The sequence below is a fragment of the Cricetulus griseus genome, chromosome 2 (assembly GCF_003668045.3).
Source record: "Cricetulus griseus strain 17A/GY chromosome 2, alternate assembly CriGri-PICRH-1.0, whole genome shotgun sequence".
NCBI lineage: Eukaryota > Metazoa > Chordata > Mammalia > Rodentia > Cricetidae > Cricetulus > Cricetulus griseus.
In genome coordinates, this window is record NC_048595.1 from 309,455,130 (window position 1) to 309,599,308 (window position 144,179).

Genomic DNA, 144,179 nt, shown 5'->3' on the forward strand with positions numbered 1-144,179 from the left:
TTTTAAAAGCTGTTATTAGAATCTTCTCATTTGGATTACAATGAAGAGAAACAGATAACTTTTCACCAGTCCTGCACCATACAATGTACCAATGATTAACAACACCCAAGCACAATACACTGCTCCCTTCAATCAATCATCCCTGATCATCTCGAAACTTCATCTTACTACACTCTCAAAATTAATGCTAAGTTGAGGATGAAAGACCTCTCGTTGTAATCTTATTGCACATTCTATGATAATCAGGCATTATTTTTGTTTTCTAAGTCAGTGAGGACTGAGACTAAAGGAAAGTTATATCTTGAATTGCATTTCCATCTAGTTTCTCGATATAGATGAAATAGATGCTTTTTAGACATTGAAAGAGGCTGTAACATTGAGATGATACTGAGATGTCTTAGAAGAGCATGAAATACTATATACCTGGTACTGTCTCTTCTGATGAGTCCACTTATTAATTCACTCATCTCTGTATACATAGAGATGTGTTTTAAAGAAAATGCAATTAGCCAAGAGTTATACCTGCCACCCAGGAGTTCTGAGCACATTTCCATCAGTGTCTCCAAAGAGACCAGAATTTAGTGTCTCTGTTCACAGGAGGTGCAATTAACTCAACATTATAGATTCTGTATATCTAAGCATTTTAGAAAGTAAGACTACATACCCAACTGTTTTTATGTGTACATGTTATTTATAAAAGAAAATGAAGCCAGTTTTAGAGTTCATTGGAACTAATGTCAAAAAAAAAAGAACCAAATGTGTGTTTTCAATAAGCCCAATGGTTTGATGACTCTTCATGGGCCAAGAAATGGGATTTGATGATGGGAGTCCATAGCGGCAACAAGGCTAACTGATTTAAAGTTATTGTTTCAATTATGCATTGAAAGAAATTTTTGCTGTTGAGGGAAATATGCTCTCCACACCATTTTCATGAAATAAAATAACTAGCCCAAGCTGGCCAAGGTCCAATTACAATTTTGAGGGGAAATGTGTTGAAATTCCTTTAGTAGTTTATAATCATATTTTTCCCATTTATAAAAATTTGTCTCTATTAAGAGGATTTAAGAGGTGTTAAACACATATGACAGCCATAGGTTTAAAACAACAAAGAACTCAGGCGCATGAGGCTATATCTTCAAGCAGTGTCTACTTAGTGTTTTATATAGGTAAACTAGGTAAACTAAATCATTATCTATCTATCTATCTATCTATCTATCTATCTATCATCTATCTACCTGTCATCTGTTATTTATCCATCTATCATCTATCTCTATCTATATAACTAGCCAGCTATCTAACTATCTCTATCCCTCTCTGTCCCTCTTTCTGTGTGTCTTTCTCTGACTCCTCGTTGTGTGTGTGTGTGTGTGTGTGTGTGTGTGTGTGTGTGTCTGTGTCTGTGTCTGTGTGTGTCTGTGTCTGTGTCTGTTTCTGTGTCTGTGTCTGTGTGTCTGAAATAAAATAAGCAAAGTCAATCAGAAAGTATTAGAAAGATTTTGCTTGGATGGCTTTTCTAGAAATTCATATTAACTATCAAGACACAATTTTAATTTTAATTTAATAGTATCTGATTAAAAACAGTATCTTTTAGTTCTGGTAAACAAAAGAGAGGAAAGCAAAGGAAATGTCTGTTTGTAAGCATCATACTATGATTTCTCACCTTTTCTTGTATTTTTATTGCCTTCTGATCATTGTTAGTCTTTCTAAAAGTTTCCTTTGGCTCATGTTAGGATATGTACCTCCATCTTTTCTTGGATAACAAAATATCTTCATGTTACTTTCTCTCTAGACAGACTAAAAAGCCAGTTTCTACATACAACTCACTAAGGTTACTAACTGTGTTACATAGTACCCTGCATCAAGCCCTGTCCTACACCCTGATGGGCAGGTTGAAGAGGCCAAAGGAGCAGATTGGTTTTGCTTCTGAGGGATTCCATTGTCTCTAGGTTTTGAAGCCACCTTCTGGTCTTTAACCAAGAAAATCTCTCAAACTCTGTGATTCACTCTTCAACTTCAAATGTAAGTTCAATGGCAGATTCCCAATTTATGATACTTAGTCTTGCACAGCATTAGAAAAACTCAGATCTTAAAAAGATTACATGGTTGGTTGTAAAAAAATCACAGGCCAGATTATTATTTTGTCTTCCCTGTCATTATGTTACATTCTGTGTTATAGACCAATGCCCTTGATATCACTGAGAACTAAAGAACAATGGGAAAGGAGATGTAAGCAACAACCCTAGAACTGCAAAGTCATCCCTGACATTTGTCATTAGCAAGTGTATAGTATTCCACCGGGAAGAGTTCTAATCTCAAAGTTGAGTCAAAATGCTTCTTTGACTAAACCAGCAGTCTACCAGGCAATCCTTGATATCTAAACTGCTACCTCTTTACATGAACTGTTCTTTTCTAAATATACACTTGCTCATTTGGCTATTTTATCCAGACACATGGTTTTAAACATCAGCTTTATGCTGATGATTTCCAAATGTGACTCTCTAACCCAGATTTCTACTCTGAACTCTAGACCAAAATAGTCAACAGTTCAGTTGACATCACTACTTGGACATCTAAAAGAAATGCCCCAAATAGAATTCTTGTTAGCTCCCACAAATCTGTACTCTTCTAGTTCACTCTGCCTTCATTACAAAGCCACCATTCTCTGTCCCCTCCCACAATACACTGCAAAACAATTACCAAACTCATCTCATCTAAAAATCTCAAAGTCCTTGCTTTGCAAACCATGAAAGGAGCTGGCAATTTCACCTCAGATATTCCTGTTCCCAAGCCAATAATAGAGGCTTACATGTAGTATTTAAGAAAAAACTAGTTTAACTTTTCAATGGAATAATTTTTAATGTATAGAAGTAGATACTTTCCTAAAGAAATGTATAATTAATAAAGTAAAACTCATCCCATGAACCACTGGAGCATGAAAAATTGCTGTTAGTGTTGTCTGGGTATAACCCATCAGTGTGAATGTATATGTTGATGATGTATATGTGCATGTGTCTCTCTATATATTTACATATATTATATCTACAGTTTATTTTTTCACTCGCTGTATAAATGTATATTCCCCTCAAAATGTGGTCTTCTCATATATACTATTCTGTAACTTAGTTCTATACTTTAAAATATAGGAAAATACATTTCTCATCAAAAATACATTCATATATATTCATTTGTAAGGACCACATAATATATTTCACAGATTATGCTGGATTCTACCAATTATCTAATATTGAAGATTTTATTTATTTCACTCTTTGGTATGAGAAAAGGTAGTATGATAAAAAATGTTCTAATTAAGACTTCACATATTTGGGTTTTTTTCTGACATGTTATACTTTTTTCTGTCCATTTTATATTTAAATTAGAAACAAGATTATTTAACATGTCAATACCACTTTCTTATTTGTCTTTCAGACATTTTAGGTTCCTCTATTGAGAATTGTCTATTTAGTTCCGTATCCCAATTTTTAATTGGATTGTTTGGTGTTTTGGAGACTAGATTCTTGTGTTCTTTGTAAATTTTGGTGATCTCCAATGTGGGGTTGGTGAATAGCTTTTTCTAGTCTGTGGGCTGCCGTTTTGTCTTGCTGACTGTGTCCTTTGCCTTACAGAAGCTTCTCAGTTTCAGAAAGTCCCATTTATTAATTGTTGATCTCAATGTCTGTGCTACCGCTGTGATGTTCAGGAAGGCAGTCTCCTGCACCAATTAATCCAAGGGTATTTCCCACTTTCTCCTCTAATAGGTTTAGTGTGCCTGGATTTATGTTAAGGTCTTATATCAATTTGGACTTAAGTTCTGTGCATGGCAATGGGCATGGATCTATCTGCAGTCTTCTACATGCCAGCATCCAGTTATGGCAACACCATTTGTTGAAGATACTTTCTTGATTCCATTGTATAAATTTAGCTTCTATATCAAAAATCAGGTGTCCGTGGGTATGTGGGTTAATATCAGGGTTTTCAACTCTATTCCATTTGTCTGCCTGTCTATTTTTGTGCCAATATCAAGCTGTTTTCAGGATTACAGCTCTATAATAGAGCTTGAAGTCAAGGATAATGATGCCCCCAGAAGTTCCTTTATTGTACAGGATTGTTTTGGTTATGCTGGGTCTTTTGTTTATCCATATAAAGTTGAGAATTATTCTTTCAATGTCTGTGAAGAATTGTGCTGGGATTTTGATGGGGATTGCATTGAATCTGTAGACCGTCCTTCACTTCAAACTCTGCCATAGAGCCATAGTCCTGAAAACAGCTTGGTGTTGGCACAAAAATAGGTAGGTAGACCAGTGGAATCAAATTGAAAACCCTGATATTAATGCACACACCTATGAAGACCTGATTTTTTACAAAGAAACTAAAATTATACAAAGGAAAAAAGAAAGCATCCTCAACAAATGGTGTGGGGATAACTGGATTCAGGACATGTAGAAGACTGCAGATAGGGGGATCCTGACTCTGCTAAGATCTCTGGGCTACTTTGGGCCCCACAGAGTGCAGAGAGTGCAGGGGTGAGCTGCTTTGGCCCCTGCCTTGGCCTCAACTTCTGCCTGCCTACACTGGCAAATCCTGCCCAGGGGTCTGCAGGCAGAGTGAACTGGTCCCTGAGGACACTTGGATCCTGATTCTACTGAGATCTCTGGGCTATTCCGGCTCCACAGAATGCAGAGAGTGCAGAGGTGAGCTGCTTTGGCCCCTGCCTTGGGCCCAACTTCTGCCTACCACCCCCCACCGCACCCCCCCCGCGCAAATCCCACCCCACCAGAGTCTAGGAACTCTACACGAGTAAGACATAAACATCCCAACACAGAAGAAACAAATGAGAGCAACCTTAAAAACAACTTCATGTAGATGATAGAGACCCTAAGAGAAGAAATCAGAAAATCCTTCAGAGAAATGGAAGAAAAGATGAACCAAAAGATGTAAGAAATCAAGGAAAGCCAAAAAAAAAAAAAATGCCAAGAAAATACAACCAAACAGCTAAGGGAAACAGTTCAGGACCTGAAAACCAAATTAGAGACAATGAAGAAAACACAAACTGAGGGAATGCTGAAAGTGGAAAAGCTTAGTAAACAATCAGGAAACACAGATGCAAGCAAAACCAACAGAATACAAGAGATGGAAGACAGAATCTCAGATACTGAAGACAAACTAGAGGAAATAAACTCATCAAGCAAAGAAAATCTGAAGTCCAACAAATCAATAAGACAAAATATCCAAGAAATATGGGACATCCTGAAGAGCCCAAACCTAAGGACAATAGGTATAGAAGTAGGTGAAGAAACACAACTAAAAGGTGCAGAAAACATACTCAACAAAATAATCATAGAAGAAAACTTTCCCAACCTAAAGAAAGACATGCCAATGAAAGTACAAGAAGCCTACAGAATGCCAATAGAGTGGACCACAAAAGAAAGTCCCCTCATCACATAATAATTAAAGCAACAAACATACAAAATAAAGAGAAAATATTAAGAGCAGCAAGGGAAAAAGACCAAGTAACATATAAAGAAAGGCAAACCTATCAGAATTACAACAGACTTCCCCATGGAAACTCTGAAAGCCAGAAGCACATAGATAGATATTCTGCCAAATCTGAGAGAACACGAATGCCAGCCCAGACTACTATACCCAGCAAAGCTTTCAATCACTATAAATGGAGAAAACAAACTATTCCATGACAAAACCAGATTTAAACAATATGTAACCAGTAATCCAGCCCTACAGAAAGTACTGGAATGAAAACTCCAACCTAAGGAAATTAACTACACTCACATAAACATAGGCAATAAATAATCCCACTCTATAAAAACACAAAATAAAAGGCAGGGTAAATCCTCATACAATACCAGTACCAACAACAAATCAAAAACAAACAAGAATACACTCTCAATGGACCTTAATTTCCCTCATTATTAATGGTCTTAACTAGCCTATAAAAAGACACAGGCTAACAGATCGGATACGAAGACAGAATCCATCCTTCTGCTGCATACAGGAAACACATCTCGAATTCAAAGACAGACAAATGGACCCAAGAAATGAGCTACCATAGCTATCCTAATATCTAACAAGTTAGACTTCAAACTAAAATCATCAAAAGAGATGAAGAAGGTCATTTCATATTCATCACAGGAAAAATCCACCAGGAAGAAGTCTCAATTCGGCACATCTATGCCCCAAATACAAAGGCACCAACATTCATAAAAGAAACATTATTAAAACTCAAATCACAAATAAGGCATCCCACTGTTATAGTGGGAGACTTCAACACCCCACTCTGACCACTGGGCAGGAACACCAGACAGAATCTTAACAAAGAGACAAAGGAACTAACAGAAGTTATGACCCAATTGGAATTAACAGACATCTAGAGAACTTTCTATCCAAACACAAAAGAATATACCTTCTTTTCAGCCTCACATGGAACCTTCTCAAAAATCAACCACATACTCAGCAACATAGAAAACTTCAATAGGTACAAAAAAATTGGAATAATCCCCTGTGTCTTATCAAACCACCATGTTTTAAAGTTAGAAATCAAAAACAAAACAAAGTGCAGAAAACCTACCAATTCATGGAAATTGAACAACACCCAATCACACCATTCCTGGATCAAGGAAGAAATAAGGAAAGAAATTTAAGATTTCCTAGAATTCAATGAAAACGTAGAAACAACAAACCCAAACTTATGGGACACTTTGAAAGCAGTACTAAGAGGAAAGTTCATAGCTCTAAGTGCTCACATGAAGAAACTAGAGAATAGCCACTACAAAGAGTTGATATAACAGCTGAAAGCTCTAGAAAAAATGGAAGCAAATTCACCCCAGAGGAGAAGACTCGAGGAAATAATTAAACTGAGGGCAGAAATCAATAAAGTTGAAACAAGGAAAACAATTCAAAGAATAAATATAACAAAGAGTTGGTTCTTTGAGACAATCAACAAGATAGACAAACCATTATCCAAACTAAAAAAAGGCAGAGAACATGCAAATTTACAAAATCAGAAATGAAAAGGGGGACATAACAAAGGACACTGAGGAAGTCCAGAGAATCTTCAGGTCATACTTTTGAAAACCTGTACTCCACAAAATTAGAAAATATAAAGGAAATGGAAAATTTTCTGGATAGTTATCACTTACCAAAATTGAATCAAGAACAGATAAGCAACTTAAACAAACCTATAGCCTCTAAGGAAATAGAAGCAGTCAGCAAAAGTCTCCCAACCAAAAAAAGCCTGGGGCCAGATGGATTCACTACAGAATTCTACCAGAAATTCAAAGAAGAGCTAACACCAGTGCTCTTCAAATTGTTCCACACATTAGAAACAGAAGGGACATTGCCAAAGTCTTTTTACAAGGCTAAAATAACGTTGATACCTAAGCCACACAAAGACACAACTAAGAAAGAGAACTACAGACCAATATCCCTCATGAACATTGATGCAAAAATTCTCAATAAAATACTGGCTAATCAAATCCAAGAATAAATCAGAGAAATCATCCACCATGATCAAGTAGGCTTCATCCCAGGGATGCAAGGATGGTTCAACATATGAAAATCCATCAATGTAATACACCATATAAACAGACTGAGGGGAAAAAACACTTGATCATATCACTAGATGCTGAAAAAGCCTTTGGCAAAATACAACACCCCTTCATGATAAAGGTCATGGAGAAATCAGGGATAACAAGAACATATCTCAACATAATAAAGCAATATACAGCAAGCCAACAGCCAACATAAAATTTAATGGAGAGAAACTCAATGCAATTCCTCTAAAATCAGGAACAAGACAAGGCTGTCCACTCTCTCCATACCTCTTCAATATTGTCCTTGAAGTTCTAGCTAGAGCAGCAATAAGACAACAAAAGGAGATCAAGGGATACAAATCGGAAAGGAAGAAGTCAAACACTCAATATTTGCAGATGATATGATAGTCTCGTAAGTGACCTGAAAAACTCTACCAGGGAACTCCTACAGCTGATAAACACTTTCAGCAAAGTGGCAGGATACAAGATTAACTCAAAAAAAAAAAAATCTGTAGCCCTACTATATACCGATAAGACATTGGTGGAGAAAGAAATCAGAGAAACATCACCCTTTACAATTGCCACAAACAACATAAAATACCTTGGGGTAACACTAACCAAAAATGGGAAAGATCTGTACCATATGAATTTTGTGTCTCTACAGAAAGAAATTAAAGAAGATACCAGAAAATGAAAAGATCTCCCTTGCTCTTGTATAGGCAGGTCAACATAGTAAAAATGGCAATCTTGCCAAAAGCAATCTACAGATTCAATGCAATCCCCATCAAAATCCCAACACAATTCTTCACAGACCTTGAAAGAACAATTCTCAACTTTATATGGACAAACAAAAGACCCAGGATAGCAAAAAAAAAAAAAAAAAAAAAAAGCCCTTTACAATAGAGAAACTTCGGGAGGCATCACCATCCCTGACTTCAAGCTCTCTTAACATGCTATAGTCCTGAAAACAGCTTGGTACTGGCACAAAAACAGAGGGGTAGACCAATGGAATAGAATTGAAAACCCTGATATTAACCCACATACCTACAAACACCTGATTTTTGATTAAACAATCCAAACTTATATGATGGAACTAAGAGAACATCTTCAACAAATGGTGCTGACATAACTGGTAGCAGACATGTAGAAGACTTCAGTTAGACCCAAGCCCTATCACCCTGCACAAAACTTAAGTCAAAATGGATCAAAGACCTCAACATAAATCCAGCTACACAGAACCTATTAGAAAACAAAGTGGGAAATAACCTTAAATTAATTGGTACAGGAACCTCTTCATGAACATTACACCAGTAGCACAGACACTGGGGTCAACAATTAATAAATGGGACTTCCTGAAACTGAGAAACTTCTGTAAGGCAAAGGACACAGTCGGCAAGACAAAATGGTAGCCCACAGACTGGGAAAATATATTCACCAACCCCACATCTGATAGAGGGCTGATCTCCAAAATATACAAAGAAATCAAGAAGCTAGTTTCCAAAACACCAAACAATCCAATTAAAAAGTGGGGTACAGAACTAAATAGACAATTCTCAATAGAGGAAACTAAAATGACTGAAAGACACATAAGAAAGTGTTCAATATCCTTAGCCATCAGGAAAATGCAAATCAAAACAACTCTGAGATACCATCTTACTCCTGTCAGAATGGCTAAAATCAAAAACACCAATGACAGTTCATGCTGGAGAGGATGTGGAGAAAGGGGAACACTCTTCCACTGCTGGTGGGAGTCCCAACTCATTCATCCACTCTGGAAATCAGTATGGCAATTCCTCAGGAAAATGGGAATCAGTCTACCACAAGATCCAGCAATTCCACTATTAAGCATATTCTCAAAAGAAGCACATTCATACAAGGACATCTGTTCAATGATGTTCATAGCAGCACTATTTGTAATAGCCAGAAACTGAAAGCAACCTAGATGCCCCTCAACCTAATACTGGATAAAGAAAATGTGGTACATTTACACTATGGAGTACTACTCAGCAGAAAAAAACAATGGAATCTTGAAATTTGCAGGAAAATGGATGGAACTAGAAGAAACCAGTCTGAGCGAGGTAACCCCATCACAAAAAGACTAACATGGTATGTACTCACTCATAGGTGGATTTTAGACATAGAGTAAAGGATTACCAGCCTACAATCCACACTGCCAAAGAAGCTAATAAACAAGGAGGACCCTAAGAGAGACATATATGGTGCCCTGGAGAAGGGGAAAGGGTCAAGATCTGCTGAGCAAAGGGGGAGCATGGGAAGAGTGGGGGAACTAGGAGAATGAGAAGGGGAGAAGAGGAGGGATGCAGAGGACATGAGGGAGCAGAAAGGTTGACTCAGGGGAAGAATAGATGATAACAAGAATGGAGATATCATAATACAGGGAGATTTTTTGGTTTACAGAGAAATCAGGCACTAGGGAAATGTCTGGAGATCTACAAATATGACACTGGCTAACAATCTAAGCAACAGAGGAGAGTTTACCTTAAATGCCTTCCCCTGATAATGAGATTGATGGCTAACTTATATGCCATCCCATAGCCTTCATCCAGCAGCTTGTGGAAGTAGAAGCAGACACCCACAACTAATCACCGAACTGAACTGAAATCCAGATTCAGAGAAGGACAAGTGAAAAGCACAGGGGTCCAGACCAGGCTGGTGAAACCCACAGAAACAGCTGAATTGAACATTGGGGAACTCTTGCTCCCCAGATTGATAGCTGGAATAACAGCATGGGACTGATCCATACCCCAGGAAAATTGGTTTCTGTGAGCAAACCTCAGAAATCTACAGGACCTCCTGTAGAAGTTCAGTATTTATCCCTAGCATAGGTGTGGACTTTGGGAACCCATTCCATATAGAGGAATACTCCCTGAGCCAACACACATGGGGTTGGGCCTAGGCCCTATCCTAAATGATATGATAGACATGGATGACACCCTATGGAAGTCCTCACCATCCAGGGTGAGCAAAAAGTATATGTGATAGATAGGGTTTTAGTTGGGGGGGGGAGTGGTAGGACTGGTGTGAGAAGTGAACTGGGATTGTCATGTAAATCAATCCTTTTTCTAATTCAAATAAAAAAAAGTTGGAAAAAAAGACTGCAGATATATCCATATCTATTGCCATGCACAAAACTTAAGTACAAATAAATCAAAGACCTCAACATAAATCCAGCCACATTGAACCTCTTAGAAGAAAGGGTAGGTTGTAACCTTGAATGAATTGGCATGGGAGATTACATCCTGAACATAATAACACCAGTAGCACAGTCACTGAGATCCACAATTAATAAATGGTACCTCCTGAACCTGAGAAGCTTTTGTAAGGCAAAGGACACAGTCAACAAAACAAAATGGCAGCCCACAGACTGGGAAAAGATATTCACCAACCCCACATTTGACAGAGGGCTGATCTCCAAAATATACAAACACTCAAGAAGCTAGTCTCCAAAACACCAAACAATCCAATTAAAAAGTGGGGTGCAGAGCTAAATAGACAATTCTCAATAGGGGAATCTAGAATGGCTGAAAGGCAAATAAGAAAGTGCTCAACATCTTTAGCCATCAGGGAAATGCAAATCAAAACAACTTTGAGATACCATCTTACTCCTGCCAGAATGGCTAAAATCAAAAACACCAATGACAGTTCACACAGGAGAGGATATGGAGAAAGGGGAACACTCTTCCACTGCTGGTGGGAGTCCCAACTCATACATCCACTCTGGAAATCAGTATGGTGATTCCTCAGGAAAATGGGAATCAGTCTACCACAATATCCAGCAATCCCACTCTTAGGCATATACCCAAAGATGCACATTCATACAACAAGGACATCTGTTCAACCATGTTAATAGCAGCATTGTTTGTAATAACCAGAACTTGGCTGGGCATTGGTGGCGCATGCCTTTAATCCCAGCACTAGGGAGGCAGAGGCAGGCAGATCTCTGTGAGTTCGAGGCCAGCCTGGTCTCCAGAGCAAGTGCCAGGATAGGCTCCAATGCTACACAGAGAAACCCTGTCTCGTGAAAGCAAAAAAGAAAAGAGAAAAACATAACCAGAACCTGGAAACAACCAAGATGCCCCTCAACTGAAGAATGGATGGAAAAGATGTGGTATATTTGCACAATGGTGCACTACTCAGTGGAAAAAAAATGGAATCCTTAAATTCCCAGGCAAATGGATGGAACTAGAAGAAATCATCGTGAGTGAGGTAACTCAGTCACAAAAAGACAAAAATGGTATGTACTCACTTATAAATGGATTTTAGACCTAGAGCAAAGGAATACCAGCCTATAATCCACACCACCAGAGAAGCTAGGAAACAAAGAGGACCCTATGATACTTACATGGGCCCCTGGAGATGGGGAAAAGGACAAGATCTCCACAGCTAATTAGGAGAATGGGGTGGGGAGAGGGAGTTTGAAGAAAGAGAAGGGGAGAAAAGGAAGGGAGAGAAGGACAGGAGAAAGCAGAAAAATCGAGTCAGGGGAAGAATAGAGGAGAGCAAGAAAAGAGATACCATAATAGAGGGAACCATTATCGGTTTAAAGAGAAATCTGACACTAGGGAAATGTCCAAAAATCTACAAGGTTTACCCACACTAACAATCAAAACAATAGTCAAGGGGCTACCTTAAAAGCCCTTCTCCAATAATGAGATTAATGACTACCTTATATGCCATCCTAGAGCCTTCATTCTGTAGCTGATGGAAGCAGAAACAGACACCCACAGCTAAACACTGAGCTGAACCCTGGAACCCAGTTGCAGAGAGGGAGGAGTGGTGAGCAAAGGTGTCATGACCAGGCTGGAGAAACCCATAGAAATAGTTGATTTGAACAAGGGGTTGCACTTGGACCCCGGCCTCATAGCTGGGAAACCACCATGGGACTCTTCCAGACCTCTTCAAGAGGATGTCAGTTTGGAGGTCTGGTTAATCTATGGGGTCTCTGGTAGTGGATCAGTATTAATCCCTAGTACATGAACAGACTTTGGGAACTCATTCCACACAGAGGGATACTCTCTCAGCCTAGACACACGGGGAGGGTCTAGGCCCTGCTGCAAATGATATGACAGACTTTGAAGATTCCCCATGGGAGGCCTCACCTCCCTGGGGAGCAGAAATGGGATGGGATAGAGGATAGGTGGAGCACAGGGCAGGAGGGGAAGTTGAGGGAACTGGAATTGACATGTAAAAGAAGCTTCTTTCTAATTTAAACTTTAAAAAGGAAAAAAAAATGAATAACAAAAAATAAATAAATAATGGAACTGAAAGTTCCAACACAGTTCAGCAGCACACTATAGCAAGTAGAACAAACCTAATCTGAAATTACCTCATCTAGAGAATGAGTGAAGAAGGAAGCAGAGGAGTTGACATTTTAAAGGACCCTTGCTTGGAACACCACGATTCAAAATTGTTGTCTACCCTTGTTGATGTGACACTATGAGTATGAGTAAACAGAAAGTGACCAGGCCTTGTCAAATCTGAAGAAGAAATCCAGGAGTGTTCAGACTTTGCAATACTTCCACAAAAGAGAAGATGTTCTCTCTGATGTTCTGAGTATCTTCAAGAGTTAAACAGAAATCTACATAAAATGTACCAAGTAAAACATCATCTGGAGAGAAACTTTTAAGTGTGAACATGTCTTTATAGTTTTAGTCTTCTATGTGAAAATTCTAAACACAAAATAAAGCCATTGGATTTGCTCCAAAAGGCAGATCCCTGAGCCCCTTCCTGTGAGTCAAAGATGAACAAGGGGCACGATTCCCAAGGCAGTGTTTGACTAGAAGATGCCACTCTCTACAGCTCTTCATTGCTGGGTTAATGACACAAAATATGGTTGTTTATCCCAATGTTTGACCACTATCGGATTCCCAATGGATATTTCTTTTTCTAAGAATAACTTTAAAAGAAGTCACATAATAAAAAAATTCATGTTAACATGTTATTCTCTTCCCTATTACATTTCACCAAGTTCTCTTTTCTCTGCTCCTGCCACTTCCTCAAACAAACATCACCAATCAAATCTACCTGGTACCTCTCATAAAAGGGAAGATGTGTATGTACTACAGATGTCTTCCTGCCTTGGGATTTGAATCACCCAAACAATGTGAGTCAGACGCATTCACTAGTGTAGCCCTATTCCTTTACAAGGGATGTCTGGTTGTGAGGAAATCTGAATAGCCATTCACAGCTTTCCCTGATGAAGGATCTGAATGAGGAAAATATTTCCCCTAAGCAAAACCGTCTACCTTTGTAAACAACAAACTCTCTTGACTCCTCAAACTTCCTATATTCCTTTGAAAAGTTACCTTTCTGGCAGAACTTCGTAATCATGGAGCTATGAAACCCACATTAAAAAGTAAGAACATCCTTAACCAGTAGGGTAACAGCAAAACTAAGCATTATTCTGAAACTAACATGCAGGGGACAGTAAGCTACGCCTGTTAGAGGCTGGCTACAGGTGTGCCTGATCCCCTACACTAACACACTATCCACTGGGCAAAGGTGGGTCATGCTGCTCCATCTGGTTGTGTCAGATGGGTGGGTGGTCATGTCACAGCCTCTTTGCTAGCAGTGCCCAAATTCTCTACCCACATGAGCCCCAGTCTGCTGTTCTGATGGTTTTGAAAAAATTTCTTACACAACTACCCTCTGAAACCACCCAAAGCAAGTTCATTCAATACTTCTATTGTTCTGCTTTTTATTTCTTTTCATTTTTCTTTTATTTTTAAGATTCCTCCATTCCCTTTCTCCCCTCTAAACCCTTCCTAATACCCCATCCTGGTTCTCTTTCAAGCTCATGGCCTTCTTTTTCATTCATTGTTGTTACATGCACGTATGTATATACATATATATTCCTAAATATAGCCTTCTCAGTCTGAATAATATTACATGTATTCATGTTTTCAGAGATAATCAGTTGGTATTGGATAATCAATTGGTGCTCTCTTCCATGGGAAAGACTAGTTTTCCCTTGCTCAACATTTTTTATGTGCCTGTAGTTCTTAGTGTAAGATTGAAGCCATTCACTTGGGTGTGTCTATTGTTGCCACAGTTAAGCTCACTGTTTAGTCAGTCATTTTTTAAGAGTTTATGTGTGTAGTTTCTGATATTACTAGGAGACAAGGTCTCATAACACTTCTCTATTTACACATTGAGAAAAGTCTCCAATTCTACAAGGGTTTAGGATATTAGCAACATGTTTTCCCATGGTGGAGTCAAGCTGTCCTAAATACTGTCTAAAACATTTTATCCATGACTAGATTGGAAAATTATAGCAATGACCTGGAAACCAAACAAAGAAAACAGCATAATTAAAATACAGTAATTCCATAATTCTGACTACTAAAACAAACACATTTGATGATACTCCAAATGAAAATCTGCCACTTTGGCAGAGAAATTGGTGGACATGGACACAACTATAAACACTTATCTAGTAAAGATATGAAACTGATTTTTAACTTTGCTTATAGAATAGAGTTGAATCATAAAAGCTCTTTAAATTCAATTAAAGCTTACAGGGCACCCTTATCATAGGCTAATAATACTAAAAATACAATGAGTACTTATTTCTTTAAGAAAATGTTCTAGCTGGTAAATGAAATAAAATAATTATTGGAGAGTGTTACCTAAAAGAAACGACATTCAGAAAAAATTCATTAATACAAAAAAATGCACTATCTTAAAATATAGGAGCCACCATTAGACTGGTAAAGAAAAGTAAATAAATGTTTCACTAAGTTAAATGGCTGGAAAATGAGCAAAAGCTAATAGACAACTGAATAAGCCCTCCATGGGGAATAATATCTTCACATCCATGTGGAGTGGTGGTATGGTTGGCAGGTGAAGCACACCCTACTGGATCATGTGCTGGTCAGCTTGGCTTCCAGCTGGTAGTACTGTCTTGAGTGATGGTGGAACTGTTAGGCAGTGGAAATTAGTTAGAGGTTATAGGTCACTGAAGGCATAGTGAGCTCTCTGCTTCTTAATCTGCCAAGTTATGATCAAGCCTCGTGACTTTTCCACAGCTTCAGACAGGTGTGAGGCCTGATGGTGGGATCAGTACCCTGTAGTATATGAGCCACAATAAACCCTTCCTCTGTTAAGTTGCTTTAGTCAGATATGTAGTCACAGTGATGAGAAAAGTAACTAATGCAGAGGGATAGCAAGGGTTATCTCTACGACACCTGGATACTCAGTGTTTCACAGGTTCAGGTCATCCTGACCAGCTGCTCACCTATTAGCAATGCAAAGCTTCAGTGACGGGTTCAGTGACACCAGTTTCACAACATAGGATAAATACTTTGCCACTGCAATCATTCAGATGTAACAGATAACCCAGTGTCTACATTGCTCCATATTAGAATGGGTAGATACATGTTAGCATGGTTTGGGACTACAAGTGATAAAACGCAATTCAAACAAGACTGTGGAGAATGGAATAAGTTTATTGAGTCATGCCCTTGTATACCAAGAGATACTACTGGATATAGATACAGCTGCATTCAGAGAGTTTGTCTCTGAGAATTTCAACTTTGTATTCTTTTTTTTCCATTCATTTATTTAGCTCATAAATAAAGTCATGCACAATTATGATACCCAACACAGTATGTTCACAATGGCATGGCTAAATTAAACCAATTAACATGTTATATCACACATATTCATCATTTTTGTTTTGAGAACACTTAAAGTATACTATCTCACAACTTTTAAAATATAGCATATTGTTATCAACCATATTTATCATGCTCTCAGTAGACCTCAAGACTTCACAGAGTCCATGCCTCTAGTCCAACTGCAGTTTTATATCCTTAAACCAATCGTTTCCCCATTGTTAAAAGACCCACATTGAAGCCTAATAGCCACAATTGTGCTCTCTGTTCCCCTAAGTTCATCATTTCTAGGTTACACATAAAATTGAAATCTTCCAGTGTGTCACTTATTTTTTTTTGGCAAGCATATAACTTTACTACTTACTAAAGATGAAATCAAATTTGCATGCACAGGTGAGCACTCACTGAAACACCTTAGATTCATCACATATTTGAGTTTAAATATATATATATATATATCAATAATGGCAATATGTTATGCATCAATAGCAGCAACAGCTTTTCCAGGTTCTGCAGTCATTTGAATAAAATTGTAGAGACATCCAGCACACTCCATTAAAAAAAAACAAAAACAAAAACAAAAAAACAAACAAACAACAAAAAAAAGTAAAATACAAAATCCCAGAAAACAGCAGTAACAGTTCTGTTACTCTTGTGGTACTTGGCACCATTTTTTTAAATTAGCTTCTCAGTCATCATCTGGGAGGAAACCATTCTGAGCAACATCATTAAAAACAGCTCTGATAAAGCATGGTCACTACTATGTATCATAAAGCAGGTCCACATATGAGTGAGTACATATCATGTTTGTCTTTTTGTGACTGGGTTTCCTCGCTCAGAATGGTTTCTTCAAGTTCCATCCATTTTCCTGCAAATTTCAAGATTACATTTTTTTTTCTGCTGAGTAGTACTCCACTGTGTAAATGTACCACAATATCTCTATCCATTCTTCAGTTGAGGGGCATCTAGGCTGCTTTCAGTTTCTGGCTATTACAAATAATGCTGCTATGAAAATGGTCGAACAGATGTCCTTGTTATATGAATGTGCTTCCTTTGGGTATATGCCTAGGAGTGGAATTGCTGGATCTTGTGGTAGACTCATTCCCATTTTCTTGAGGAGTCACCATACTGATTTCCACAGTGGCTGTACAAGTTGGCACTCCCACCAGCAGTGGAGGAGTGTTCCTCTTTCTCTGCATCCTCTCCAGCATAAACTGTCATTGGTATTTTTGATTTTAGCCATTCTGACAGGAGTAAGATGGTATCTCAGAGTTGTTTTGATTTGCATTTCCCTGATGACTAAGGCTGCTGAGCACTTTCTCATGTGTCTTTCAGCCATTTTAGATTCCTCTGTTGAGAACTGTCAATTTAGTTCTGTACCCCACTTTTTAATTGGATTGTTTGGTGTTTGGGGGACTAGCTTCTTGAGTTCTTTGTATATTTTGGAGATCAGTTGGTGAATATCTTTTCCCAGTCTGTGGGCTGCCGTTTTGTCTTGCTGACTTTCTCCTTTGCCTTACAGAAGCTTCTCAGTTTCAGGAGGTCCAATTTATCAATTGTTGACCTCAGTGTCTGTGCTACTGGTATAATGTTCAGGAAGCAGTCTCCTGTACTGATTAATTCAAGTGTATTTCCCACTTTGTCTTCTAATAGGTTCAGTGTAGCTGAACCTATTAGAAGAGATCTTTGATCCATTTTGACTTAAGTTTTGTGCAAGGCAATAGGCTTGGGTCTAACTGCAGTCCTCAACATGATTGCACCAGTTATACCAGCACCATTTGTTGAAGATGTTCTCTTTGTTCCATCGTATAAATTTGGATTGTTTAATCAAAAATCAGGTGTTCATAGGTGTGTGGCTTAATATCAGGGTTTTCAATTGTATTCCATTGTTCTACCAGTCTATTTTTGTGCCAATACTAAGCTGTTTTCAGGACTATAGCTCTGTAATAGAGCTTGAAGTCAGGGATGGTGATGCCTCCAGAAGTTCCTTTATTGTTTAGGGATGTTTTGGCTATCCTGGGTCTTTTGTTTCTCCATATAAAGTTGAGAATTGTTCTTTCAAGGTCTGTTAAGAATTGTGTTGGGATTTTGATGGGGATTGCATTGAATCTGTAGATTGCTTTTGACAAGATTGCCATTTTTACTATGTTGATCCTACCTATCCAAGAGCAAGGGAGATCTTTCCATTTGCTGGTATCTTCTTTAATTTCTTTCTTTAGAGACTCAAAATTCTTATGGTACAGGTCTTTCACATTTTTGGTTAGTGTTACCCCAAGGTATTTTATGCTGTTTGTGGCAATTGTAAAGGGTGATGTTTCTCTGATTTCTTTCTCCACCAATGAGTCATCGGTGTATAGTAGGGCTACGTATTTTTTTGAGTTAATCTTGTATCCTGCCACTTTGCTGAAAGTGTTTATCAGCTGTAGGAGTTCCCTGGTAGAGTTTTTTGGGTCACTAATGTAGACTATCATATCATCTGCAAATAGTGAGAGTTTGACTTCTTCCTTTCCGATTTGTATTCCCTTGATCTCCTTTTGTTGTCTTATTGCTCTAGCTAGGACTTCAAGGACAATATTGAAGAGGTATGGAGAGAGTGGACAGCCTTGTCTTGTCCCCAATTTTAGAGGAATTGGATTAAGTTTCTCTCCATTTAATTTGATGTTGGCTGTTGGCTTGCTGTATATTGCTTTTATTATGTTGAGGTACGTTCCTGTTATCCCTGATTTCTCCAGGACCTTTATCATGAAGGGGTGTTGGATTTTGTCAAAGGCTTTTTCGGCACCTAGTGAGATGATCATGTGGTTTTTTTCTCAGTCTGTTTATATGGTGTATTACATTGATGGATTTTCATATGTTGAACCATCCTTGCATCCCTGGGATGAAGCCTACTTGATCTTGGTGGATGATTTCTCTGATATGATCTTGTTTTCGATTTGCTAGGATTTTATTGAAAGCTTTGCTGGGTATAGTAGTCCACTCTATTTGGCGTTCTGTAGGCTTCTTCATTGGCATGTCTTTCTTTAGGTTGGGAAAGTTTTCTTCTATGATTTTGTTGAATATGTTTTCTGCACCTTTGAGTTGCATTTCTTCATCTTCTTCTATACCTATTATTCTTAGGTTTGGTCTTTTCACGGTGTCCCAAATTTCCTGAATATTTTGTGGTATGGATTTGTTAGACTTCAGATTTTCTTTGCTTGATGAATTTATTTCCTCTAGTTTGTCTTCAGGGTCTAAGATTCTGCTTCCATCTCTTGTATTCTATTAGTTATGCTTGCATCTGTGCTTCCTGATTGTTTACTAAGCTTTTCCACTTTCAGCATTCCCTCAGTTTGTGTTTTCTTTAAAGTCTCTAATTCGGTTTTCAGGTCCTAAACTGTTTCCCTTAGCTGTTTGATTGTATTTTCTTGGCTTTTTTGGCTTTCCTTGATTTCTTGCATCTTTTGGTTCATCATTTGATTTTATTCTGTATGTGGCTCTCTGCCTGAGAGTCAAGACAACATTGAAAATAAAGTCTCAGCATATTCTAGTTTAATAGTAGCTTCACCTGCCCACCTGCATACAGTGACAGACGTGTATTTTGGTATTGATTTTCTGAAAGGGTATTTCCCCAAGGAAGAAATACAATAAAAAAGCCTTAAGACATGCCTTTCACATGTTTGAACATTTGTCAATGTAACTCTCTCTCTCTCTCTCTCTCTCTCTCTCTCTCTCTCTCTCTCTCTCTCTCTCTCTCTCACACACACACACACACACACACACACACACACACACACACACATTCTATCCCTAGTCACACATGCACCAGAATGGGAAATCATGTTTATGACTGAGCAAGCCAAAATTGGTTGTAACTCTCAACAAATGATCTTTCTTCCCTCCTACTCCACCTCTGTATTTCACACAGCAGGAATGGCAAGGCTATGAGCTGCCCTGCCACCATCCTTTACTTTCCCACAATAAGACATGTACTCTCCAAGTAAAATACAGTCCTAAAATTTAATTACAATAAAATAAATGCCTGTGTGTTGTTTATTTGAAGAAAAGAATAAAGGCTGCAAAGACAACTTAATTGGTGACATGCTTGCCTGGAAAATGCCAGGATCTGAGTTTGCTCCCTGGAATCCCCATTTGAAAAGCCAGGCCAGTGGTACATGCACATAACCTCAGTACTGTGGAGAAGGAGACAGGGAGATCCTTGTTCCTTGCTGGCTACCCAACATAGCCTACCCTCAGTGAGATAAGAAGATCTGTCACACACACAAAATCAAGGTGATGAGGTCTGGTGAATGATGCCTGAGGTTGTCTTCTGACTTCCACACAAGATATGCATGCACGAGTGCGCACGCGCGCGCGCGCGCGCACACACACACACACACACACACACACACACACACACACACACACACACCAGGAGGAGGGAATATGATAGTCATTTGCTAACATTAGAATACCACCCCAAACAGAGCATGAGGAGATACATATTTATGAATAAGAACTTTAGAGACTACAAGGTCATTGCTTCTGTTTTCCACATTTGCACAGTTCTTACCAAAGACAAATTTTTCTAAGTCTTTTCTAAGCTGAGAGATAACTACTAGAAATTATAAACAAGGTAGGATTTCAAACTCATACAGCCACTTTGGAAATCAATATGGTAGTTAGTTCCTCAGGAAAATGGAAATCAGTCTACTACAAAATTGAGCAATTCCACTCTTAAGCATATACCCGAAAGATGTACATTCATACAACAAGGACGTCAGTTCAACCACGTTCATAGCAGCATTATTTGTAATAGCCAGAACCTGGAAGCAACCAAGATGCCCCTTAACTGAAGAATGGGTGGAGAAAATGTGGTACATTTGCCCAATGAAGTACTACTCAGCAGAAAAAAAAAATGGAATCTTGAAATTCCAAAGAAAATAGATGGAACTAGAAGAAACCATCCTGAGAAGGTAACCTATTGATGTTTACAAAGTGGAGTCAGAGACAGGTTGATTACCAATAGTTTATTGGGGAAAAGTACTCATGCAAGGGAGCCAGTGAGTAGGTTTGCACCTGAGCAGGAGGGACCCAGAAATGCTTCCTAGTCAGTTCAGCCAGGCAAAAGAGAGCCACATGTGTGCCTCCCTCCTTCTTCAACTTGTTAGGTAACTCTGACCACGCCCAAGCAGGCGTGGTCAGCAGTACCTCTTAATCAGGGTTTCTCCCTGCAATTCCCTTTTTAGTCTAAAGAGGATTTAAACTGAACAGTGTAGTTATCTATAATTAACAATCATAAATGTGAATTACAAGAAGCTATAATAATCTACTTATATCACATCCACTATATCTATTCCATCTAAACCCTAAAATCATCTAAAAGATATGTCCAAGCCTGAACACCTCCTTCCAAACCTAAGCCTAAATGATAGGAAACTAGCCCTAACTAGGTGTACATTATCACTAGTGTCAATAGTGAGGAAAGTGAGTGTAGTATTCTCTGAGTTACTTCCTACTGAAATGGGATGACGATAGCCTCGTGGGGTCCTGTAGGAAAAAAATGTTAAAGTAGTGAAAGTCGTGAGCGGATTATCTGCAACACATGTATCCAGTTCTGGTTTGGTGGGAGATGCTTGATTGAAGGTCTAGGTTGAAGTCCTTATCTTGATTGAAGTCCGTGTGTTGATTGAAGTCAGTACCTGAAGCTCCACCTGAGTGTCAGTTCAAACTAGTCAAGTTGGATCCAGTGGACTCGATGAGGTAGGGCCCATTTTCTTTCAAAGAGTTCAAGGATTGCTGTTAGGAAGTTCTTCATTGGCTGTGGGGAATTTAAACATTAACATTAGCAGAGTAATTTTTAACTTTTATATGTATGTATACCGGGAAAGGCAACAATAAGGAAAATAATAATTATGAGGGAATTCATACTTTCAGAGAAAGAGCCGAGAATAGACAAATGACAGTCCCCAGATTTTTTCTATTCTGTATTACATCAATTGGGTTCTTGATACAGCACAGAAACTTTGAATTTTATTTTAGCAACATGCTTGAATATAGAGGAGGAAAGCCAAATTCAACTCTAAAGTCAGCATTGGTTTAGTTGAATAGGGACTAGGAAGTAAAGAGAAATAGATTTTATATAGAAACAGTTTTAGAGTTTACCATATGACAAATTCTTTTTGTTTGATGGTTCTTTTGGATAGCCATTCTCACTTCTTCAGGTATCTATCCATTCAGTGTCCTTTTATTTCCTGGAGATGAGTTTTCCTGTGAAGATAAAAACAAAACACTTTATTTTCCTTTGTGAGGTTTCTATACAATTTATGAGATATTACCTTGGTGGATGACCTGTCATTTCTCCTCATTGAGAGGTTTTGCTTTTTTGACTCAGATCTTGATCAACATTGATAGTATCCAAAGCTTTTCTTCTCCTGTGGAAATAAAGAAGGAACCCCATCCACAACATAACACATGTCCTGGTTTCTATACAGAGGTCAATACATCTTTGAAGTATACCAGCTGATTGAGTTCAGCAGATTTTTTCTGGTTGATAATTAAGACTGAGCTAGCAAATAAGAAATCCTAGTCATTGGCCAGCAGCACTGTAACTAATATAAGACTGTGTGTGTTATTTGTGAGCCCTAAAGCAGCAGCAGAACCCAAGCAGCTGGAGGAAAGAGTTATTGTTACAAATGGCACCCACGTGGTTTTACAAACATCCACATAAAAACTTCACAAAAACTTAAAATGGCATTTTAGAAACAAAAAGAACAGAGGCAAGCACAGTTTCTTGATAACAGCATTTTCTTGGATGAGCAATGTTTCCCAGGCTTTAATACACACACTGCCTCGACTCCTTTAAGAGCAGCTTTCTCATTTACATATCAGTCAGAATGGAGGCTATTAGCGATCACATGAGACTCAAGTGATTATAAAAACATATAGATTTACATTATAGAAAAAATATACATAGGTTTGGGAGATAAAATAATATCACTCCAGAGGCAGAGGCAGGAAGATTTCCACAGAGAAACCCAGTCTCTGAAAAGAAGAAGAAGAAGAAGAAGAAGAAGAAGAAGAAGAAGAAGAAGAAGAAGAAGAAGAAGAAGAAAAAGCAATGCTATAATAAAAAGCCAGGTAAAGATGAAAAATACTCAGAGTCTGGATACTATATACCATATTGTTGTCTTTAAATTGTTTGATTGCCAAAGAAAGAACTATACCTGCTAAAAGACATTTGATTATAAGTACTGCTAAATTAATTCAACTTATATATTTTTAAAATGCTTTGACTTCTAAATTTAAATATAAGGACAGGTTACTTTGGGGAAAAGTTTTTGCTAATGTTTCCACAGAAAATGTAAAGCTATGGATTCCTTCCAGACTAATATGATTTGATGAAGCAAGACCCCATGAAACAGTGTCCCAGGTGATCCCACATCTAAAACAGCTGAGACTATACAGCCTTAAAGACTACAAAAACAAGGACCTGGCCAGGTTTCAGTGTTTTATCATGATCCCCATGGTATAGACATCGCCCCCAACCAGCAGGAAGCAGCAGCAGGACCCAGGCAGCTGAGGAAAGAGTTACCATTACAGTATCCCTATCACAAATGACACACATGGTATGTACTCACTCATATGTGGATTTTAGACATAGAGCAAAGGAGTACCAGGCTATAATCCACACCACGAGAGAAGCTAGGAAAAAAAAGAGAACCCTAAAAGAGACATACATAGATCCCAGAGAAGGGGAAAGGGACAAGATTTCCTGAGCTAATTGGGAGCATGGGGGGGGAGAGGGAGTTAGAAAGAGAAGAGGAGAAGAGAGGGGGAAAGGAGGACAGGAGAAAGCAGGAAAATCAAGTCAGGAGAGCAAAAAAAGAGACACTATAGTAGAGGGAACCATTATAGGTTTAAAGAGAAATATGATACTAGGAAAATGTCCAAAAATCTACAAGGTTGACCACAACTAACAATCTAAGTAATAGTTGAGAGGCTAACTTAAAAACCCTTCTCCAATAATGAGATTGATTACTACCATGCCATCCTAGAGCCTTCATCCAGTAGCTGATAGAAGCAGAAGCAGACACCCACAACTAAACACTGAGCTGAACCCTGGAACCCAGTTGCAGAGAGGGAGGAGTGATGAGCAAAGGGGTCAAGACCAGGCTGGAGAAACCCATAGAAACAGCTGACCTGAAGAAGGGGGAGTTCATGGACCCCAGAGTGATAGCTGGGAAAACAGCATAGGACTTTTTCAGACCCTCTGAACGAGGATGTCAGTTTAGTTTAAAGGTCTGGTTCATCTATGAGGCCTCTGGTAGTAGATCACTATTTATCCCTAGTGCATGAACGAACTTTGGGGACCCATTCCACATAGAGAGACACTCTCTCAGCCTAGACACAAGGGGGAGGGTCTAGGTCCTGCTCCAAATGATATGACAGACTTTGAAGATCCCCCATACAAGGCCTTATCTCTCTAGGGAGCAGAAAGGGGATGGGATAGGGGGTTGCTGGGGCACAGGGAGTAGGGGAGAGTGGAGGAACTGGGATTAACAAAGTAGTTTTTTTTTAAAAAAGCCACCAATGCCTGCCTACTCTGGGAAATCCCGCCCATGGGTCTGCAGGCAGACTGAATCGGTCCCTGAGGAACCTGGGACCCTGACTTTGCTGATATCGCTGGGCTATTCTGCCCCCAAGCAGTGCAGAGTGCAGAGAGCAGGGAGTACAGAAGTGAGCTGCTTTGGCCCCTGCTTGGGCCCAACTTCTGCCTGTCCACTCTGGGAACTCCTGCCCAAGGGTCTGCAGACAGGACCACTGGAATCCTGAGGACCAAGCAACCCAGAGTCTGTTGACATCTCTGAGCCAGTCCTGCTCTAGCCCACCTGGAGAGCAAGTGCCTCAGACATGCCTACACCTGCCTTGAGACCCATCAGAGTATCTGAGTCAATTGTACACTCCTGAAGAGAACACGGGAACCATACACACCAGGAAGGGAAGTGACACCACCTGTACCCACTGGAAGAAGAGATGGGAAGATGAAAATGTAAGAGCACACCCAACAACAGGAAAACCAATATGACACCACCAGAGTATAGGGATTCTGCACCAGCAAGACATGAACTTCCCAACACAGAAGAAACAAACGAGAACAACCTTAAAAACAACTTCATGTAGATGATAGAGACCCTAAGAGAGGAAATCAGAAAATCCTTCAGAGAAATGGAAGAAAAGATGAACCAAAAGGTGCAAGAAATCAAGGAAAGCCAAAAAAGCCAAGAAAATACAATTAAACAGCTGAACAATTAAACAGTTAAACAGTTAACTGTTACAATTAAACAGTTACAATTAAACAGTTCAGGACCTGAAAACTGAAATAGGGACAATAAAGAAAACACAAACTGAAGGAATGCTGAAAGTGGAAAAGCTTAGTAAACAATCAGGAACCACAGATGCAAGCATAACCAACAGAATACAAGTGATGGAAGACAGAATCTCAGATGCTGAAGATAAGCTAGAGGAAATAAATTCATCAAGCAAAGAAAATCTTAAGTCTAACAAATGCTTAACACAATATCCAGGAAATATTGAACACCGTGAAGAGTCCAAACCTAAGGATAATAGGTATAGAAGAAGGTGAAGAAACAAAAATAAAGGTGAAGAAAACACATTCAACAAAATCATAGAAGAAAACTTTCCCAACCTAAAGAAAGACATGCCAATGAAGAAGCCTACAGAACACCAAATAGAGTGGACCACAAAAGAAAGTCCCCTTGTCACATAATAATTAAAACACCAAACGTACATAATAAAGAAAAATTATTAAGAGCAGCAAGGGAAAAAGGCTAAGTAACATATAAAGGCAAACCTATCAGAATTACACAAGACTTCTCCTTGGAAAATCTGAAAGCCAGAAGGACCTGGATAGATATTCTACCAACACTGAGAGAAAACAGATGCCAGCCCAGACTACTATACCCAGCAAAGTTTTCAATCACTATAAATGGAGAAAACAACATACTCCATGACGAAACCAGATTTAAAAAATACATAGCCACTAATCCAGCCCTAAAGAAAGTGCTGGAAGGAAATCTCCAACCTAAGGAAATTAAATACAATCAAATAAACATAAGCATTAGATAATCCCACTTTACAAAAACCCAAAATAAAAAGCATGGTAAATCCACATACAATACCACTACCAACAACAAATCAAAAAAAAAAAAAAAAAAAAAAACAAGAATAAACAACTGACCTTAATTTCCCTTAATATTAATGGTCTTAACTGGCCTATAAAAAGACACAGGCTAACAGATTGGATACAAAGACAGAATCCATCCTTCTGCTGCATACAAGAAATGCACCTGAAATTCAAAGACAGACATACCTCAGAGTAAAGTGTTGGAACAAGATATTCCAATCAAATGGACCCAAGAAATGAGCTACCATAGCTATCCTAATATCTAACAAGTTAGACTTCAAACTAAAATCAATCAAAGGAGATGAAGAAGGTCATCTCATATTCATCACAGAAAAAAATCCATCAGGAAAAACACTCAATTCTAAACATCTATGCCCCAAATACAAAGGCACCAACATTCATAAAAGAAACATTATTAAAACAAATCACAAATAAGGCCTCCCACTGTTATAGTGGGAGACTTCAACACCCCACTCTGACCACTGGACAGGAACACCAGACAGAATCTTAACAAAGAGACAAAGGAACTAACAGAAGTTATGACCCAATTGGAATTAACAGACATCTAGAGAACTTTCTATCCAAACACAAAAGAATATACCTTCTTTTCAGCCTCACATGGAACCTTCTCAAAAATCAACCACATACTCAGCAACATAGAAAATTTCAACAGGTACAAAAAAATTGGAATAATCCCTTGTGTCTTATCAGACCACCATGCTTTAAAGTTAGAAATCAAAAACAAAACAAAGTGCAGAAAACCTACCAACTCATGGAAATTGAACAATACCCAATCACACCATTCCTGGGTCAAGGAAGAAATAAAGAAAGAAATTAAAGACTCCCAAGAATTCAATGAAAATGAAGACACAACACACCCAAACTTATGGGATACTTTGAAAGCAGAACTAAGAGGAAAATTCATAGCTCTAAGTGCTCACATGAAGAAACTAGAGAATAGTCACACCAGAGAGTTGTTATCAGAGCTGAAATCTCTAGAACAAATGGAAGTAAATTCAGGGCTGAGGAATCGAGCCAGGAAATAATCAAAAGGAGGGCAGAAATCTATAAAGTCAAAACAAAGAAAACAGTTCGAAGAATCAATGTAATAAAGAGTTCATTCTTCAAGAAAATCAACAAGATAGACAAACCATTATCCAAACTAACAAAAAGGCAGAGAGAGAACATGAAAATTAACAGAATCAGAAATGAAAAAGGGGACATAACAATGGACACTGAGGAAATCCAGAGACTCTTCAGGTCATACTTTGAAAACCAGTACTCCACGAAATTGGAAAATTTAAAGGAAATGGACAATTTTCTGGACAGATATCACTTACCAAAATTGAATCAACTTAAACAGAACTATAGCCTCTAAGGAAATAGAAGCAGTCATCAAAAAAAGCCAGGGGCCAGATGGGTTCACTGCAGAATTCTACCAGAAATTCAAAGAAGTGCTAATACCAATACTCCTCAAATTGTTCCACACAATTGAAGCAGAAGGGACATTGCCAAACTGTTTTTATGATGCTACAATAACCTTGATAACTAAGCCACACAAAGACACAACTAAGAAAGAGAACTACAGATCAATATCCCTCATGAACATTGATGCAAAAATTCTCAATAAAATACTGGCTAATCAAATCCAAGAATTCATCAGAGAAATCATCCACCATGATCAAGTAGGCTTCATCCCAGGGATTCAAGGATGGTTCAACATATGAAATTCCATCAATGTAATCCACCATAAAAACAGACTGAGGAAAGAAAACCACATGATCATCTCACTAGATGCCAAAAAGGCCTTTGACAAAATCCAACACCCCTTCATGATAAAGATCTTGGAGAAATCAAGGATAACAGGAACACACCTAAACATAATATTGCCTAAACATAATAAAGGCAATATACAGCAAGCCGACAGCCAACATCAAATTAAATGGAGAGAAACTCAATGCAATTCCTCTAAAATCAGGAACAAGACAAGTCTGTCCACTCTTCTCCATACTTCTTCAATATTGTCCTTGAAGTTCTAGCTAGAGCAGCAACAAGACAACAAAAGGAGATCAAGGGAATACAAATCGGGAAGGAAGAAGTCAAACTCTCACTATTTGCAGATGATATGATAGTCTACATTAGTGACCCAAAAAATTCTAACAGAGAACTCCTACATCTGATAAACACCTTCAGCAAAGTGGCAGGATACAAGATTAACTCAAAAAAATCTGTAGCCCTACTATATACCAACAACACTTTGGTGGTTAAAGAAATCAGAGAAACATCACCCTTTACAATTGCCACAAACAGCATAAAATACCTTGGGGTAACACTAACCAAAAATGTGAAAGACCTGACCATAAGAATTTTGAGTCTCTAAAGAAAGAAATTAAAGAAGATACCAAAAAATGGAAAGATTACCCATACTCTTGGATAGGTAGGATCAACATAGTAAAAATGGCAATCTTGTCAAAAGCAATCTACAGATTCATTGCAATCCCCATCAAAATCCCAACACAATTCTTCACAGACTTGAAAGAACAATTCTCAACTATATTTGGATAAGCAAAAGACCCAGGATAGCCAAAACAACCCTGTACAATGAAGGAACTTCTGGAGGCATCACCATCGCTGACTTCAAGCTCTATTACAGAGCTATAGTCCTTAAAATAGACAGGTAGACCAATGGAATAGAGTTGAAAACCCTGATATTAACCCACACACCTATGAACATCTCATTTTTGACAAACAAAATTTATATGATGGAATAAAGAGAACATCTTCAACAAATGATGCTGGTATAACTGAATGAGGACATGTAGAAGACTGCAGATAGACCCAAGCCTCTCGCCTTGCACAAAACTTAAGTCAAAATGGATCAAAGACCTCAACATAAATCCAGCTACACTGCACCTATTAGAAGACAAAGTGGGAAATACCCTTGAATTAATTCGTACAGGAGAACACTTTCTGAACATTACACCAGTATTGCAGACACTGATATCAACAATTGATAAATGGGACTTCCTGAAACTAAGAAGCATCTGTAAGGCAAAGGACACAGTCAGAAAGACAAAATAGCAGCCCACAGACTGGGAAGATATTCACCAACAGGGCTGATCTCCAAAATATACAAAGAACTCAAGAAGCTAGTCTCCAAAACACCAACCAATCCAATTGAAAAGTGGGGTACAGAACTAAATAGACAATTCTCAATAGAAGAATCTAAAATGGCTGAAAGACACATAAGAAAGTGTTCAACATCCTTATTCATCAGGGATATGCAAATCAAAACAACTCTGAGATACCATCTTACTCCTGTCAGAATGGCCAAAATCAAAAACACCAATGACAGTTCATGCTGGAGAGGATGTGGAGAAAGGGAACACTTCTCCACTGCTGGTGTGATTGCCAACTTGTACAGCCACTTTGGAAATTAGTATGGCAACTCCTCAAGAAAATGGGAATCAGCCTACCACAAGATCCATCAATTTCACTCTTAGGCATATACCCAAAGAAGCATATTCATACAACAAGGACATCTGTTCAATGATGTTCATAGCAGCACTATTTGTAATAGCCAGAAACTGGAAGCAGCCTAGATGCCCCTCAACCGAAGAATGGATAGAGAAAATGTGGTACATTTACACAATGGAGTACTACTCAGTGAAAAAAAAAAACAATTGAAACTTGAAATTTGCAGGAAAATTGATGGAACTAGAAGAAACCATTCTGAGAGAGGCAACCCAATCACAAAAAGACTAACATGGTATGTACTCAGTCATATGTGGATTTTAGACATAGAGTAAAGGATTACCAGCCTATACTCCACACTGCCAGAGAAGCTAGTAAACAAGGAGGACCCTAAGAGAGACATCTTGTTCCCCTGGAGAAGGGGAAAGGGTCAAGATCTCCTGAGCAAATTGGGAGCATGGGAAGACGGGGTAGGGAATTTTGAGAATGAGAAGGGGAGAAGAGGAGGAATGCAGAGGACATGAGGGAGCAGAAAGGTTGAGTCAGAAGAATAGAAGATAACAAGAATGGAGATACCATAATAGAGGGAGACGTTTTAGATTTACAGAGAAATCAGGCACTAGGGAAATGTCTGGAGATCTACAAATATGACACCGGCTAACAATCTAAGCAACAAAAGAGAGGTTAACTTAAATGCCTTCCCCTGATAATGAGATTGATGACTGACTTATATGCCACCGATAGCCCTCATCCAGCAGCTGATGGAAGTAGAAGCAGACTCCCACAACTAATCACCGAACTGAACTGGAAACCCCGATGCAGAGAAGGATGAGTGAAGAGCAAAGGGGTCCAGAACAGGCTGGTGAAACCCACAAAAACAGCTCACCTGAACATCCAGGAACTCTTGCTCCCCAGACTGATAGCTGGGATACCAGCATGGGACTGATCCAGACCCCAGGAACATGGGTTTCAGTGAGGAAACCTCAGAAATCTATGGGACCTCCTGTACTTATCCCTAGCATAGGTGTGGACTTGGGAGCCCATTCCATACTCCCTGAGCCAAGACACACGGGGGTGGGCCTAGGCCCTATTCCAAAGGATATGATATACTCTGATGACACCCTATGGAAGGCCTCATCATCCAGGGGGAGCAGAAAGGATATGTGATAGGTAGGCTCTTATTTGGGGGGGTAGTGATCAGGGATGACAGAAGGGACAAGGGAACTGGGATTGTCATGTAAAACAATCCTATTTCTAATTCAAATAAAAATCTGAAGAAAAAAATTATTTTTAAATCTCTCCAATATGGCCTGACTGTGTGCTATATAGCTCTTCCAGTGAAGCCAAATGTCATCACATTGGGTTTGCTTTCATTAGGTTTTCTCTCAGGAAAATTTCATTTTCTCCACTGTGAGAGAAATAGTCTGGAGATTATACATCTCAAATCAACTTCTGAAACCTGTCCTTTCTGCCCATCCCATCAGATTAGGTATGCAATTTTCACTTTACTTTGTCCAAAATAACTTCTATCCACCTGTCCTCAACTTTCTGACCTGTGAAATGTCACCTTACAACAGCTGCATTTAGTCAGGGTTCTCTAGAGGAACAGAGCTTATAGGAAAGATAAATGTAAAGGAGATTTATCGGATGGCTTACTTGCGGTGGTTCAACTAGTTCAACGGTAACTGTCTACCAAAGGAAGATCCAAGAGTCTAGCAGTTGTTCAGTCCACGAGGCTGCATGTCTCAGCTGGTCTTCAGGATATGCTGGAATCCTGAAGAAGGAGGCTCTAGTACCAGTGAAAGAATGAACTTGCAAGTGAAAGGAAGAACAAACAGATAAAGAGAGAGCTTCCTGCCAGCAGAAGGTGTGGCCAACAATAAAGGTGGGCCTTCCTAAACAAAAAGATCTGGAGTGAAGGTGGATCCACTCACCTCAGAAAAATCTGGATTCAAAGTGGGTCTTCCAACTTCAAAATTATTTCTAAAGAAATAACAGCTATAATTAGCCATTTGGGTTTTAGCTAAATTTCAGATGTAGTCAGTCTGACAACCACTGAAGATTTGACTGAAATGTGTATAAGGATATTATCAGACCTTTTACGACAGGTGCAAAAATACAAACAAAAAAAGAATATAAATTTATCTGAATATAACACTTACCAATGACTAAAATAATGCCTTTTGGTGATTGGCTTATTTTCATAAAGTTAGTCCTATTATTTTTAATATGGATGTTAAAAGAAAGTTCTAGTTAATTTGTTCTAACTTCATTGTTATTTTTGTGAGTGGTATGTGCAAATGGTGTGTGTATTCACACCTACGTGTGTGTGTGTGTGTGTGTGTGTGTGTGTAGGTGTGAACATGCCACAGCAAGCATGTGGAGATCAGACAACATCCTAGGGTACTGGTCCTCACCTTCCACCTCATTTGAGACAGTCCTTTATTGTTTGCTGCATATGCCAAGCAAGCTGGTCTATGAGCTTCTAGGATTCTCTTTTTGCACCCTATCTCACTGTAGGAGTGATAAGATTACAGACACAAGTTCCCATGTCCAGATATATGTGGGTCCTAGCATCAGGACTCAGGTCCTCGTGCTTGGGTGCCAATTAATTGACCCACTGAGACATAGTCCCACCCCTATTTAGTCCAACTTTTAAACTGATAACATTTTTTGACAAATAACTCTACAGTCACAGTGAAGGCCCGTTTCATCTCTCCAATGTAGTATTTCTGTTTTGTTATAAGACTACCTTATCATAAACTCCTAAACCACTTCAAACACCATAACTTGTATTCATAGCCCTAATCTATTTCCCTGACATTGGATAAATAGTAAAGTTTATATATTCCATTTATAATAGATCTTAAAATATTTGACAACTATGAAATTGAAGAAGAATCTATTCAAGCATCAAGTCCTTAAAAATGAAATCTTTTCTTACCAAAATTATTTACTTGTATGCCTTTTATCATTGATTATAGAACACAGTCTATTCTAGCCACACTTTCTTAGAGATAGCCTACATGACAAAGATACTTTCTGTTTGCATTTCCATATTTTCTTCAATAGAAAAAAAACTGTAAAACACTTTACTTCTTCAATGATTTAATTAAATATTTTAATCTTTATAATTAATATAATACAGTCTAAGCAATAAAACTGTCTTGAATAACTACATATAATTCATGCAATATTTTTAAAAGATTTATTTTGTTTTTAATTATGTAAACATGTTTGCTTGTAAGGCTATGCATATATATGTAGGTGGCTGTGGTAGGATCTGCTGGAGCTGGAGTTACAGTTAACATTGGTGCTGAGAACTGAACATGGAACCTCTACAAAAGCGGTCAGTTTTCTTAGCCACTGAGTCATCTCTCTAGCCCCATCGTAAAACACTATTTTTTATTTAGTTTGGCTTTCTTTAAGTATACATAGTTCAGATTATCTATTTTATAAATCAAAGAAGTTTTAAATGTCTCAACTATCTCTGTCAAATTTGCAATATTATTAAAGTTATCTTTCAGGGCTTCTCTTCTTCTCTAGCCCAATTTTGCCAGCTGACCAGTAAGCTCTTTTCCTTCTTGTCTATGAGCACAATCCCCAAGCATCATTCTTTCTTTAAGTCAAATAATTGATTTTATTGTTTCCTGTTGAAAATTTTCAGTAATATATCAACCAGGTGTTATTTTTGGAACTGAAAATATTATGAAAACACTAAATTTCTTTCTATTTCTACTGCAAAGTTGAATGATAAAGTGAGTGTTGCTATCTTAGGGTTTCTATTGCTGTGAATAGACACCATGACCACTGCTTCTCTTATAAAAACAAAACAATTAATTGGGGTAGCTTACATTTTCAGAGGTTTAGTCCATTATCATAATGGTGAGACATGGTGGCATGCAGGCAGACATGGTGCTGGAGAAATAACTAGTGTCCTACATCTTGACTTGCAGGCAACATGAAGTGAGCTGAGACAATGGGTGTGGCTATGAGACTCCAAAGCCTGCCTCCACAGTGACACACTTCCTCTAGCAAGGCCACACCCACTCCAACAAAGCCACACATCCTAATAGTGCCACTGCTTTGGGGGGCCATTTTCTTTCAAACCACCACAGATGCCTATTGTTCCCATTACTAACTTACTTCCATTCCACCCCAAATATGTTTTTCCTCTCAGCACTCCACTGATGCTCCTTTTGGAATAAGGACCAGTAGCCTCCCACTGCTGATGCTTAGTTTAACTGAGCCATTAGCCATAGTGACAAAGTTTGTCACTTGCCTCCAATAGTCTAAACCTTGCTTGTCCCTACCTCTGGCCATTACTTTTCAATTATTTTCACTGTTTATTCTGTCCCCACCCAACTACTAATGCTGGGTTTAACATTTTTCATAGACTTATTCTCATAGGCTTTTCATAAGAGCCAGATATTAGGTATTACCAACTCAAGAAATAATTTTGAGCACAAGGTTTTGGAATCCTTTTGGAAGTATATGTTCAGCAATTTATGAAGAACAAGGAAAATTTGACTTCCTTTACTGCTAGGGATGTTTGATGTGTACATCAGAGGAATCCACATACAGAATTAATTATGTTTTCAATGAGTCTTCAGAAGTTGTGATTCCTGATGCTTTTATGGAAGAGATGATAAGATGTGGAGGAAGTTGAAAAACTAAATAGACGAGATATTGAGTGAATCAAACTTTTAAAAATTAGAGGTGTGTTTTTGCCATGGTTTCATGCATTAATTCACTGGCTAAAAAAATTATTTGTTGAGAGTCTTGCAGGTTTTGGATACACATATATACACAAGCAGACACACAGAAACCCATGGTATCATGACGTTTACATTGTAATGAGGAAGGAAGACAACAAATAAGTAGTATACCATATTTTAGATATTAATATGAACTCAGAAGAATATAAGCAAGGAAGGTGATAATAGTGGGGGGAAGAGAGAGGAATTAGGAATAGGCTAACAATGGTAGGACTTCACACTGTAGCACATGTAAGCAAAGAATCAAAGGAAAGAATTTCTTTGCTCATTGTTGCCGAGCATCTCTTAACACAATGACTAGCTAAGCTGGTATTCCATAGTATTTTTTAAATAAGTGCACAAGTAAATCACTGAGTGAAGGATGCCTATCAGAAATTAATCATTAAATTCAATCAATTAATTCATCAAATTAATCATTAAAAAATCATTAGCTGTTCCTACAGAACAAAGTCATCTGGCTTTGATTTTTCACTTGTACTTTTTGATAATTTAACAGATCCACAAAGTGAAGGAAGCAATCACCGCCCCCCCCCCACGGTTGCTGTTGAAATATCACCTGTTGTGATTTCTACTCTCTCTCTAGCTTGAAAAGGGACTCAATGTATTTTAAGAGCACACATGAGACAGAGACGAAGCGTGTGACATATAGGGAATGTGATTCCACATCCTTCCTTTAATTCCTATTTCATTTCTTGCCTCTAAACTCCATACAATGTGGGTTTGAGTCAATTCTGAGGAGTTAGAATCATAGAAATGAATACTGAGGGAACTTCTCTGGATACTACATATAAAGTAGAACCAAGCTCACAAAGGCCACTGAGAAAAATTAAAATAAATATTCCCACCAAGTTGCAGAATATCTTCTAACATGTTTAAAGATTTTGTCAATGGTTTCTCCCAGGTTCGAGCTGCAGATTGGTAAAACAGCCTGAGTTCACAAGAGAAACTGATAATGCATCTCTTGTGCCCTTGGGCCCAGTCTCTAGTTTGTTGGCACAGCTCTCAAAAAGTCCTCTTTCTTCTGTGAACTTTCTAAAATAGTGGGAACATGAAATAAAGAAAACATCTATGACTACATCTGTGACAATAACCATTAATGAACTGTCTTCCATTTCTTACAATGTAAATGCTTCTGACTTTTAAATGACTTTTAAATACACTTGCTTAAAGACAACACACCAAAACAAGTCCAGCAAGGTTAAATTTTCTAGTAAGACTGCCCCAAGAGGAGAAGTCAAAAATCGCCACACAGGACAGCAGTAACTAGATGGGCTGCCCTGTTTCCCAGCATTTTTCCCTGACCACTGGAGATTAAACTACATGTTCTAAATACCAGTTCACAGGGCATCTTCCTTCTTGAAATTGTCATAGGTCAGAGAAAACAAATGCTGCTTTTCCTTTAGAAATATCTTCACAATAAATGCTTTTTACCATTTTTATTTCCACTTTCATATTCCAAACCTCTCAACAATTGAATGAAATAAATATAAACATCAAGGAGTAGTGACTGTCTAATGCAATCATTAGCACAAGAATTAGTTTGTAATAAATATCAGCATCTTCCAGACCCTCAGTCCTTAGATTCAGACTCTTTTCAGCAAAAGATGGACAGACAATTGGTAACAGTTATATTCACATAATTATAATAAAATAACACTGAAATTTTTCAGAGAAATGTATTTGACCCTCTGTATTAGATGACTCTGTCTGTAAATTCAGCCAAACATAGATCTTAACTAAGAAAAATAAAACTGTTTGTATTGAGCATTTAGAGAAAGTTTCCTTGCAAAGACAGTAGAAAATATATGTCGATTTGTCATTTCCATTTTTAGGTACCATAGCCAATCTAAAGACAATTTAAGTATAAGGAAGGATGTATATAGGCTATACTGAAATTCTGTGTCATTTTATAAGACACTTGAGCATCTTCAGATTTTGATATCAACAATTCTGGAACCAACCCACCATTTAAAAAAATAAGGAAACTCTATGTGACTTTAAAGCCAAATAATCACATACAAACCTGCTTTTATTAAGTAAGGATTATTACTCATTAGTATAAGATTTGGGAGAAAATTTAGTCTTACAATATCCCCCTTCCTGGACAATTAATATCTACTTCATTTAGAAGTGTAATTTTAACATAAACAATTAAGATACTAAGCAGGACATCCGATTCTCAGAAAACCTCTCCTTGGGAACTTCAAAATGTCAGCAGACTTCTCCTGGCTGTATTGTTTTCTGTACTTGTACAGTAACTGTACATCTTTGTGCTATGCATTGCCTCTTTTTACCAATGTTTAGACTTCTCTCACAGAAATGGGAGTTGTAGGCTTCATGTTCATCATTTTTCTCACACAGAAGCAGTCAGAGATGTGTAGTCTGCTTTTATTTCACAAACTAGATGAGACAGAATAGACATTTTTATGCATCCTGGAAATTGAACTGTCTACTGTGTTCTACTTGATTTTCAGGAATTTGTTTGCAAACAATCTCTTCTTTTCCAAGAACATGGTAGACTTGGGGTATTTGTGTATGAAGATCCAATGCTTTTGAGATAATTTGCCAAAACTATTCCAGATCTCCTCCAATGAGCCTACCTGATTTTTCTCCAATTGGCCTTTAAATACTTTTGTGATCTTGGCTAAGACACATGTTCATTTGCTGACTTTTAAAATGTAGAGATTCATTTAAATTATATGGAGTGTTGCTTTCAGCTTCAGTAAAAGTTAAATTCTTCCACTTTGTTCTTTAAAGTTGGCTTTGGAAAACTTAACAAAACTGCACTAGCCAGGTTTCTGTGTCTACCTCATTTTGGAACACTTGGGGATTCTGAATCATGACCATATACATAGTTCCTTAAAAGAAGGAAGGGTTCTCTGTAGCCATCCCTAGGGGCAGTTGCATAGAAGCCAGAAAAACAGAACCTGGAATGGTCATTTGGTCCTCAGGTAGGAGCCAAGACTTTGGCCATGTCCCATTGTAACTAATTCTCCCAATTCTTGGAAATACTGAATTAGAAGAGAAAGTGAGTCAATTACTCATCCAACTTGGAAGTATCCAGTTTTTACCAGCAGAGAAGTTAGAGATGCTGTGGTGAATTTGCATGTAAACTTAAAGACTTCAGGAAAATTTAATTAGGCTTTTCTTACAAATTAAAAACTAAAACATTAGGAACTCTTAGAATTAGATAACATTTAGATGGCTTACAAAGACTCTTTTTTTTCATACTGAAGATACTACTTAAAAGTAATGAATTGTTCATTACAAAGAATACAAGTTTCCTCCACAGTCATTTCAAAGACTTAAGAACTGGCTCAAGCTCCATTGTGCTTATGGAAAGTCCTCTTGAGATGGCATGACTCTCTCCTACATCCAAGAGAGGCAATAGTGATGATTTTAATTATAACATTTTTAACCTCAATTAAGGCATAATTAGGTGACTTTCCTGACTTTGTTACAGTGAAAGTACAAAGCAAAAGTTGCAAGCATTCTCATGACAATATGTAAAATTGCTCCATGGTGTATGCTCTCATTTCCTAATGTGATCTCTACAACTTTATGACCCGACTTCTAAAATTAAAAGAGACTTAAACAACTGTAAAAGCAGTGATCTAGGAGCTGTTTGATGAGGGGAAATTTAGAGTTGGGGAATAAGATGGTTGTTGAAGACGTGAACTAATTAGCCCTCTGCCTATGAATTTATGTGTAATATAAGAGATGATTTCAGAATGCAAAAGCTTCCAACTAAGGGCTACTGAAAGTTGTCTGGAGAGTGTTCTATGAGATTGTCAGCTTTCTTCTTTCCACAGGCCAGGAAAGGCTGCCTCTTTTTAGTCCTGAAATGCAGACCATGTTGATCTAAAGTAGATCTATAACAACTCTGTAGCACCAATCCTCTTTCCAAGGTTACATCAACAAAAACTCCAAGAGCCAAAAGAATCTTCTAGAAGTACCTTCATCTTTAATGAATGTTCTCAATTGCTGTCTTGGTTTACTCAGTCAACATTCTGTTGTGGGACACTTACAATATTCCAATTATCATTCTCAGCCAAAAAGAATATGCTGCTCAAGACTCAATATGAAAAGAAAAATAATTAAACAAATAATATATTTAAACTATATATATATATATATATATATATATACAGTATTTATAAGGGATAAGTGTCTTCAGATTATGAATATGACTTTCAAAGAGGTCAAAAGTAAAAAGGATAGAAAACAAGCACTAAAGGAAGTTTTTAAAATATATTTATTTGTTTTTTGATAATTACACACAACATATTTTGATCATATTTATCCCAACTCTTCCCAGATCTGCACCATACTTCAAGTCCTGCTTTTTGGTTCATTTGTTTTAAAAACCATAAACTTCAATTTTTGTTATCAATATACTTCTAAGTATGAGACCATTCACCAGAGCACGATCTACCTATCAAGGACCACACCCTTAAAGAAAACTGACTCTCTCCCAGAGGCTAGTTAACTGTCCACAGATCTTCAGTTAAGGTCAGAAACTCATAAACCCCTCCTCGTTCTATTCTAGAATGTTGACCAACTTGATCTTGTATGGGCAACTTTGGCTGCTGTTAGTTCATGTGCAGCAGCCCTGCCATGTCCAGATGACACAGTTTTGTCCTAGTTTTCCCTGACTCGGGCTCTTAAAATCTTTCTGACCCTTCTTACACATGGTCCCTAGGTCTCATGGATGATGTGTTCACATATATGTCCCATTTGTATTTGACAATCCTTAGTCACTTGTTCTCTGCCCTTTGGTCATCTGTGAGGTTCTGCATTAATCACCATCTTTCACACAAACATACTTCTCTGATGAGGTTTAAGAATTCAGAGGGCAGGGTGATACTGTGTCCATTTAGACTCACACTTTGGTCCTGTAAAATCTCTAACTATGGGTTGTTAGCTAGATTTGTAATATCAGGCATGTTTTTCCTCCAATGGTGTGGATCTTAAATCCAACCTGAAAGCTGGTGGTTACTCCCATAACAGACTTGACACTATTGCACCCATAGGTGTATCTTTCCCCACTGATCACTATTGCAGTAAACTGAGTTCATATCTGGGTAAAAATGTTGATGGCTTCTTTTCCCTGGCAACATGCATAGCATCTTTCAGTATTTCAGGAGACTACCAGAACAGAGTCAATAAGTAAGTACCAATTGGTGAGTATCAATTTAATTTCTCTGTGTTCTGTGACCAACGTACATGGTGTCTTTAGCAATGGGGTCTTAACATCAATATATAGTAACAATCAAGTGCAATAGCAATGTCACATACCATTTTGTAGAACTCCATGACACACTTGACCAACAACTTGAAGAAAGGTATCCTGACACTGGGCTTTTATTTGACAATCTATGGCTTCTGGAATGAGCATAATCACCTGTTTAGGGTAACTGCAGTTAAACTCTTTTATATGACTATATACATATGCGTATTAAAGAAGTTTATAAAACAGTAGATTTCCATATGCTTTTGTCAAACATCCTTAAAGTTAGGACCCCTCCCTCAACCCAATCCTCTGCTTTACCCTCTCATTCCTGTACCAACTTAAACCTCACTCCTTATCATTACCCTTTTCCCTTTCATATAACCTGCTACAATTTTTCTTTTTTTTTCTTTTTTTTTTGAGACAGAATTTCTCTGTGTAGCTTTGGAACTTGTCCTGCAACTCACTCTGTAGACCAGGCTAGTCTCAAACTCACAGAGATCCACCTGTTTCTACCTCCTGAGTGCTGGGATTAAGGGCATGCACCACCACCACTGGTGCTGCAATTTTTAATATGTTGTTTTTTTCTTTTTTGTACTTCTAGGTCACAGTATCTACATCTAGAGTGACAGCTGACAGTTTCAGAACAAGTAAAGCCAGAAAAGCCAGCTTTACACCAGTGAACAAGAATAACGTAGTTGATCACAGTCACCAAAGAGCAGAGCAGTGGTGGGGGCAATGAACTCTGGATGATGGCATGTGACCAGAAAGCATACATGCAGCACCCTGTAAAAGAGGGAGTAGAAAAAAAGCACCTTTGTTCCCTGGAGAGGAGAGGACAGGGTGCATCCCCAGTTTCTATTTAGTGCTCAACTGTCTTGGAAAAAGTAAGGTACTTAGAAGATGAAAAGCTGTCCTTTCATTTTTGAGGGTAATCGTCTAAATCCCCCATATTTAGAAGCCTGCTTATTATTCCACAACTAAGTTAATTTTAAAGTCTTTACTCCACAGTGCACCTAATACAAACCAGATGTGAGAACCACCTCAGAACCAGGAGAAGCCCCCTCTCCTATCTCTCCCAACCTCTGTCAGTTGCAAACAAGCCAAATCTAAACCAGCAACCATGTATGTTTCCAATCAGCACTCCAGCTTTTCCCCTACGGAAGTAACTCTTTGGCATGCACAAGGGAAGGAAATGTTTCGTTCAAAATGCTGTGCCAGGACAGGGAGCAGCTTATTCTCACGATACTTAACATGCTAACCAGCCAGTGCAGTGAGAAAAATCAATGCAGGGGTAGCAGCCAGAGACAGTCAAGAGAGGTTATGGGCCAGTAGAAACAATGGGAGAACAGAAGACAGAAGACGGTCAGGTGATGGTAGGGGGATAACAGGAACTTTTCTTACTGAAAGCCAAGCCTATTGCAATTGCACTGGGAACTATTGGGAATGTCAATGTATGTTGAGAATTCTCTCTCTCTCTCTCTCTCTCTCTCTCTCTCTCTCTCTCTCTCTCTCTCTCTCTCTCTCTCTCTCTCCCCTCATGTTGTCTGGTCATGAACTACATAACTGAAGTTCCAAAATCTACGTGGAGGGTGGGGGCTAGCCTGTGTGGCCTAAGAGCATGAAATGAGCACAGCTTAAAACCGTAATTACCCATCATGGATTGTAATAATGCTTCTACCTCTGCAGCAAGAAAATCTCAATGTACCATGAAAAACTCCGAAAGAGCCTCAGTCACCCCAAAACTGCTGGGGGACAAATAAAAAATGGTGATTTTTTTCCCACAGTTGTTCACACATTTTCTGGATCCTCCCATGAGTGCTTCTCACCCATTCATAGAAAAGGTAGGGGCTCCATTGTTTATAATTGAGTTCCAGGGGTCCTCTGGTTACATTTTGGAAGCAATAGGTTACATGGAATAGTGATATTGACATTGGCTTTAGTTTGAGATTTTAAATGGACATGCTGAGAAAGACTTGTTGTGAGAATGTTCAGGGCATTTCCATTGTCTCCCCAGTCTTTATAAGAATTAATTAGCAATGAACCAGTCTTCCATTTAAGTTTTCTCACTGGAAAAGTTGTCAGTTTGGATGTGTATGCTGATCTCTTTCTGACAACAGTTCTCAAAGCAAAGCAACAGTAACCATGGCAACAAGCAAAACATGGAAAGGCTGGCGGTTAATTCAATAAAGCTCTTGAACACACAAACAGCTGATAATGTCTAATTGACTGAGCAGATAGTGAGTAGCTGACAGTTCTGGAAATTACCCTAGATTTTTATTTTGATCTATTTAATTTAAAATTGGAACAATATTTTATTATATAGTAAGTTTATATAAATTTTAATGGTTGGTTTCATTACATGCTTGCTTTTAGATGGCAATTCAAAAACATTTATCACGTGTATTATGAAGTACTTTCCATTTTCACAAAGCACAGCAGAAATTGCAATAAACATAAAAAGTCAATAGACCATCACACTTTTGAAAGAGCCTTTCGAGAAATAAGCCACCTGTGATGAAACCTTGTCTCTCACCTTCTGGATGTGTGACTTTAGGTAAATGATTTGCTAAGCCTCACTGAAACCATCTATTGAATGAAATCAATTAGCTGAGCCCTTCAGATTATTGTGAGCATTATAAAAACAGAAAAAGTAGAGCAGTTAATAGAATGCTCGGTCATTGTTACTTGTGCTCTTCTACAACTTGGCCTCAGATAGCTAATCTGCACACTTTCCCTAAAGTGCCCACAAAAGCCAGTCCTAGAGCCACACTGCCGATCACAGAAACTGGTCATCATAGAGATTGTTAAAGGACACATGGTGCTTTTTGTTTAACAAAGTCCAAAGTATAGCATCAAAGTTGTCAACACAGAAGGGCTCCAGCCAGGGACTTTAAGGAATCCAAGTTAGAACACCATTCGTTTTAACTTTATATAAAGAGGGAACTCATGATAGAATCAAAGAATGTTAGCCTGGCAATAAATCTTAGACTAGCCAAGGCCCAAGACTTAGCCCTCATTTACTACCCAATTCTCTATTACTTTATTTAAAAGTTAAATAAATCTATAATAACCCCCCACCCACCCACGCACACTGAATTTTTACAGTTTTCTCATCATTCACACAACTGTGAGAACAGGCAGACTTGAATCTGGGGAGTCCTACTGTGTGGGTTTTTTAATAGAAGACTCTCACATGCAAATTTGCTCACTGACACTTCTAGGTATGAGCCAGAGGCACCAAGGAAACCCTACAACTGGCCTGTTAAAGTGTCAGTACCCACTAGGAAGTATTTATCAAAGAAACAGTAATAGCCCTAAAGCAGAGTTTGGACCCAATATGGTGATCAAGCCACCTTCATAAGTACACCCTTTAGGCAAGAGAGTCTGAAGTACAGAATTCCTCTGCCCACATTATAACAAAGATTCCCTTGAACAAATGAAATATACATCTTCATTCACACTCTGCTCAGAAACTTTCAGAGGTTTCTTCTCTTGGCAGGTCAAGGGTTAAACTTACTGACCAGAAGGGTGGATTAAAAAAGATACTGCTGGAGATGATGGAAATCACCATACTCACAGCAACTTAATACAACAATCCACATTCAGTGAAACTTTTGTATATAACACTAAAACTTCAACAAAATTGAATTTGTCCAGACAGGAGACTACAGTGCAAAGACCATCAGACAATTGTCTTCTAAACCCTTTTTGGAGAAGCCATAGTGTTATTTGAACTTTATATTTGAAGACTTTACCTTAAGTTGCCTTCTGAATTAGCAAATACCAGTCTATTCCCTTACACCTTTGGCTTCCATATGGTTAATTACAGACACTATCCTCAGGTCCCTGATCCCCTGCCTTCATCAGATGTCTTGGCGAGAACAGCTCTGTCTCCTGGAGGACATGCTTTCCATTCCCTTCTGTATAAAATTCTGGGAGCCTCGAAACCATCACCTGACAGTATATATGCAGAATCTCAGCCTCCTTCTTGATGATTGAAACTGGCATTTCTTCCAGTGAGAACCTCAGAGATACAGCCTTTGTGGATGGAAACTACATGAAGTTAGACATAAAGTTGGAGACCGAGTTTACAGTTGAGATTTTAACTAAAGGCAATCTTGCCTATCTTCCATTCCATGAGAAAAGTGCCCAGAGTTATAATAGGCAGATTTTATTTTCCTTAAGTGTGATTACAGTATTTAAAAATACATATTTTGGGGATAACATGACCTCTATATACATGCCAACATCTTCATCTGGTGCTCATCTGCTTTGCTTGAAAATCAGAAGGGAAAGTGGCTCTCTTTTGATTTCCAGTGAAGCATTCACTTTAAAACTTTCCAAGAACCACTTTGTCTCTGTGATTTTTCACTTACTCACTGTCTCTGGAATCTTCCCCAGCATGTGACTTTGCTATAGTCCATTTCTGAAGGGGGCTTGACAAATATGTGTGGTTTGTCTCCTAATGTATTGTCCTAAAGCAATAATAAAGTAGCCAAGCCAGGAAACCCATATTCTCCCTTCTCTGTGCTCCTTCTGAATTCTCTGAGCTCAAGGAGGGAGCCACTTGACCAGGGATGTAACAGCGTGGGAAAGGACAGTGAGAAGGTGCTGATTTACAGATAACCACAGTGGGGCAAGAAAGGGATCACTTTTGCCTTTCCACTCTGACTGATGCTTCATATCATTTCATAAGAACAGCCCTCAAAGAAGCAGGTAGACATATACATATATACATACACATATACATATACATATACATATACATCATATAATCATATACATATATGCATACATCATGTACACACACACACACATATATATATATATATATATATTATATAGAGAGAGAGAGAGAGAGAGAGAGAGAGAGAGCAATTAATGAAAAAAGAGGTCATAAATTTTAAAAAGAACAGGAAGTGGAAGATATGGGTGGGTTTGGACAGAGGAAAGGGAAGGAAAATGATATCTCATGTTCTCAAAAAACTAAAAGAAATAGTTTTTAAGAGAAGTGTGGTTTAGATAGAGCCAACACACAGTAATACTACATCTCAACAAAACTTGAATTCCAAAGTAAACTACAATCTATATTTGGAGTTTGCCTCCATTGTTTTCCTAAAAGATACAACAGACTCAACCTTGGCATTCACTCAGCTGACATGCAGTCAACTGTGAGAAGGTTGCAGACTATAATGGGGCTGTAACATCCTTGTGTAAGGAAGCTCTGCCTGGATCCTGCTGGAGATAATGCAAAACACTGAGAGATTTAATAAGAAAGAAATGAGAAAGCAAATGCTAATGCAGTGAACATGGGACAAACAATGAGTTCCAAAGCTGGCCCCACTGGCCCTGATAGCAGACAGACACCCCTGGAGAGACAATGATGAAACCATTAGAGAAACAGCCAAAATGCCCAAGGGAAACATTCTAGAAGCAGAAAGTTCCAATTTGAGAGGAGTAGAGGTTTTAACCAATAGAAATAATGAAGGAGAAACTTAATAGAAAGAAAAAATAGTGTTGCTTACAGTTTTCAGATTATCTAAAAACAAGAAAAACGTAGTCAGGGCCTCTAGCATCCTTACCATCTGCATATTCCTTGGAGCATGACATGGAGTTTGGGGGCTGAGAGAGGCCTGAAACCTTCTGTCAAGCAGGTGATGACATTTACCCTCGAGAGCTGGCAGTATCGATATGAGTCCCTTTTATGTTAACCAACTTATTTCATTCTTGTTTGTGTAAGAATGAAATGGAAAATAGTATCTACTTTAACCCCAGGAATCTCTGAAAAGTAGGAAGCCATTGTCAAAACCAGAATTACACATTGTAGACCACACATGTATCTCTTATTAAGCAGGGACTACACCAGCATCTCTTATTAAGTAGGGGCAATATCAACATCTCTTATTAAGCAGGGACTCTATTATTTGAGCCAGATGCTTCAATTTGCAGAAGTGGTCCCTGCACCACTTCCTCATATTTGGCCATCAGCCTTTGCTGTATGCCAACAGTGACGGTAAGAGTCACAATATCTATGACACAGCAATGGTTATTACCCAGAAGCTAAGACCATGGACAATTCCATAACTCAATCTACAATGCCCTCAATAATCTAAACATTCATATGACCTAGACATAAAGCCATGATAAACTGCACTTTCAAGTAGGACTTTGCTTCATCCAACAAACCTTTTTCTAAAAGATCAGTTCATAGGCCATACATCCTGAGAAGGGGAGAGTGTTTAACACAAAAATCCCTGTTTTCTTCACTGTGTGATGGGCTATGCTACAGAGAAAAAAATAGCCACCAACATCCCAAGTCAAAATGATTTTTCTCGCTCAGGTGAAATGGAATGTGAATGAGACTATTTCTCCATCTCTCAGCTCTCCTTCCTTTAGCTGGGATCTATGGTAGAAGACAAGCAATGGAGAAAGAGCACTGGCTTCTAGGTTCTTTTCATGGTTCTTACTTAATCTTCTCCTGTGTCCTTAACTTCAGTGAGGAAAGATGACTTAGAAAGGCACTAGAAATACTGAGTTTTTCTAATTGTGTTTGCTGTAACTCATATGCTTTCACTTATCTCTTTCAGAAGCTGACTGAGATCATGCTAATGGGAGCTTTAAGGATGACACAAAATTTAGCAATAGACATGGCTGATGTAGGTTAGTTCATGTGAGGAGTGGAGTCAGAAGTGTGGGAGTCAGGAAAGCAAACGCCCAATAAAAGAGTGTCTTTTCCTTGATTTGTAGCTTTAACCTTGTGTGTGTGTGTGTGTGTGTGTGTTACTTTTCGATTGCTATGCTAATAGCAATGGACAACACCATGGACAAGGCAACTTATGAGAAAACATGTTTAATTTGGAGCTCATGCTTGCACAGGGTTAGAGTGCATGGCCACCATGGAGGAGAGCATGGCAGCAGGCAGGCATGGACTAGACCAGTAGTTGAGAGTTACATCTTTATCTGCAAATAGGAAGCAGAGAGAGCTAACTAGGAATGGTGCAGCTTTTTGGAACTTCAAAGCCAACCTCCAGAGACACACCTCCTCCAACAAACCCACCTCTGAATTATTCCCAAACAGTTCCACCAACTTTGATCTAGGATGCTTCACAAACACACTTTTAAGGCACACATGAGACAGTGGAATTCCTCCTTGAGTAAAATGCCAGACTCAGTTCCTAAGACTAGAGCTTATAACACAGTATCTGCCTTGATTAGCTAGGAGCAAACACAGCTAAATTCCATCTCTTCTCCACTGACCAGACATCAGCCAATAACACCTTATCTGGGCAGAGTAATGAATCCATAGTATATGCCAGGTTGCTGTCTTCTGCCAAAACAGAAACAGGCCAAGCCTGGTGGCACACATCTCAACACTTGGGATATGAAGACGAAAAGAAGAAATTCAAAATCATCCTTGGCTATGTAGTAAATGTAAGACCAGCCTGGGTTGCATAAGACCCTCCCAGTCTCATACAAACAAAAAGTAAAATTGTAACAACAACAACAACAAAAACTAGCTGGAATGGACAGCAGCATATAATGAGTCCAAGCATGAGATGTCATGCACAGGCCTGAAACATATCACTACCTCAAAAACTACTAGGGACATAAATTGGACATTTGCTTAGTGTATTCTAATGTGTAAAATTGGAGCAATGCCCTCAAACATTACTACGAGGTTATTGAAACATAAAATAGTGTCAAGCTTCTCAATCTGAAAGGCACTCAAGAGATGATACATCACAGTTAGACAGAGCCTTGTCCAGGAGATGTTTTAAGTGGAAGACTGCAGGGCCAAAGTGACTAGTTGGGGAATCGGTCAGGGTGAGAGGGGACTTTAGAAAAAAGAATTGGGAGATTCAAGACAGATTCTGAGCCAGATTCACAGTGTAGACCAGCTGTGTCCTACACATGTGATTTCCATCCTTATTCATGTCTCCCTTGATGGAAATGGAATGGCCAGAAGTTTAGCCACAAAAAGGCTTGCATCCCCTAAAACATTTACGGAAGATTTGGGCCCATAGTGATACCTAGCATCCCACACAGAATAATGACTCCTAGGAGCTTATCTGAGTGGCTGTCAATTATAAATGAGAAAGGCACCTGGATCAGCAGACTGGGGCTGAGGCGAAAGATTTTATTCCTAAGGGTGACATTTTTCTTTTAGTATAATAAGTTTGCACAAATATAACAAGCTCCTGTTAATTAAGCAGTACTTTGATTGAGTTTACAAATAAAGATTTTACTGAAGTATCCCAGAAAACATTTCCAAAGCCTTCAGAATAAATTATAGAGTCCTGTGTTCCTGCTACTACCAAATTTATGGAAATCCTACTTAGCTTTATCTATCTGACATAACCGGAGTCATCTGATAAGGATGTCTCCTTTGAGGTACTTCCCAAATTAAACTGGCCTGGAGGCATGTCTTTAGGAGACTGTCCTAATCATTAATTGATATAAGAAGACCCAGCCCACTGTGAGTGACACCATTCCCTGGGCAAGTGGAAATCCTCCTTGATCTCCTATTCTTTCTTTCATCATGTTATCAATGGGAAAATTATGTAATTCATATTGATAAAAAACAATCTCAATGGGCAAAGTGTTGGGATAAAAATGGTTACATGAGAACTTTATTTCCTTATTATTTACATAGGTTAGTTTTTGAAATCAGTGTGCTCAGAAATTTTCTGCAGAGTTTAAGACAAATAACTCCAATGCAATACCAATAATACATTGTGTTTTATAATAAATTGTGGCATTCAAATATTTTATGATCTCTTTGAACTTCAAAAATATCTTGGCAGGGAACAGTACCATTATTCTCATTTTATAGATGAATGGAAGAAGGCTCCAAGGAGTTATGAAGTTGGCCAAGAATAGCCAACTAAAATATGAGAATAGAATCACTTGTGCTCTTGTGCCTACATGAACCCAAGAAATCCATCCTGAGGAGTATTAATAGACATATGGAGTAGAGAGAATCAACTCCCACACTGAGAAAAAAAGATATTTTAATTAAATATTTAAATTAAAAATAAATAAATAATAAATATTCCATGTCCCAAACTCAGACTCAAAGTCTGAGGGGCATAATAATTATAGTGTCATGTTTATTTGTTGAAAACTAATCAATATTAGTCAGACTAGCAGACAAAATATAGAAATGTGTATGCACAATCTTTTGCTTTTAGTTTATTTTACTGTATATGTATGTATATGTGCTTGAGTATATGTGTCTAAGTTAATTTTCCAATTACTATAACAAAACACCATGACCATAGCAACTTGTAGAAGAAAGGGTTTGTTGGGGGCATGCTTAAAGTTTGATGGATCAGTCCATGACCATCATGATGGGAGCATGGCAGCAGGAAGGAAGACATGGCTCTGGAGCAGTAGATAAGGGCTTTCATCTTGAGACAACAACCATGAGGCAGAGAGAGAGAGAGAGAGAGAGAGAGAGAGAGAGAGAGAGAGAGAGAGAACTGGAAAGACATGGGCTTTTGAAACCTCCAACCTCACCCCAGTGGTACACCTACTCCAACAAGCCTTCTCCCAATCTTTCCCAAACAGTTCCACCAACTGGGGAGCAAACATTCAAATGTAAGGGTCCATGGGGGTCAATCTCTCTCTCTCTCTCTCTCTCTCTCTCTCTCTCTCTCTCTCTCTCTCTCTCTGGTTTTTTGAGACAGGGTTTCTCTGTGTAGCTTTGGAGCCTATCCTGGCACTCTCTCTGGAGACCAGGCTGGCCTCGAACTCACAGAGATCCACCAGCCTCTGCCTCCGGAGTTGGGATTAAAGGCATGTGCCAATGCCTGGATAGTCATTCTCATTTAAACAACCAAAATATGGATGTGTACTATGAGTGTGTAGTGCCAGCTGAAGTCAGAAGAGGGCATCAGATCACCTGGAACTATAGTTAACTGTAGCTAAGAAGATGCTGGAAATGAAGCCAAATCTTCTTCAAAAGAAGTATTTCTAATCACTAACCATCTCTCTAGCCCCCAAATACATACAAACTTAATTTTCACATTTACCCTATGAGAAAACTTCACATTCATTTTATAGATGATGAAGTATAGAAAAGGAACTGATTTGCATAGTGTTATACCATTGCAAGTAGCTGGTCCCCAGCATTGTACTAGAAATTTCTGCTAGCTCCTCATGTTGACCACCATACAATGTAGTTCTAATATTCATTAGCTTTGTACAAATACCTTGTTGAAGCACAGGAACTGCACTTTCTCTTATGGAAAGTGTAGTGAGTACACTGGGTTTCACTAACACATGCAAAGTCATTTACTTCCAGAGAGAGTCTCTAGAAACCATTGTTTATGTCTACCTTGTGGATTCTAGATAAATTGGGCATGTTATTGTTATGGAAGTATATAGAATTTATGACAGCAACAAAAGACCCCATTTATTCTTTAGCAGCCATACCAGATAGGCTGAAGGCAGAACCATTTCCCGCTGGCCCTTTACCCCCACTGTCTTCCTAGTTCGTGCTCTGGAAAGCTCATGTGCACCTTAGAGGTGTCCCCAAAATACCCCCACAGCAGTCCAATGATTGACAGAATGCAGACAACAAGAAAAGGGACTTGAGCTAGGAGATATTTAAATATTCAGTTCCTAAGTAATGTCATGGTTTCTCTTATTCCCTTATTTCAAGTGTATTTCCTTATTTCAACATACCCCTACTCCAGGGTCACATTGGTTCAATTTGATGAATTGCTCTGCTGGCCCCATACAGTCCTACGATTCATTTTACATGTAATCCCTAATGCCATGATTTCAATACTCTTAGCTCTTATGTTTTGCCAAGTGGTAAGGGCCTGTACATTTGTGGTTTAGCTTAGTCTTCTGTTTGTTTCCATTGTTGGCACTATTTACATGGCTACATTAGCATTTGTACTTAGAGGGAAAGTAAATTAAGCTCCTCATCTTTATGGTTAATGACTACCATTGTGCCCTTGTTTCAGTTAAAGCTGGGAACAGGAGAATGATTGCTTTCTAGTCTTTCTCCAGAAAGCTGATACTATAATTGAAAGCCTGGCTAGTAGTAACTATTGGGGTGGAAAGCCTGGCTTTGTGCTGGGTCAGCTTTTGGTCAGTGCATTTAGCAGTCACTCTAGTCTGGTGGCAAGGCATCTTGTGTGGCCCCGTATTAACCAGAGATATAGTTCTGAGAAACAAAGGTTTTAACCATAGGTTTCCTAAGATAGGTGAAAGGCACTAATTCCATGTAGGTTGGTAACATAAATAGCTATAAACTGATTTTCAACTATTGTCATATGTGGAAATGAAGATAGTTCCATAGATAACAGACAATTGCATCTAAGAGTGTTTGGGTAACCTGCTTTTTGATGCAAAACTGATTGAAAATAATTCATGAAACTAAAGAGGATATTTTGATGGGGCATCTTGGTGGATAGGGGGAGGAAACTAAAGAAATGAAATGTGAAATGAAAGCAGGAGGAGAGGAATGGGTAGGTGACATAACAAAAAGCAGTGGGAGAAAAGGGACAAATCCAAATAAAACATAATGACTTCTATGTATGAAAAGGCCATAATGATGCACATTTGACTGATGTAGAAACTTAAATGATAGTTTTAAAGGAATGCTTGAAGAATATTCTCTGACTTCCCTCCTGAAGCTTCTGAGCTTCAGTCTAAAGCTGAGATCTTTGATCTACCTGGAACTTATTTTTGCGCAAGTTGATAACAGATAAGGATCAAGCTTCAATCTTCTGCCCACAGATATCCAGTCTTCCCAGCACCATTTGTGAATGGTGTCTTTTTCTCTGTTATGTTTTGACATCTTTGTCAAAAATCAGATAGCCATAGGCACAAGGATTTATGTATGGATCCTCAAATCTGTTTCATTGATCAGTGTGTCTGGTTGTAGAGGTATAATAATGTTTTTGCTGCTATGGTTCCATAGTGTGAACTGGCATCAGGGATGCTGACACCTTCCATGGTGTTTTCATTGATCTAGATTGCTTTGGCTATCTTGGGACTTAGGTTCAGCCTATGAATTTTAAGATTATTTTTTGAATTTCTATAAAGAATTTCATTGGAATTTTGATGGGGATTGTATTGAATCTGTAGACTGCTTTTGGTAGACTAGCCATTTTAAATAAAAAGCTGGTCATACAGGAAATAGGACAAATAAGCAACAAGTGAAATCTCATGAAATTAAAATTTTTCTGTACTACTGTTAATCAACTGAAGACAAAGACTAGATAATAGAAAAAATATTTGCCAGCAATACACCTGGACAGAGGATTCCTATCTGGAATATTAAAAAAAAAGAAAACAAACAACACAATTAAAAACTGGGCCATGAAACTGAACATAGTTCTCAAAAGAAAAAATACTAACCTAATAAATATTTTTGAAGTATTCACCACCCATAGTCACCAGGGAAATATAAATTAAAATACTTTGAGATTTCATTTTAAGACAGTTGGGTGGTTAGGAGCAAATAAAAAACCAACTTGACTGGAGAGTTGGCCTAGAAGTTGGGGTACTCACTTTTCTTTCAGAGGGCTAGAATTCAGTTCATACCAGCTCACGAATACCTGTAACTCCAACTCCAGGGATCATTCTCTTCTGGTCTCCATGGGTGCATGCACACATGTACACAGACACACTCCTACATACAGACATACATATGTACACACACAGATATACACAATGCACACATATACATACACACAGGCACACACACATGAATAAACAGTAAAACTTTCAAAGAAAACAACTGACAAAAATACTGGCTAAGGTGTGTAGAAAGGAGAATCTTATTCACCATTGATGAGAATGAAAACTAGTGAAGCCAATAGGGAAATAGTTGTGAAGTTTTCTCAAAAAGGTAGAAATAGATCTATCATACTGCTCATCTATAGAAGCTATGGGTGTATACCCAAAGGACTCTGTATGATACTACAAAGATAAATACTTATCCAAGCCCATTGCTACTCTCTTCAACAACAGATATGAAAAAAAAAGCTGTCCAGATACCCTGCAACTAATAAAGGGATACAGAAAATATAGTATCTATAAACAATCAAGTTTACTCAGCTATAAAGAAAAATAAAATTAGATGGTAAATGAATAAAACTGGAAAAAATATACAGAGTGAAATAACATATACCCAGAAAGACAAACACTACATATTCTTTCTTATATGTTGATACTAGCATCAAAATGTTAGATTTATATGTTTATTATTCAGTACCTGTATATCTAGAAAACCATAAAAGAGTTATTGTTGTGTGTTAGGAGTGTAAATGTGATCTTCACGGAGGGGGAGAAAACATGAGATGTGACGGCAATAAAGGGAATAGTTGGGATTGACTTTAAGTAGGGAGAGCAATAGATGGGTAAGAGTAGAACATGGGAGGGGGGCTAACTAACGTTAAGGTTGTTTGAAGAAGCCATATGGAAACCTACTGTACAGATGACAAATGATGATATATAGATAGATGATAAATACATACATGATGGATAGATAGATGTTAGAATAGATACATAGATAGATAGATAGATAGATAGATAGATAGATGATAAATAGATGCATACATACATAGATAGATGTATTATATATACATGGGGCAAGATGATCTTCCCTGATGCTATAAGTTGCCAAATAAAAAACCCAGTGCCTGGTGAAGGAGACCTTTCTTTGAGTTGTTTTTCAGGACAGTCCCATAGACCATCCACATTATGCAGGGTTACTGCCATTACTCTTGGTTGCCCACTAGAGGTTTATAATATTTTATTCTTCAAGACACCACACATTTTAGCCATTTACTTGGAATAACCAAGCTGGTACTGACTTGGAAGCTTCCTCCCTGCTGGCTACACTTTGAGATACCACAAGGTGTTATTCGGGATGCTGGAACAGAAAACTTATCAATAGTCTTATCCAGTTGTGAAGACTGTGAGCTACAATAATGACTGTTTTGGCAAAAACATGGCCCATGCATGAAATAGTAGCATGAGTTACGGAGATAGCCAAGCAATTTCTGGTTGAACTTAAGGTACACTCCCCAGGAGGTATTTCATGCCTAATTGTTGTGGAATATTCCTTTGCACTTCGTGAAGATGTGTCACTGTGATTGGTTTAATACAGAGCTGAATGGCAATTAGCTAGCCAGAATGTGGTTACGGGGAACTTGTGGGGACAGAGAGCTCTGGGAAGAAGAAAGGTGGGGAGGTTGCCAGCCAGATGTCGAATAACTAGGATGGGCATACTGGAGATGAGGTAATGAGCACATGGATTAATGATAAAAAGATTTCAAAAATATGGGTTAATTCATGTTATACGAACTAGATAGGAACATGCCTAAGCTAAGGCTGAGGTTTCATAACTAATTATAACTCTCAATGTCACTTTTTGTGAGCTGGCGGCCACAAAAGAAAAGTCTGTCTACATCTAATACAGAAAGTGCAGCCAAGAACCTATGGCTGGGAAGCATGGAACCCCTAAGGGTGAGACTATGACTTTTACTGTGCTAAGTCAATGAAGTATCCAGCTGCCTTCTAAATACACACCAGTATACCAATAGATCATCAATGCAGCCTCAGTCATCATCAGGAAGGCATCTTTGCTCATTGACAACACCATGGAAGATGGGGCAAAGAGAGTCTGAGAGTTGGGGAAAACTGAGGCAAACTATCTTCTAGACATCAAAGGATCCTCACACTCATGAATTCACAAGATAAAGTCAATCAACACTCCATCCTGTGTGATGAAAGGATACATGAGCTCCCATCCCTATGGACAATTGGCAGTTGCTAGAGGCGGGAAAGTAGTTTTGATTTTTCATTTTTTAGGGATGTAGTTTGTGGATGGCCCCACAGCTATGCATATATGAGCAGCACTAATTGACTCCGTGGTTTATTTAAAATAAAAAATGAAAAAGAAGACATGAAGTTGGGAGATCTGGGGAGAGTTAAGGGAAGAAGAGTATGAAATACATTGCATATATGTATGAAATTCTCGAAGAAAAGCTTCAAAATACTATGTTTCAAAAAAGAATGCTTGAAGGCTTTGTGCTAGTATGCAATGTTCTATTTCTGCCTTGTCAAGTTTAGACATTGGTGTTGTAAAATGACATGGACTTAAGAAATCACAAGCTACAGTGAAGAATGACCTGCAGTCACTCCACAAGAACTGACATGAGGGCCCAGATCTCATTCCATCATCATCAAGAGATCTAGAAGGCAGAGAATGAGACAGAGAAGGAATGTGTAGGATCTATATCATAAGGTTACTAGGGATATTTAATAAAGAAGTATGTAAAAATAAGCTTAAACACTTTATGGAGTAATACTCCAAAAATGTTAGCTGTTGTTGCTAATACCATAATTTCACAAAGACCAAACTTAATCAATGAAGAAGCTGAGATGTTATAAAGGCAAACAACTGAAGTTTTAGATGCTTTCTCTCTTATAAACTTATCAAGAAATAAGACTCTTGGCTCTTAATTCTTCCTGTCTATCTTAGTGCTTATAGAATAAAGATCTGAACTATTTTCATCATCTCTTCCTGGTTTATAGTCCTGGGTACATGCTTTACATAAATTTCCCCTGAAACCCATGTAATTGGCAGATTAGAGTCTTGTTGCTCTTAATTTGTAACGAGAGTTTACCGGTTGATACATGTAAAAGTAAGGCTCGTTAGTGTTGTCAAGGTGACAGTGCCTCAGATCACCTGGGATGAGCCTGTAGACATGCCTGCAGTGGGATGCTCTTAATTACATGGTACTTGATGTAGGGAGCCCCATCCTAACTGTGACTTTATCCTGTCGTTTACTGCTTTTTATTCAATTTACTGCTTTCTATTCCAGACTATGGATGTGACCTGGTCCTGCTTCAAGTCCCTGTAGGCTTGATTTCCCAGCAGAATTGACTATGCCTTGAACTGTGAACTAAAGTAAGTTTAGTTATTTTAGCTAACTTTTTCTTGTCGGAATACTTTATTGCAGCAATGGGAAGAGAGCTAAGACAGAAGCCAAAACTATGATATGAGAGCTTTGCAAAAAGAAAGGGCTTCATTGCATGGTTAACTGATCAGGAGTCCAGGAACCGGAAACTGGGATTGGCCTCCCCCATCAATTGGTATCCGAGGCTTTAATGGGAAGAGGTGAGGAGGAGTTTTGATGGTTTTTGCATAGGTCATCGAGCCTTTCACAGGTCAGATGTTCCTTTGGATATGTGTAGAATGTTGAGCTGGCGATCTCAAAGGTCAACCAGATAGGCAGGCTCTTTCCACACAGGCTCACTCTTAAAAAATCAATTTCAAACCACCCTACAGCAGATTTCTTGTTGCTTTTCTTGAAAAGCAAAATAGGCACTTGCTATTTGAGGAATTTACACTTTTTGTCTGCAGTTCTCAAAGAATATCATATTTACAAAGGTCTTGAGTCCAGTTTTGGTATTGAAAATCACATTGTAGGTTGAAAATTAATTAGAAAAAGAGATTCACATAAACTATGCATAAAATCTCAAATCTAGATAAATCCTCCTGGTAAAACTTCAAAGATTAAAAGAAAGTTTGTTCACTGAGCAAAACCCCTGGAATCCAATTGCAGAGAGGGAGGAATAATGAGCAAAGGGGTCAAGACCAGGTTGGAGAAACTCATAGAAACAGCTGACCTGAACAAGGAGGAGCTCATGGACCCCAGACTGATAGCTAGGAAATCAGCATAGGACTGATCCAGACCCCCTGAACATACGTGTCAGTTAGGAGGCCTAGGCAATCTATGGACTTTGGGAGCCCATTCCACATAGAGGGATGCTCTCTCAGCCTAGACACATGGCAGAGGGCCTAGGCCCTGCTCCAAATGATATGACAGACTTTGAAGATTTCCCCCAAGGAAGGCCTCACCCTCCCTGGGGAGCAGAAAGGGGATGGGGTAGGAAGTTGGTGGGTAGCAGGGGAGGAGAGGAGGGAGAAGGAACTGGGTTGACATATAAAACTAGCTTGTTTCTAATTTTAATAAAAATCACCATTAAAAAAAGAAGAAGGTTTGCTAAATTTTGGAAAGGTTTTGAATGGAGCTTTCTAAAATAATAGTAAAAACAACAACAACAAAGTTCAACTGCTAAGCAAAATTTGATCTTTGCAACATTCTCAACTCATCAGTGTCCACAAATCTGGAACAGCACTGGCTCAAAGGTCAGTGACTAGTTCTCCTGCCCCAAGTTTGGACAAATACTGGCACTCTGGTTCAGTGTGAAAGTCTGTGGGCTTCTGGCTTCCTCAGGGGAATCTAGAGGAAATGTCACCAAATATTGCAAAGGCTGAGTGGCAGAATATTAACCTCAATTTACAACACAGAAGCCTAAAACCAAATCCTAAGGAAACCTGCAAACTACTCTGCTGTCTACTCCAAGAAAGGCAGAAAACAAAAAGATCCTGAAATGGCGCTATATAGGTGACATTTTATGGACAAGCAGGGGAAATTAAATGCTTTCAACCCATTGAAAAGCAACTTTTCCCAGGTTTACTCTCACTGGCCAGACTGTTGGAATCAAATAAAAATGTATGCATACTTCAGGGCCAGAATTTGCTTTAATTTTCTGCAGACTGTGCTCTATTACAAATAGAAGATCAGAAAGGGACAAATTAGGATCTTTTTTTTTTATTAAAATGATTTTACCTCTCCTTGAGGAGCAGTCTTCAGGAATCTTGGGTTGTCTTTCTAGTCCTATGAAAATAAACTCCAAAGTAAAGTTTAAAAGAAAAGGAAGCAGGAAAGCATCCACAGGAAGGAAACTGCACATCCTGAAAGGCATCCTTGGACCTCTAGGTGTGGGACATGAACTTAGGAGCCCACTGGTGACTTCCAGATGTGTAAGGTAAAGAAATCCACATCCAGAAACCCTCCCTGTCACCAACAATTGTTCATAGTGATTCGCTCTACTGAGTCGCTAATCTTGTATAGGTAGAAATTGTCCCAAGATGTCAGATCTGTCAATGGCACCAAGTTAAAATCAAGATTCATCCAAGTAGCAGCTGACCCTTTTTTATTGCTTATGTGCTTATGCATGGTTCATTTCCTTCCCTGGGTCAGAGTGCCAAAGTCAATTTTCCCAGCTCATCTCCATCTGATCACAAGCTCTCCTTTGTCTCCTTTCAGGCTCCACTGAGCTCAGCCAGAAAAATCGATTCTCAAGTTCCTCCAGTGATTAAATCCTCTTTTCTGCTGGTAATTCTAGAGGAGCCTCCCATTTGTTGTCAGTGGTTTTGAACATGTTGTTTTAGTAACTTGCTCTTGTAGTTTTTTTCTTGGGAAGCACATTCCTTTTGTGATTTTCATCTCTTCTTTAATCCTTCCTTTCTCATCATTTTTATCTATATGATGTCCTTATGGTATATATTTCAAACAACGGAATTTTTTTAAAAACTGGTTAATTGGGATTAGAATTTTTCAAAAACAGGAAAACAATCTTTAGGCAAAATAAGTAAAATAAGGCTCCTTTGAAAACCTAACAATTCATTAGGCAGACAATTGTCAGGATGAAAAGAGGTTTGGAAAACTACACTGCATCACAGGCAAGGGAGCAAGGGAGCAACAAGAAAATGCTGCAGACAGCAGAAGAGGGCACAGGAATGCATTCCTGGATTCATTGTTTCAAAGTTCCTTTCTCTACAAATGTTAGAACCCAACCACAGGCATATCACCATGCTAGCTCGCTTGGATTTAGCTGCTCTCGTCCTTTCTGTCCTTCTCCCTCTCCCTGTTCCTATCCCTCTTGCTCTCCTTGTCTCTCTCCCTCTCCTTGTCCCTCTTTCTCTCCTTCTTCTTGTTCCTCTCCCTCGTCTTATCTCTCTCCCTCCCCATGGCCCTCTACCTCTTCCCCTTTCTCTCTCTTTCTCCTTCTCTTGATTTCTTGAAATGTCAAATAAACACCTCAGAGGCAAAGACATTGAGTACGAGTTGCTCTACTTAGGACTATTGGGTCTTATTTCAATAACTCAATCAAAATTAATGTTCTATTAGTTTTACAAATCCAAATGGGAATGAGTAAGTTAACTCAGGGATTAGCAACACAGAAAACCAGTCATGCCAGAATGGACACTGAGGCCTTAACTAATTATTCTTTATCAATAAATATCAGGAATCAGATACTGGGGTAAGAACCCAAAAGGTACAGAAGCAGAAGAGCAACCACCAGTGACTTCCTACCTCTTCTGTTCCTTCCTCTGAAAAAGTTAAAATTCTCTCTCATTCCCACATTACTACTTCCTGTCTCCTATCTGTCTACAGTCCTCCAAACCTCTATGGTTAATTTTGGTCAGTTAGTGGATAGCTCCACTCTCTGACTCCAAGCAAGCTTTATTTGTCAGAATGCAATCAAAATACCACACAACAAGACACAATATTATCAGATCCTGCAGTAATCTCTCTAGTCAGATATGGAGGAAATATAGCCATGACCGGAAACATGAAGAGGGCCAAGGTAGAGAGTGCCCTGTGCAAAATGCACTTTCCTAAGTCCACATTACAAACTCTGTCAAGCTCTCTGTTGGCTGAACTCAGCTGGAAACTGGGAATACAGTCTATATTGGTCAGATTCTCTATCACCCAAAGAGGATAGTAAGGAATGAATCTGAGAGCAAGAAAGAAATAAGTGGTGCATCTCTAAAACCCTTAGTTTCTAAAGCTACCCTTACCTAGTCCACAAAGAGAACATGCCTCAAACCCTCACTCACAGTACCATGACACTGAAGAGAGAAATGAATTATACCTTTGAGCTCAATCTGGATGGCTCCAATTGTAACATCCAATCCTGGCTCAGTCAAAGACAGGAAGTCAATTTGTTCCTCTCAATGGCATCACACACATATTTACCATGCCAGAGCAATTAGATAATCCTTCAAAGAATGTTCTTGAGATTCTACTAGTTGTCATGCTAAGTAGCACAGGAAATGAAGATAAAGCACAAGGCTTCAAACACCACTGAGAAGATCAGGTAGTCCAAATCAAATAATAGCAGAGGAAGGATAGTAGTTCAGAAGGTGTCAAAATGTGATGGATGTGAGCAGACAAATGGGGCAGTCAAGCCAAGTTCCTCCTGGCTAGATTACACAAAGGGCCGAATTTTGTTTGACTAGAAGCAGTAGCCCAGTAAGAACTAGAAGGTCAAAATTCAGATGCGGAAGAACATTTAAAAGAAAAATGTCAAGAAGTAGGGCAAAGTAGGAGAAGAAACTAGCCATAATATTTTCCATGTAATAATTAAAATGCATTTTGATTGAGATATCATTGGGTATTATTTTTATTTTGAGTACAATATTATTGGATATTTTTATTAAGGAGAGTATCCCACAATATTTTAAATAAAATGGGCATTTTACAAAGCAGGTACTATAAGATTACAGTAGTCTATCTAGGCTTAATGTAGAAAATTTAGCCGTGGTCTTTCTTTCTTTAGTACTTATTTAATATTATAGAAAATACTGATTAGAAATTCACTTCATCTGTTTTGTTTTTGTTGTTTTGTTTCTTTGTCTTGTGAAGTGTGTACTGTGGAGATATTAATACACAGTACCCAGTTGTGTACTGGACTCTTGGCCAGTGACAAATGCATAGCAAAATAATGTTGATTTAAATTTAGTGAGTGAGCTTGTGAGATGGATCAGTGGATAAAGGTACTTGCTGCCAAGCCTGATTACCTGAATTGATGTCCTGGAAACTGCATGGTGGAAGAAAGAAGAGGATAGATTCCTTTAAGCTGTCAACTGACCTCCACATACAATCCTACACACATACACACACACACACACACACACACAGAGAGAGAGAGAGAGAGAGAGAGAGAGAGAGAGAGAGAGAGAGAGAGAGAGAGAGAGAATATTAAATAAAATAAATAAAGGGAAATAAGTTTAGTGGCTACATTCACATCTGAGAGAAAGTTGGCTGAGGTGGTTTTGAACACTTAGTATTTCTTCTTTCTTTACCTATTTACTTTGCTATGTTGTTCAACAGATGGTACTTGGCTTTGTGTATGGATAGTGGGTTGAGAGATACAGTTTCTGCTTCTGATGTCTAGGTTTGAATGACTCAGACATGTGACAGCCTTAAACCTGTCTTGGTCCCACTCATCTGTCCTGTTCCCCAAATCCAAGAACATTCTCTGAGCAACAAATTCATAGTGAAATACAAGTTTGAAGATATTAATCTCAAGCTCTGAAAAACAGATGCTTTGTCATTCAAAACTTTTTGTGTGTGTTAGACCCCCGAAAACTCAAGTATCCGGGGTCCCAGGCCACGTTCTCGGTCACCCCAATCACCAGGCGGATTCGAGAGCTTGCTGCAAACTGCACGAGGCTTTATTGTAATTTAACGAGCTAACCCCATGTTAGCTCGGGTCTTTCACCCACCCGCCATGGCGGATGGCTAGAAAAGACAGTTTGAAGCTGCTGCGCACAGATCTTTATAGGGCAGCGTAAGGGGAGTGTCTAGGGGTACGCACAGGCTCACGATTGGTGTGCCTCCAGGCTTGGAGGGCTTGCCCTGTGTTGATTAGTCAACTGGTTGTTATGGCCCACAGGCCCTCCCAGGGTGGTTGCTATTCTCTCTACATCATTGCTGTGCACTTGTCTGTAAAGCACACCCAGGGTCGTAAAGCATAGCGCCACCAGCTAACTTCCGATTGGTTCCTTGTCATGAGACAGGCATCTGACTTTCTAGTGACTAACTTCTGTTGGGTTCCTTGTCACGAGACAGGCATCTGACCTCTAAGTGACCAAGGCAGGTTTATGGCAAGCACGTGTTCAGCTGGTATGGCTGCCGAAAGGGAAGCTGGTCCCTTCAGTGTGCTAACCAACAAGACACCTTAGTAGAAAATTCCAAACTGAATCTTAGGGTAAAGTCACAGTCTAAACACAGATGCAGCAATATTGTTGTATAAAGTTGCCACTTGAGAACACCTGCTGCAATTCCTTCACATGCTCTATCTTTTAAAATCATTGCAACAAATTAATGAATCAGGTGATGCTAAATTTTCCAGTCCATATATGTGGGAACACATCAGGTGAGCGGGACCAAAGCCAGGTTAAGATCATCATATGCCTAGTCATTCAAACCTAGCCATCAGAAACAGAAACTTCTGCTCTTGACCACTGTCCATACATAGAGCCCAGTACCAGGCCATTTTGGTCAGACAGACTTAGGGGCAGGGTTAGCTACTTCCTCAGAGAGCTGAATCTGACCCTAACATGTAACAATCAGCATAGGTTTTCCTGCCATCCCTTACAGGCTCTCAAAGCTCTTTGCTGAAATTTCAGACTCTAAAGTTCTCCAAATCTGTGTGTGCAATGGTAAAAGTATTCTAATATATGAACAAACAAAGGAAATGGACAGTTCTTTAAAGTGTCAGCTTGAGTTCATCAACTATATCAATTTGCTCCACAGACATTACCAACTACACGGACCTCTGTCTAAAGGAGTGTCTGAGGCAATACTAGATAGAATAACAGAAATTGGTCAACTATTCCAAAAGCAACATGATCCATATGTTTTTAAATGTTTTAAAAGATTAAAAATGATTAAACCATTGCAAACTAATACAGGGTAAAAACAAAAGCAATAATTTTTTTAAATCTCTGTAGAGGTTAGTAGCTTATAGGTATAAGATTTTGACTTGGATATCTGCCAGTCTTAGGAAGTTATAGATTCAGATTTAAGGTCCCATATGAAAGGAATCCTTGTTATTTTCCTTACATTTATATATAAGGAGATTTTTATATGATATGTAAATATGGGAGGAGGGGACTTTTAAGGAAATTGGAACATCTACACAGTTGTAGAAGTTTGGCAAGCTCAAAATCCAGTGGGGAAGGCAAGCCTAAAACAGAATGAGCTGAGTTGGAGTCCAAAGGCAGTCAGCTGTAGAACTGGGAAGGGGGACGTTGCCGACGAAACCCAGAGCAGCTGCTAGGGAATTCCCTCTTGCTTAGCAGTGGTGTGGGAAATCAGCCTTTTGCTCATCATTTGGATGGGACCATTCAGTCTCTTAATTGACAGGTAAATCACATTGAAAAGCACCTTCATTGAAACCAGAATAGTATGTAGCCAGATACCTAAAACCCTAAGCAGACTGTGAGAGCCTAAGGAAACATGAGAAGGTTATGATGATAACTCCTGACGAATACATCAGTGGTAGGAAAGAGAGTGTTGTGATGGTTGGCAAGTAAGGAGGCAAGATGCTGGCCTCAGGGAAATTCAATGGAGACATACACTTCGATAGACAGCACATCACATGAGCACAACTTCAAAGTTCTGGAGATCTGTCATTCTCTATTCTGATATGCTGGTGCAGAGCAAGCAGAATTTGACTAATTTCAAAAATCAAGTGAAGAAAACCTTTCCCTGGCCTCCCTGATAGTAAACCTCTTCTTTCTGCCTGAGCTTTCCCTGGCTTCCCAGAGCAGACTGACCAAGAAACAACACTTAGAACTCGTGAATATGTACATGGGAAGAGAGAGAAAAAAAGTCCTGTGCACCTAGGATTACTTTACTCAGTGAGGGACACCATTTTAAAAGGTCACTAGAAAGGTTCCCTGGAGCAATGGCCCAACTTTCTTCCCTCATTGCTTACTCTCCCATTCTTGCACTCACACACCATAAAATCATGTTACCACATTAAGTATCTGATGGGGCCTTTTAAATTTAAGCTTCTGTTCTTGTATGTAAATCAACAAATGAAAATGTTTCCTTTGCATTGTAATAAGTGATTTAAGCCATGCGTTATGAATTAATGATTATGACCAAGTCATAGGTTGAATATTCTTTTATCTCATGATAAAACATGTTACAAAAAATGTACGATTTAGCTGGGAGTCCATGGAGAAGCTAATGGAATTCAAATGTGAACAAATCCACAAAGTTCATGAAAGAACAAACACATTTTGTTTTACTAGTCCCCTGGTTCTCCTAGTCTGGATAGCTGTTTTAATAGTCTCCACTTAGTTGCCAATGTTTACACTGCTGCGCTCTTTCCATTATGACCCAACTACATTGGCCTCTTTGGACTTTTTATCTAGCCAAATAGTTCCCTTGACTTAGGAGACTTCCAGGAACTCAGTGATGACCCTAATTATTAATTGGTCACTATAAGCTATATTTGAAACAGTTTATTCTTTATTTCCACAAATCTCCCCCAAAGCCTTAATTATTGGAGAAATAGGTTTTAAAATATATTGTGTAGTTTTAAAAGACATACAAAATTAGTTTAAATGCCAAAAATAATGGGAGAGTGAGGGATTGACAAGTAATAGTTACCTCTTTCTCATGCAGGCCTTTATTCAATCTTGTATGAGATATTATACAAGGAGATAGGAAAAAACCGTCCATGAACTTCAGATAAGTGGAAGTGTCTCTCATCTAACATGACTCATGTGACACTACCCATCACAAAACCCTATTCTCCGACTATGGGAGGATGGTTGGTGACCCAGTCATGCCATTGACATGGCCAAGGAATTGGGTCAGAGGCAGGGAGTCAAGCGGCTGGCCAATAAAGCAGCTAACTTCTCAGGGTGTTTGTTCATAAGTGGGGAGGGAACTTGATTTTTTTTGTCACAGATCTAGAACACCTGTTATCAGCATTGTTCTTGGATTTGCTGCTATATTTTGTCTTCACTGGGAAAAAAATGGGTTTAAACAATGACCAGCAAGGATGCAGAAGATGCAGGGAAAGGTGTAGCTTTTAAGTACCTGCAAGTTCACATCTGAGGCTTGCTTCCTGGATTCTTTCCATGTAGGAGTGTAAAGTTCTGTTTTATAGACGTGTAAAAATTGGTTTTCTGCCACTTTGGATTGGAAGAGACCAAGCAGTATTCTGTGGGTAAGATCATTTGTTGTGAGAGTTGTATTGTTCCACTCTTCTGGAGCAGTCCTCCATGATGAGGTGATTTTCCCCAACCCATCTGCAGCCCCCACACCATTATCCACAAATCAAGAGAAGAAAGATTAACTCATCTTGTCTGTAAGGAAACAGGACAGACATGCTCAGTTTAGCTTCTTTCTTTATTGGAAGCAAGTATCCTGCAATGGGAATTCTACCCCCAGCTTCACATACAAGACTCACCTGAGTCTTCTCTTCATGGCTGAGACATGCCTGGTCCATGCCTGCTGTGACACAATTATAAAGGGAACTAAATTCTCTTATTTGTGGAGAGTATGGGACAATAATAGTAGCATCCTTGCTTTTCTATCAAAGCAGCCACTTTCTTCAACGTACAGTATAGAAGGAAAATAGCTAGTAAAAACTATTTTGCATACACATGTAAATAATTGATATCACAGCAGCCATTTGTGATAGAGCTCTCTAGTTATTTCAGTTGTTCATTGAAAGAAACAAAGCACAAATAGTACAAGCTGGTCTCTCTACTTATACTTCTGTGACTCAGATATCAGTTGTGCCATCCTGAAGCTCTCCATGTATTGTGTGTAGGCAGAAGGACTATTTGCCAGCTTAAATAATCTTATATTAATTGTCCTCTTTTGTTTCAAACTTTGATATTTTCCAAGAACACTTTGTATAAAGTCCTCTTAAAATTCACAACATGTAAATGGGAGCAGGTGCAGAGACCCTCAGCAAGACATTATGTAAAGAGAATCTAAATTGGAGTCTCCATCACTGAGTCTTGCCCCTCTGAGCTGGGGGAACCCTGCAGAAAAGGGCACCGAAAGGTGGTAGAGGGGATGGAAGACAAAAGGAGAACATGGCCCACTGTGTCAACTAAGCAGGACTCACATGGGCTCACAGAGACTTTAGCAATAAGCATGGGGCCTGCAGGTATCTGCACAATGTCCTCTGTGTATATGTTATGGCTGTTAGCTTGGCATCTTTGTGGGACTCCTAACAGTGGGATTTGTCTCTAATGCTTTTTGCCTGTTCTTGGGACTCTTCCTCCTCTAGGTTACCTTGTTCAGCCTTCATCTGAGGACTTTTGCCTTCTTATTGTATCTTGTTGTGTTTGGTTGTTGTCTCCTTTCAGAAGGGAAACAAAGGGAGAGTGGATCTCAAGGAGAGGGGTGATGGGGGAGCCAAACTGGGAAGATCAGAGGGAGGAGAAATTGTGCTGAATGTATTGTATTGGAGAAGACTCTATTTTCAATTTTAAAAAAAATCCCAATACTAATATAATTGAATTATCGGGGATAATTTCTACATTCAAAGTATACCCAAAGAAATGTAATGTTAAACTTCAGGAGTCCAGACCAGGCTGGTGAGACCTACAGAAACAGCTGACCTGAACAAGGGGGAGCTCTTGGTCCCCAGACTGATAGCTGGGAAACCAGCATGGGACTGATCCAGACCCAGAAACGTGGGTGTCAGTGAGGAGACCATGGAAATCCATGGATCCTCCGGTAGTAGATCAGTACTTATACCTAGCATAGGTGTGGACTTTGGGAGCCCATTCCACATAGAGGGATACTCCCTGAGCAAAGACGGGGTGGGGGGTGGGGAGGGAGGGGGCTAGATGCTATCCCAAAGGATATGACAAACACTGAAGACCCCCTATGGAAGGCCTCACCCTCCCTGGGGAGCAGAAAGGGTATGTGATAGGTAGAGTTTTAGTTGGGGGGGTGGTAGGGGAGAAGGGGAGGGAGAGGGAACTGGGATTGACATGTAAAACAATCTTGTTTCTAATTCAAATACAAAAATGGAAAAAAAGAAAAATGTTCCATAGGTACTAACCAGTTTCAACTAACCAGTTTTATATATATATATATATATATATATATATATATATATATAGTATATATATTGCACCTATGCTAAATATATAATATATAAATAATATATATTAATACACTGCACCTATACTAAACAAAGCAACTTGGCTTCATGGCACTCAAATTCTTTTGTCTTGGTTAATGGTGAACTTTAAAAGTTTCACTTTTGATTTTATGCTGCATGTTATAATATTTGGAATACCTCAATAAATATTGTATAAAATGATCTATGTAGCCATTAGTGAGGTTTAACAGGAAGTAGTCAGTTGCCTGAAGGGAGAATGGGCAGCCTGTAGGTTGTCAGTTAAGAAAGTATGGAAAGGTTGCTACAGGCTGTCCATTTTCTATTAGAATAAAAGAATATTTTCTTCAAGCTTCAGAAGAGTCTGTATCTTGTAAAGAAGCTGTAAGTCTCCGAAAAGTAAACAGCAATATGAATTCACTAAGGCAGATGTCTTTCCCTTATCCTATAAAGAGAAGTACGACTATGCAGTTTGAGCATCCTTCAGGGATGTGCTGAGACACTTGTTGAAGAGCATTGTCTCATAGCATGATCTTTTCCTGTGGAAGAATCTAAGACATTCTAAAACACCACATAATTAATCTTGTGTGGTGGGGAGTAGGAGTTAATAGATTCTGTAATTAGAATTTTTATTTATATGAAACATTAGCACAGTGGTTCTCAACCTGTGGGTTGCAACCCCATAGGTATCTCATATCAGATATTTCTATTACAAGTCAGAACAGTTGCAAAATTACAGTTATGAAGTAGCAATAGAATAATTTTTGGCAGCATGAGGAACTGTATTAAAGGGTCTCAGCACTAAAAAGGGTGAGAACCACTGCTCCAGCACTACCATGACTGGTTTCATCCTGTCAGTGACACCTCCATGCTTCACTCAATAATGAACATTGGGTAGCGATGTTGAAGAATATTTAAAGTATTGCTAGTTGGACCCTTAAGCATTACTTTATCTGCTTTGCTCAGGGGCAACACAGCCATAATCTTTGTAAGCAATTTCTTTAGCCATGTATGGTAGACACAACAATACCTCAGACTGTATCCATTCCCTGGCTCTAATATTCTATAGATACATTGAAGTGTGTGGAACAGGTGGGTTTTAGCTTTCACACAAAATCATGATTGTTTATTACAAAGAATTGGCTCATATAATTATGGAGACTGGGAAGTCCCACAATTTGCTATATAGAAGCTTATAACCAAAGGAAGCTACTCATGGAATTCAGTGTGGGACTGCTGGTCTTAGAATAACAGGATTTGATACATAAATCCTGGATTTGATAATTACATAAACTTCATCTGAGGATTGGAGATAAAATGCTCAAACTGTATCTTTGTCTGTGTTATACAGCTATGTCCTAGGGATTAACACATTTGTTCCTGGGGCAGTAGTTCCTGGGTAAAGAAGATGGTGATCTGGAGCGTGTAGAGCTCTCAGAACTAGGGCACCTAATCAAACTTGTAAGATTCAAGGGTCTTTTGCATGGTTGCGAGTGCAGTAACAGTGCTCTGGGGGAAAGCCTGGTGGCACTGCTTGCGGGCTAAGCAGGGAGCTCCAGCTACACAACTTTCTGTGTCATCATCCATACTCGATATGGACTTTTCAGAGAGCAGCTAGTGAAGAATCATCATATTCTTGTTAGGAGCCCCAGTAAATTCGCCAGTTCATCAAACTAGGCAGGGAAATATCATTTCTTTGGACTGTTACTAGTTTCCCATTTTGTGTTGAATATCATTTTTTATCTACTCCCTTGAAAAAGTCACACAACAGTATAACTTTTTACTACTGCAAAATTCCTGGAACTGGGCAATTTATAAAGACTAAGCACTTATTGGCTCACAATTACGGGGGTTGGCAATCCACAAAAACACAATTCAAGCATCTTTGATTCATTTTAAAACAACCATCCTGCTGCATATAACATGGTAGAGGGCATTACATGGGGTCATAGGGCAAGTTCATGTACAGGCCTTCATTTCGATCCTTTTTTAATTAAACTTATTTTATAAATTCCATGTAGGTTTACTATATTTACATCATTTACTCCTTTCTTCTCCTCTCTCCAACCCCTGCAATGTCCCCACACTTCATCTCAAATTGATAGTCCTCTTTTTCTTTAACTATTATTGATATACATATCACAAACATATATGCGCTTTATATTCTTCACATGGAAAATAACTATATTGTAGCTGGGTGTTGGTGGCGCACGCCTTTAATCCCAGCACTCCGGAGGCAGAGGCAGGTGGATCTCTGTGAGTTGGAGGCCAGCCTGCTCTCCAGAGCGAGTGCCAGGATAGGCTTCAAAGCTACACAGAGAAACCCTGTCTCGAAAAACCAAAAACAAAAAAAAAAAAAGAAAGCAAGAGAGAAAGAAAAGAAAAGAACTATATCGTGATGCAATTAAATGTATACAATAAAAATATGACCAAACAAAATTTTATAGAAATGTGACAAACAGTTCATTAATATACACACAATAACCATTCTGGATTTTAAATCTCTGTGGAACCCATCACCCTTCAAACTGTTTATGAGAAAATATATAAATGCTACCTTCTGCCTTCTGAAATCATTTAGCATTGCTTTTATATGTATGTTTTTAGATATGGGCATTTGATATTGGATAACCAAATATAAGGCTCATCCCTAGGGAAAACTAATTATCCACTCTCAGCAATTGCTAATTGCCCTGTTGCTCTTCCAGTTGTGAGGCCTTGTGAGATTTTTTCCACCACCTTGGCACATCAACTGGTATTGTCATTGTTGAACTCTTGTTTAGGCAGCCATATTGTTGACATTTTATTTGTGCAACTGTCACATACAAAAGATACAGTTTCACAATACATATCTTGCTCCTCTAGCTGTTACAATCTTCTACCCTTCTTATGGGATGTTCTTTGAGCCTTAGATGTAGGAATTGTGCTATAGATGTGTCAGTTGGACTGGACACACCTTTGTCAGTTGCTCTCTGCATTCAGACAGCTGTGGCTTTCTGTAACGGTCTTCATTAATGCTGAAAAAGAAGGTTCTTTGATGAGGGCTGAAAACTACACTTACAATAAGTGGGTAAAAACTACACTTATGGGTATAATGATAAGTGTTTTTAACGCAGTTAGTTAGGCATTATATTGGTTTAGGAAACTGGCAATAGAACCTTCTCCTCTAAAATCCATGACTTCATTAGCCATGGGCGGTTGGCTACTTTTACAATCCCAAACATGAATTCCCATAGACTATGTAACAACAACAACAACAACAATACCAGGCATGAAAAAACTCAAGTTGGTGGTCAGTTGACTCCAAGCAACTCCCAAAACAATGTAGGCTATTGCTGTTTCCCTTGGTTGCCTCCTTGAAAATACCACAAACTTTAGACACAGAACTCAGAAAAACCAAACTGGATCTGACCCAAAGACCTCTCCCTAAGGACTAGCCTTTGTAGTAGAGGGAGATGCTACATAAACTCCTAAGAAAGAAAAGGAATCAGAGAGAACAGACTTACCAAGCTGTAATACCTATGGGATATAATAGCCAGCATGCCAAGATATTCCTATAGGTACAGCAGTGGCATCTTTATCTTGGCAGTAACCAACAGTTGTCTTTCCTTTTCTTATGAAGCCACTAATGCCATCAAATGGACTCATCCTCATGACCTCATGTTATCCTAACTGCCTCCCCCATAGTATCCATGTTCTTATAGACATCAGAAAGTTGACTAATATACACATTATATTACACATTGTTAAATGTCAATCTTTCTGGATTTTGCAGTATGTGTGGAACACATCATATGTCAAAATGTCTATTTGTCATGATAAAAGACTATTCATTCTCCTATCAACTTTTGAGCTTGAAAATCATCTTTCTAAAAACCAAATCCTCAAATTGTATAAACTGTAGATCCACAAAATCAGAATTTAATTCCATTTCATTTCACACATTTCTCCTCTATATCATTCTGGCCTCAAACACATAATATACAGGAGTTTGTTTTTCATAAATATATATACCTTATGTGTGACATGAAGTGGCCATCAATGGCAGAAGATCAAGCCTCCAAAAAATACAGGTTTCATTTTCTCATGAGTGTTCTCTACCTATCCCGCTTTTCTTGCCTTTAACATCTCTATGTTATTTTTTTCATGCTTTCTTCTCCATGTTCTTGGCCATTTCCTTGGCTTTACCTGTTTGTTCTCTTCAGTTTTCATTTATACATCCGTCTTTTCACATCTTGATTTGTATCTCTCTATTAAACCACAACCTAGAAGATTGTGTAGTCCCATTTAGAACCCAAGGCACCAGATGTAATAGAAAATGACCTTGTGGGGTAGAAGTGCCTTAGACTTGCATCACATACACAAATTTACACTCTTGCTATGTGAAAAGATAATGAATGAGAGAGGATGAAGAGAGAGGGGAGGAGGGAGCAAGAAGGAGAAATATTAAGAAGTTTTACCTTTTAATTAAATCTTACCCTGAAATCATCTGAGGAATCAATGATAAACTTGGCCATACAAGTGATCTGAAACTTTAGAATCCTGATCCGTTTCTAATCATTCTGTGAGAACACCACCAAAAGAAAAATTAAGCCTGTATTGGAAGAGACTATAACCTTGTGTCAACATGAAGCAATCCCCATCTGTCTGGCTGCCCTCGGGCACAGCAGTAGTTATTATAAAACGCTGTCTCCTAGTTTTACCCTTTAAAAAATTAGCTTAACACCTCTGGCCATAAAAGTTCACATGCTTGAGATAATAAAGAGTGTTATACTTTCTTCATTGCCTACAGAATGCTCAGGGAGGTTTAATGTAAAAGCAACTAAGGCAGACTTAAGAACTATTATCAAAGAACCTCTCACTGCCTTTAATTTTCTCTTCTTTGAAATATTTTCTAGCTTCTCTGAAACCTTAAATTTTCTTTTTTGTAACAAAATGTAATTTGGGGTTAGTTCTCTCTCACTATATAAACGTGCATAGTGGAGCCGATAGAAAGGGGGCATTCACAGCTTGTTGTATATTTTATTAAACCAATTAAAGAATTTATGGAAAGAAGAAATCAAGTTAACAACCACAGAAAAGGAAAGGAAAACAAAGCCTTTTGTACAGGAGCCAACTTCTGCCCAGTTTCACAGGTGCCCCGCAAACGTGATGTCATTTTGATTGAAGAAACCTCTCTCCCACAAAGACAAATGAAAGAACCCCTTTGAAAATAACCTCTGCACTTCACACAGGTGGTCACATCTAAAATAAACCTCCAGCCTGAACCTCAGAAAGCATTTGCTAAAGGAATGTTCAGTTAGGGCTGCCCAAAGAGCTTTGTAAAAAGGAAGAAAGAAACAGACTCCAAGTGTGTAGACTGCTCTTTTGGAGAAAATAAAGAATATGCTTTTGGCTCTGATTCCAGCAAAAAGCATACTTCTCAACTCATGGTTTTACAGTATAATTACAGAACATGAATAAACCTTCATTTGACTTCTTTAAAATTGATTTTCAATGGATTTTGAATGCAAAAGAAGAAATGGCAAGTGTCCAGGAGCTGCAAAATGGGACATGATTTGGTGTAGGGGTGGATATCTTCCTTCTGGCTTGTAAGTCTTGCTTTTCTGGATTTCTTTTGATGATTCAGTAGTGACCCTCTCAACTGCATCTGGTCAATCACTGGGTTCAAATGTACTATCTTGCAAAATGCTATAGGCCTGGGACCAGTCTCCTGGACCTGGTCCTCCAGCCTCATGACTTATTACAAAATGCAGGAGAAAAATATGGATCACCACTATGTTCCATTGTTTTGTTATCCTATTATGACACATAAACTTTGGTTGTATTCAAACCACACTAGAGTATCACTGTCTGTCTACCTGAGTGTTAGCCTTTCAGTGCTAGTCCACTATCTACTGGTGAGTCGACATGTTTCTGAAGAGATCTTCTGGCCTCCATACTGAACTGTTAATCAGTGATCTGACATCTTCAGTTCTTTAAAGATTTATTTTTACTTTTAATTATGTGTATGATGTGGCTCTACATGAGTATGTGCATTTTTGGTTCCCAAAAAGACCAGAAGGAACTAGAGTGAAAGGTACTTGTTAGCTACCCAGTGTGGGTGCTGGTATCAAACCTGGGTCTTAGAAAACACTACACATGCTTACTAGCTGAGCCTTCTTTTCAGCCCCACCTTCTCAACCTTTAAAAAGAAATCTTTTTCAAAAACACTATTTGAGCTTGGAAATGGTTATACAACTTACAATGAAGCCTATATGTTTTTCCTTTGCCTGCATTTCTACTTTTTAACTTATAAATTAGATACAGTAAGAGATAGCAAGTATAGCTGGAAGTTGTCTGTCCCACCCACCACTTCTCAATTAACCACTCTGAAACATAATATTAATTATAATTGTTTGGCCAATGGCAAAAGCATATTACTAATGAGCTCTCACATTAAATTAACCTATTTTTATTAATTTATGTATTGCCACATGGCTGTGGCTTACCGGTGATGCACAAACATCTTTCTCCTCCCCCAGCTACATGGTATCCCTTGACTCTCTTTCTCTCTGTATCTGTGTTTGCATTTCCTGCCTGGCTCTATTCTGTCTGGCCATTGGCCAAATCAGCTTCTTTATTAACCAATGATAATAAAACATATTCACAGCATACAAAGGAGCATCCCACATCATCTCCCTTTTTCTGGCCTAATTAAAAAGGAGGGCTTTAGCTTTAACATGGTAGAATAACATATAACAAAACAGTTATCAAACAAGAATTACAATTACAATATTTAGTCTATTTGTATTTGGCAAAATTAAAGAAAATAGTCTATCATCCATTTTATCTTTGTAAGTCTAAACTTTTATATTAAATTTATCTTCTATCATAACTAAGGAAAACTGTAGTTAAAATTATCTAGTCTTCAACTCCCTCAAAGACCCCAGAAGGATTTAATATTGCCTAAAGTAAACAGGAAGTGCATTATAAGCAACTTCTTTTTTCCACTTTTTATTTGAATTAGAAATATGATTGTTTTACATGTCAATACCAGGTCCCACTCCCTCCCCCATCCCCTGATATCTTCCCCCAAACAAAACCCTACCTATTCCATACCCTTTCTGCTCCCCAGGGAGGATAAAGCCTTCCATAGGGGGTCTTCAGAGTCTGTCATATCCTTTGGGATAGGGCCTAGGCCCACCCCCTTGTGTCTTGGCTTGGGGAGTATCCCTCTCTATGGAATGGGCTCCCAAAGTCCATTCCTATGCTAGGGATAAGTACTGATCTACTACAGGAGGCCCCATGGATTTACGAGGTCTTCTCATTGACACTCACATTCATGGGGTCTGGATCAGTGCCATACTGGTATCTCAGTTATCAGTCTGGGGACCAAGAGCTCTCCCTTGGTCAGGTCAGCTGTTTCTGTGGGTTTCACCAGCCTGGTCTGGACCCATTTTTTCATCACTCCTCCTCCGCAACTGGATTCCAGTTCAGTTCAGTGATTAACTGTGGGTGTCTGCTTCTACTTCCATCAGCTGCTGGATGAAGGCTATAGGATGGCATATAAGTCAGTCATCAATCTCATTATCAAGGGAGAGGGCATTTAAGGTAGCCTCTCCTCTGTTGCTCAGATTGTTAGCTGGTGTCATCTTTGTAGATCTCCAGACATTTCCCTAGTGCCTGGTATCTCTTTGAACCTATAATGTCTCCCTCTAATATGGTATCTCTTATCTTGGTCTCCTCTGTTCTTCCCCTGACTCAACCTTCCTGCTCCCTCATGTCCCCCTCACCCCTCCTCTTGTCTCCTCATTTTCATAGCTCCCTCTCTCCTCCCACCATGCTCCCAATTTGCTCAGGAGATCTTGTACCTTCCCCCTTCTCCGGGAGACCATTTATGTCACTTTTAAGGTCCTCCTTGTTTCCTAGCTTCTCTGGCGGTGTGGATTTTAGGCTGGTAAACCTTTGCTCTATATCTAGAATCCATATATGAGTAAGTACATACCATGTTTGTCTTTTTGTGACTGGATTACCTCGCTCAGAATGGTTTCTTCTAGTTCCATCCATTTGCCTGCAAATTTCAAGATTCGATTGTTTTTTTCTGCTGAGTTTTTTTTCTCCATTGTGTAAATGTACCACATTTTCTCTATCCATTCTTCAGTTCAGGGGCGTCTAGGCTGCTTCCAGGTTCTGGCTATTACAAATAATGCTTATAAGCAACTTCTAAAATTCTGGAAACCAATGCTAATAAAACATATTCATAGCCTACAGAGGGGCATCCCACATCATGTAAGGACTAGAAATAAACTGTAACAATAAAAATATATGTGTGTACATACACATAATATATATATCTATATATCTATATCTATATCTATATCTATATCTATATCTATATCTATATCTATATCTATATCTATATCTATATCTATATCTATATAGATATAGATATAGATATAGATATAGATATATCGTAATTTTCACCCATTTACTTTGTCCATATAGTTACCATTTTCCCATAATTTTAAATGCTGGATCATTATATGGACTAACATATTTTCTTCCATGCCACTCATACTTAAGGAAGGTCCTAAAAATTATAATGCTTGTTATTTTGTACCAAGAGCTATCTGTGTTCCATTCACCATCATTCATGGGTTTAGAGGACCTACTGAAAGTGAGTGATACCCATCCCATCATTGAGGCTTTACAGTATCATCTGTTGCAGGTTGGGTTTCTTCAAAGGCTGCCTCTGAGACAGAACTGAGCAGGCAGAGGGCTTGTTAGTCAATACTTTTTGTTAGTAAATATTCAACACTGATGAAAGATAGGGAGGGAAGTAGAACGTGCCAAAGAGAGAAATCAAGATGTGGTACATTCCCAGTGTAACACTTCAACTGACTCTGTGGGCATTCTGAAGATGGGCTGGCCCCGTACATTCTCATGTCATGTGATTTAAGCTGCCCTGAAAAGGGCATGTAAAGTTGAATGAGTAAGATGTAACTTCCATAACAAGGTGGGAGCTAAAAATTATTAGCTAGTGATATTCCTACCAACTGAATAGGTGAATCGTTTAGGCCTGAAGAGGGTTGTGAGTACTACATCATGACCCTGGTAATTTAAAACTTTTCTCACTACATAATGTGTTAATGTTTGTAATGTCTTTTCTTAATAGCTATTTATTTTCTATAGTATGACTATCCTAACTTCTTTTAGGTTTATGCTTTATTGTACAATTTTCCATTATTTTACTTTAAAATTTTCTAGTCTATGTATCTTAGACATCTTGTAAACAGCAAATGATTAAATTTTGATATAATATACAGTTTTGATGGTCTATAAATTTTATAACAAATCACTTGGTCCAATTGTGGTTATTGTAATCATTATTGGTAAATTTGGATTTATTTCTACCAATTTTATCAAAATTTTCCTTTTCACGTATCTGCATTGATTTTTCTTTCCCATCTTGCACTTTTTTCACTTTTCCTATAATTGCTATTTAGGAGATATGTATCTTAATTTTACCTTTATCCATGTGAATTATATAAACCTTCTTTATACCTTTATACCTTTAATAGTTTATTTTTACCTTGTGCTTTTAATTTCACACTTTGAATTGTTTTGGATGTGAAATGTCTGTAGTATTTTAGTTAGGTACTAAATATTGTTTAGTACTAAATATCTGTAGAATTTTAGTTTGAGTCTATAGTTTATTGTTTCTACTGACAGACTCAAAGACACATATGGAGGGGAGCATAGGGAAAGGGATTAATGAATGAGAGAAAAAGGCATTGAAGTAACCTATTTAGAAATTCATCTAGAGATAAAAGAAGCAACTGAGTTTTATAGTTGAAAATAAAGATGTTACCTATTTAATTTTAATAAAATGAGAAAGAAGGGGTGCATCTTATCTTTGTATATCAGAACACATAAGAACTCCAAAATATCAATATCAAAATTTCAAATAACAAAATTTTCAAAATAGGAGGTATACTTAAGTGGGTACTTCTCAAAAGAAAATATGCAAATGACCAATTGGTGAATGGAAAAAAATCTCATTATCACTAATCATCAGAGAAATACAAGTCAAAACTATAATGAGATAATACTTAACCTTTGAGAATAATTTGTGTAATAATTGAAGAATCCAATGATAACATGTACAGACAGGTATGTGGGAAAAGGGAAACCTCTTTCACATTGATAGAGGGATATTATTAGTACAATGATCATAAAAAAATTAATATGTACCTTTAAAAACTAAAAGCAGAATGCCCATAGGATGCAACAACATCAGCATTGGTTATCTGCCAAAAGGAAATGAAGTCAGTGTATCTCCACTCCCATTTCATTACAAGACCAACTATTCCCAATATTCAATAAGTAGAAACAACTTTAAATGGTATCACTTGGTGCATAGATAAAGGAAAAGTGGAACATAATTCAACTGCATAATATAATACTATATAACCACAGAAAAAAGAATTTGTCATTTGCTACAACATAGAGTGACCTAGAGATCATGGCACTATGTGAAAAGAGCCAGGTGAAGAAAGACAAATGCAAAATGATAGGTAGCTGGGGATAGTAGGAGAGGTTACACATTGGAAATTTGTTCACATCCGCCATGAATAGTGTCACTTTGGGTTTTACTTATTTTTTATCATTTTTATTTGAATTACAAACAAGATTGAATTACATCACAATCCCAGGTCCCTTCTCCCTCCCTACCTCCCCAACACCTCCTCAACTAAAACCCTACCTATCACATATCCTTTCTAAATCTACACCTGACTCAACCTTTCTGCTCCCTCATGACCTCTGCATCCTTCCTCTTCTTCCCTTCTCATTCTCATAGCTCCCTCCCCCCTCTTCCCATGCTCTGAATTTGCTCAGGGGATCTTGACCCATTCCCCTTCTCCAAGGGACAATGTTTGTCTCTTTAAGGGTCCTCCTTGTTTACGAATTTCTCTGGCAGTGTGGATTGCAGGCTGGTAATCCTTTATGTCTAAAATCTACATATGAGTGAGTACATATCATGTTAGTCTTTTTGTGATTGGGTTACCTCGCTCAGAATGGTTTCTTGGATATCCATCCATTTTCCTGCAAATTTCAAGATTCCATTGTTTTTTTGGCTGAGTAGTACTCCATTATGTAAATGTAACACATTTTCTCTATCCATTCTTCAGTTGAGGGGCATCTAGGTTGCTTTCAGTTTCTGGCTATTACAAATAATGCTGCTATGAACATCGTTGAACAGATGTCCTTGTTGTATGAATGTGCTTATTTTGGGTATATGCCTAGGAGTGGAATTGCTGGATCTTGTGGTAGACTTATTCCCATTTTCTTGAGGAGTCTCCATACTGATTTCCTAAGTGGCTGTACAAGTTGGTACTCCCACCAGCAATGTAGAAGTGTTACCCTTTCTCCACATCGTCTCCAGCATATACTGTCATTGGTGATATTGATTTTAGCCATTCTGAGAGGAGTAAGATGATATCTCAAAGTTGTTTTGATTTGCATTTCCCTGATGGCTAAGGATGTTGAACACTTTCTTAAGTGTCTTTCAGCCATTTTAGATTCCTCTATTGAGAATTTTCAATTTAGTTCTGTACCCCACTTTCTAATTGGATTGTCTGGTGTTTTAGAGACTAGTTTCTTGAGTTCTTTGTATATTTTGGAGATCAGCCTTCTGTCAGATGTGGGGTTGGTGAATATCTTTTTCCAATCTGTGAACTGCTATTTTATCTTGCTGACTGTGTCTTTGCCTTACAGAAGCTTCTAAGTTTCAGGAAGTCCCATTTATTAATTGTTGATATCAGTGTCTGTGCTACTGGTATTATGTTCAGGAAGCAGTCTCCTGTACCAATTAATTCAAGGGTATTTCCCACTTTATCTTCTAATAGGTTCAGTGTGGCTGGGTTTATGTTGATCCATTTTGACTTAAGTTTTGTGCAGGGAAAAGGCTTGGGTCTATCTGTAGTCTTCTACATATCTGCATCCAGTTATGCCAGCCCCATTTATTGAAGATGTTCTCTTTTTTCCAGCATATATATTTGGATTGTTTGTCAAAAGTCAAGTATTCTCAGGTGTGTGGGTTAATATCAGGGTTTTCAACTCTATTCCATTGGTCTACCTGTCTATTTTTGTGCCAGTACCAAGCTGTTTTCAGGACTATAGCTCTGTAATAGAGCTTGAAGTCAGGGATGGTGATGCCTCCAGAAGTTCCTCTATTGTACAGGGTTGTTTTGGCTATCCTAGGTCTTTTGTTTCTCCATATAAAGTTGAGAATTGTTCTTTCAAGGTCTGTGAAGAATTCTGTTGGGATTTTGATGGGGATTGCATTGAATCTGTAGATTGCTTTTGGCAAGATTGCCATTTTTACTATGTTGATCCTGTCTATACAAGAGCATGGGAGATCTTTCCATTTTCTGGTATCTTCTTTAATTTCTTTCTGTAGAGAAACAAAATTCATATGGTACAGGTCTTTCACCTTTTTTGTTGGTGTTACCCCAAGGTATTTTATGTTGTTTGTGGCAATTGTAAAGGGTGATGTTTCTCTGATTTCTTTCTCCACCAATGTCTCATCGGTATATAGTAGGGCTACAGATTTTTTTTTTTAGTTAATTTTTTTTGAGTTTTTTCGAGTTTGTATCCTGCCACTTTGCTGAAAGTGTTTATCAGCTGTAGGAGTTCCCTGTAGAGTTTTTCAGGTCACTTATGTAGACTATCATATCATCTGCAAATATTGAGAGTTTGACTTCTTCCTTTCCGATTTGTATCCCTTGATCTCCTTTTGTTGTCTTATTGCTTGCTCTAGCTAGAACTTCAAGGACAATATTGAAGAGGTATGGAGAGAGTAGACAGCCTTGTCTTGCGCCTGATTTTAGAGGAATTGCATTGAGTTTCTCTCCATTTAATTTGATGCTTGCTGGATATTGTTTTTATTATGTTGAGGTATGTTCCTGTTATCCCTGATTTCACCAAGACCTTTATCATGAAGGGATGTTGGATTTTGTCAAAGACTTTTTCGGTATCTAGTGAGATGATCATGTGTTTTTTTTCCTCAGTCTGTTTATATGGTGGATTACATTGATGGATTTTCATATGTTGAACCATCATTGCATCCCTGAGATGAAGCCTACTTGATTGTGATGGATGATTTCTCTGATGTGTTCTTGGATTCAATTTGCTAGTATTTTAATGAAAATTTTTGCATCAATGTTCATGAGGGATATTGGAATGTAGTTCTATTTCTTAGTTGTGTCTTTGGGTGCCTTCAGTATCAGGGTTATTGAAGCCTCATAAAAAGAGTTTGACAAAGACCCTTCTGCTTCTATTGTGTGGAATAATTTGAGGACAATTGATATTAGCTGTACTTTGAATTTCTGGTAGAATTCTGCACTGAAGCCATCTGGCCCTGGGCTTTTTTTTGGTTGGGAGTTTCTGATGACTGCTTCAATTTCATTAGGGGTTTTAGGTCTATTTAAGTTGCTTATCTGTTCTTGATTTAATTTTGGTAAGTGAAATCTGTCCAGAAAATTGTCCATTTCCTTTAGATTTTCGAATTTTGAGGAATATAGGTTTTCGAAGTATGACCTGATGATTCTCTAGATTTCCTCTGTGTCTGTTTTTATGTCCCCCTTTTTCATTCCTGATTTTATTAATTTGCATGTTCATTCTTTGTTGTTTGGTAAGTTTGGATAAAGTTTTGTCTATCTTGTTGATTTTCTCAATGAACCAACTCTTCGTTATATTGATTCTTTGTATTGTTCTCCTGGCTTCCATTTTATTGATTTCAGCCCTCAATTTGATTATTTCCTGGCATCTGCTCCTCCAGAGTGCATTGGCTTCTTTGTTTTCTAAAGCTTTCATTTGTGCTTTTAATTCTCTAGTGTGAAATTCTTCTGTTTCTTCATGTGGGCATTTGGTACTATGAACTTTCCTCTTAGCACTGCTTTCAAAGTATCCCATAGGTTTGGATATGTTGTGTCCGAATTCTCATTGAATTCTAGGAAATCTTTAATTTCTTTTCTTATTTCTTCCTGGACCCATGAATTGTGCAATTGGGTGTTACTTAATTTATAGGTTTTCTGTATTTCATGTTGTTGTTGAATTCTAACTTTAAAGCATGGTGGTCTGATAAGGTATAGGGGGTTATTTCAATTTTTCGTACCTATTGAGGTTTGCTATGTTGCCAAGTATGTGGTCAATTTTAGAGACAGTTTCAGGTGGCACCCAGAAGAAGGTAAATTGTTTTGTATTTGGATGGAATGTTCTATAGATATCTGTTAAGTCCAATTTGCCATAACTTCTATTAGTTCTTCTGTGTCTTTGTTTAGTTTCTGTCTGGTGTTCCTGTCCAGTGGTGAGAGTGGGGTGTTGAAATCTCCCACTATAAGTGTGTGCAGTTTTATGTGTGATTTGAATTTAGTAATGTTTCTTTTAAAACTCCTGTGATGAGTAGGAAGTGACCTTCTTCATCTATTTTGATTGATTTTGGTTTAAAGTCTAATTTGTTGGATATTAAGATTGCTACCACTGCTTGTTTCTTGGATCCATTTGATTGGAAAATCTTTCCCCAACCTTTAATTCTTAAGTACCATCTGTCTTTGAAGTTGAGGTGTGTTTCTTGTATGAAGCAGAAGGAATGATTCTGTCTTCTTATCCATTCTGCTAATCTGAGTCTTTTTATAGGGGAGTTAAGACCATTAATGTTGATGGGTATTAATGACCATTGATTGTTCATTCTTGTTTGTTTTTGATTTGGTGATGGTGGTGGAATTATGTGTGGGATTCTATCTCTTTTTCCTTTTGGCTGTTGGTAAATTGGGGTTATCTATTGCTTATATTTTTTCTGGTTGTAGTTAACTTCCTTGGGTTGCAGTTTTTCTTCCAGAACTTTCTATAAGGCTGGATTGGTGGATGTGCATGGTTTGAATCTGTTTTTTTTTCATGGAATATCTTGTTTTCACCATCTATATTGATTGAAAGCTTTGCTGGGTATAGTAGTCTGGGCTGGCATCCATGGTCTCTTAGTGTAGGTAGAATATATACCCAGGACCTTCTGCCTTTCAGAGTTTCCATGGAAAAGTCAGGTGTGATTCTGATAGGTTTGCCTTTATAGGTTACTTGACCTTTTTCCTTTTCTGCTCTTAATATTTTCTCTTTGGTCTGTATGTTTGGTATTTTGATTATTATGTGGTGAGAAGACCTTTTGGGGGTATTCAATCTATTTGGTGTTCTTTAGGCTTCTTGTATTTTCATTGGCATGTCTTTCTTTAGGTTGGGAAAGTTTTCTTCTATGATTTTGTTGAACATGTTTTCTGTGCCTTTGACTTGGATTTCTTCACCTTCTATACCTATTATTCTTAGGTTTGGTCTTTTCACAGTATGCCATATTTCCTGGATATTTCGTGTTAGGGATTTGTTGGACTTAAGATTTTCTTTGGTTGATGCATCTGTTTCTGCTAGTGTGTCTTCAACTCCTGAGATTCTCTTTTCCATCCCTTTTATTCTGTTGGTTGTGCTTGCATCTGTAGTTCCTGATCGTTTATACAGCTTTTCTATTTTCAGCATTCCCTCAGATTGTGATTTCTTTATTGTCTCTATTTAAGTTTTTAGGTCTTGAACTGTTTCCTTGAGAGATTTGTTGATATCTTGTAATTTTTGGTTTGTTTTTTCTTCCATTTCTTTAAGGGATTTTCTCATGTCCTCTTTGAGGTCCTCTATCATTTTCCTGCAGATGTTTTTAAGGTCATTCTCTTCTGGTTCATCTGCATTGTGATATTCAGGTCTTGCTGGTGTATGGTTCCTAGTCTCTGGTGGTGTCATATTGGGTTTTCTGTTGTTGAATGTGCTTTTACCTTTTCCTTTTCTCATCCTTTCTTCTGGGGGGGAGTAGTAGGAGTCTCTTGCTCTCCTGGTGGGTATGGGGCCAAGGTTCCCTTTTGGTAGATGCAAACAGATCCAATACTCTGATATCTGTCCTCCTCTCATGGATGGAGGTGGCACTGTTCCCGGGACCTCGACAGTGTTCAGGTGTGTTGGGTCCCACTGGGCCGGCAGATGGAGGCAGAATTGGCACCAGAGCCTTGGTGAGTCGGATCCCGCCACCGAATTTGGTCCAGCACGCAGATCGTTGGTGTCAGATGACTTGCCACTATGTGTTTTAAAAATATGAAAAAAAAAGTATTTTAAAAGTTCTTAACACAGATTTCTCTTTAAACCTATAATGGCTCCCTCTATTAAGGTATCTCTTTTCTTGCTCTTCTCTATTATTCTCCCAACTCCATCTTCCTGATCCCTCATGTTCTTCTCCCCTTCTTCTCCCCTCCTGTTTCACCTCCCTCCCTCCCCACTCCCACCATGTTCCCAGTTCGTCAGGAGATCTTGTCCCTTTCCCCTTCTATGGGGGACCATGTATGTCTCTCTTAGGGTCCCCCTTTTTTCCTAGCTGTTTTTTTTTGAACAAGGGAGACATGTTCTCTCTCTTTTGTTTTTTTTTTTAACTTTATTATTTTATGTGCATTGGTGTGAAGGTGTAAGATTCCCTGGAACTGGAGTTACAGACAGTTGTGAACTGCCACGTGGGTGCTGAGAGTTGAACCTGTGTCCTCTGAATGAGCAGCCAGTGCTCTTATCCAATGAGCCATCTCTCCAGCCTGTTTCCTAGCTTTTTTGGAGGTGTGGATTGTAGGCTGGTAATCCTTTTCTCTATGTCTAATATCCATATATGAGTGAGGACATACCATGTTTGTCTTTTTGTGTCTGGGTTACCTCACTCAAGATGGTTTCTTCTAGTTCCATTTGCTGCAAATTTCAAGATTCCATTTTTTCCACTGAGTAGTGCTCCATTGTGTAAATGTACCACATTTTCCTCATCCATTCTTTAGTTGAGGGACATCTAGGTTGCTTCCAGGTACTGACTATTACAAATAATGCTGCTATGACCATAGTTGAACAGATGTCCTTGTTGTATGAATGTACATCCTTTGGGTATATGCCTAAGAGTTGAATTGATGGATCATGTGGTAGACTAATTCCCATTTTCCTGCGAAACCACCATACTAATTTCCAAAGTGGCTGTACAAGTTAGCACTCCCACCAGCAATGAAGGATGAAGGAGAGTTCCCCTTTATCCACATCCTCTCCTGAATAAACTGTCATTGGTGTTTTTTATTTTAGCCATTCTGACAGGTATAAGATGGTATTTCAGAGTTGTTTTGATTTGCATTTCCCTTATGACTAAGGATGTTGACCAATTTCTTAAGTGTCTTTCAGCCATTTTTGATTCCCCTATTGAGAATTCTCTATTTAGTTCTGTATGCTACTTTTTAGATTTAAAGAGAAATCTGGCACTGGGGAAATGTCCAGGGATCCACAAAGATGACCCCAACTAAAAATCTAAGCAATAGTGGAGAGGTTACTTTTAATGCCCTCTACAATGAGATTGATGACTACCTTAAATGCCATCCTAGAGACTTCATCTAGTAACTGATTGGAAGCAGAAGAAGAGATTCACAGCCAAGCACGGAGCCAAAATCCAGAAATCTAGTTGTAGAAAGGAAAGAATGATGATGCTGGGGAAACCCACAGAAACAGCTGCCTGAACAAGTGGAAGTTCACGGACCCTAGTCTGACAGCTGGGGAAGCAGCATAGTACTAAACCAGTCTCCCTGAATGCGGGTGTCAGTTGAGGGGCCTGGGCAGTCTATGGGGCTTCTGGCAGTAGAACCAGTATTTATCCCTAGTGTACAAATTGGTTTTCAGAGCCCATTCCCTATAGAGGGATACTCTCTCAGCCTAGATACACCGGGAAGGACCTGAGTCCAGCCCCAAATGATGTGTCAGACTTTGATGATTACTCATGTGACTCATCACCCTCCCTGGGGAGTAAATGGGGGGTCATGGAGGGGCAGGGAGGGGCAGAGAGAGGGAACTGGGATTGGTATGTAAAATAAGATTGTTATAATTTAAATAAAATTTTATTTTAAAAAAGTTAACACAAAGCCATGATTAGCATTTGAGGGGAATCTTGAAATTTAGCTCAATCTAAACACAATGTGTTGGTGTACTAAACACACTACTGCATTAATACGTGCAGCGTGTGCCAATTAAAACATGATTTAATGCCTCCCAGCACCCAGGAGGCAGAGGCAGGCAGATCTCTGTGAGTTTGAGGCCAGCCTGGTCTCCAGAGCGAGTGCCAGGATAGACTCCAAAGCTACACAGAGAAACCCTGTCTCAAAAAACAAAAACAAAAACAAACAAACAAAAAACATGATTTAATTTAAAGAGAAAAATGAAAAGATGATGACAAATCTCAACCAGCTTCCCAACCAGCTGACAGCATGGCAGACAATACTGGCTGTTGCTGTCCTGACTTGGATCTCCACTACATGGAGATTCAGCTGGAATCAAGAATTTAGAAACACACTGCTCCAATTGAATGACCATGCATCTCCAGTCAGATCAATTTTCACCGAGGCTATAAACCAGTTAATTGCATATAGTTGGAGACTCTGTGGGGCCTAGATTTCCTCACAAGGAAGGGCCAAAGTTCTACTAGCCACCTCTCCCACTTGAACTTCCTTCTTGTACACTGATTTCTCATTTTAATGAGGTTTTAAAAAGTGATAAATGATGTCTTTGAATCTTCCTTTATCTACAATTTTAAAATATTAGAAAATACAATATTTTATAAATGAAACAGACAAACTTGAATACAAAAGACAAAATAGGAATCTAATTTATCAAATACCAAATGTATAATATACATTTGAATGATGCTGGAATGATACAAGTAGAAAACGGGACAAAATTGAAGATAGGCATACATAAAAATTTAGATTATGATTGACAAATACCAAATAATTGGGAGAATGGAGGACACTCCAATTGTCAGGAAGTCAGGGAAATGGGATGTAGTTATCCTCATCCTAATACCTATAAAATGCAAAACAAATCTAACATAAAGAGCCAAAGCAAAGTATAAAACTCTAAGAATATTTTTAAGAATATATGAAAAGTACAGAATATCTATTTTATCCCAAAGTAAATCTGATTTCTTAAACAATACCAAAAAGCACAATTTTGTTTAATTTTAAAAGGTAATGTTTCTACACTGGTACTTAACCCTGAATATTATTCACATAAAATAAATATTAGATACTTACCAAAAACTCATTCACAAAAACATTATTATAGTGATCCGTGGGAGTGGCATAAACCATTTAACTTAAACATTACATATTTTTATATCCAATATTTTTCAAAACACCACATTTGGTGATGGTCTATCAGGAGCCCATGGATAATTCCTCTAAAATGAATGAAAATTTAGAGTAAATCAAGGTAATTCTTCAATGTCTCATGACTTGAGAAACCTCTCTCCTCTCCCTCACTCCCTCCCTGCCTCCCTCTGCCCCCCCTTCTGAAGTAAATGTGTAAACAAGCATTTACCTTCAAAGGCAATCAGCTTGCCTCAGTGGAAACCTTCTGTTCTCTTGGGAGTAGCTACTGTGAAAACATTAGCTCAAGGCAAAGCCAGAGGCTGGAAAGACCATGTGAACCCGGGTGTCTAGAACACCAAAGCTGGAGAGAAGATACAATCCTCCATACCCAAGGAGATGGTGGAATCCTGGCTATCTAGAGCAACAATGCTGGCCTTTATTCCCATCCTTGAACTCTTTTATCCTTCATTAGAAGGATATCCTCAGTATCCACACACAGATGTCATGTGACCACTTCAAACCCCCTGCCTCCCGCTGCCAGCCAACAGTTAGAGCCTTCTAGAAACTCCTCTCCTGTCTGTCTTACTTGCTAAAAATATTCCTAATAAGATCAAAGGCATAGAAAACAGCGTCTTTAAGAACAGAGCCCATGCACTATGAGTTTTCATCCCAAGAGCCCCCTCCCTCTATCACCTTCTAAGGAGCATTCTTCCCAGTCTTGCTGGGCCCTGTGTATGCAAACTATTGTTAAATAATGACTTTCTAACATCTAATTAAGCCATTAAAGATAGTTTCTAAAATCAAGACAAAATACTCAACCTGGAACTAAATCTCACACGGTAGTATTTGTTGCCCTATCATTGTTATTCCTTTCTTCTACATTACCTGCCATCTCAATATGTATTGACACAAGGCTTTGCCTTCTATACAACACACAGCTCTTCTCTTTCCCAAATGCCTTTGTGTTATAATCTAGACTCCATCAAAGCCCCTAGTTAATTGTTTTACAGGTCCCTGACATAATTGTCTCAGTTGTAGTAAAAAGTGGTTACCAAGCTTTACCATGTGTATCACAAACCAAAACGCTCTAACATACAATGCATTTAAATAAAAACAGCAGAAGATTCAAAAAGACACAAGACAACAACAGTCAAGCAACTGACTGTCCTGAGTCAGCTGGCTGGCTATTACGGGTGATAAGAATCAATCATAATTATGGAATTTCAACTCAGAGTGTTCACATAAACAGAGTGAAATAGAAATGTCTCCTCATCAGCACTCAAGTTCAAACATAGAGCAAAAAAATGTTTTCTGAACATAAAAAAAATCCTGCAATAGCCACTCCTGTAATCAGTAGACAGATTGGAGAAACTCATTTGAGATACACATCAATGATCTGGAAGGGAATGTGGAGACAGATTTTGAATTATGGCATGGAAATACAAAAAGGTGCAAGTTGAAAATAAAAAGAAATGAATGACATATCCTATAAACATGTGTTCTTTTAACAAATGTTATGCTGTATTATTTATATTTTGCATATTCTTAGGGATAGAAAGGATGTGATGCAGAACTGCTTTCAAGTCCATATTTCATGGCCAATTTTTAGGGAATGTTTTTATTGAAATTCAAATTTCACAACTTATTCAATGGCTATCTGAGAATGTTCCTTATTTTCCAGATAGACAACTTTTAGTAATTATTAATAATGCTGAACTAGTCATTTAAATTTTATCAGCTTATAAATCAACAACTTTGGAATTTGTACAAAATCTAAATGTTCACAGATAAATTTTCAATATATCTATGTGTCTGAAGGCTTTAAGATGCAATATATATATATATATATATATATATGTTCACTCCAATTTATAAATCATTTGAAAATTTAAAATATAAAACTTCTTTATATCTTTATTCATTTATTTTCATTAACCTCATTATTCATATTTGTTCAAGCTGACTTCTATATAGAAATGTTTAATAGATGTAATCAAATAGTATTCAGCAATATAGCAAAAGATTAATGTACTATGACCAAGAAATACTTACTTCTTGAAACAACATTATTTTATTAATATAACCCCACAAACATGATAAGGTATTTTGTCAATGTAATCAATTGTACCTACAAGCAGATGAAAGTATTCTCTAATAAATAATGAAAATTCATTGATGAAACACACCATCTTGATAACAATTCCCCATAAGTTACTGTAAACAGAATCAAAACTATTTATTAAAATTCACCTTTAAATTGCTAATGGTGAATTGCCCAAACAATTTAAGATTAGCCACAATCATTACTTAACATCATTTCAGAACTCTCAATAAAATTATATTACATGTTATATTATAATTATATTTATAATATAAAATTATAATTGTATTTAATATATTATATTAAAATTACATATTATAAAAAATCAATGACTAATATAAACATTAGAAGAAAGGAATTAAAATGTCTCTTTCATTAATGTAACTGAATAGCTAGAGAAACTAAGATATTTGTAGAAAAATACAGTAGTATTAATAAGAAAATATACTACATTGTAGAAAACAGGATGATAAAAGAAAATTGTTTTTCTCTGTTTTAGCTTTCATCACCTAACAGAAGAAAACCCATGAACAGAAACAAATACCAAAGTGCTTCAGTAAAAGTACAAGACCTATGCAAAGATAATTGTAAATGCCTCTTTAAGGATAAGAAACTTAAACATCTGCAAATAATCTTCATGTTTATATTCATGAATAGGAAGACAGCACATTAAAAAGAGTAACTCAAAATTAATAAATAAACTTAATACCACTCAGATTGTAATTTCAATTGAGTTCTTTTGGTACTTCATGATGGTGAGGGAGAAAAACCTGGCGCCATTGGCTAAAATGTTTTTTCGTAGTTTACAAAGAAAGTAAAGCATATGATATTAGATAATAAGTTTAAATTGATTTTAAAATTAGAAGTGTTGGTTGGCAGCAGTCAACTTCAAACATAAAAGGTTGAGAATTCATAAAAGTGTCAAATTCGGGGGGTGAGACATATGGAGGAACTTCTACAAAGGAAGACACAAGTCCTGATCCTACCCTCCCCTACCCTGATCTTCTTCAGCTCAGTCAAGATGGCACCATTCCCCAAAACATAATTCAAAGTTAAATCTGTGATTTTCTTCGAGTCCTCAGCACACCTACCCTTTAACCAAAGCATACTTCCTTCCAGCATGTCATTCTCATTTGTCCTGCAGCCAGTCCTCTGGCCTTTTTCCACTCTACTGTGATCAAAACAAAGTGATGTTTCAGGTGCGCTGAGTGGTACCTCATAATCTGAACTTCCCTCTTCTCCAAAGCTTACCAAGTTGACTTCCAGCCATGTCGCTAACCTCAGTTTATACCACTTATGCCCCTCACTTTCCATGTCCTGGCAACAGTCTCCTTTCAGTTCCAGAAAAGCCACAGCACTGTTGAGAGAAGAGAAACTTGTTGATTGTTGGGTGACTTGATTTACGCAAGGCTGGTATTCTCAGCACTCAAGATGTCCCTTGACCACCTTCCTCATCACCCTGTTTTAATTAGCTGCATAGCACTAACTATTGTCGGCTCTTTCTTTGGTTTATTTGTTTGCCTAGTGTTTATTTCCACACAGAGAGTCTTTTTCTCAGTAATCTCTGAAAATAAGAAGTTTGTCTGTCTGGTTCTTCAGCATTAGGCACACTGCCTGACACAAAGCAGGCACTCAATAAATATTTGTTGAACTAAGGAAATAGTACTTGAACACAGTTTTATTTCTGAGAGTGTTTCCCAAGAATAATGTTGAACCACCAGACACAGGTTTGTTTTGAAAGGTCACTAAGGGAATATGCAACAAATATGAACGCTGAACTTTACTGTTCATAAAGAGGCACTTCACGGTATAATTTAAGAATCAAGATGAAAACACAAAAGCGTCGCTGAGTATACTGAAAGTAACGTTCAGCAAATAGAGATCGACTGCTTCATCTGAAGTGTAAAAACCTGAGAAGCAGATTCTAACGTCTAGACTGCAAGAGACTTTGACATATCTGCCTAGTGGCCCATACTGATTTATATAAATTAGCTGCCAACAATTCAAAAGGAGACATTAATTTCCCATACAAAGTTCTAAAATGAGTTCCTAAATTCCAAACTCAGCCCCAATGAGTCACCCACAAAGCTTGCTGTCAATGAAAACAAAACATTTGAAATCAACATATGTCCCAAACTTGAGGAAATCAAGACAAAAACAAGGTGATGAACTTTGGAGTGGATCCTTTAGAATATTCTGTGCCATGGAGATGGACTTGTGGTGGGTTTCCCTGGAGATGGACTTGTGGTGGGTTTCCCTGGAGATGGATTTATGGTGGATTTCCATGGGGATGGACTTGTGGTGGGTTTCCTTGGAGATGGACTTGTGTTGGGTTTCCATGGAGATGGACTTGTGGTGAGATTCCTTGTCTTTCTGACTTGCTGGTATCAAGAAATGAGTAAGGATTTCTATTTTATACAGAATTTCTCCAATCTTGGAGATTTTCTTGAGCTCTCTACAGGCTGCCCAGTTCAATCTGTCCATGGATAAGATTGTTCTCTGTACTTGCATATCCAATTTCAGAAACACATATAATTGTGATCCAGGTTCTAACTGGTGGACAAAGTCAAAGAAACCATTTTTTCAAGGGTAAGCCAATCCTGAGACCAAACTGATCAGGTCTTTATTACAGACTGTAGTGTACCTTCACATGCATACCTCCAGATCCATGGTTTCAATGCCTAGCTGCAATCAAGTATATTTGTAGACAGAATACTTGAAGGAGGTAATTAAGGTTAAATGAGGTAATAAAAATGGGCCCCTTTCTAATGGGGCTGTTATCTCTACAAGAAGCAGAAAACAAAGAGAGTAATCTCTCCTCTCCTCCTCCTCCTCTTCTACTCTTCTCCCTCCCCACTGTGCACCTGTGTGTGTGCTGAGTCAAGAACAGGAACCCCCTTTCCTGTCAATACCTTTACCTTGTTCTTCATTCACCAGAGCTATGTAAAAATAATCACCTGTTTACGCCACCCAGATTGTGGTATTTTGTTATGACAGCCACAGAAGACTAAGACTCAACCACTCTGTCTCAGGGTCAGCTCTACCTATCCCAACATCTCCCCATATCCCTCTTCTACAATCTCCTTATTGTACCTCATACTCATAATTTTATTAGGATAGCCTCTGCCAGAATGTATATGACAGATGCAAGTAGGAAGACATGAATGAATTAAATGAAGACCCTTTTGAACACAGTCCTAAAAATGAAGGTCAAACAACAGAATGTAATCATGTATTTGAGACAGGAACTCTATATGTAGCCCAGGCTAGTACCAAACTCTTGCTTGTCCTATATTCATCTTTCAAGTAGCTGAAATTACAGGAATGTGACACTACCCACAAATCCAAAAGCATTTCCTTTGAATATCATACTTGAGTGTAAGGCTGCCATTTATAAAATATGTAATTCAAATAATAATAGACCAGTAACTACCAAGTAACTTTTCCAGACCAAAAACCAAAGGCCAATTAGCTGCTATCTGGTGAATTCTTCACCTTTCTGATCCTATCAATGAGAACTGTTAAAGGCCATATAATAGTAGGCAATATGGATTTGAGGAGTGGGGAAACAAAACACTGCCTACAGTAAACCAAGACTGGAGAAAGAAAAAAGAGAAAACAAATTGAGGGAGTAGTTGTAGAGAATGTGAGAAAGAGCAGAAGCTCAGAACCATAAAGTGAAAATAAGGATCATTGTCTTCCCATAAAGCTTAAATTTTCCCTTGAGATAATACACTAATCAGTGATTCAGAATTGACAGTACAATCACAGTGGTTATTACTGCCTCCATCATGCAACTCAAGGAATTACCAAGATGCAAGAGGTATTTACTGTTTCTCAATGTCAGGAAAAGAAGCAAAGAAAGCTCCCAGGCTTTGGTACCTCAAGGACCAAAATATTGAGGCAAGAAAGAAAGCCTTTCTCTAAAAGACTAATGAACAGATGAGATGGACCTTGGATAAAGGCTCTACAACCAAGGCTGACAACATGGGTTTGATCCTCAGCACCCACATGGTGGAAGGAGAGAAGCAACTGCTGCAATTTGTCCTTTAACCTCTAAGTATACATACAGGAACAGAACAACTAAATAAATATAAGGAAAGAAATTAAAGGACCAGAATGTGCCTAGTAGTGAGGCTACATGCTGAGAATCACATTGGTAAGCAATTCCATTGCTGTGCAACCATTGTAGAGTGTACTTATTCAAACCTGAATGATTGAGCCTACTACATAACTCCAGTTATACAGGATGGCCTAGGCTACAAACCTGAACAATATGTTGAACTATATTATACACTATTATACTATATTGAACACTGTAGTCATCTGCAACACAATGATATTCCCATTTATAAACACATCTTTACATGCAAAAGGAGCAATAAAAACATGAGATAATAGGAAGTTTCAAATCTGTGGCCTATTGTTTACAAAATATCATTGTTTGGCATACCACTGTACCCTCCTTCCCTGTGGGTCAGGAGGCAAGGACTCATTCACATGAACTACAACAGCATGGGAATCAGCATCAGGGTCATTCGGGTGTTTGGGATCCAGGCTGTGGGCTTCTGCCTGCCTGGGACGAGCTAGATTCTCCAATGAATCAGAGAACCTTGAAATGTCAACACTCATACTCTAATCAATTGATGAGAAAACTGAGCCTAAAGGGACAAGGACATGACTTGCATAAGGCTAAGCAGTGAATTCCATGCCAAGAACAAAATGAAGCACTGTGTGCCAGGCCACCATGCTCTCTTCCAAGTGTCCCAGACCATCTCAAACACTGACTGATGTCCAGAAAGAGAAGATGAAAGACAGCCACCAATCCATTAAAAAAATAGTAGTTCTTTTGTTCTTTGTGAGTTCAGTTTTATTTTATAAAGGAAAATCTCCAGCAAATAAATAAATAAAATAATATATGTGAAGCCTATCTGTTCTGGGGACATGGATGGACATACACACACACACACACACACACACACACACACACACACACACACACACACACTATTTGAAAGCTGAGGCAAGGTTAATTATTTAATTATCATGGAAAGATGAAAAACTCTAATTTCAAAAAGTAAGACCCAGGCACTCAGGTCTCTTAATTTCAATCATTGTTGAAATCTTATTTAAACCTATGAAATAAATAATAATGTTCTAAACAGTTGTTTTTGGATAGTCTCCCACTTGCAAAAATCTAGCAAATTATTATTCACAATTAAACTTTATTAAATACTCACTTTTGATTTCAGGTTATACATTATTAAGCCATTATGCTTTATAAGCCATTAGTAGCAGCTTTATCTGCCTCATGCAGCTGAAAGTCAGCTGGCCCTGGGGATACTCAAAGTACATTCACAATCCATCTGATAAATCCCCTTGGGGTCCTCCTGCATTTATAGCTGGAACATTTTAAACTTGTGGTGTTAGTGGATTTAAATGGTTTTCTATTTACTATACAGTCTTTGCTTTGAAATAAGAAATTGTGTAAGAGGTAGAAAACAGTGTACTGTAGCGCTTACAAACATACATGAAGTCAGAATACCTGCACCCTGCACCATCCAACCTTGCTCACCACTGTGTCTGCTCTCTGTCCATTTAGTTTTCTTTCCTTAGCCTCAGCCTGCTCAGCAATCCAATGAGAAAGCTGGATCAGATGACCCCAAATTCACCCAAGATTGTCTGCCTCTAGGATGAAATTTCTATCTGTCCAAAGCTCTTAGAGTTTTAGTGACAGAGGCAAGAACACTCTTACAGTAATAAGACTGGTCATTTAAAGTGCACTGAATCTTTTTTATAGGTTGGCCTTTGAGTTCTGAGCTCAAAAGCTGTATTTAAAATGGTCCATTTTTATTCACTTGATTTTCTCCTTAACCTCCTTCTCTCTCTCTCTCTCTCTCTCTCTCTCTCTCTCTCTCTCTCTCTCTCTCTCTCTCTCCTCCTCCTCCTCCTCCACCTCCTCCTCCTCCTCCTTCCTTCCCTTCCTCCCTCCCTCCATTCTTCCCTAACCCCCTCTCTCTTCTTTTTCTTTCTTTTCCTTTTTATTTCATTCTTAGGAAATTTGGTCCATCTCTTCAGATGCCCACATGTGACCTGTGGTCAGTCCTCTCTGAGAAACTTCTGAAAGAAGTCCTGTTCATCTCCAAGGAACATGCCTAAGACCATAACATAATTATCAAACATATTCATCTCAGCCCTGTGGGCAGTTGGAAGGAAAATGTGAGAAAAATGATCATCATTTAGCTATCCTCCAAGCGCCTACAGTCTGATGCAAGTAGAAACACATGAAACCCAAAGAAATGACAATGTCCAGTGACACATCCTTGTTGAGCTATGCTAAACCACACAACTTTTGTGGGGGGTGATAATGTCATGTCTGTTGTGCTCCAACTGTGACTGTAATAATAAATGTGGAATTGTCATTATTCATGAGAAGACAAAGCTAAGTTCAATGTTAAAGCAACAGGAAGTATCATGGAAAAGTAGAGGGGTCTTTTTAAAAAAGTGTAACTCCATATATTACTATTGGTTCCCTACAACAGTCCAGTGAACTTTATTAATTTTGTTTCTCTGTTGGATGTTTGTTGATATTTAATTAAATAAATCTTCATTTCATAAATGCAGATCAGTGTTTTGTTCTCTGATGGTGAATAAATAGTACTATCCTAAAACTAATAATTAATATAAATAAAATCTAAGTGCATGATTACATTGCTTGCATTAGGCCTGATACAGCCTCTAAACACCTTTACCCCATTGTGTGCATCCTAACTATGACAATTGTAAGCAGACTTTTCTGTGTCACCAGCAACTCCCCAAATAACCACACTGAGACAATATTAATTATAAATGCTCAATGGTTAATAGTTTAGGCTCCTCTAGAGCCAGCTCTTCCAACTTAAATTAACCCATTTCTAGTCATTTATATGCTGTCCCGAGGCTCATTTACCTCATCTATGAACTTCCACGTTTCTTCTACATCTGGCTAGCAACTCCTCAAACTCCACTCTTTTTCTTAGCAACTCTCTACCCTGAAAATCCTGCAAGCTGTCTACTAGTAAGCTTTTTATTAACAATGAGAGCAACACATTTTTACAATGTACATTTTTACAGGGTTAGTCCACAGCAGTCAGTAGGCACAGACAAGGCTATGAAAGGGATGTTAATGGAAAAAGTGGGAATTTTGTCAATTGAAATTATTATACTTCTCTTCATTAAAAATGCTCCCAGTCCCAATCTAGCACTGTAAGTAAAATCTCAAATGTAATAGGTAATGTAAGAAATAATATAATATCAATAATATAGGAATAGAGGGGAAGTCAATGACTGAAATAAAATATTTAACACTGGCATCTTATGGATTCAAAAGGATCTAAGAAAAAAGACAACATCTTCAACAAATAGTTCTGGTTAAACTGGCTGGCTGAATGTGGACAATCCCAAATAAATCCATACTGATCACCTGCAGAAAACTCAACTCCAAAAGGATTAGAAACTCCAATATAAGACAAGATACACTTAATCTGATAAAAGAGAAAGTGAGGAATAACCTTGAACTCATTGGCACAGGAGACAACCTCATGAACAGGACACTGATTGCACATGCACATAGATCAACAATGGTTAAATGCGACCTCATGAAACTGAGAATCTTCTGCAAAGAAAAGGACACCATCATTTGGACAAAGCAGAAGCCTACAGAAAGGGAAAAGGTTTTTACCAACTACACATCTGAGAGAGAGATAATATCTAAAATATAGAAAGAACTCAAAGCACTGAATATCCAGAAAACAAATAACCCAAATAAAAAAGTGAGGTATCGACCTAAACAGGGAATTCTCAAAAGAGAAAACTTAAACAGTTAAAGAAATACTTAAAGAAATTTGTTCACCATCCATAGTCATCAGGAAAATGTGAATCAAAACTACTTTGAGATTTCATTTTATACTCATCTGAATAGGCAAGATCAATAAAGAAAGTGACAGGTCATGCCATCAAGGATGTGGGGAACACTCCTCCATTTCTAGTGAGAGTGCAAACTTGTACAGGTACTATGGATATCTCAAGATCCAGCTATACCACTCTTTGGCATATATTCAAAAACTGTTCCATCCTACCAAGAGACATTTGCTCATCCATGATCATTGCTGCTATATTCACAATAGTCAGAAATTCGAAACAACCTAGATGTCCCTCAAGAGATAAAGAATGTTTGGTACATTTACACAATGGAATATTTCCCAGCAGTTAAAAAATGGAATCATGAAATTTGAAAGTAAGTGGATGGAACCATAACCCAGACCCAAAAACACAACTATGGTATGTCTTAGTTTGTATGTGATATTAGCTAATAAGTCAATAATAAGCAAGCTACAATCCATAGACTCACAAAAGTTAGGTATAGAGTAAGGGACTAGGAGGGAAGGGTATATCTTCCTTAGAAGGGGGAATATAATAGTTATGAATGCGGGATGAGGTAAAGGGGAGAGAAAAGTGGAATGGGGAGAGAATATGGGAAGGACAGATAAAATTAAGGGTCATTTGAGAGGTAGTATACTAAATAGAAGTGTCCTAAAACATGTATATATAAGAAGGTGATCTAAATGAAATCATCAAATCACAGGGGAGACAGTCCCAATTGGATTTCTCTTGTTGCCAAATGAAGTTTCCAGAATGAGGAATGGGTTACATCTAATTGAGTTATTAGCAAATGGAGTCCCATGGGAACCCCCAAATAATCCAGGCTGTTGCCAAGACTACAGGTTGCTCTCTACAAACTGAGAGAAAAGCTGGGGATAACACCTACACAACTCATTGAGCACGGATAGGTTGAACTGGTGGCTACCTATGGCCTTCACTCCTATGGGCTACTTTCTTGATACCAAAAGGTACTCTGCATGCTAACAAAGGAGAAATGTAAACACCAACCCTGATATAAACCTTTCAATCTACAGAGGTGTCCTGCCTGCAAGATAAGTTATACTAGTTCAATGATAGCACAAGGCTTGTGGGAGTAACCAACTAATACCTGATTTGATTTGTGACACACTCCATGAAATACAGCCCATAATCAATGTTGCTTAGGTGACCAAAAACCTGAGACTAGAAACCACAGAGACCTAGGGGAAAAAAAAACAAATTTTAGTTGTAGGAATGTAGCAATAAAATGACTCATAAATGGCATTCTCCTGTACTCACAGATAAGTGCCTTCTTGCTAAGCCATCACCAAAGAATCTCCCTCGTGCAGCAGATGGGAACAAATACAGAGACACACAGACAAACAATATACAGAGTGAGAACCCTTGAAAAACTCAGCCCTAAAAGGGATATCGCCATCAAATCCCTCCCTCTAGGGCTCAGGGAACCCATCAGAAGAAAAGACTGAAAGAGTATAAGAGCCAGAGGAAATGGAGGACACCAAGAAAGCAAGGCCGTCTAAATACAACACTCACAGAAACTGTAAGCAAAGGGTCTGCATGGGTCTGCATTAGATGGAGGCCTGAAGCTGAAAGAAGGGGATGTTCCTATCCCTAACCCAGAAGATATCGTCAATGGATAACCACTTACTAATAAAAATTTAGTTTTCTACATGGGAGAAAACTGGGGAAACAAATTATCCTTATGGAAGTCTGCATGCCCAACAGTAGATGGCCAGCAGAAAATGAACTCAACAGTACCTTTGGAGGTTCCTTGTCTCATAACCATGTGTCAGAGCAGTTTGTTGTTGTCATTGTTTATTTGTGTGTTTGCCTGTTTTTTTTTTTAATTTTATCTTTTTCTCTGTTTTACCATATAGGTTCTTTGCATATATGTTGAAAATGTACCCAGTTTTGTGTACTTATGGGACTGCTGAGTGTGTAAATGAGTGCGTCTCTACATCTATATCTGTTTCTTTTTTATTCTTTAATTACTACTCATATCTACATATCCATCACCCCATTCCCTTGCACCCCATCCTCCCATGTTCCCCAACAACCCCAAACCCATACCCCAACTCCTCCCCAGGGTTAGTCAGGCCCTCCATGGGGGATATTCAAAGTCAGTCGTATCATTTGGGGGAGGACGTAGGCCCTCCTTGCTGTATCTGGGCTGCAATAGTATCCCTACATAGGAAATTAGCTCCCAAAGTCAATTTGTGCTCCAGGGATAAAGACTGACTCCACTGTTAGAGGTCCCATAAACTGTGTTGGTCTCCTAGCTGGCACCCGCATTCAGAGGGCTTTGTTTGGTCCAATGCTGTTTCCCAAGCTTTATGACTAGGATCTCCATGCTATCAGTAGGTCAGGTCCACTGTTTCTGTGGGTTTCTCCAGCCCCGTCTTGGGTCCTTTGCTCATCCCTCATCCCTCTCCAAAACTGGATTCCAGTCGTATAGTTCAGTGCTTATCTGTGGGTGCCTGTTTCTGCTTCGAACAGCTACTAGATGAAGGCTCTAGGAATGGTAACCAAGGTAGGCGTCAATCTCATTATAGGGGAAGGGCATCAATAGCATCCTCTCCACCACTGCCTGGCTTCTAAATTGAGGTTACCCCTGTGAATCCCCTAACATTTTCCCTGTGCCAGACCTCTCTCAAAACTTGTACTGTCTCCCTCTGTGAAGGCATCTCCTTTCTTGCCCTCTTCTATTCCTCCCCTGTCTCAGTCCTCTTGTTCTCCTCCCCCCTCCCCTTCTTCTCTTCCCACCTCCTTCCTCTCTACCCTCCAGGGCTTCCACTTTGGTCAGGGGTTCTTGTCTCCATCCGATTATTCCAGGGACTATGCAATCTTCTCTTGGGATCCTCCTTGTTTCCTAGTTCCTTGGCAGTGTGGATTGTAGACTGGTAATTCTTTGCACTATGTCTAAAAATCAAAAATGAGTGGGTACATACCATGTATATCTTTTTGTGATTGGGTTATGTCACTTAGGATGGTTTCTTTGAGTTCCATCCAATTGTCTTCGAATTTCAAGATTCCATTGTTGTTTTTCTGCTGAGTAGTACTCCATTGTGTAAAATGGACCACATTTTCTCTATCCATTCTTCAGTTGAGGGGCATCTAGGTTGCTTCCAGATTCTGGCTATTAAAATAATGCTGCTATGGACATAGGTGATCTATGTCCTTATTATATGAGTGTGCATTCTTTGGGTATATGCCCAAGAGAGGAATTGCTGGATCTTGTGGTAGACTGATTCCCACTTTCCTGAGAAACCAACATACTGATTTCCAAAGTGGTTGTACAACTTTACAATCCCACCAGCAATGGAGGAGAGTTCCTCTTTCTCCACATCCTCTCCAGCATAGATTGTCATTGGTGTTATTGATTTTAGCCATTCTGACTGGGGTAAGATGATATCTCAGAGTGGTTTTGAGTTACATTTCCCTGATAGCTAAGGATGTTGAACACTTTCTCAAGTGTCTTTCAGCCATTTTGGATTCCTCTGTTGAGAATTCTCTTTTTAGTTCTGCACTCCACTTTTTACTTTTACTGTTTGGTGTTTTGGTGACTAGCTTCTTGAGTTCATTGTATATTTTGGTGATCAGCCCTCTGTCAGGTGTGCGGTTGGTGAATATCTTTTCCCATTCTGTCAGCTGGCATTTTGTCTTGCTGACTGTGTCTTTTGCCTTACAGAAGCTTCTCAGTTTCAGGAGGTCCCATTTATTAATTGTTGATCTCAATGTTTGCGCTACTGGTGTTATGTTTAGAAAGCAGTCTCCTGTACCAATTTGTTCCAGGGTACCACCTACCTTCTCTTCTAGGAGGTTCAGTGTGCTAAATTTATGTTGAGGTCTTTGATCCATTTGAACTTAAGTTTTGTGCATGGCAATAGATATGGATCTAACTGCAATCTTCTACATGTCCCAATCCAGTTATGCCAACACCATTTGTATAACTTTACCTTCTTTGTCAAAAATCAGGTGATCGTATGTGTGTGGGTTAATATCATGGTTTTCAATTTGATTCCATGGATCTATCTGTCTATTTTTGTGCCAATACCAAGCTGTTTTCAGGATTATGGCTCTATAATAGAGATTGATGTCAGGGATGGTGATGCCTCCGGAAGCTCCTTTATTGTACAGGGTTGTTTTGGCTATCCTAGGTTTTTTGTTTTTCCATATGAAGTTGAGTATTGTTCTTTCAAGGTCTGTGAAGAATTGTATTGGGGTTTTAATGGGGATTGCATTGAATCTAGTAGATTGCTTTTGGCAAGATTGCCATTTTTACTATGTTGAGCCTACCTATCCAAGAGCATGGGAGATCTTTCCATTTTCTGGTATCTTCTTTAATTTCTTTCTTTAAAGACTCAAAGTTCTTACTATACAGGTCTTTCACATTTTTGGTTAGCGTAACCCCAAGATATTTTATGTTGCTAGTTGCTATTGTAAAGGGTGATATTTCTCTGACTTCTTTCTCAACCATTTATCATCTGTATATAGTAGGGCTACTGATTTTTTTTTTTAGTTAATCTTGTATCCTGCCACTTTGCTGAAGATGTTTATCAGCTGTAAGAGTTGCCTGGTAGAGTTTATCTGGTCACTTATGTAAACTATCATATCATCTGCAAATAGTGAAAGTTTGACTTCTTCCTTTCCGATTTGTATCCCTTGATCTCCTTTTGTTATCTTATTGCTCTAGCTAGAACTTCAAGGACAATATTGAAGAGATATGAGAGAGTGGGCAGCCTTGTCTTGTTCCTGATTTTAGAGGAATCTCTTTTGAGTTTCTCTCCATTTAGCTTGATGTTGGCTGTTGGTTTGCCGTATATTGCTTTTATTATGTTTAGGTATGTTCCTGTTATTCCTGATCTCTCCAAGACCTTTATCATGAAGGGATGTTGGATTTTGTCAAAGGCTTTTCAGCATCTAGTGAGATGATCATGTGGTTTTTCTTTTGCAGTTTGTTTATATGGTGCATTACATTGATAGATTTTCATATGTTGAACCATCCCTGCATCCCTGGGATGAAGCCAACTTGATCCTGGTGGATGATTTCTCTGATGTGTTTTTGGATTTGATTTGCCAGTATTTTATTGAATATTTTTGTATTGATGTTCATGAGGGATATTGATCTGTAATTCTCTTTTTTAATTGTGTCTTTGTGTGGTTTGGGTACCAAGGTAATTCTAGCCTCATAAAAAAAAAGCTTGGCAATGTCCCTTCTGCTGCTATTGTGTGGAACAATTTGAGGAGTACTGGTATTACATCTTCTTTGAATTTCTGGTAGAATTCTGAAGTGAAACCATCTGGCTCTGGATTTTTTTGTTGTTGGTAGGCTTTTGATGACTGCTTCTATTTTATTAGGAGTTATAGGTCTGTTTAGATTGCTTATCTGTTCTTTATTTAATTTTGGTAAGTGATATCTATTCAGAAAATTATCCATTTCCTTATTGTAGGGCTGGATTTGTGGACATGTACTGCTTAAATCTGGTTTTGTGGTGGAATATCTTGTTTTCTCCATCTATAGTGATTGAAAGCTTTGCTGGATACAGTAGTCTGGGCTGACATCTATGTTCCCTTAGAGTTTGTAGAACATCTAACCAGGATCTTCTGGCTTTTTAAGTTTCCATTGAGAAGTCAGGTGTAATTTGGGTAGGTCTGCCTTTATATGTTACTTGGCCTTTTTCTTTTGCTGCTCTTAATATTTTTTCTTTATTCTGTAAGTTTAGTGTTTTGATTAGTATCTGGCAAGGGACTTCTTTTTGTGGCCCAATCTATTTGGTGTTCTGTAAGCTTCTTGTACTTTCATAGGTATATCCTTCTTTAGGTTGGGGAAGTTTTCTTCTTTGATTTTGTTGAATAAGTTTTCTGTACCTTTAAGGTGAATTTCTTCATCTTCTATACTTATTATTCTTAGGTTTGGTCTTTTCATGGTGTCCCATATTTCCTGGTTATTTTGTGTTAGGGATTTGTTGGACTTGAGATTTTCTTTGGTCGATGACTGTGTATCCTCTAATGAGTCTTCAACATCTGAGATTCTCTCTTCCATCTCTAGTATCCTATTAGTTATGCTTACATCAGAGGTTCCTGATCATTTACCCAGCTTTTCTATTTCCAGCATGCCCTCTTTCTGTGTTTTCTTTATTGTTTGTATTTCAGCTTTCATGCCTTGAACTGTTTCAAGAGCTTCCTTCACTTGTTTGGTTGTTTTTTCTTGGCTTTCTTTTTAGATTCTTTAAGAGATTTGTTTATTTCTTGAATTTTTTAGCTCATCTTTTCCTCTATTTCATGTAAATTTTTGCTTTTTTTTCTTCTATTTCTTTAAGGGATTTTCTTGTTTCCTCTTTAATGGTCCCTATCATCTTCATAAGATAATTTTTAAGGTCCATCTCTTCTTCATCCTCTGCGTTGGGCTTCTCAGTTCTTTTGGTGTGGAGTCCCTAGATTCTGGTGGTGTCATATTGGTCTTTCTGTTGTTGAGTGTGTTCTTATTCTGTAGTCTTCCCATCCCTTCTTCCAGTGGGTGCATGTGGCATCTCTCCCTCTCTTTTAGTCTCCTCAAGCAAAGGGTGGAGGGCGGAGGGGGGACCAAGAGTGATGTGTGTCCAGACTCAGGGGTGGGCCTTCAGATCTGGGCAGGTCCACTCCTGTTGAGGGGGAGGCTCAGGAAAGAGGAGGAGGGGTGATGGGGAAAGTTGGGACCAGAGCAAAGCCCAGACTTACCTCAGGCAGGAGGCGGAGGGCAGAGGGCAGAGAGGGGACAAGGACGAGGTCTCTTTATCTGTTTCTTGTGACTTTTCTTGATCTCTTTTCCTTCTGTTTGTTTTGTCCTATTCTAATTTGTCTATTTTTGTTATTTTATCTTATTTATGTTAGTAGTAGTAGCCCTTAGATGCCTGTTTGTTTTCTAAGGAGAGACAGAAAGAACGTGAATCCAGGTAGAAGGGAAGGAAGGCAGGAACTGGAAGGAGTAGAGAGGGGGCAAACCATAATCAGGACATACTAATTGAAAAATACCTATTTTCAATAAAAGAAAAATTAGTACCACTAAGGCTTCTATAAATAAGCATACAAAAAGGTACCGTAGTAAATTCTCGTGAGGAAACATACAGACAAGGAATAAACACAAAGTAGCACAATAAATCTTATAATTTGCAATCAATTGTAAGAATTGAAAAATAATACAACCACTGAGTTTGTCGAGATTTTGCAAAGAAAAACCCAATGCAGGTGTGTTGCAACCAATTAATAGGTTATAGCACTAAGAAATGTATAAAGCTTTTATTGAGGAAGGAGGTAATATATATGCTCTATATGTATATATGGTGTGTATGAGTGCATTTGTGTATGTGTGTGTGTGCATGTGTGTTAACCTAAACTTTTAGTCCATTAATTCCCTTGCTTGGAACTACTCCAAAGTAAATCATTTAAAAGAAAAAGGCCATTTGTTCAGCATTCATAACTATATTATATTAAGAAAAAACTGTAAGCAGTCTAACTCTTTTATTGATACTGAATATTCAATTATAGCATGTAATTAATAGAACATTATAGACCATAGCAAACAAGAAATAGAGAGTAATATGGAACTGCTTATGAAATATTATGTCAAATGCAAAGCTCAAAATTGTACATACACTGAATATATCCATACAAAAAGTGTACGACGTATGCACAATTAAAACATAAACATTATGAAAGGAGAGACTATGATTAGGATGTTTGTTGAATATATTTCTTTTCTTTGTTTTTCATAAATGTTATGACATCTTTAACAGTATTTTAAAATTATGTTTTTAAGGATAACTTAAGGTCTTTTTATAAGCAGTAATTGTTACAAAAGTGGAACCAGTTAAATATTAAGAGTTTAAATCAAGTAATCTAGCTAAAAGGCCAGTGACTTACTCCTGACTAGAAGTGACCGAAGGTTGAATCAGGGTACAGATCAAAGGCAGAGAGTAAAGGGTGATAATGGTGAAAAATGTAACATGAGAACTGACTCTTGTAGAAAAATGAATAAAGCCATCCTTCTTGCTTTGATGAGTAGTGACTAGCCTAGATGGCTGTAAGTTTATTCATGTCTTTGAACAGCCACTGAGCTAGTCATTTGTCAAGTTCATAATTTTAAATGCTGATCCAGAGGAAGAGCTGTGTGTCCCTATATCACTTGTAATGCAGTGATATACTTTACAGGAAGAATAACAATAAATAGAAGAAGGCAGCTAGGTTACATTATATTCAGGTAGATGGTAGCTCAGGAGGAAGTAACACACAGTGCTAATTGCTAGGCAAGATAATAAAATTCAGTGCTTCACTTGAGAGTGACTTAGACTGGCTACCTTAGACTCAAAGGAAGACCTTGAGAAAAATGTATCATCTAGCATAGGTATGGAATGACATTTGGGGAAATTACTGTGCTGTGCATATTGGAGAAGGAATAAGGGGACAATGGGATACTTCCTGGTAAAGAGAAGCAGAAAAAAATGTGTATGTGTAGTTTAAATCTAAGATGTTTGAGCAATCTGAGAGGCAAGGAAAGGTAGGAGTGAGGAATGGAGGTAGGGAGGAATCAGAATGTCTGCATGGTCTAAATGGAAGAGATTTAGAATAAAGTGTAGTATAACTCCTATGAATAAGGAATCTGAATCTTTTTTAATTTATTATTTTTTATTAGTTCAAATTAGGAATAAGCTTGCTCTCCCTCCCTTCCCCCAACCCCCCAACCCCCCACTGGTCCCCCACCTCAACCCCTCCACTCCCCAGGCAGGGTAGGGCCCTCAACAGGGGCTCCCCAAATTCCACCACATCATCATGGGCCAGGCCTAGGCCCTCCCCCATGTGTCCAGGCTGAGAGAGCACCCCTTCATGTGGGATGGGATGCTTACACCAGAGAAAAATACTGATCTACTACCAGGGACCCCATAGAGCATGGAGGCCTCCTCAATGATAACCAAATTCAGGGGTCTGGATCAGTCCCCTGCTGGCCCTCCCAGTCAGCAGTCTGGGGTCCATGTGCTCCAGGAATGTGAATCTTAAGCCAACCAAGATGGAAACTAGGAATGAAGCACAGTTTTGTGTACATTTTAAAAAATCTAACTGCTTTCATGTATGGGACAGAGTACGGAGGTTAAGAGTAGAAACCAATAATTTGGTTAGGCGACTACATAGTCACCTGAGGAACAAATAAATTGGCAAGCCAACAGCATGATGGTTCTGGAAATACCTGTAAGCCATCCACCTGAATAGTTGTGGACAAAAGAATCTACAAGACTTCCTATAGTTTGGATAACAGGACTTCTGGGGGATGAGCTGTCCTAGAGCACAGGACCTCAGTTGGATAGGATAGTACCAGAAAGCAAGCTCTGAACAAGAGAATACTAAGCCAGCATTTGATGGAAACAGGTAAAGTACACACCCCACCAGGGAGACCTTGTGTACTATCGTTCCAGTGTACTTTCTTACTGAGGAAAGGAAAAGCACAATTTCCTATCACAGGATCATTAGGTCATGTCTTAATTACGGAGACATCCAATTGTAACTATTCTTCAGTTTCTGGGGAAGGATACAAACTGGCTTCTACAACGCTTGGAGCAACAAGGTCTAGGAATCCATCAGCTTTTAACGCATGACCTCATTGATCCCCACAAAAATCAATCAAGCTCCTAATATCCATATTGACAAGCCATAGAAAATAAGTCGTCTTGGGTTTGTTTTTCCTTTATTCCCATGGGAAAAGCTCGGGTCAAGGAGCAAATGTGAGACCACCATCACAGTTTTCTCTCACAGCCATTTTAAGAAGGATATTAAGATTACACAAGTAGCCAGAAATTCTCAGCAAATTCTCAATAAAAAAAAAAACTATTCCATGCTTCATTTGGGAAACTTAGTTCCTTGCACAATAAACTTTTAAATATTTATAGAGAGCAGGACTTAAGAAAAAATTAAAACTAAAGGAATCCTTCCCTTCCACAATATTACATAACATTTTGGAAGTCATTTATAATTCCTACACTAAAACATTTTTTCAGATTTTTTTATTTGAATTAGAAACAAGATTGTTTTACATGACAATTCCAGTTCCCGTCTCCCTTCCATCATCCGCTACCACCACCACCACCCGCAACTAAAACCCTACTTATCACATATCCTTTCTGCTCCCCCTGAATTGTGAGGCTTTCCATAGGGTGTCATTAGAGTCTATCATATCCTATGGGATAGGGCCTAGGTCCACCTCCCTGTGGACCTAGGGAGGCCAAGGCTCAGGGAGTATTCCTCTATGTGGAATGGGCTCCCAAAGTCCACACCTATGCTAGGGATAAGTACTGAACTACTACAGGAGGTCCCATAGATTTCTGAGGTTTCCTCACAGAAACCCATGTTCCTGGGGTCTGGATCAGTCCCATGTTGGTATCCCAGCTATCAGTCTGGGGAGCAAGAGTTCCCTGATGTTCAGGTCAGTTGTTTCTGTGGGGTTCATCAGCCTGGTCTGGACCGCTGTGCTATTCGCTCGTCCTTCTCTGCATCTGGATTCCAGTTCAGTTCAGTAATAAGTTGTGGGTGTCGGCTTCTACTTCCACCAGCTGCTGAATGAGGGCTATCCAGTGACATATAAGCCAGTCATCAATCTCATTATCAAGGGAGGGCATTTAAAGTAGCCTCTCCTCTATTGCTTAGATTGTTAGCTGGTGTCATCTTTGTAGATCTCCAGACATTTCCCTAGTGCCTGATTTCTCTGTAAATCTAAAATGTTCCTCTCTATTATGGTATCTCCTTTCTTGTTTTCTTCTATTCTCGCCCCGACTCAACCTTTCTGCTCCTTCATGTCCTCCTCACCCCTCCTCTTCTACACTTCTCATTATCCTAGCTCCCTCCCCCTCTTTCTATGCTCCCAATTTGCTCAGGAGATCTTGTCCCTTTCCCCTTCTCCAGGGCACCATGTCTGTCTCTCTTAGGGTCCTCATTGTTTACTAGCTTCTCTGGCAGTGTGGATTGTAGGCTGGTAATGCTTTACTCTATGTCTAAAATCCACATATGACTGAGTTCATACCATGTTTGTCTTTTTGTGATTGGGTTCCCTTGCTCAGAATGGTTTCTTTGAGTTCCATCCATTTTCCTGCAAATTTCAAGATTCCGTTGTTTTTTTCTGCTGAGTAGTACTTCATTGTGTAAATGCACCACATTTTCTCTATCCATTCTTCAGTTGAGGGGCATCTAGGCTGCTTCCAGTTTCTGGCTATTACAAATAGTGCTGCTATGAACATCTTTGAACAGATGTCCTTGTTGTAGGAATGTGCTTCTTTTGGGTATATGCCTAAGAGTGGAATTGCTGGATCTTATGGTAGACTGATTACCATTTTCTTGAGGAGTCACCATACTGATTTCCAAAGTGGCTGTACAAGTTGGCACTCCCACCAGCAGTGGAGAAGTGTTCCCCTTTCTCCACATCCTCTCCAGCATGAACTGTCATTGGTGTTTATGATTTTGGCCATTCTGACAGGAGTAAGATGGTATCTCAGAGTTGTTTTGATTTGCATTTCCCTGATGGCTAAGGATGTTGAACACTTCCTTATGTGTCTTTCAGCCATTTTAGATTCCTCTATTGAGAATTGTTTATTTACTTCTGTACCCCACTTTTTAATTGGATTGTTTGGTGTTTTGGAAACTAGCTTCTTGAGTTCTTTGTATATTTTGGAGATCAGCCTTCTGTCAAATGTGGGGTTGGTGAATATCTTCTCCCAATATGTGGGCTGCCGTTTTGTCTTGTTGACTGTGTCCTTTGCCTTACAGAAGCTTCTAAGTTTCAGCAGGTCCCATTTATCAATTGTTGATCTCAGTGTCTGTGCTACTAGTGTAATGTTCAGGAAGCAGTCTCCTGTACCAATTAATTCAAGTGTATTTCCACTTGGTCTTCTAATAGGGTTACTGTGGCTGGGTTTATGTTGAGGTCTTTGATCTATTTTGGCTTAAGTTTTGTGCTTGGTGATAGACATGGATCTATCTTCAGTCTTCTACAAGTCTCCATCCAGGTATGCCAGCACCATTTGTTCTCTTTGTTCCATCATATAAATTTGGATTGCTTGTCAAAAATCAGGTATTCGTAGGTGTGTGAGTTAATATCAGGGTTTTCAACTCTATTCCATTGGTCTACCTGTCTATTTTTGTGCCAATACCAAGCTGTTTTCAGGACTATAGCTTTGTAATAGAGCTTGAAGTCAGGGATGGTGATGCCTCTAGAAGTTCCTTTATTGTACAGAGTTGTTTTGGCTATCCTGCGTCTTTTGTTTCTCCATATAAAGTTAAGAATTGTTTTTTTAACCTACCCTAAAACCTTACTGGGAATAAAAACTAATCCAAAATCTTTATCTTAGAAAATTTGTACTATAGGTTGATTTTATATATGGAAGTACAATTTGATGATCAAGACATCTCATGGTAGTGTTTGTTAAGACATGCTGTTTTCAACTTTAAGGTTAACCTCACAAATACATAGACCAAGAGACTGAAAAGGGAGATTTTTACAACAAAGGTCATTGGTTCAAACCCAGCCCAACTCAGCTGGAAAGCAATTACCATCTGCTGATCTTAATGAAATGTACTGGTGGGCTAAATTCAATTTCTAGCAAGGAAAATAAACATTGAAATTGTTGCAAGCCTAGATAAACGCCAAGAATTAATTTAGTTGTTTCATGTCAGGATTAATAAACATCAGAAATTCTGGGCTGCAAGAACAACAGAAATTTTCAACAATATACAAAAATATAAAATGACGAGGATCTAAATGCACTATATATATTATTATAATTTATGTACTATGTGTCATGAGCATGCATGTAAGCATATATATGCATGTAAAGCACATCTTCCCGTGGGTATGTCTTTTGTGTGTGATGTATGTACATGTCTGCTGTGGTTCAAAGCCATGGAGGGTACAGGAAAGCATTCTGTTTCCTCCTCTAACATTTTCTACTTTGTCCCTTTGTTCTCTTATTTTCAATAGCATTTATTTATTGAGGGAATTGCTTCACATATCACAATATGGATACAAGGTCAGAGGACAACGTGTAGTAGTTGGCACTCTCCCTTCACTATGTAGGTCCCAAGGATGAAATTTAGGCCATCTGGCTTCACAAAAAAATACATTAACCTTTTAAAGCATCTTGCTAGACTTCAGCCATGTTCCTCTAAGTCAGAATCCCTCTCGGAACCCGGAGCTTGTATTATTTTTTCTTCTTTTTGTTTTTTTTTTCCTGTTAGGCTGGCAGGCAGCAAATTTCAGTGATCCTCTTATGTCTGTCTCCCTCTGTTCTTGGATTGCAGACATGCAGTATGTGACCACAACTAGATTTTATTTTTCCCTTCCTGTTTGTTCAGTAAAGAATATATACATGTATGTGAAAATCTAATTATGTGCATATAAGTACACATATTATGTATATATGTATATCAATAAATTTATTTTGAAATAGCATAGATGTTAATATTTGTAAGTAACTTTAAGATTCATGAAATACAGTTCTGTAAAGTCTTTGACTCACATTGAATAAATCCTTAGACATTCAGCAATCACATATTTTCCAATGGACCATTTGCTGATAATTTCTGTCTTCAAAGTATTATCATTCAGTTGGGTTGTCTGGGAAGGCCCTTCCCAGAAATGTTCAATGTTCTTCTTATTTTTTTTCAACATTCCATTTTCATTAGGAGTCACACAAAAAGTTAACTGCCTTTTACACTTTGCTCAAGTCTAATCCCTTCCCTGTTGAACAATTTTGTGTTGGCTGCAGAACAGGCTTGGCCTTGTTATCCTTACAAAATTAATAAACTTAATGGATCTTCAGGGCCATAGTATTTTGCCAAGCTGGGACATAAAGTCTGCAGGGTCCCCCTATAACACAGCACTAAGCTGGTAACCTAACACAAGCATGCTATGTTGGAAGAAGCTGTTTTAGCTAGTTAAGAAGGTCAGCTGATTGCACACAGCCTTCTTCCCTTGATGTGGTATTTTATCTTAACTGCAAAGAGTTAACAGAATGTTGAATTTCACTGCATTTTGTGGAACAAAAATATACTGTGGTAATATTCAAAACTCTATAGACATCCCAAAGATCTGAAGCGTCAAGTGCATTCTACTCTAACAACTGGCTGGATGTTGGCTAAGAAGGAGACAGCCAGGCAATACCTAGAGTTCCCAATTTGATTGAGTAGAGAATATATACTATATAGTAAATAATATATCACTAAAAGAGAAATATGTGAGAACTACAAAAATTTCAGTTTTAGACATCCTATTTTAAGCTCTCTTGTAACAATTAGATAAGAGATATGTATCAGAAAAATGGAATTTGAGAGTAAAAATTAGAAATGAACTCTAAATGTGGATGACATCAGATAAAACTAAAGACTAGTGAGGTGGGGTTAGATGAGGGTTCTTCTGCTGTGTTCATCCCTGTGGTTCCAACCCTAGGATACTGAAACAAAAGGACCATAAGTACAATGGTAGACTGTCTCAAACATTTTCTATATGGGAAGATGCTGAGGGTGTTGCTCAATGGTATAGTAAAGCAATTGTTTAGGGTGTGCTGGACCTTGGGTTCATTGCTGACAATGAGATCAGACACAGAGACACACAGTGAGAAGAGCATTTGGCTTTTCCAAGGGCAGCATATAAGGTTTGTTTTTCTTTTTTCTTTATTATTAGTATTATTTGCATGTATGTGTGTGTTGTGATGGTGGGGGAGCGGTGTGATGTGATGGTGTGTTAATATCAGAAGAAAAAAATTCTATCTTTTTCCATCCTTATGTGGGATCCATGGATCAAACTTGTGTCACCAGCATTGCCCAGCATACATGTTTACCCAATGAACAACTTCTCAAGGCCAGTTATTTTTGTTGTTGTTGTTGCTGTGAAAAAAAAATACTGACAGGAGCAACTTAAGGAAGGAAGGATTCCTTTTGATTCACAGTGTAAGGCTGCAGTATATCATAATGAGAAAGCTATGGTAACAAGAGTGGCTCTAGCTTTGGTGGGGGCAAGCAAGGCAGCTGGGCATGTTGTATCTGCAATATAGAAGCAAATAGACATAAATCCTGGAATTTTTCTCCCTTTCTCCATTTATTCAGTCAAAGGAATGGTATTTTCCCATTCTGGCGTGGGTCTTCCATCCTCGGGTAAACCTCTAGAAACATTCTCACAAGCACACCTAGAGGTGAGTCTCCTAGGTGACTCCAAGTCAAGTTGGCAATAAAGATCAACTGTCACAGGGAGCCAGACTAGGTAAACCCAGCTTTTATTAAACCTTATATGTAGCAGGGGATAGAATTCAAGACACCAACTTTCCATTGGCTACTTTTCTTTCTTTGTATTACACATTTATTTTGTAAGAACACTCGAAAAGCATTTCATACTATAAAGTGACCACTAAATTCAGTAGAAAAGATATCAAAAAAGGACCCTTTGTTTAATCATAATAGCATGTGAAGGCCACATCTGGATTCCCTGCTTCTGTAAAGATGCCACAGCCGGTGCCCTCTGTCTGGGAAGTGTCCTTATTTTCATTCAACCACCATTCCATGGACCTTCATGGTTGCTTCAGAGTTCAGCACATTTCAACTGAACTGCCAAAACACACAAGCTAGTTTGTGAGAGCAAAATGTAAACCCATCAAGTCGAGTCCTATTTCCTTTTCTTTATAGGAAGGTTTTCCATTACAAATTCAATTTCTTTAATAGACACAGGGCTAGTTAGATTTTCTATTCTGTTTTCTTTTACTAGGGGTAGAAGTACAATAACAGCAGCATGAGGAAACTTACATTTTTTATAATAACTAACAATAGAAGAGAATGGGCTTTCCTTAAAAGACAGCTTTTGTTATGTTCATCCCTTTCTGTTAGAAATTAAGCCACCATGAACATGAAGCCCAAAACTCTTAGTCTTTCCTTCTAATGCAATGCAGATGGATGTGTTTTCAGAGGCCATGCAGGGGAGCAGAATTCTAGCATGGAAAGGTCACGATAGAATTAAGTTATTTCATAAGATGGAGCCAAATGAAAACTTTATGTCCCAAAACGAACTTTCAAGGTCCTCTGCAAAGTGGAGCCAGGCATAGAATTGGTGCACAGTTACCTATCACAGGCTTCACACTGGTTTTAGAGCTCAGAATAGTCCAGGAAGCACTCTCGACTACCTTGCTCTCATAAAAGTAGTCATCAGTGAACAATGATGAAGCAAATGAATTCACTCTCGTGCTTTCCCTGCCTGCTAAACTCAACCAAAATGCCAGAAAACTTCAATGTGTTAGAAATTAACACAAAGCTCTTAGTGTGTCCCTCATTTATCGTGGAACTCAAATTAAGTGTGGATTATTCATATATATATATATATATATATATTATATATATATATACATATATATATATATATATCAACATTTGGTGTAAAAATATTCTAGTAGATGTAAATTACAATTACCCAACTTTTGTGTGGCCATCACACAAAATATATGCACTTAGTTTAGCTCTTGTGGTGGTTAATGTGAAGCCATGTTGTATTTTAAATTTGTAAAATTATCACTAGACTCGGCAGTTTAAAATCGTTTTACTTATTTGCAGTGCAGGGGACTGAACCCAGGGCCTTGGGCATACTAGACAACTAAGCTACCACTAAGCTACATACCTCAAGTCTTTGGTTGAAAAGCACAACCCAAAAAGGACTTACTCTCCTATTGCTGCTGATGTCATAACAGACAGAATGTCTCAGCAGAAAGAAAATGGCTCTCCTTAATACCCTCAGATTTCTTACTGTGTCTGCTACAAGTAGGACCTCAGTAACAGTTGTCAAAAGGAATCTGACAAACAGCACACAAGCTTCTGGTCTCTTGTGATAAAGAAATGCAGCCACAAGTCAACAAAAATAACCAGTAATAAATGCATCACACTGAAGTTGACTAGCTTCAGGAGCTGTCAATCCTTCAAGGCTTTGAGTTGCAGAGAGTTGTGATTGCTAAGTAAGGCTAGATGAGGCCAACATGGGGCCAAAACAAACTCAAATACAAACATTACAAGGATAGAAGAGTGAGAATCCTTACCCCAGCACATAATCCACACCAGTGAGAAATTTCTACCATTTAATTTCTAGCTGTCATTTTGTTATTTACAAATCTTAAGTGTTCTTTGGAAAGCTGAAGGCCGAATTCCCTGGAATTCCAACATGTCAATCCCAATTCAAGCCCCGCACATAAGATTTTTTTCACTGTTCTTATTAGTTAAGGCTGTCTATAAAGTTGTTATAATATTTTGTCTGGAATAAGTGTAAGCTGAACATTGCTTCTATGTAAGTCTATGAGTTGATCTAATTGTTGCTTTGGTTGCTTTTTTTTTTATGTTAACCCTGCTATTGTCTGTGATGTTATAACAAAAGAAAAGAAGGTTGTTCTCACAATGTCTGATGTTTCCTGTGTTGATAATTAAGTGTTTAAGGAAGATCTAATGTCCGAGTGAGATAATGGTTAGCTAAGTAAATGACATACTTTCAAAATTGCCTTTCAAGATGAAATAAAAAGTTTGAGGAAGATGACTATTAAGCTAATTTTATAGGCCAGAAATATGTAATAGATACAAAATCACAAAAAATAATTGCACCTGAAAAATTTAACTCCCTGGAACTGAAAATCTAGCTCTGCCTCCAGAAGGATCTTCTTCCTCCAAGACACCTGGAGAGGTATCCTTCCCAGGCCCTTCAGAATGACCTTGGTACAGAATTACTAAGCTTGAGGCAAAGAAAGTCTATGATGTTTTCACAGCCTGGCAGAATTTTAAGTACCCTCTGGCGACCATATCTCTCATTGCTTCCCATCTGTTCCCATCTGTGATACTCAAGAGCTCTTGTGGAGCTATTTGTGGACAACTCCACCCCCACCACCCATTCCTATCCAGACCTATAGCCAGCCAGCTCAGCTACTTTTCTTCTGGGTCATCATCAAAGCCCCAAAGCAAAGGGAAGGATAAAGACCACAACAATAGACAAGAAACCCACTCAAAATCTGCTCTATCTACAGAGCCTTGATTTTTACCCTCTGAAAAGCAGATAATTTCAAGAAACTAATTATTCTGCACTTCCGCAGAAGTTGAGAGTTTCCTTATGTGCCTATACCTCCTCAGTACACACACACACACACACACACGCACACAGAGAGAGAGAGAGAGAGAGAGAGAGAGAGAGAGAGAGAGAGAGAGAGAGAGAGAGAGAGAGAAAGCATACACACACACTCTCACACCAACTCTACATGGCCACTACATGGTCCCCAGTACATAGTCTCTGATAAGGTGTCAACTCTCTTGTTGTTGAATAAAACAACAAGAGAAACTGAATCATATTAAGTACAGAATATCACTTTAAGTGATGGCAAAGTAGACATATACCAAATACATAACATATTAATTCTCAAAAGATGAGTTAAGCACATATTTTGTCCTCATCTTAAGCCCTAGTAACTAACCCTCAATCCTCACAAATACATTTTCTCAATGCGAACATTTTACTTTCCATGTCATTGTTTTATAGCACAAACTAAGGAAATGAGAGGACAATTTGCAAGGTCCATTTTACCCAGGACTGCCTTCCATGTTAACTCCCTGTATCCTGGTCTTCTTTCTGAAGCACTGGAAACTCTAGAGTTTGTCTAAGAGACAATAAAGTGCATGCCATTCCACTATCCTAATAAAATGTTCCTTTATACTTTGGGGGTGATGTTTACTCCAGGAAAAAGGCTCCATAGCTTCCTAATTCCCTCCTACCTAGAATTTAATGTAGCTAGGTAGCATAGCAATCAAATAGAGTGTCTGAAAAAAATATCTCCTTAAAGTACTGAAGCATATGGTTGGGGTGCAGATACACTCAAATCAGACCCAATTATTGAGTGTGAGATTTCCTTTGCTGGCCTTCTTTGAAGCATGCTATAGGAAGGAATGTCTCTGTTTTGCCCCCAACACCCAGGTCTGGACATGCTCAAGGACTGCCTTCCAAGGCCCATCATTAGGCAGAGGAATTCTAAAAATTTGGGAGACACACAAAGGTGATAAAGGAAAAGAGTGGGCCAGGGGGCCAGGAAGCAGGGAGAGGACAGAAAGAGTGCCTGGCTCTGTAAGATAACAAACTGGACAGCAAGAGAGCAGTTGTTATGTGAGCCTGGGAAGGTAGACAGAGGCCCCTGCCAATCAGCTGCAGGGAAAATGATGTCATTCCTGTACAAGATACAGTGACCTAGAACAAAGGACAGAGAAAATCCATAACTGACTCTGGAGGAAATTCTGAGCAAAAGAGACTTTTATAGATTACCTATCACTACCCAAATAAGCAAGATACCAACATTAAATGCTTAATGATAAGTATCTAATAAATAATATATAGGCTGAATATCTCCTTTGCAAAAACCATATTACAAGCAACAACCCTATTTTATGAGCCAGGTTTCATATATTACCTCATCCATTCAATACCACAGCCCTGTGAGATGCGTACTGCTGTCACCAATTCACAGATGAGAAAAGGGAGCAAGGGCAGATCAAATGACTTCCCTGAAGCAATCACCTGGCAAGTGGTTAGTTGAGTCAAGACTATAATCTTGGCATTTCAATTCTAGAATCCCTGATATTAACCCTTCATGTTCCTCTCTTCCTTCCCTCTCTCTCTCTCTCTCTCTCTCTCTCTCTCTCTCTCTCTCTCTCTCTCTCTCTCTCTCTCTCGTCTTCTTAATTAATCCTCACAATGATCCCTGGCACACAAATGAGAAAACAAAGGCTGATGCTATGCAAAGTTCAAACTAGGCTTGCCATAAGGAACAGTCCACAAACTTCCCCTGCAATCCCACTTCTATAGGGAAGAGGAAGTAGACAGGGAAGAATGAAGGAAAATGGTGGAGACTTTGCTTCAGGCTTCTCCGAACCAGTTTTTTATATGTATTCCCATTCATTCACAAATTATGAATTTCCCCTACAGAACATATATCAGGATTTAAAAAGTTAATCAGACTTCAAAGACAACCCAACATCCCTCCCCCAGTAAAAAGGGCAAAGGGAGGAAAAGCTAACTTCTTCCAAACAGCTGGGGAGGACATCTGTTCAAGGAAAGATCCCATTTTCCATAAAGCCACACAGGGCTGTGTTTATTTCATCAGAACAACATTCCCAGAAGGCCACTTTTTAATAAGCTGCAAAACTACTGTTCCCTAAGCTCACTCTGAATGCTTCCTACCTCATCTTCCCTTTTATCTCAACTTAGAAGAATCCGGCTTAGAGAACTGTAAAAAGTGGAAAATCCAAAGACAGAAGATCCCATGGGGGAAAAGATTTAAAAGTTGAGTATTTATTTGCCTCAAGATCGTCCTTTCTCATTCAAGGAGTTCTGACCTCCAGTAGTCAGTGTCAGCCTATGCAAAACTATCAATTCAAAAGATGTTCCAACTCTCGGTACACACACACACACACACACACACACACACACACACATGCCCACACACACATAGACACACACATACATATAAACACAAAAACACCAACACAAATGACTGGGAATACACTCTTAATTATATGGTTTGGGACACTGCCTCTGTGATGAACAGCTGACCATCTGTCACCTACTTCCTGTAAGCCCAGTCCAGTGACAGTTAATAGATCAATGACTACATTAACCTCCAGCCCCTTAAAATGGTGAATGCAATTTGCATGTGGGTAAAGTAGAAAACTACAGTCTAAATACACTTAGAATTGGAATATGTCTATGTTCCCATCCACCCTTGTCCTCCTGTCCCTACACTCTTCTTCCTTAATGACCACTCTTTACTCATGACATTTCGTTCAGGAAGCCTTGTTTGAAAATATGATCTTTTAGGTTTGGGGATATGAATGAGCAGCAAATTCTCCCTTTTGCTTGTGAGCATACCTAAAAATATAGGTATATGCTAGCATCTCAGAAAAGAAACCTGTATTATTCTTTCCTACTACCTATTTTCCATTCTAGTGACCCACTGAGTATTTTGTGTATCCCAGAAAGTGTCAGGGAGCACATCCTGCAGTGATTAATGTTTCCCCAACAATTCTGGGTAGATTCATTCACATACAGTAAGTGTCCTGGCTTTGGGCTACAGAGTGTCTGAGAAAGCTTGGAGTATGGCAGGCCAGGAAGCCAAAGGCACTGTACTTGATATGGAAACCAAAACCCTGTGTGTTAGTTCAGAGCACCACCTCTCCTGAATTGAATGCCACAACTCTCCTGCTTTGCTCTGTCTTATGCAAAGCCACAGGCTAACAAAAAACTGATTTTGACCTACTTAATTCAAGAATTTATACCTTCATGGGACTGGATGATCTTTTAATTCTTCGGGCTTTGATAAATGTAAATTCAGGAAAATTGTCATTATCTGATTCTTTTTCAGTGTTTACTTCTTACCAAACCATAGTCCTAAAGAGCATTGCTAAATCTTAATTAAGAACTCTTCTGGTCCAAGGCCTTATGCTAGGAGTCACGGTGATGGAAAGGCATTTAATGCATGTAAGCAGTTAAGGGAAGAATCTAAGCAAATACTGATAATTCTGGTCCAAAACTAAAACTTCCAGACAATTGAAGGAAGAGTGGGAGACTGGCTAATGTTAAAAATATTGAGATTAAAATGCTAATTCTGTATCTACGAAGCCAAAAGCAAAATGTTAGTTGTTCAATTGTTCTGGCATGTGCTGATAGTAAACCTAGGCTCCAGGAAGCCATAGAAGTGATTGGCCAAAACACATAGACGAGGATGGAAACACTAAATAAGAATGCCTTGCTGCACCCACTGACCAACTCTCCAACCCACACACTCATTGTTTTGTCATTGTGCACATAAGATTTTCCCCTTTCCACAAATATGAAAGCCTTAGTGTGGTTTACACAAATATTCCCACCTCTAAGCACCTCTACACTGGCTTTGCCTACCTGAAATAAATGAGAGGGACCTACTAACTTCAAAAGCTGTCTTGATGACTCTCACGTGAAGATGGCCTTTGTGTCTTCCTGGGTCATCCAGGCACCATGCTGCTTGGCAGCCCATCCATGGAGCAGTGGAAGCTCCCATAGTGTGAGCATGCCAATTCCACAGCCCCTGAGGAGTTCTGGTGTGAGCCCTTTCCTATCTACACTCCCTCCCACATGAGCTCATCGAGTTCCAGGATTTTCATTAACAAACTATTTCCAAACTTATGCCTCAAGCCAGGGCCACCCCCAGGGTGTTTGGAGCCCAGAGAAATGGCTTTTGCCAATCTCAGTCTATATAAACAACTCAAGTCACCACAAATCAGGCTGTCAGCACAGTCCTGGTGGCCCAATTTCACAAATCCCTGATCTAGAAAACATGTTGGGCACTGGCATGATTGACTTGACATGACCCTGTGCAGAGATATGGTGGCAGGTCCAATTATCACGAGGGCCACAGGGACACTTTTATAACTAGAGAAGGTGAGTGCTGATCCTCAGAACCCCTGAAGCACAGGGCCTTAACGTTTGTAGTGTCTGAAAAGAAACTCTCTCTTTCCCCAGTCCCTACCACAACGTTCAAACACACCTGAACACACTACCCACAAATATAACTGCTGGCATATTGGTTTACAGCTAACAGTCATACACATCTGAACGTGTGTGTGTGTGTGTGTGTGTGTGTGTGTGTGTGTGTGTGTGTGTGTGTGTGTGTGTGTGTGATATGTCTGTCTAGCTTTTCTCATGCAGGCTGTGACTGGAAAATTCTAGGACAACTTTTCATGACACCAACACCAGCATTATCACACTGGGAGGTGATATACCAAGTGCACCAATCAGCAATCCATCTAAAAAATACACACTGACTCATTCTGCCTGAACTTGGGAGACTGGAGTTCTAAAGAAGGCTGTAGTTTGTGGAAAGAAAAATTCTTTTTTTCTAGAATAGGAAAGCAGCAGTACCTTCCTGAACCCAGTGGGAAAATCAACCCCAACCAGAAAACAGTATTGAAAGTCTTACAGAGATAAGGAAGTTAAATCTGTTTCCCCAAGTCAGTCACTCTTGTGTCCCACCCACACTGGCAGAGAGGGAGTCTACTGACAAAGAGGAGGCACAGCTGACCTAAGAGATATCAGGCTATGTGCATCCAGAAGGTGAACATGGTCAAGGTGTGGCAAAAACGGGGCACTTCAGCCTGTGATACCTATCCTGTAACTGGCATTAAGATTTTAATGCTCGAGGATCCTCAAGTTTCTTAAGAGGAAAGTACCTGTCACAGTCAAAGCATTTCATATTAATTATATGGGCAAGCAAAAGTTTCAAATACTAAAAACAAACAAAAAGCAAACAAACCCCAATGCTTCATTCCATTGAACTAATACTGTGACTTCCTTATACTACTCAACGTTGCACTCCCTTCTGTTCATCAAGTAACCAGGATTGATTTTGCTTTGCTAGATAGACCATGACCTTTCTAAAAATACACTATACACCTTTCCAATGACTTTTCAAAAGTTTGTCAGTGTGTGACTTCAAGAGAAGTTTACACCCCTCTGTGAAATGGCACAACCATGCCTTACTTAAATTCCAAAAACTCCCTTTCATTCTAATGACCAGACGACCCAGTGAGTGGAATAGTATTCTTGGGTTGTATTCATGTAAAAGCTCCTGTGATTTGATGTGAAGACTGAGGTGATCAACCAACTACCTTCTTCCTGGGAACAGATATATAGAAACAACCCAAGTCCTACTTCTAAATACTCAACCCAGTGACATTTCCCCCTACAAAAATTCCAGTGGTATGCTTTAACTTACAGGAAGCCAATATTCATTTAAAATATGAATGATTCACCTTATACATTCCTCTGACTGTTTCATAGGCAAAATGTTCTCTGACTATATACACAACAGAGCTACATGACTTGTGACAAAATTGAAGGGACCTCCATTGTTCATGCTGCTCATCACTCTGTTCATTGATTTTTTTATCAGCTACAGAAAACAATTTCTCAATAAGCATAAGTTATATCTGCCTAAGAGGGTTTTTTTGGCCTTTATGGAATTGTGAAAATAAATTTACAGTGACATGCTACTCCTGTAACCCAAGTGATATTCCAAAAAATGTCCATCTTTTATGCCATCAAAGTCTTTCAAGTTAAGAGACTCACACTGAGCAATGATAACACTATGTGACCTCCTCATTTATCTTCAAATACCAATTGTACACTTCTTTGATACGTTCTCATGAATCTGGGCTGGACTCATCTCTGTTCCTACTGATTCACACATACATTGTAGACCCTGTCACACTCACCACAATCATCTACATATGGAAATTGAAGTCATAATTTTTCAAGTAGTAATATAAAAAGGATATGCTGCATAAAAATTTGGAGTAAAAATCAGAAAGTATATAAACATAAAACAAAAAACTCCAAATGATCTTTGTTATCCTCTATAGTCCATTAGCTTTTTTCCTCTGTTTTCTAGGGTTCCTTACAAGTCTTCTGGGTACATTCATGAAGAAGAATATCTCCTAAAATATGAACTTGTATCTTCATTGTTCATATCCCTTAGCCACACCCAGTCTCAAAAAAGAGGAGGAAATGTGTCTCTAGTTATTGGACCACATCCTCAGTGACCCTAAGATCCTCAAATGTAAGAAAAAGGAGGGATAATTAGATACCAGAAGACTGCTAACAAAATAACCTGAATGATGAGAGGGGGACAACAAATATAGAAAACAAATACAAAGGGAGATTTGGAGAGTATTTTCAAAAATTTTTGTCACTCAACTAGGAAGAAGGAACAAAAGAAAATGCTGGAATTGAAGGAAATATTCATAACTTGATTATGTTAAATATGCTCCTATTTTATAGGTACTGATAGCATATCTCACAGATTTAAAACATGAGCCTTAGACATAACAGTCCCTGAGCTTCTTAACCTCTGGGCTATAAATCAGTAGATATGCATCAGCTCTGTTTGTGAAACTTCTCTTGGCAGACAGCAGAAGAGTTCAGTGTACAAAAAGTAGTTTCCTGAGACTTAATGTAGTAAAAGTAAAGATTGCAACAGAGCTATGCACTCTGCCAAAACTTGGTGAATTCACTAATTTCCCCAAAGGCTTCTGTGGTTGCTCAGTTTGAGAACAGCATGAACTCAGAAGAAGCAATGCGTTGCTTAAAAGCAAACACTGAGGATCACATAGAAATTATTTTGTAATAAATGACCTAAAATTGGATTTATAAAGGGCCTGGCCACTTGGTAACATCACATGTCATGTCAGACAAATTGTCATTGTGTTCTCTGTATGATGTGTGCTGTTCATGACATGGCTCCCGGTTGGTTCCAGTCCCATTCTTACATGAACATCGATGGAGACTATACTTGTCTTGACTTTTAGAATCATAGGAGAAAATATGCTATGGCAGGAATCATGCAAGGACAATCTCATCTCCCAGTTGAGAGTCCTGTGTGAAGGGAGCTTGTTGAGGAAGAAGGGGGGCGGGCTTACAAAGTAAGAACAAAGAAAAAGTGAATTATTAAAAAAAAAAAAAGGAGTGGCAGAGGCAGACAGACATCTTTATAGGAATATTACTTTAAGGAAAAGTCAGCTAAATCACTAGAAAGGCTTAAAACACAGGGGATAATTCTGCTGTGTTCCCAAGGAAAGTCAAAGGAGGGACTTTGCAAACAACATATATGTATCAATGTTTTACTACTTTTCTTCTGTTTTGGATGGGATCTCATTATGCAGCCCAGACACAGCTTGAACTTGCTGTTCTACTCTCAGCCACCGTATTTTTGTTTTAGTCAACACTATAGAACTCAATAACCACAGTATTTTCCCACATTAAAAAGAAAGGAGAAAGAAAAGGAGTAGCAATACCAACTCTATTGCCACCATTCTGAAAACTAGAGGCAGAAATATCAGAAGTTCAAGGTTCTACTACATAGAAAATTTGAAAACAGCCCGAGCTATATGACACCCTGTCAAAAGAAAGAAACAAAGAGAGAAAGGGGGCCTTTAAATAAATATTTGACTTTATAAACAGGAAAAGGGAAAGTCCAGGTGTCAAAAGAAAAGAGGAGGTAAAATCCAAAGTAGCAATTGTCATTCTTTATCAGTCCTGAAACTACAGAAGTATTTGAATTCTAACATATGCCAGGACAGGGATGTGGCATGAAGACCTGGAAGTACTTCAGGGATGACCCCTTAGTACTGAGTAGCCAACATTTGGGGGCTCTTCCAGGAAAATTAATTTCTCCCCCTCTAAGCATTCCTTAATCACCAGTAGTTCTTAGTATAGTGTTGAAACCCCAAGATAGTTTCCTCTCCATCTTATCATGTCTGTGGGTAGTTGGTGTCCTTATTCACATCATGGTTAGGCAGCCATATTGATGAGAGTTCATGGATCTCTCTGACATTCCTAGGAGACAGTCTCACAGCAAACCCCCTGTTCTTCCAGCTTTTACAATCTCCCTACCCTTTTCTCCTCAATGATCCTTGAGCCTTAGGTGCCAGGAGTTCTAAAGCCATATTCATACAAGTAATATTATAAAGAATGAAGAGTTGATATTTATATATTTATATGTGTGAGTGGGTGTCTCTGTGTGTGTGTGTGTGTGTGTGTGTGTTTGTGTGTGTGTGAACAACAATAAAGGCCATAAATTTGAGAGAAAGATCAAAAGGAGTGCATGAGAAGAAAGGGGAGAAAGAAAATGATGTAACTATATTTTAACTTCAAAAATAAAAACATGTTTAAGAAAATGTAAGAACATAATTTTTTCTGAGCACGTAACCACATAGATCTATACTTGTGTTTGAGCATCAAATGTGTATTTCCTCCTTGGTCTAGAGCCCTCTCGAGACAAAGAACCCCTCTTTGGGGGTGCACTTCCAACACAAGCCAGGCAAATCAGTAAAACACACAGAGCATAAAGAAAGCCTAACTGTCTCCATCCAGGAAAGAGTACATTGTCTCCTATGAGTATCAGTAAAACATGGCATATCAAGTAGCAGTGAGATTAAGCACAGGAAACATGCCCTTTCCTGGATGGCAAGGTAAGAGGAGAAGATTGGGGGTGGGAGGGAAGGAAAAGGGAGAGGAGGATGAGAGAGGCTGTGGCTGGAATGTAAAATAAATAGATGAATAAAAAACTAACTAGACCCTTGAGACTATACAACTCAATGAACTTCTACACATTTAGAGTAGCCATTTGGTATAAAAAGCTATGGGGCTTCATATTGGATTTTGTACATACATTACTAAATATATTCTTGTGTACTTACCCACCACCAAAAGTAAAAAATTCATTACAGAATGAGAACCAGAAAAAATATGAGCTTTAAATCATCTTTTATAACTTATGTTCATTGCCTATGAAAGATTATATATTTAAATGATAACATGAATTGTGGCTATATTAGGTAAAATGTAATATATTATTAATTTAAAAAAATTAAAATTAAATTAATACAAAGAAAAAAAGAAGGTCTATCTGAAGATTTCTTATTCCCCAAATTGCAGGGTTCCAGGGCCACAATCCAGAATGAACTAGTGAGGCAGGTACAACAAAGAACAATCTTCTGTCTTATTTAACAGAAACATTTACATTTCTCTTCTGTGTTTCATAGAACATATGAATTATATGTAATAATGGGCCTCATTGACAATGTCATACCTATACATAATGTATTTTAATCAAATCTACTTCCATTACCCTTTTCCATCCCCTCCACCACACTGATCCCCTTTCTCTCCCTGACCAGCCTATCCTTTTATGTCCATGTCTTATTTTTTCCCAAGAAATTATTTTTATTAGTTCAAATTAGAAACAAGCCTGTTTCACATGTCAAACCTTCTCCCTCTCCCTCCACTCCTCCTTCACCCCCCACCAGCTCCCCACCCCATCCCCCCTCTGCACCCTAGGGAGGGTGAGGCCCTCCATAAGGGATCCCCAAAGTCTGTCATATCATCCTGGGCAGGGCCTAGGCCCTCCCCCATATGTCCAGGCTGAGAGAGCATCCCTCCATGTGAAATGGGTTCACAAAGTCCTTTCCTATGCCAGGGACAAATACTGATCTACTACCAGAGGCCCCATAGAATCCGGAGGCCTCCTCATTGACATCCACGTTCATGGGGTCTGAATCAGTCCCATTCTGGCCTCCCAGACATCAGTCTGGGGTCCATGTGCTCCCCCTCATTCAGGTCAGCTGTTTCTGTGGCTTTCACCAGCCAGGTCTTGACCCCTTTGATCTTCACTCCTCCCTCTCTGCAACTGGGTTCCAGAGCTCAGTTCAGTGTGTATCTGTGGGTGTCTGCCTCTGCTTCCATCAGCCACTGGATGAAGACTAGGATGGCATATAAGGTAGACATCAGTCTCATTATAGAGGAAGGGCATTTATGGTAGCCTCTCCACTATTGCTTAGATTGTCAATTGATGTCATCCTTGTAGATGTCTTAAAATTTCCCTAGTGCCATATCTCTCCATTAACCTATAATGGCTCCCTCTGTTGTGGTATCTCTCATCCTGCAGTCCTCTATTCTTCCCCTTGTCCCTACCCACAGGACATCAACCTGGGGCAAGAGAGTCAGAGATAGGGAATGGGAATAAGAGATGCAAAAAGAATAACCACAAGACAGGATTCTGATCCAGCTGGCAAACTTTATTTTTCTCAAGCTAGCTTATGTAGTAAGTAGAGCAGGATATGGGGAGGGGAAGAATGGGTTGTTTGTGCACCAGGTGTGAGTGTAGGCAGGATATTAGGAAACCACAAAGAGAGGATGTTTGGCAGGGTAAAGACTTCATGAGTAATAGGTCCAGGAAGGGTTGCCTAGGTGACTGAACCTGAGGGTGGAATGTAGGTTGGAGGACTGGATTAAGTTGTTTCTTTTCTTGAACTGAGGTTCTAAGGAACTGCTATGTAAAGGTTAACTATGTGGCCGGCCAAGCTTGGCCTAGGATCTCATGCCAAGCCCTGAGATCTTTGGCTCCCAGCATCCTCTGACTCAACTTCCATCTCCCCCATTTCCTCCTCTCCCCTCCTCTTCTCCCCCTCTCATTCTGCCAGCTCTCTCTCTCCTACCCTCATGCTCCCAATTAGCTCAGGAGATCCTGTCCCCTTCCCCTTCTCTGGGGTCCATGCATACTTCTCTTAGAGTCTTCCTTGTTTCCTAGTTCCTTTGGTGATGTGGATTGTAGGCTGGTAATCCTTTGCTGTATGTGTAAAATGCATATATGAGTGAGTGCATACCATGTTTGTCTTTTCTGTCTGGGTTACCTCACTCAGGATGGTTTCTTCTAGTTCCATCCATTTGCCTGTGAATTTCAAGATTCCAATGCTTTTTTTCCACTGAGTTGTACTCCGTTGTTTAAATGTACCACATTTTCTCTATCCATTCTTCAGTTGAGGGGAATCTAGGTTGCTTCCATGTTCTGGCTATGACAAACAATGCTGCTATGAACATAGTTGAACATATGTCCTTGTGGTATGAATGTGCATTCTTTGGGTAGATGCCCAAGAGAGGAATTGCTGGATGTTGAGGTAGACTGATTCTCATTTTCCTGAGAAACCACCATACTTATTTCCAAAGTTGTCTTAAAAGTTTTCACTCCTACCAGCAATAAAGGAGTGTTCCTTTTTCTCCACATCCTCTCCAGCATAGACTGTCATTGGTAATTTTGATTTTAGCCATTCTGGCTGGTGAAAGATGGTATCTCAGAGTTGTTTTGAGTTGCATTTCCCTGATGGCTAAGGATTTTGAGCACTTTCTTAAGTATCTTTCAGCCATTTTAGATTCCTCTGTTGAGAATTCTCTATTTAGTTCTTCACTCCTCTTTTTAATTTTACTGTTTGGTGTTTTGGTGGCTGGCTTCTTGAGTTCATTGTATATTTTGGTGATCAGCCCTCTGTCAGATGTGGGGTTGGTAAATATCTTTTCCCATTCTGTGGACTGTCATTTTGTCTTACTGACTGTGTCTTTTGCCTTACAGAAGCTTCTCAGTTTCAGAAGGTCCCATTTATTAATTGTTGATCTCAATGTCGGTGCTACTGGTGTTATGTTCAGATAGCAGTCTCCTGTACCAATTTGTTCAAGGGTACCTCCCACTTTCTCTTCAAAGAGGTTCAGTGTGGCTGGATTTATGTCAAGGTCTTTGATCCATTTGGACTTAAGTTTTGTGCATGATGATAGATATGGATCAATGCAGTCCTCTACATGTCTGAATCCAGTCATGCCAGCGCCATTTGTTGAAGATGATTTCTTTTTTACATTGTATAAATTTAGCTTTTTATCAAAAATCAGGTGTCCATATGTGTGTGGGTTAGTATCAGGGTTTTCAATTCATTAATTGATCTAGCTGTCTACTTTTGTGCCAAATCAAGCTGTTTTCAGGACAGTGACTCTATAATAGAACTTGAAGTCAGGGATGGTGATACCTCCAGAAGTTCGTTTATTGTACAATGTTGTTTTGGCTATCCTAGGTTTTTTGTTTTTCCATATGAAGTTGAGTATTGTTCTTTCAAGGTCTGTGAAGAACTGGGTTGGGATTTTGATGGGATCGCATTAAATCTGTAGATTGCTTTTGGCAAGATTGTCATTTTCACTATGTTGATCCTACCTATCCAAGAGCATAGGAGAGCTTTCCATTTTCTGGTATCTTCTTTAATTTCTTTCTTTAAAGACTCAAAGTTCTTACTATACAGGTCTTTCACTTTTTTGGTTAGCATTACCCCAAGATATTTTATGTTGTTTGTGGCTATTGTAAAGGGTGATGTTTCTCTGATTTCTTTCTCATTGCATTTATTGTCTGTGTATAGTAGGGCTACTGGCTGTTTTGTGTTAATTTTTTATCCTGCTACTTTGTTAAAGTTGTTTATCAGCTGTGGAAGTCCCCTGGTAGAGTTTTTCAGATCACTTATGTAGACTATCATACCATCTTTGAATAGAGAAAGTTTGGCTTCTTACTTTCCAATTTGTATCCCCTTGATCTCCTTTTGTTGTCTTATTGCTCTAGCTAGAACTTCAAGGACAATATTGAAGAGATGTGGAGAGACTGGATATCTTTGTCTTGTTCCTGATTTTAAAGGAATTGCTTTGAGTGTATCTCCATTTAATTTGATGTTGGCTGTTGGTTTGTTGTATATTGCTTTTATCATGTTTAGGTATTTTCCTGTTATTCCTGATCTCGCCAAGATTTTTATCATGAAGGGATGCTGGATTTTGTCAAAGGCTTTTTCAGCATCTAGTGAGATGATCATTTGGTTTTCTTTTTCAGTTTGTTTATATGGTGGATTACATTGATAGTTTTTCATATGTTGAACCATCATTGAATCGCTGGGATGAAGCCTACTTGATCATGATGGATGATTTTTCTGATGTGTTCTTGGATTCAATTTGCCAAGTATTTTGTTGACAAGTCCACGTGGCAAAACAATGATAGTTTTCCCATTTGGTCCTATGGGATGTTAGCTTTGGACCAGATTTTTGGTCCCAGGCATGAATTTCCAACTGTGAAGCAGACATCTGTTGTGTGTGACTGTCCTCCAAGCCAAGCAACCATCACCTTAGGTAGTTCAGCTGCATCTCTTTTGCAAAAGGTTTATCCCAGCTGGGCTTGTTGACTGTTTGCATCCTTTCATGGAAAGTTAGAGAAAGTCAAGGGACCATCACCTTAATATCCAGCTATTTACTACTACCTGTTGAATGCACCTTTGCCTTAATTACATATGGCCTTGTGGGGCAGGGAGTGGGGAAATAGAAAATACAAACAAGTGAAATCTAGGTGGGACTCCATCTATGCAGCTTCTTGGAAGCTTTCATTCATGCTAGAAAAAGTCTTTCCAGGTTCAGACTTTTATGAGGAATGCCCACTCTGCTGGCTAGATTTTTATCAACTTGACACAAGCTAGAGCCTCCATAATGTCTAGCTGTAGGCAAGCCTGTGGGACATTGTCTTAATGAGATCCTAGTCCATTTTGGGTAGCACCACTCCTGGGCAAGTAATCCTGGGTGCATATGAAAGCAGGATGAGCAAGCAAGGAAGATTAAGTTAAGAGGCAGAAGCATTCCCCCATGACTTCTCCTTCTGTTCCTATCTCAGGCTCCTGCCCTGACTTCCTTCAGTGTTGGACTGTGATGTGTAAGTGTAAGCAAAATAAACATTTTGCTCCCCAAGTTACTTTTGGTTATGACATTTATCACAGTGTGGTAACTTCAATGAGAATGTCTCTCATCAGCTTGAATGTCTGAATATTTGTTTCCTAGTTGGTGGAATTCTTTGAGAAGGATTAGGAGGTATGGCCTTGTTGGAGAAGGTGTGTCACTAGGTGTGGTGATTTGACTGAGAGTATCCCCCCATGTCTCAATGCTTGGTCAATTATTAGAGCTGTTTGGGAAAGATTAGAATTTATGGTCTTGTTAGAGAAGGTATGGCCATGTTAGAGGAAGTGTGTCACTAGAGTGGGTTTTGAGGCTGAAAAAGCCCATGCCAAACCCAGTTTCTCTCTCTCTCTCTCTCTCTCTCTCTCTCTCTCTCTCTCTCTCTGTGTGTGTGTGTGTGTGTGTGTGTGTGTGTGTGTGTGTGTGTGTGTGAGAGTGCCCATGCCACTACAGATCAGATGTAAGCTCTCAGCTACTGCTCCAGCACCATGTCTGTCTTGTCTGCCACACTCTTAGCCATGATCATGGACTACCCATCCCTCTGAAACTGTAAGTTTCTATAAGTTTCTGTGGTGGCTTGAATAAGAATGTCCCCCCATAGGATCATGTATTTGAATGCTTAGTCACCAGGGAGTGAAACTCCTTGAAAAGATTAGGAGTGGCCTTGTTGCAGGAAGTACATCATTTGGGGTGGGCTTTGGGGTTTCAAAATCCCAAGCCAGGCCCAGACTTTGTCTCTTCCTGATACCTGTGGATCAGGATATAGAATTCTCAGCTGCTTCTTCATCACCATGACTGCCATGCATGCCACTATGCTCTCAGCAATGATAATGTTGGACTGAACCTCTGAAACTGTAAGAAAACCCATAATTGTATGCTTTATCTTACAAGAGTTTCCTTAGTCATGCTGTCTCTTCACAGTAAAGGAACAGTAAGAAAGATACTGGAGGTGGGCAGGCTTTGAGATTTCAAAAGATATGTGCTATACCCAGTGTTCTCTTCTTTTTTTATCTGATTTTTTAAAATTTAAATTAGAAACAAGCCTGCTTCACATGTCAATCCCAGCTCCCTCTCCCTCCCCTCCTCCCCACCCACCACCAAACCCCTACCCCATCCCCCCTCCACTCCCCAAGGAGGGTGAGGACCTCTATGGAGGATCCCCAAAGTCTGCCATCTCATCTGTGGCAGGGCCTAGGCCCTCCCCCATGTGTCCAAGCTGAGAGAGCATCCCTCCACATGGAATGGACTCCCAAAGTCCATTCGTAAGACAGGGATAAATACTGATCCACTTCCAGAGGCCCCATAGATTGCCAAGGCCACCTCACTGACACCCATGTTCAGGGGGTCTGCATAAGTCCTAGGCTGGCCTCCCTGGGGTCGATGAGTACCCTTATTCAGGTCAGCTGTTTCTGTGGGTTTTGCCAACCCAGTCTTGACCCCTTTGCTCTTCACTCCTCCCTCTTTGCAACTGGATTCCAGGAGTTCAGTTCAGTGTTTAGCTGTGGGTGTCTGCTTTTGCTTTGACACCAGCTGGCAATCTAAGCAATAGTGGAGAGGCTACCTTAAATGCCCTTCCCTGATAATGATGTTGATGACTACCTTATATGCCATCCTAGAACCTTCATCCAGGGATTGATGTAAGCAGTGTTCTCTTCTTACCTCCTATTTGTTGGTCAAAATATGAAGTCTCAGGTGTTCCTGCCTTCATGCCTTTGCTCCCCACATCATGGACTCTAACCCTCTGGAACTATAAACCCCATTAAACTCTTCTTTTTATTAGTTGCTTTTGTCCTGTTGCTTCTTCACAGCAGTAGAGAAGTAAGTAGAACACAGATAAATAGAAGTCCTAACTAAGGCAGAAGTTGGTACTGGGTAATGGGAGATTGCTGTGACAGACTGACCATGAATCTCGGGAAGGAGTGTGGTGTCACTCAAACTTTGAGTTGAAAAAGCCATGGAGTACTCAGAGCTCAATGAACTGCTCTGTAAGAGTTTGAAAATAAGAAGGCTGAGAGCTGTGCCACAGAGGAGGCCTGGTTTGTGAAGTTTCAAAGGGAAGTTTTTACAGTTCCTTAAAGATTCTGATAAGGCTGCTTCATATTTCAAATTAAGAATCTATGCCTCTGGTCATCTAGGACTGAAAATCAGCTATGAATAACAAGAGATGAAACTCCCTAAAGTAAAACTTTAGCTTTTCGGGACAATCAGCTCAACTGGGGATGAAGAATCAGCTATGATTAAGAAGAGACCAGTATCATTGAGATGAAATCATCTGGGGACATTTTCTTAGGGTCAGCACATAGAAGCTATGGTCTAGACAGGGCCAAGGCTACACACATCTCATGCTGTCTGTCAAAGTTGGCAATATGTAACAGTCATTTAAGTGGCATTGGTTTTTAAAGGCATGAAGAGAGGTCATGGAGAACAGCTGAGGCTTGTCATCATGAAAATCCAGGAAAGGCTTTTGGTGAATGTGAAGCCACAGTTGAAGTAGAAGCCTCAGGATTGAAGGGGACATGAAGAAAAGTTGAGGCTTGTCACCATGTGGCAAGGGTAGAATCCTTGAAAAGAGGGTCAGAGAAGCTATTTGTGAAGGGTTAGCCCAGGTGCAGTGGCAGTCCCAACACTCTGGAGATTCTGGTACCATGGGACAACCACCAAAGTCAGCCCCAGCTATGGAGTGGAACAGGAATGCTGTGGATAACAAAGATAGAAATTTGGAACTGATGCGGAAGTCCTTGGGAGCCCAGAAGATAGAGGGTGAGTCTGAGAAGCATCATACTGAATTGTGTACTGTCAGACTCTGGTTTTGCTTTCATTTGAATGTAACTGTTCCCTGCTTCTTCCCCTTTGGGCAAGAAAGTAAGTAAGTTAATTTTTTATTGTACAGGAGCCCACAGTTAAGACACCTTGGAATTTAAGAGATTGGAATTTTTAAAAGGACTTTGGAGAGTTAGAGACTTTGTATATTTTAAAGGGACTGAACTTTCAAATGTTTGAATTTTTAAAGGGTATGGGACTTTTAAAGTTATAGTAAACTTTATATTGTGATATTAATAAGGCATCTGGGAAGAAACTAAAAAGAAATGGTTGTAGCTAGGATAGTATAATATGTTTGTGTGTCAAGTTGAGAGGCATCAATTTGATAATTTTTGTCAATATGACACAAGCTAGAGTTATCTGAGTAGAAGGGAACTCAGTTGAAAAAAAAAATGCCTACATAAGATGGAACTGTAGGTGAGCCTTCGGATATTTTCTTAATTACTGATTGCTGTGGGAGGCCCTAGTCCATTGTAGGTGGTGCCACCTCAGGGCAAGTATTCCTGGGATATATAAGAAAACAGAAAACTATGAGGAGAAAACCAGTAAGCAATGTTCCTCAATGGTTTCTGCATCAGTTCCTTCCTAAAAGTCCTGCCCTGACTTCCTTCAGTGATGGACTGGGTTATGGAAGTGTAAAGAAAATAAACCCTTTGCTCACCAAGTTGCTTTGGTCATAGTGTTGTTCATAGCAATAGAAACCTTAAGATACCACACTCCCATAATTAACCTCTTACCTGTAAGAAAGCCCAATAAACACTGGTTCCATATAATAAATTTTAGCAGAGTCCTGCCTTGTTTTGTCATTGGGACCTTAGTAAAAGAGGTAGCCCTGTTTGTGTTTCCCTTGGGAAGGAATTTTAGCAACAGCCTCAAATATAACCACACAGCTATTGGATACCTCCATAATAGTCATGTCCATGCTGGTGTGAAACCTGTAGGCATATCTTACCTGACAAGATTGCTAGTGTAACATGGTGTGTCCACAGTGAGTAAGCATACTGACAGGTTTACTCACTCACATTTTTTAGGTATTAAAATTTTTCAAAATTCTGAATCATGAGTACACTACAAAATTGCATGTATAAAAGAATCCAAATAAGAAAGAGATATTCCCTACACCCTATCCCAAAGGATATGACAGACTCTGAAGACCTGCTATGGAAGGCCTCACCCTTCCTGGGGAGCAGAAAGGATATGGGATAGGTAGGGTGTTAGTTGGGGGAGCAGGGGAGGAGGGGAGGGAGAGGGAATTGGAATTGGAATTGACATGTAAAACAATCTTATTTCTAATCCAAATTATAAAATGAAAGAGATATTCAAGAAATAATAGTACACAAAGCAAGGCTGCTGTTGGTTGCTCAGTGGCAGGGTGTCTCTCCAGCATGTGCCAGGCACTGGGTACAACCCCCTAGAACCATCAAACAAAGCAAAATATTTTTAAAGTATAAGATATTATTAAAAATATGAAGATTTAAATAGGAAAAGGCTGAACTTCTAGAAATTGAAAGTAAAGACATTGAAATTAAGAATTAAATTTTACAGCTAATCCCTTGCAATATTTGTAGTAATTGACACAATCCCTGTAATCCCAACACTTCAGGGGCTGGAGCATCAATATTCTGACTTAGAGGCTATGATTAATGTAGTGAAATCTTCTCTCAAATAATAATACTAACAAATATAAAGTGTCTAATATGCTGGGTGGTGGTGGTGCTCACCTTTAATGGGAGGCAGAGGCAGGCAGATCTCTGTGAGTTCTAGACCAGCCTGGTCTACAAGAGCTAGTTCCAGGACAGCCTCCTAAGCCACAGAGAAACCCTGTCTTGAAAAACCAAAAATAAAAAATAAAGTGTCTAATAATAAATAAAACTTAAATTTTAAGATATAAATATTGGTTCAAACTATAATTCATCATATGTGAAGATTTAAGTAACTAATAACATGTGACAACATATTATGTTTGTCTTTCTGGGTCTGGGTTACCTTGCTCAGGATGATTTGTTTTTTTCTAGTTCCATTTGCCTTCAAACTTCATGATGCCATTGTTTTTAACAGCTGAGTAATATTCCATTGTGTAAATGTACCACATTTTCTCTATGCATTCTTCAGTTGAGAGGTATCTAGGTTGTTTGCAGGTGCTGGCTATTATGAATAAAGTTGCTATGAACATAATTGAGCAAATGTCCTTGTGGTATGGTTGACCATCCTTTGGGTATAGGCCCAAAAGTGCTATAACTGAATCTTGAGGTAGATCCATTCCTAATTTTCTGAGAAACCACCATATTTATTTCCAAAGTATCTGTACAATTTGCACACCCATCAGCAGTGGAAAGGTGTTCCCTTTGCTCGGCATACTCTCCAGCATAAGCTGTCATTAGTATTTTTGATCTTAGTCATTTGAAAGCAGATATTTTTAACATCCTTAAAATCTAAAGACATAAAATCATTTTCAAAGCATTTTGGTTTTAAACAAACTTTTATTAATTATGGTAAGGGTAACCTTTTTAAATATGTGGAAATACATTCATGTTCTCTCTAACTTCACTAATTTATCTGGACATGGTTCTTCTTCTGGCACTGAAAGTCTGGAAAAGAGAATAAATCAGACATAAGAAGTGTTTTAGTTAGGGTTTCTATTGCTGTGATAAAACACCATGACCATAATCAAGTTAGGGATGACAGGGTTTATTTTGCTTACACTCCCCCATCCATCATTGAAGGAAGTGAAGGCAGGAACTCAAGGTAAGAATCTGGAGGCAGAAACTTATACAGAGAGCATAAGGAAACACTGTTAGAGAATTTTCTTGTCCCAGCAGGTCCTGCCACCCTGTTTCAGCCTGAAATAAACACACAGAGATGCTATATTAATTATTAAACTGTTGGCCAATGGCTAGGGATTCTTATTGGCTAGCTCTGTCTTAATTATTAACCCATAACTACTAATCAATGTATTTCTATATGGCCTTATCTTACCAGAGAATGCCTGGCACGTCCTATCCTCCCAGTTCCTCCATGGCATCCTCTCCAGTGCTTCTCTGCCTCCCTTTCCCAGAATTCTCTTTGTCTCCTAGCCCCACCTATCTTCCTGCCTTTATCAGCCAAACAGTGTTTTGTTCATCAAATAGTAAGAGAAACATATACACAGAAGGACATTCCTCATCAGAACACTGCTTACTGACTTGCTCCTCATGGCTTGTCAATTAGTTTTCTTACACAACTTCGGACCATGAGCCTAGGAGTGGCACTGTCCCTCAATTCACTGGGTCCTCCCACATAAATCATTAATCAAAAAAAAAAAAAATGCCCCACTGGCCAATGTGGTAGAAACATTTTTTTTCAATTGAGTTTCCCTCTTCCTAAGTGATTCTAACTTTTATCAACAAAAAAGTAGCCAGGACAAGAAGAAATGTGATGAACATATAAGCAAACTTAAACCTCTAGAAGCAGTGAGCATCACAATTAATCAGGTAATTAGGATCGTCCTGTGATGTTTTCATGGTTTTCTCACAATAAAGCTTGCTTGGAGTCAGAGGGCAGAGCTAGCCACTAGCTGACCAAAATTAACCATAGAGGTCTTGGATTGAGGACAGATATGAGACAGGAACAGTAAGGCAGGGTGGAAAGAGGGTCTCTGCCCTTTTGAATTGAGGAAATGAAGAAAGAGGAGGTCACTGGTGGCTTCTCCGCTTCTCTGATCATTCGGGTTTTTACCCCAATAGCTGACTCCTGATTTTTTATTGATAAAGAATAATTATATAAACACATTATAGGATAGTTGATTTCACATGTACACTTGCCTGCGCCATGATAACAAATCTCTTGGATGTTTTTCTGAGTCTTTTTCTAGGAATTAACATTTAAATCAAACAAATTAACTTCCATAATTTGAGTGGGCCTCATCTAATCCTTTTTGTCAGCTTTGCATGGCTGTAACTAAATAGCAGGAATAATCAAGTTATGAGAAAAGGGATCTCTCTGACCCAGAGTTTCTGACTCTCAGGCTAAAGTTGCTTGTTTACATTGCATTTGAGCCATGATGAGGCAGCTCATCAGGGCAGGAATACTAACAGAAGACATCACTCATGGTGACCAGGAAGTTGAAGGGAAGGAAAAGAGAACCCCAGTTCCCTCTTTGAGGACACGTGCCCAGTGACTTTCTTCAACTAGTCTCCACCTCTCACCTTGTAAGCAGCATGTCCCAGAAGCAATAGGAACTGTGGACTAAATCTTCAAGACATGAGGTTTGGGAGAACACTCAATATCCAAAACCACAAAATACTTGCAGACTTAAGAAAAACACTGACCTTCCCCAGAGCAGAGGGAACTCTGCCAGCAGACAGCCCTTGAGCTCAAAGCACAGCTCTTCCCTGGATAGACACTTTGCATTCCTATCTTACAGATACTGGAATTTCAGTCTCCACAGTTATGAGCCCATTCCATAAAAATTTGCCCTTCCTCCCAAGACAACACACACACACACACACACACACACACACACACACACACACACACACACACTAATGCCATTATTTCTCTGGAGATGTCTAGCTTGTACAGCAATGGAAAGTGTGAGGCAGCATACAACATTGAGAGACTGAACTGATTTGTAGTAAGGTGGGACCAAACTTGTAAGGTTGCTTAAATTTCTGAGACTGTGAGCATACTGAGCAGCTCTTGACATTATTGTATGAGGGTTAGATTTTACAAGATGGTTATTAAAAAGGATAGGAGTGAGATGAATCACATCTAAGCCAGCAGAGACAATCAATAAAAGTCAGTCAGCACAACTGATTACAAAACAAGAGAAGCTGGGCACAGAAAATATAAGGTGGGAAGAAAAAATAATAGAAATCAATTAAGCAATAAATGGACTATTAAAGAGGATTGCTGTCTTGGATTAAAAGAGTCAAATTGTCCTTTATAACCTATAGAATAATTTGGACATGTTTGAAATGTCAGAACAACAAACAAATGAATTTAAAAGAAAGAAGAAAGATCTACTGGGAAAATACAAATCAAAAGGAAACTCAGATGTGTTTATTAACATGAAAATGAATGGGATTTAATATGAAAAGTTAGTTAAAGGTAAAAATGGCAACTATGCATTATGATAGAGAAGGTGGTGCACCAAAGAGCTAGAACCCTTTGGAACTAACACATGATGACATGTTCTCAATCATTATGAATCAGTGAGGCCTCTGCAGATGGCCTGCCGTGTGAATAGTCGGACCTTCTGTGGGGAATCAATCTTGGAGCAGGAAAATTGAATACAGATGTCTGCACAGCCCAGATGTTTAAGGTGAGAAGCAGGTTGCTTTCCAGACACTGGTTCAAGAGTCAGTAAGGCAAGAATCCGCTGACTCTGGAGAAGCAACGGTTCCTCTTACAAGAGTCCCGGGACAAGTGTTAGAAACTTAGAGTTTTCACCAAGGCCTCCCCCTTCCCCAGCATCTTACTTCCTATCTCTGGCAAGAGGTTAGACACAAGGATGAGTTTCACATTCCTTCATGAGAAGTCTCAAGATGGTCCCATGACACACCTAACTCATCTATGGAATGTGGTCTCCACCCAGGGAGACTTTGCATCATCTTATTACTTGTAATAAAATGATATGGATTTGGGAAAGTCCCACTTCCATTACATGAGAAACCTCTTAGTTCTTCCCTTAAGTCATACAACCTTACTTCAGAAGTGGCTAAAAGCTCAAATCTAGATGTCAGCTGCCCATGAATTCAAATTCACCTATAAAATAAAACCACATGTGAGACTTGTATATACCTCAGGTTTTGCATTTGCTATAAGGAAAACAATATGTTGAACATAACATCACATAAGATTGGATTTACCATAAAAATCCCAGAGAGAACTATTTGTACAAAGAACAACTGAGGAAAGAAGGAGAAACATGATGGTCACAGTATGAAGAATCCCAGACTCACCAAAATACCCCATCCCCACTATCAGAACTAAATGGGATTCTTTGGACTTTGGGAGTCTTCTGTCAATGACACCCTCTATTCACACACACCATGGCAACATTTTATACAACTCAACTTCTCTTACATCTTACAGTTCCAATGTGGGGCTCTGTGTCTGCCCCTACTGAAGACAAAGGCCATGCTATGATCAACTGAAGTTCCCATGGTGCTCCACTGCATAAGCTTCCGCTGTGCAGGAATCAAGATGCTTTAAGAATCTGTGTGCCCTTTGATCACCAAACCCCACCACCTTCACTACCATAGAAAAGCCATTGAAAAGTGGAGGATGATGAGAAGAAAGAGGAACAGGGGAAGGAAGAGGAAGGAGGTGAGGCAGAAGAAGAGGAGGAGGAGGAGGGGGAGGAAGAGGATGAGATGACGGCAGCAGAGGCTGGGGCAGAAGCAGAAGAAGAAAGTAGGGTTGGTGTGTGAGACTGTAGTAGTATTTAGTGAATATGAATGAAGCCCAACATTTGATCCCCAGCATCATACACACTGCATAGGTGACATATGTCTGTAAAGATAGGGGTGGGAGAACCAGAAGTTTCAGGGCATCCTTGGCCACATAGGAAATTGAAGTCAGCCTGGGCTACCTGAGACCCTGGTAAAGAAGAAGACAAAGAGGAGGAGGATGACAACAAGGAGGAGGAAGAGATGGTGGTGAAAGTAAATGAGAAAGAGAAGGGAAAAGGAGGAGAAAAGAAGGAGGTGAAGGACAAGGGAAAGGAAGATGAACACTAATAAGAAGATAGTCTCATAGTTCCCTGCTCTTTTCTGAAAGAACTAGGGAGAATCTGTTTTCTAAACATACGCCTGTCTCTGATTAGCTTTCCTTGCTCCTCTTTCTTGTCAGCAAAGCAAAGTGGAGCACTGAGTCACAACTGTGTGGTGATCAACTTCCACAGTGTCTAGTGACAGATAACGTGGTCAAGCCAAGAAAATGAGACAACTGTTTTACAGATGACCTTCAGGATCTAATCCCCTTGTATCTCCCATCCCATGCCTCATGGATAAGTTTCTTGGGCTCTCCCTCTAATGCATCGAGTTCCATGTGTAACTGAAGCTGAATGGCTGAGTCAATCTATCACATCTATCCCACAGCTGAATAGCTCCCAACTCCAAAACATCTGAAGAGGCTCACAGCTCAAGGCATTAAAGGGATAAATGTTTTTCTCAAAAATAAGAGAGGATATGTGCCCATTATAGAGCATTTAAGTAGATATTAGACATAAAGTGATGGGGGAGGTCCTTCTGTATGCTGTGAATATATGTTTCCCTTATTGGTTGATGAATAAATGCTGATTGGACAGTAGCCAGGCAGAAAGTATAGGCGGGGCTACCAGATAAGAAGAATTCTATGAAGAGGAATGGAGTATGAGTCTCCAGGGAGACACCAAGTAGCCACCAAAGGGGTAACATACCAGAGCATTACGAGTAAACTACAACCTCATGGCAATACATAGTTTAATAGAAATGAGTTAATAATTAAGACAGAGCTAACCAATAAGAAGCCTGAGCCATCAGTCAAAAATTTATAATTAATATAGGCCTCTATGTGTTTATTTGGGACTGAAGGGCGGTGGGACAGGGCTACACAGAGAAAGTTCTGTCTACAATAAAGCAAAGGATAACAAGCCTACAATCTACAATACCAGAGAAGCTAGGAAGCAAGGAGAACTCTAAGAGAGACATACATGGACCCCACCCCCAAGAAGATAAAATAGACAAGATATCCTGAAACTTCTTATTTAAAGGAAATTGAACCAAGTATTCATCTGGGGAAAGATTTATCATTATTGACCTGCATTGTGCAGCACCACATCATTTTGAAGGTCTTTCACACACACACAGTGTCTCACTTAAACCTTGCAGCACTTCTGACACATTGCAGCACTACTATGACACACAACTGAAACATCAGAGCCTCAACTGAGCTAAACCCAGTAGCACTGACTTCCAAGGGGAAGCTTCCAGCTATAGTTCTTTGAGCTCTTTGTTTCTACACTTGACCCAGCTCCTTCACACTTACATTCACTTCCAGGATGTGTTGCCTGGCCAGTGCACTCCAGAGATCCTCTTCCCTGCCTCTCCAGCAATGAGATTACAAGTGACAACTATCATGCCTAGCATTTTCAAATAGATCCTTGGGATCAAACCCCAGTCCCTCAGGCTTATAAGGCAAAGACTTTATCAACTGAGCTATCACCCCAGTCTAGTTTCTGGTACATTTTATCACACCTTACCTTGAATAGCTTTGTAAGATACTCATTGTATGTCTATGTTCATTTTTCCAATTAAATTTTTTTCATGTATTTGATCACATTTTACCCTCTCACAACTTTTCCCAGATCCTTCCCACCTCCCTGCCTGCCCAAATTTCTCTTTCCTTCAAAACAGCCACAAGAAACAAACAAAAAATGCAAAGCAAATATTAAAACATGCAAAAGACAAAACTGCCATAACAAATGAAAACCAAACAAACAGTTCACATTTTAAGAAAAATCATTGAGTTCATTTTGTGTCGGCCATGGACACTACTCCACGGAGTGTGGTTGATATACCCAGAATACTGTAGAAAGCTGGTTCTCCATTTTCCAGTGGGTGTCATTGTAGATAGCTTCTTGGTTAAGAGTGGGACCCCATGTTGACTCTTCTTGCTCAGTGCTGGAAGCCCCATCTGTCTTGAACCTATGCAGGCCTTGTGCATGTTTCCAGTCTCTATGAGTTCATATGTGCATCATATTTATACATAAGAAATTTATACATCAAGAACTCAATTTGCTTGTAATCCAGATCTCCTGCAGTTCCAGTCAGATGTTTCTAGGGGCATTGTGTTCCCTTCACAAGGGTAAGCAATGTAGTCAGGCCGTGGCTGAAGGAAGACCTGGAAGGATCACAATCCACCTTTGGCATCAGCTCATGAGGGTTGGTGATATGAGTTGACACAAGGCCAGGTTCATTTTGAGATTTCTAATTGTTCTTGTGGTTTACATTAAGCTTATTGCCTTATGAGTCCACTACTGGAAACCTCCATCCTGCTAGGCCTGGACCATGGCTCGTATTTTACACCTTGCATCTTCTAGAATACTGGACTCAACGTACTTAACAGCTGTGGTGATAGGAGGGAGCCTTACAACTCTATGCACTCGCCTGAGGTGGAGAGAATAGCACATTAACCAGAAACTCTTTTTTTTTTTCAAGCCTGTCTGTTTTGCATATTTGAAACATCAAAAACATCTAGCACAGAGAGAATGATGATAACGGATCATTGTTTCTAAGAGGGAAAAATCTTCCCAGGACACATTCCATGATCAAGACAGGAAATGTACCTCTCTGGCTTTAGGCGAAGCCCAACCTCCCAGACCAGTAATAGGCAGCTCTACCTCCAGGAGAGCCTGAATCTAGATGCATGGATGGTGCAGGTGCAGGCTGAAAATGGAGCCTTCTCCCAGGGGACTGGCTAGAAGAAATCAGCCACGCAAGCATCTCACTTTCCTCTGCAACCCTAGTCACTTTCCTGTCAACAGAACATCTGCCTCACCCCAGGCCAGATGCATGTGCTGCAAGTCTATATCCCATGGCAGGAGAGTTTTGAGACCAGCGACCTTGGCCTTGGGAAGTAAATGCACTTCTTTTCTTATTGGGCCTTTATTACTTCTTTTTTCTAGATGATATCCCATCTCTAGTTGAAGAAGGCTGAGGATGGGGTAGCATGACAGTGTGGAAAATATTTGGGTACTAAATAGCCAGGGAAAATTAACTACACACACACACACACACACACACACACACACACACACACACACACACACGAGGTCTCATGTAGCCAAATCTGTCTTAAAACTCTAAAACTTATTATGTAGCCAAAAATGACTGTAACACAGAAAATAAAAACCCAAAGACAGATATTGGTATTAAAGCTGAAGATCAGAAAAGCAAAGAAGCCAGCCACTGGAGAGTTCTCACCTCTACCAATGCTCAGAGCGAAGGGGTGATCCACTGAACCTCAGATTGCATCTCCAGACTGCATTGCTCTCCACCAAGCCTCAGACTCCTAGACTGCCATGCTCTCTTCAACGTGACTGGAGACTAATTGCCCCATGAGACCCTTGGTCTCTTCCTTATATATCTCTCCAGTGCTGGGATTAAAGGTGTGAGCTCTCTTTCTCTTTTAGACTGATTCACCATTGTGTAGCCCTAGGTGGTCTCAAACTCAAAGAGGTTTGAGACCTCTGCCTCCTGCGTCCTAGATTAAAGGTGTGTGCCACAACTGCCCAGCTTCTATGGCTGTCTTCTGTGGCTGGCTTTGCATTTTGATCCCAGGCAAGCTTTACTAAATCATAAACAACATATCACCACAAATGACCTTGAATGTCTGGCCCTCCTGCTACCACCTATCAATCACTACAATTATGTGAGTAGTCCCCCAGTTCATGCAGTGCTGGGGACCAAACCCAGTGTTTCATGTATGGTAGGTATACACTCTACTAACAGAGCTACGTCTTCATCCCCTGCCTTCTATTTTAAGAACCTCAAAGAGCCTTCAGCTTGGGAGGCCATATTCACTTCACCTAACACTTCTTCGGTACAAAAGGGGTGTGGTGTGTGTGTGTGTGTGTGTGTGTGTGTGTGTGTGTGTGTGTGTGTGTGTGTGTGTGTGTGTGCGCGCGCGCGCGCGCCTTTGACACAGGTCTCCTGTAGCCTGGGTCTCAAACACCCCAGGCACCAGAGTTACATGTGTGTAGCTGATTTATGCAGTTTTAAAGAAACAACCCAGGGCCTTGTGCACACCTGGCAAGCACTGTCCTAAATGGACTACATCCCCAGTCTGAAGGTGTATTAATAAGATATTAAAGCTGCTCTCCTTCATCATACTGCATCTTCTCAAGTCTCTCTTCTTCCATCTTTCCAGGTAGTCAGAACAGAGAGGCGTGCCCAGCTTCCTTCACAGAAGTCAGCCTGAGAAGACACGACTCATTTAGGACACTCCAAATCAAGAAGGGGTACGATCCTGTGGCGTCTTACCAGCCCGTGACTGACTGTGACAAGGAATGAGACTGTGTTTCCTTCTTATTCCCAAATCGCTATGACATAAGTTACTGTTATTCTAGTTCCTGGAATCCAGGCCTAGACCTACAGTTTCCAGGAATGTGCAGTCATTCCTGCCTTGGCGAGAATTGTCCGCTTTCTCCGCTGGAAACTCCTTGCTCCGAAGGCATGCTGCTGCCCTTCCCAGCCACACCCCAATGTCAGGGTCTTTTGTGAACACAGCTGTCCTCGCAGGGCCTGCTGCCAGGAGCCCCGTTCCGGTTTGGAAGGGAAAGCGCCGTCTTCTGTTAGTCTTGCTGAAACATAGGCCAGACTTCCCTGCCCCTAGAGATTATTTAATAGTTTGTTGTAAGACTACTTTACTGATAGTAAGAGCTAAAAGAAGTATATGAGAGAGAAACTATAATTCTTGCTGGAATTTGGTGTCCTAGTGGCCAGAGGTCAGATAGGACCTCCAAGGCTGTCACGGGATAGCTGTGTCTGGCTTTTGTCCTCTTCTCTTGTACCAGTCTTCACACAGAAGCACGGGGACTAACTTTTCACTGGCCATAGAAGGAACGTGCTTCGCCTAGGAATACTATTTTCCTAGGGAGCTCGGCTCTAGGGGAAGCATTCCCAGGAATGTGTCTACCCAGGCATTTGACGTGATGCCAAGACTGCCAGAAACTGTGGAAGTATATACATTGAGAACGCACTTCTCAGTTCAATCAAATTACAATGACTGTAGCTGAGACACTATCGATGCTGTTCAGTGAGTCTTACATTGCTAAAGGTATGACCTTAAGCTAGCTTTCATTGCAGGTAGAAGATTATACCTGTGTGATAATTGCCGAACTATTTAAAACCTGAAGCTGTTGGATGGTGTGGGCCGATTTAAGGTTTTCCTCTTTTTTTACAAATTAAACAAGGCTGCTTGTCTAAGTAGGAAGGGCTAACAGTACATAACCCTCATGGTCAATCAAAGGTCAAGCTTCTTCAAAAGTAATTGACTCCCAAAAAGTCTGAGATGGCTGTCCTCCTCCTCTAAAGATGACTACCTTGTCAACTCTGTCCTGCAAACTTCTTATGCACTGGGCCACTTACTACACCTGCACTGTAGAGCTAGAGTAAAATCTCTGTCTGAGATCTGTTTTCTATACCTTCTCTTAATGAAAATAGCAGTGTCCAGACAACTAGATAAGGAAGGAATCTAAATGGACCAAGGAAGGACTTTTGCCTAGAGGGGCAAAGGGAATCTCCTCAAGCCCCATGTGGTGCTATCTAGGACTCCAACACTACTGACCAGAATGTTTTCCTGGGGCCAATGCCTTGTTCACAATATAGAAGTGGCATCTGGTGCCATATTTGTTGAGTATCTCATCTAGAAACATTAAGAGGAAACTGGTGAATGACTTGGGGTCCTAACTAAATGTCTTTCGTCTGGGTTTTAACTAATGGATGGACAACACTGACATATGCATAGAGGAGCTAGCCCATCGTGGAGGTGGGAATGGTATCGCACTTTAAATCACTAATGTATACCTCAGAAGTTCACAAGACACATGATCATTTTGTTCAGCCACCACCATAACCATGCAGTCCTTGGGCATCTAAAGAAGCCTATGTTCATTCCTCTGTATAAGTTGTACCAGACAAAGCCATTCATACTGAGTCAACTCCACATTCTTGATAACTACTATAGCCTATTATCTTGTATTAGTGGTCACTGTTCGTGGAATAAAACAAAACAGGATGGGGGAGTGAGCTACTAATGAGGTCTTTGAGAGTCTTTGGATCTAAGACCTTTCCTTTCTAAGAACAGGAAGTAGCTGGTGACAAATGGGATTACTCTCTCAGCACCCTCCCTCAACTCTCACCTTTCCACATGACTTAAAAGTTTAAAATTTCAATAGAAAATGATAGTGCAAAATTTCCAAGAGTCAACGAAGGACCCTGGTGAATCTTCCACACTCATTCAGGTTACCAGTGCAAGTGCCATCTTTACCTGCATTGGAATTCTGCTTTACATAGTCTCTTTGATGGAGTTCAATGTGGCTTCTACCTCTCTGTATAGAGATACAGAGAGGTAGGCTCTTAATCCCTTAATCCCTTAATCCCTCCCCTCTACAGAGGACTGACCCCTGCCCAGATCCTTGGCCATCCTAGTCTCAGACTAGGAGACTGGGGAAACTCACTCCTTGGTGATGCTGGAGACTCCATAGATCTGAAAAAAGCATTTTAGTTCAAGGGCTAGTCAGAAGCACTGTGTGTCCTTCCCTCTTCTACTCACTAGACATAAGCCAGCAATTT